The 144,179-nt window shown below is 38.7% G+C and overlaps 2 protein-coding genes across 3 annotated transcripts; one reads left to right on the top strand and one right to left on the bottom strand.

The window, feature by feature from the left end:
• The first annotated feature begins 47,246 nt into the window (after positions 1 to 47,246).
• LOC135707039 (phospholipase B1, membrane-associated-like) lies at positions 47,247 to 116,582 on the top strand. 2 transcript variants are annotated; one of them, XM_065228762.1, is made up of 6 exons: positions 47,247 to 47,316; positions 78,632 to 79,076; positions 92,926 to 93,104; positions 93,686 to 94,246; positions 115,943 to 116,019; positions 116,249 to 116,582. In XM_065228762.1, exons 2-6 carry the CDS (start codon positions 78,773 to 78,775, stop codon positions 116,382 to 116,384), a joined length of 1,257 nt encoding a protein of 418 aa, XP_065084834.1. In that variant the 5' UTR covers positions 47,247 to 47,316; positions 78,632 to 78,772; the 3' UTR covers positions 116,385 to 116,582. The 2 variants fall into 2 exon arrangements, with proteins under 2 accessions (XP_065084834.1, XP_065084835.1); XM_065228763.1 differs by lacking the exon at positions 47,247 to 47,316 and having other exon boundaries at positions 78,564 to 79,076.
• An 8,793-nt stretch (positions 116,583 to 125,375) lies between these two features.
• On the bottom strand, positions 125,376 to 134,829 carry LOC135707054 (histone H2B-like). The gene is made up of 2 exons (XM_065228775.1): positions 134,539 to 134,829; positions 125,376 to 125,477 (listed from the first exon to the last, which is right to left on the bottom strand). Exons 1-2 carry the CDS (start codon positions 134,827 to 134,829, stop codon positions 125,376 to 125,378), a joined length of 393 nt encoding a protein of 130 aa, XP_065084847.1.
• Between the last annotated feature and the right edge of the window lie 9,350 nt (positions 134,830 to 144,179).

Below are 144,179 nucleotides of genomic sequence, written 5' to 3'. Positions count from 1 at the left end.
TGTTTCAATAATTTATAAAGAACAATCATGTAAGATGTATTTTATTGGGAGCGATATTCAGCCCAGAAAAACATGCAAAAACAAACGTTTGCTGTTGGATTTCTTAAAAGGCAAATCTATATGACTATTAAATGATTGGGATAGATCTGAGATATACATGTTTTCCTATACTGCAAAGTTAAATGACAGTCCAATAGTTTCTACATGTCTGTTTACACGCGACATATCAACAAACGTCAAAAATCATTAAAAGCAACTCCAATAAAACATACATCATTATCTTATAAGATATATATTTTAGTGAGCAATATTCATCATGAAAACAGGTATATTTTACTGGATTTTCTCATAGTGCAAACTTATATGATTTTCCATTAGTTTCTAGATGTCTGTTCCCACCCATGACATATCAACAGTTTTTCACCATGATATATATCAGACAATATTCATATACTTCTTACCTTCGCTAACCACGTTCGAAGCAAAGTATTTCAAGTACTAAGTATGTGAAATTACGATAGAAATCATTCCATATCGCAGTCATAGTTTTTAAGTTATAATCCAATGGAATCTATCAATAATCACATAGAATGAATAAATCTGCTGACATTGCTATGTTATAAGATGGATCCAATAAACGGTACATGTCGTTTCGTTTCAGTGTAGCTATTTCTTTGCAAAGAAATTTTTTGGAATGTTTCCAAATGTTGTGCATGTCGTAGACTGTCTTCAATGTTGGTTGTCGACCGAGCGACAAGCCATTCTTTGTATTCCATAACAACTATACTGTGGGAAGCATAACAACTATACGCGAGAAAAGTTTTTTGATATTTACTATCAATACTGAAAATATGAGAAAATGTAGTGCAAAAACATGAAAATAAATGGTTTTCTTCTTGTGCATCTAATTATTATTCAAATGAAATAAGTATTTTTCTCCTGATAAAACTTTCAATATAACTGGGTAACACGGTACAATGATGAACAAAATAACTGTCTTGTTAGTTAAACTGCAGCAAAATGAACAAATAAATTTACTGTGCTCTCCAGTTAACATTGCTGAACTCAAATTGAGCCTATCACTGAACGAACAGTTATTTTTGGCAGATTGCCTTTACGGAATGTTCGGTAATGCAAATTATTGCAGTGATGATTGCTGGGCGATCCGCAATTCAAAAACCCAGTAAAATTTTACTGACTCCAGTAGTCTAAAGTTAGTGTGTAAAAAGCTAGAAATTACAAATACAACTGTGTCTCGTGTGATAAGAACCTTCGAGGAGCGTCTGAGTGCCAAAGAAAGGAAGGGAGTGGTCGTAGAAGTGGTCCAATGGACCTTAAAATGTCCAAGAAAGTGGTGCAACAGTTCAAGAACCGTCCAAACATGCCAATTCGAGATGTCGCTTAAAAGTCCAATGTGTCAGTCGGTTTTGTGCAGAAAACCATAAAGCGTGCGGATTACATGTTTACAAGGTGCAAAAAGTCCCAAACTGGAATGAAAAGTAAAACATCATTGCGAAAACCCGCTGCGGAAACTTTACACGAAGTTGCTCACCAAATCGTGTTGCATTGTGATGGATGACAAAACTTACGTCAACTTCCTGGGCAAGAATATTTCGTTGCTAAGTCTAAGTTCGATGTTCTGGAGGATGTTCGGTAGAAGAAATTATCGAAATTTGCAAAGAAGTTCCTGATCTGGCAGGCGATTTGCGGATGTGGTGAAATAAGCGCTCCCTTCATCACTTCCGGGACAATCAATGGTGCGATTTACACGGAAGAGTGTCCTACACACTTAAATTTTTTTGCCGAGATGGGCACCACCAAGCAGCTCGGTATTGTCTCGGCAAAAAATCTGAGTGTGTAAGAATTGTCTCTTGCCATTCATAAGAAAGAACAAAGGATAAACTCTGTTTTGGCTTGATCTAGCATCCTGCCACTATGCTCGAAACGTGTTGGAGTGGTACCGAGAAAAACGGAGTCAACTTTGTGCCAAAAGATATGAACCCACCAAATTCACTGGAACTTCACCCAATTGAAAAAGTTCTGGGCAATAATGTAGACGGAACTTCGCAAACATCCCAAGACTATGAAAACAGAGCTGGAATGGAAGAAAATTTGGAAAAAAAACAACAAAAACACTGGGAAGATCGATTGTACAAAATTTAATGGGTAGAGTGAAAAAGAAGGTGCGGGCATTTGTTTTTTGCAAAAATTCGGGATGGGCGACGAAATTAAATAAAATAATGTTTGTAAATCATAACTCATTAGTAGTTTTTCATTCCCTGACAAGTTCAAGAAAATCTGATAATCGGTTTAATTTTGGAGAGTAAATATGTGTGTGCCATTTTTATCGAATACACCCTTTTCATTGAATGAGATGCACGCTGAGGAACTACAAATCGTATCCTGGTCCATATCAGCAACTGATTATACAAAAAAAAACTCCACGGAAAAACAAACTTCACGTTCGATCACACGCACACTCCGAAAATATCTATACTGCCGGAAACCGCAAGTAAGTCCTATCTGTATTTGTTTATCAACTTTGAGTTAGTATCATTATTCAGTATATATTCCTTTGTTTTTGAGCTGTGCTGTTGAAAAAAGGTGGATCGTTCAAGAAATTTAAAAAAAAAAACAATACCAAGTCAAATTGTCCTACAGCGAAAAATAACCGCAAGTCAGTTCCATTAGTAAAAAATATGTTGTTTTCATTAAATAAACTATAAAGCAACGTCACAGGTATGCTTTTAGGCTTGCTTCTAGTGAATTAAGAATGTTAGACAACATATCGCATCATGAGATTTGAATCCATACAGATTCTGTCCACTTGCGCTAGGGTATCCAGAACATGTCTGGATATGGCCAATATAGTTCTAACGATCCTCAATATGACCACCAATGGTTATGGCTCTGAATTATCATGTGATTTGATATGTCGCTTAATAGATTTAAAAATAATGATTTCAAAAAGTTTTACTGCTTCCCCGGGGATACCCGTAACATGTTCGGGTATAGCTAAAATGGTGCTGGTGACTCGTATTGATCTTCTTTTCGAATTCTAATGTGAATTTATGTACCGATGAAAATTTCTGGTCGCAAGACCCAAATTCACCGGAATATGTGCCGGCCATTGCTCTGGAACCAGCGCACAGTGGTCTTAAAGTGCCAAAACGTGCGTTTTTTTTTTTGTTTATATAAAAACGGTCCATTTAAGCCATACACAGCTGATTTAGGTTAGCGACTGAAAGTCTCTTGCCGATGATATGTGCTAACCTCTCAGTATCTTCTAACTGTCGCATATAACATACACAGCTGTGTTCGATAAAATAGCAGCGCATACCTATTCTCATACAAAATGGTCAACTTTGACATTATGTAACTTTGTTAACTGATCATCAATTGAGCTGAAACGTTTGCCAAAGAACTACAAATATGTTCAATTTTACGATTACAAAATATTAAATTTTTGGAAGCACCTGCCGGAAAGTGAGACACCAAAAGTAAGTGACGTATGAAAAAGCTGCTCTATGTATAAATGCAAGAAAACGATTATCTGTACACGGTTTACTATAGTTTGTTAATAAACAGATCGGCAGAGAATACTATAGAAGACTAATGATTTGGTATGCATTGGGCAGCATTTTAAGTATACTTTCAAATGTACTTAGCTAGGTAGGGGGCGACCCCGGCGTTGTGGTTAGCATCGATACCTCTCACGCCAAAGTCACGAGTTCAAATCTCACCCGGACAATTAATGACACGAATGACCCAAGAGCGTTAAAGTGACTATAATAATAATAATAATAATAATAATAATAATAATAATAATAATAATAATAATAATAATAAAATAGCTAGGTTTGCCCAATTTTGCCCAACTTCGAGCTGTTGGCCTTGGAAATAGTGCTGATTTTGGGTCAAAACCTTGAATATCTTAGGAAATATTGAAGATAGAGACTTGCTTCCCAAGACAAAATGGCGTATTTTTGAAAAACAAACATTTTTGCAGAACATACTAATGTCAAAGGCTCTTACCAAAAAAAATATATATCTCGTTAAATATAAGATATAGCGGGTTGATGTCTTCAGCAAAAATCTTTGATTTAGTATTGTCTTAAACTTTGCTGCAGACGCCAATTTGCTATCTCGACAAAAAAAAGTAAATTAATCATGAAGTGGCTAAGCCTAAAAAAAGGAGCTTTTTAAGTGCACAAACTTCTCCGAAGACACTATATGGCTTGGACCGTTAAACTAAAAAACACACGTTTTGGCACTTTTGGACCACTGTGCAGCGGAACAAATCCAAAAACATTCAATAATGTGCTATGGAACCATCGACTGTTAAACTAATTCAGCCTTGTCATGGCATTGTGACTGACATGCGTTTATTTTTCTCATTGAAGATGTAATCGTAATCCAGCCCCACTCAGATTTTGCTCATAAAATAAGAATTTCATGATAGTTTATCCAACATTTTTACTAAACAAAGATGCATTCTATCACATTGCTCGTTTATTTCCAAAATTATCCCTCCAAAATGAGTGTAAAATGAGAAAACTTGCAAAATCTCTGACTTGTGGTTATAGGCAGTATTGTTGCGGTAGTATTCCTTTAATAATGGAATCCATTAGAAACACATTCAGTTTTAAACAGCAAAAAAGGATATCTTGAATTTAATTCCACTTAATTAATTTTGGTATCCACGTATTTCAACTACAATGTGCAGTCTTCATCAGTGTGATTCCCACTAAAGGCTTACTCATCCCCTAGGTAAAAATGTCTCCGTTTTATTTTCCCCATCTCGGCAATATTTTGCCGAGATTCGCACAACCGATTGCTTGGCACCATAATCTACTGTGATCTCAACAAACATTACGTTTGCTTACTGAGATTCAGTGAAACATTTTTCGACACTCAGCAACCAAACGTCACATATACTGAGATCTCAGTAAAAATGATTGCTCGAATAAAGCTCGGCTGTGTATTTCTCGCCAAAAGTTGCCGTGATTCGGCAGTCAAACAAAGAGAGAGCAAATACATTCCACTATTATAGGAACCAAAATTACACATCAAACAATAATTAATCTACATATTTCTAAAGTATTTTTTTATGGCTTAAATACGAGATTTTTAGCACAATGGCCAGTTCATCTCGTTTTTAAACATACATTGTTTCAAATCAGATTTAGTTGACTGTTAAATTGAATTGTATTTGTTTTTGTATTTTCTCGGATGATGTAAAAACTTATCGAAGTACATTAATTTTTTAACGACTGAACCTATAGTGTTACATGAACGTGTAGATTTATAATGAAGCCCAGCAATATGGCGAACGAATATTCCTGTGTAGTAGCGTGTGTCACTTCTTGTAGGCGAGGATGTTTTGACGTGTTTTCCTTTCATGCTTTCTGTATATTTTGATAGCAACTATATAAGGGACAGACTAGGTGAGTTTTATTCAAGCAGACGAAATATGATAGTGTAGGTATTTATGATGGATTGTCAGTGGACCTCGATGAACTCATTCCACACCATTAACAAACAATAAAAATAAATTAAATAAAAACAAAGGAGCACATCCGCATCCTTGCATCCTGAACCTCGATGAATACTTGTTTGTAATAAATATGAGAAAGCAAACATAAAATTTATATATTTTATTGTACATGCTTTTTCATGTTTCAAATGGGTTTCAATTTGCAACACATATTATCGAATAGAAAGTGGGGATAAGCAATAATCATACACTGCAGCAAGTTGCTACCAGCAACAAAGCATGTAATGTTCAATTTGCATCTACCTGAAGCAGTCATGTAAAGTTTAGGTAGCCCATTAGGGATTGTAACACATTTTGGCAGAATTTATTTATTATTTTGTTGTACATTTGCTCTGAAGTCTCAAAATTTTAAATTCTATGAACCTCGATAGTGCTGTACCAGGGAGGCAACTTCAAAATCACACACGTTCAGTGTTGGTGTCACACTGTGTAAGACACTTGAGAAGACGTTTGAAAGCGTCCAAAGTTTCAGTCAATACACGGCATTCACCCCGACGCGTAGCAAATATTAAAGCCTCCTTTTTCTAGGAATAATATCAAAAATTTGATTGTACTGTGTAACAAAGGTTGTATCACCTGCCCGGGGGATATATTTGGGTTTTTTTTTAAATAGTTTATGACCAATTTTTTAGATGAATCTCATGCATAAAAGTTGGATGAATTTACCGGTAGATCCCTAAAAATTTCTGTATAATTTTATTTATATGATTGTGTTTTGCTAATTTAAGTCCTTTGTCTTTTGTTTGTCTTGCCCCCCCGTCTCGATAAGACTCATCGTCGCCCACTAGTCACCATAGTCGGTCAAACTCCAGACGAATCTAGAACCGCACTACGGTTCATACTGGCGGCAACGCTCTCATGAGACAATGAAGCCCAGTCCCCAAGTTTCTCTCATGATCCTATTCTTCGACAATGTACTCCTCTAGCCCCGAATAAGCCGCGAGTATTCGGCCCAAGTCCTATACACTAAGATTTTATTTGGGTTTCCGGTTTTTTTTTACCGAAATCAGAACAGCTGAACGTTCGGTAAAACTTTGACCTTCATTTTAAAGGCTATTGAATTTGAAAATAATTTCAAAACATGTTCAACCTTGTTTAAAAGATCATATCTTGTCGTTTTAGTGGAGATTTAGTTTCAAAGTAGCTGAAAAGCAATTGAATTGAATTACATAAATTTCCGAAGTCGGCCATAATTTCTAAGAGTGTACTAGACCTAGAAATAAGTTAATTTTGTTAAAAACAATTAACAATAAATTATCGGCTCCGTAAATCTTACGCGATAAACGAACTCATAACAAAAGCACTGATACGATATATCCGGTTAAAAAATATTTCACTTTTCGTAACCTTGAATTTTTGGCGTTTCCCAGGTAATTTGTTTTTTGTATTTATTTACTGCCAAGAAGTCGTTGACAATTCTTGACCACCTACAGCAACGGAAACAATTGATCAATTTCACCCGGTGATCAATTTGCCCCCGGATTACGGTACTTATCTTCTATCAAGTTAAAAAACAAGCAAAGTGTTGTTGGTGCTATGCTTCGCTATGAATGCTGGTATGTTACGGTGGTTACGGCTTAGCAGTGAAACATTTCACTATCAAAGCGTATCGCAGCATGCGTTACATGTGTCGACGTATGGTGTCTTTCATATGTATATATTCAGGGAATTGCTGGAATGCGAGATGCTGACATGCAAAATCCGCAATCTGAAAGTATGCTGGGTATCCCGAGCAAAGGATTATACCAAATTTAAAACATGTTCTGATACCTGGTTATCAAGATTTGATAACTGAAAATTTTAGCATTGTAGTTGAATACGCAGCCAACATAACACAAATTATAACAAAAAATTACTCCGTGGATATCACAAAAATAACTGATTTAGTTATCATTGAAAACATCTTGATCCTGTGATCCATGCAAATATGTTCAACAAATTTCAAATTATTTTATCGATTTGGTATGAAAGCCTTACGCAGATAACTGAAACATGGTTGGCAGTTTTTTTTCTTACCATGCGGATAATATTTGTAGTTTTGAAGTAACCTTGCATCATGTCATATTCTTTCATGATAACAACTGATAACAAAATCAGTCGATGTTGATAACTAAATTTGTTATGCGATAACAACTGAAAACAAAATGATTTATGGAATAACAAGACCTATTTTAAAAATGATATCAGGTTGTTATTTCACTTTGCTCGGGATGCGAGATGCACTTGGCCTAAAGTAAGCGGTTAATTGCTTTTTGCACATAAGTCGAATAGATTTGCAGGCTTTGACAAAGTTTCCCCAATGTTGTATAAGGCTAGCAAGTTTTTACCAAATACAATCGGTTATAAATGTATTATAAACAGGTTATTGAGAGTTGCAATACCGAATTATAACTTCAAGATAACAAGTGCCTGTCAGAAAAATTGAACTACATGCAAGCACGAATTCCTTTGTGTGTGTGATGTTAGAGTTTGACGTGGCCATTCCCTCCTTTCCACACAATTTCCCACCATTGTGTCCCAGTCTTATTATCCACCTGATTCTGTGCTACTTGCCCCTGCCTAGCCAGCATTTGATCAACCGTTCGAGAGTAGTATCTGAAGGAGGCTTCAAAAACCTGTTTCCTACCTAGTTCCTTCCAATCGAAATTGTTACCCATCAACCTCGAGCCGTGCACGAGTGATTGGTACCCAATACTAACCTAGATTACTGCTGTTTAAAATGTTAATTAAAAAAATACGGATTTAAGGTTCCACAAAGTGTCACTCACGGCTTAGCCTAGTGAATAACAAAACTGGTTAAAAAAGAAAAGTTGAATACTTCTCAAACAACAATACAACGGGTTTAATATGTCTTCAAAGCAATTAATATATAACTTATTAACAACTGGGATCTATGATGATGATGATGGTCCCACCTACAAAGGTTTGAGCTGGACGATTTATCTTTAAGATAATTAGATATGACATTTTAACCCGAGTAGCACACTTTCGTCACAATAAGTTACAGCAACTTGTTTATGACTGAAATAAGTCGTATATAAGTTTCTACAATTGATTTGTGATTTGTATCGCTTAACTCGATTTGTTTACATTTGTTACTTAGGACCTTTTGAAAAGTGATAAGCTGTCAAACGATGCAATAATCATCGCACTCTTTAATAAAACTATGCAAAATGAAATAAACTCAGGTTGTTTTTTTTTTTTGGGTTTCTGGTCAGCATTTTATTTAATTTACTCAACTATAAACTTTTATTGAAATATTTCACGTAAGCGTTTGCTTTCAGCAAGCGTTAGTATTGAAGTGTCTGCATTAAGGCGATTTTCATGACGACCAGCTGCGGATTCGATGTTTCACTCTTGCTACTTTTTTTTCAGATCTGTCCATCTCTGCCTTATCTGCAGATTATGTGGTTTGTCGATAGACTTCCGTTCTCTGTGTGCCCAATGATAAGCGCTGAACTTTAAAGTGGCTCCAAAGTATAAGTGGAAGAAACCCGTGTACAATAGACTGTACCATTTTTAAGTCATGCTCTCCAATTTTTGTTTTCTGCTCAAATTTGTGCTTGCTCACATTCGCATTCTTTCAGCCTCAATAGGGTAAACACTCCTATAGTTGCGATACGTTAGAAGAGTTAAGTTCCTTTAGTTGCTAATAGACTTCTCTGACGTTTGTGAAATGCACAAGAATTAGTGCAGAAATTGCTTTTTGGCTAATGTTTTACTTCGATCGCTCATCAGCCATTCAATCTATATAGGGGAAATGGATGTAATTTCGGCCTAAATGCCCCTAATTTGGGCCCATACATAAATTCAGCAATCGACTAAATTTTCAATAGCGACCAAAAATATCAATTAGGACCGTCCCAATGAAGAGTTCATCTACATAAAATTGATAAATAGCAGATTTTTAGCGATGGGCCCAATCTTAGATCCATAGGCCAACATTAGAGCCATTTCCCTATAAAAAATGAATTTCTGTCTGTCTTTCTGACTCGGAAACTACTGAACCGATCGGCGTAAAATTGTGTATACAGGGGTTTTTTGGGCCGGGAAAGGTTCTTATGATAGTTCGAGAGCCCTCCCCCTCTCAGGCTCCCATACAAATGAAACAAGAAAATATGGCATGTTTTTTTTTAATCAGCGCATAAAATCAAGCTTATAATGAATCCCGAGCAAGGCCGGGCACACTTAGCTAGTATACTATAACACTAACTTGAACATATTTTTAATAGTCAGTGGCTTGATCTAGAGTCGGTGTTAGGGCTATAAGCGGTCACCGTAGTCGACACAATTTCTGCGATAATCTACTACCTCTGCCTCCGACACTTGCAAATCAAGCTATCAAGCTGTAATTAAATTAATTCTAACTACTGCTTTAATTACATTTATAACACAATGTAGAGCATTAACTACATTTTAACTCCATTAATTACAGTTAAAATTTCGTAATTAAAGTACATAAATTACATTAATTACAGATCGATAATTTTAATTACCGTCAGTACTACTTCAAAACGCATTAATTACTTTAAATACTTTTGATTTCATTTTTACTTCAACGCACCGGTTCTTTGAATTGCGTGCCCCTCGGTCGCACGACACTGTCGCCGAAGATCGTCACGTATTTATCATGTATTTTAGTGTTTCTCATAGTAAGAGCTGCTAATGTTGCGCTTGTGTGAATTCTAAAAATAGCAAACAACGATGTCCAACATTTCTGATCAGAAATGGTTTAATTTACACAAATTTGTGGGATTAGAACGAAATCACACCTATGATAGTTATTTGTAAATTTTCTTTTTTTCGAATGTTGTTCTACCGTTTGTGTTGTATGAGAGAGACGATGGTAGAGCATGAGTGTACGAATGCAAACAGACTGTAACTCCGACAGCGAAGCGAGTGTAGTAAAAAACATCAACCATTTTAACCCCTCTGGTCGGTATATAAGAGTCACGCATAGAGTGAATGTAAATCTACCTATCGAACTGTCATACAGTCTACCTATCGTGCAAAGTAAATAAACATTATGCTAAGAATGAACAGTGAAAGGTATTGCAATAATATTAATGAAAATGACATCGTAAACACACCGTAAGTCTTGAATTCTCATGACACATTCATACGTGAGATCAAATATGTAATTTTGTGATATTCTTGGTTATTGTTACTCGGAAAATTCTTTTAAATTATAATTTAATATGGCCGCTAAATTTTGCTTTCCCTGGAAACATTTAGAAGTAAATGTAAAAGTACACTGTTGCCAAGCGAAGAAGTTGAGATTTCTACTGTTGTTTTCTCTTTGCGTGATTCTTATTAATCGACTCTAGGTTGATCTATATACGTTCTTGATTGACTTTTTTAATTTAGATTGTCAAGAAGTAAAATGTGACTGTTTATTTTCTGGCATGGCTAGTTTGATTCCTCAATTCACATTTACAAATTTCATTCAAGTTCGTTCGAGTTGGAATAACCTTCAATTGGCACAGTCGACCACGATGTTCTACACTGCAACCCGTACATCATCATGTCATTGATTGTCAAACTTGCCGAAGTTTATGAAGTAGCCTGGAAACGTTACAATGCACTAGCGAGCGTGGCTTGTTTGTTTCACCGCGTGACTCAAAAAATGGCATTAAAAACGAGCGATGACCAATAAATTAAAGCCACGTGTAATTGCAGATTGCAGCACACGAGCTAAACTGAACCTTTTGGCGGTTTTTGCCCACAGGTAGCAACGAATACATCTTGTGGCGCGTAACACCGTGAACCACACTTTGTCTCATGCACATAGTTTCAATTCAATGAAAATCAACAGGCCAAGAAATATGTGAATGGATCGCTTAACTGCAATCGGCTGGACTGCGATCTGCCTGGCGATGCGCGATGCGATGATGGTGGCATTAGGAATGAGCCGTTGTATTATGCTTTACGATTATTGCAAATTATGCTCCGGCAGAGCTCTTCACTATCCGCGGTATGCTCATTCGGGCTGTTCGTATGCAACTGGCATTTGATCTTTACATGTTCATTAACCGTTCGTTGGATAACAATGCTGTGACGTGGTGCAGCAAAATGAACTTATGACAAATAGTGTGGATGATATTGTCAGGGAAATACCTAATTTGATGGGATGGGAAAGCAATATTCGGCTGAGCGGTCATCCCAGTTAACGTATGCAATTCTCAGTATTTTGGTTATCATAGAAAATATGATGCTACAAAACTTTACAGAATGATTTTCTAACCGATTTACTCCAAATGATCATGTGACTGTATATTTACCGTTATGATTCATATTTCTGACAATAACGGCATGTGCTGCAGAAAACGATATGATATTTTAAAGTGAATATCAAAACGTTTGGAAAAAAGTGCTATTTAACTAGAGCTAGCAAGATTCAAACTTCGAACAGTTGTCTTTGTGGGGATTCAAATCTCGGACACCCAATTTTATAAATGGGACATTCCGCGCCATGTGGCCGAGAAAAATACAAAAGTGTAAAAATGTAAATACAAAAGGGATGTCGAGAAATTTTTCAACCAGAAAATTACCTAGACCGGACCGGGAATCGAACCCAGCCACCTCCAGCATGGTCTTGGTTTGTAACTACGCCTTTACCGACTGAGCAAAGTGTAATTGACCATTTTCGATTTTGACCAAATTTGAAGGAGATGTTCGAAGATATTAGTTGAACTTTAAGGAACTCAAATTTTTGGGACGATCGAAGCACCCCTCGGTCCAGGGGAGCATATCTATTTTTTTTTTGATTTTGAAGATAGCACTACTTTCTTTTATCAATATCTCTGGAACACATTTATTTATTTATTATTATTATAGTCCATCTGACTTGATGGTCTCAATGAAACACTTAAATCTAAATGTAGTCACCCATTAAAAATTTAAAATTGCCCGAGAGCAAACGATAACGAAATCTGAAGGCATTGATATCAAAGTCAAATAGGTCAGATACTTCGTTGAATTAATGAATCATGGCGACAAAGGAACTGTTTGCAGCATAGTTGGTTGCATGTAGTTCTTCATGTAGCAAGGCTCTCGGACGGAGTGTTCGGGCAGGAGCATTCAGATTAATTTTGAGCAGTAACTCAGGAACATAACATTCTGCGAGCAAAACTTTAGCAACGAAGACGACCTGTGATATGTTTCGTCGCTTAGCAAGAGTATCCAAATCCAGTAAATGACAGCGGTCAGCATACGGTGGTAAATTCAGCGGGTCACTCCATCGAACATAGCGCAGTGCGTATCTTACGAATTTTGTTTGAACAGCTACGAATCGTCCAAAGCTGTCGAATCGTCCACTTCAAACTGCGCGAATTCCAGTAGTGAGCGTACCAATGAACAGTAAAGGGCTTTAAAACACAGAGGATCACGAAATTCCTAAGATATCTTGAACATGAATCCAAGCTGACGATTAGCTTTGTCGATCGTGGTTGAGAAGTGACGAGTGTATGTGAGCTTTTCATCCAACATGACACCGAGGTCTTTAACGTGATCGACACGTTGAACTGCAGTCCCAGGAACGTTATAATCAAACAAAGCGGTAGTCCTAGTTCGACGGAAACTAAACGACGGAGTTGTTTGTGACGCACAAGACCATAAAATTACGTTCACACCAATCATTAAAGATTTCAAGAAGGTTTTGTAGTTCTAAACAGTCGGCATAGCCTTGAACGCCTAGACAAGTCATTGGCAAAAACAATTTACCTCCACGTAGTAGAATAAACGTTACATCGTTCACAAATAAAGAGAAGAGCAGTGGTCCCAACGTGCTACCCTGTGGAACTCCTGATCTGTTCGAGAAACAGAACGATGAGTAGTTTCCAATGAATACAGTAACTTCACGTTGCACGAGGTACGATCTAAGCCAGCTGCAGAAGGAAACAGAACATCCATTTTTTTCAAGCTTTGATAGCAGAACGTCGTCACAACTCTATCAAACGCAGCTTTAAGATCAGTGTAGATGGCATCCACTTGAAGTTTCTTGCATATATTTTCCATACAGAACGACGTAAAGCTGACGAGATTAGTTTCCACGGAGCGGCCAGGAAAGAAACCATGTTGACATGTACTTAACAAACAATTTCTCATTTATCAGCGACTCAAACAACTTAGATTCAACCCCAAGCGAGGTAATCCCACGGTAGTTTTCCACATTGCGTTTGTCTCCTTTCTTGAAAACAGGGAACATAGTAGAACGTTTCCATAGTTCGTTAGATTTCTGTTGACAAAGTGACAGGTTGAAGAGCAAGGACAACGGAGCAGCTAAGATATCGGAGCATTTTTTTTAGGACAGCAGATGGAATAACACTCGGACCTGGTGAAAATGATGATTTGGTTTTACTCATCACAGAGAGAACCATTTGTACATCTACGGCAAAAACATCCATGTTTACGACGTCGGTTGGCACATCACGGACGGATCGCTCAATTTCTGCTTGGGCACTCATTCGAGAAGACGCCTAAGAAGTGCCTAACAAATAGGCTGCATTTGTCCTCAGTTGTCAATGCTACGTCATTGCCGAGAAACATTTTTGACGGCAGCCCAGTTTCCTTCCTCTTCGTATTCACAAACGACCAGAATCCCTTGGGGTGGCATTGCAGATTATGTTGAGTACGAATTACATACCTCTTGAAAATAAGCTGGCAATTGAAAAATTTCGTTCGGTAAGGGTACATCGTCGATGAGTGAGAGCACGGAGAGCTCTAGATCGCACTCTTTTAAGGTTGCGGAGAGTAGCGTTAGACCAAGGCGGTTTTCTTGGAGGTAGGCACTTCGGTACTGAAGCACAAACACAGCGGTTGCTGTATCGATATCAAGGTCATTCAACACGTTCCAGATGATCCGGGACAAGGAACGCCTCAGCAAACGGAAATCGGTCTTTCGGAAACTGAGCCGAGTGGCAGTCATGGTTTCATCCAAACAAATTTGAGATCCGTTCGCGATAGATTTATCCAAAGCAGGGTGAAAATTGCCAAGAGAAACGATGACGTCAGGCGTAGGCGACAACACAGTCCAGAAGTGCAGTTTCGCTAACAAAAACCTAGTCAAGATAACGAGACTGGAAATTGGGATCAAGGTTTATCTGGCTCAGTCCATGAAAAGCCGTGCCGTCATTAAGCAAGCGGCTGGCAGGAGTAGTTGAAGATGCAATCGGATCTGGAAACGCATAGCCCTGGCCTGAGGGCGACCAGATAAGCCCAGACTGATTAAAATCACCAAGCAGAAGAAGCACATCCGTTTTATCAGCCATGGACGATGCACATTCTGTAGCATCCAGATGAAGCTGCATTGTGCTGCAGTCATGTCGACGTTCAGGGGGAATATACACCGCTCCAATGAGGATGTTCCGCGAAGTGAGGCTGACCTTAACCCAAACCGCTTCAATTGTAGTAAATAGTTCGTTGGCGATTACGCAGGAGGCGAATGCGTTGGAATCAGCGATGAGGACACCACCACCGCGAGTACGAATGCTGTTGGATGAATTACGGTCTAATCTGTAGACAGTAAAAGAGTCACCAAACAGTTGCACTGAATTGATCCTCCCATCGAGCCAAGTTTCCGTGAATACATAAACGTCATGTTCCTCGTCAAGCGCAGCCAGATAAACATCGTCCAATTTAGTCATGAGCCCCCTGGTGTTCTGATAGTAGACTCGTAAACCACTAACGGGTTCGGTGCGAGCCGTATCAATGATAACCTGTCCAGGATCCGAACGAGAGAACGGTGAACTATCAGGCGGCGAAAGATCACCTGGCGTAGAATGGCTCGAAGTGGTGGCCATAAGCGAAGATGAACTGAAACCAAGCGGCGGATAAACAGTTGAATTCACATGGACGAGTTCAAACTTGCCGTAAACGAGTGGTTGGAAGACCCCTTCACCAGGCCCGCACACAGGGCCGGGACGGCTGCAGGTCGCTGGCGGGAATGGTTCGACTGTGGCGGGGGGCTCGGGGGCTTCCATCATGCCAACGGCAGTGCGTCCCAGTAAACAAACAGAAGTTGATTCATCATAATGGTGTACGTCGCAATCTTCGGCAGGACTAGATCAGAGGATCTGGATGCTTCTTCCGGTGAATTTTCTGTGATTTTTTCAGACAGAGCAATTGTTGCTCGTTGATTGTACTTGCCCACAGTTGGAGTTTGGAAGACACCCTCTCCTAACTCAAACGCAGGACTGGGACGACTGTTGAACGCTGGCAGCATACGCTCGACTGCGATGATAGGATCAGGGGCTTCCACAAGACTAGTTGCAAGTGTGCGTCCGAGTGTCGAGTTGAATAAAGCAGGTTGTGCTTTTATCGGAAATGATCGGCTGTAGGCATAATACATTTCAGGAAGTAGATTGCTCGAAATAATATCGTACTTGCCTGAGATAGGGTTTTGGAAGACCCCTTCTTCAAATCCAAACACAGGACAGGGACGGCTGGAGGTCGCTGGCAGGAATAACTCGACTGTGATGGATGAATTAGGGGCTTCCATAACACATATGGCAGGCGTGCGTCCCGGTGTCCAACTTGGGTCAATCACGAAGGAGCTCATTATTGAAGTTCGACTAGAAGTGATAATCGTTTCAGGGACGGAATTATTCAGAAAGCGATCATACTTGCCTGCGATTGGATTTTGGAAGACCCCGTTTCCGGACTCAAACACAGGACCGGGACGACTTCAGGGCGATGGCGGGAGAGGCTCGACTGTGATGAGGGGATCAGGGGCTTCCAAAATGCTAGTGGCAAGTGAGCGTCCCGGTAATCGGTTGATAAATATGCGGTGTTGAGGTTCAAGTTCCTGACCCGGCAATATCACTCCGTCATAGATGATTGATGACTGGAATTGGCGGACTATGAAGTTGTTTGCGGTATGCTCATTTGTAACAATCCTTGAGGCTTCCAAAAATGTTCGACTCTGCGGTTGCCCACGAATTTACGAAATAGCATTCCTTTGGGCCATGTAGTGGACGAAAGTGCTTTCGACGTCAAATCTGCTGAGACACCGACTTTGAAAGAAATGAAAGACATGGTGCTGACGTCTTTGTTCTTTGAAACCAGTCGGATAACTTCAACATCGTCGGTTGACAAACGATTTTTGGCCAGCTCACCAATTTGCTCAGGAGTAACATCACGAGAAATCCGAGATAGGTAAATCCAAAACTTTTCCACCGGGACAGGCACAGTGAAGTGGCTTGGAGATACAGATTCACAAGTAGCACGCATTAGGTTTGGTACATTATTGTCCTTTCTTGAAAATAACCGCTGGCTTCCTATAGTTCTGGACACAAAACCTGTTATTAAATTATGATAATATTAGACAAAGAATCTTAACATGAATTTGTAATTTTGTTGTTTTGTAGAGAAGAGAACAATACATTGGAGAATCATACATGAGTTCGACTCCTGTACCGGTTTCTAAAATGATCGGGTTAAAACATTTCTGATGGTCCTTGGCCATACAGTATGGCCACACAACAATACTAAAACAAAAATGATAATCTGATTATAAAGCTCTTAATTCACAACTGTGGAAGTGCACACTAAGTTGAGGACCAGTGCAAAGTTCCACTAGCGTCGTAATAAATAGAATAAGAATAACGATTTCAATCAATTTACCATAAGAAACAGTTTTAAGTACTTAGAAGGTTCAGTGTACTGAATTGTTGGAAAGAAATTCACATTGATCCACTGCACAGCATTCAAATTTAATATGTTGTACGATTGAAAATACATAGAACAAAATTGTGCTGTGTTTACTTTTAATAATCGTATATGAGTCCCAAATGGAAAATGGTAGTCGAAGTTACAAACTGCAACTCCCTTGTAAATATTTGAAAAATTCTAATAAATTTATTCATAATTATTGTTTGGTGTTCATAGTTTGAGATGCTCAACGTCAAATATCAGACTAAAAATTTATTCGATAGATAAGGAGATGAAAATATAGAATTGATTGTTCCGTTAGAGTACGGCAGGGTCAAAATTGTATATAGAAAGTAGAAAGCGACCAAAGACCAATTTTGAGGAAGGCACAAATCGGGTTAATCATCTCCTTTACCAAACTCCCCTGTTGGGGAAGGATGATGAGGGGCACCTCTCGCCGCCACCACTGACAAAAGAGATTATTGCCGATATGCTCACGTAGGTACCTTCGATTTGCGGAAACAGTTCCATCGGTTGTACACTTAAGTCGTCCTCTGACGAAAGCATCTAGTCGATAGGTTTGGAAATTGCAGCTTTTGTTGGCTCTATGTGCTTCTGTCATCGTCAACTTAACGTTCTCGAGGAGGCACAGGTAAAATATGGACCAGTTAGGTCTGTGCCATAAATGGGAAAAGCACGTTTTGACTTTTTGATTGTTTGTAAAACTGTTTTGCTAAAGTATATTCCGAGCAAGAGTTGAACCACCGACAAAGATTCATAACAAATAGCATATTTCTAACTATAAAACATCGTCACTCTAACTGCCATCTGTTGAGTACACTGTGACGGGCACCAGCTCAACACATGACGATAGTGTGTAAATTTCAAACGCAAAGGAATAGTGATGCGCCAGAGGTGGCGGTACTACCAACTAAGAATCATTTAAATAGTTCATTTAATGTGTGTGTGAGTATAAAGAAAGGGGGAAGAATTAGTAACTTCCATTCTTCAGTCGAGTATTGGTACAAGACTCTGAAGTCTGCACATTCTAGACGAAACACGCATATCTATTAAGGATAGGCAAATAAGGTAGTGGCATTAAATGGAAATTACTAATCCTTCTCTCTTTCTTCATACAAGCATTCCATTAAGACGCCCACATCCATCAGAAACTTGCGAGTGTTATGTCTGTTTTCTGTGGTTGAACCATTGGCATGAATACAGAGAGTAAAGTTAACTCTTCCGTGCTTTTCTAATGTGAAGTAATTTTTTTACAGGCTTCGAAAACATAAAATTGAAATTTCGCTGCATCTTACTGTATGATATTATTTACGTTTTAAATAGACGGCACTGTGCCTCAGACTATCTCGCACAATACTTCAACGACGATCAAACCATGGATGCAACTTATTGCAAGCAATCAGACAATTGTGATTTTGAAGCAGCAAGTACTTCAAAAGGAGCACAACACAATTCGGCAAAGGTAAATTTGGCAACTCCAAGAGTAATTGCGCCTCTTGAAAGAGCTGGAACGACGTGCAGAAATGCACACATTATTTTTGAGGCACTGGTACTAGATGGGTACTTAACATCTGCAATCTCGCAGATGATGCCCTTTAGTCGATGTAAAACCAAGCAAGAAATGCCTTGGATAAACAGATACAGAATGCTGGAATTTTGTCTCTCACTACTAAAAAGTCGGTGAATTTCGGTTCCCTGAGACCGACATATGTAAGTGGGCCTTTTGACATAAAAATCAGTTAAAGAAATGTGAAAATCAATTCAATCAAACGTTCTCTTCGTCGACTAGTTGATGTTTTGGTTTGAAAACACTTAATTTTACATGAAATGTTTGTTTACGTTGTATGATTTACTTCCAATATGGATATGGAATATCAATTAAATTGCTATTCACTCAATTTTGTTTCTATTTCTGTTTCTATACAACCAAATGGAATGCATCTTGCATAAAAAAAAAAAACAAGAACAAGATAAAATGGTGGTATTAATTATATTGTGTTTGTCCTGCATGAGGGTCAAATCGATAAAACAAAAATCGTGCTGAAAAAAAATGAGAGTATTTTTGTTTGATCTGTAGCTGAATTCCGGGCATACGTTTCATCGAAGAGAAAGAAATGTCTGCATATTTAATAGGTATATGAAGAAATTTGTTTCCTTTTGATGAAATTTACACCCGGTATTCAGATACTGTAGATCTTTCAATACAGTAAGAAATATATGGCTTTAGTTTACCTGAAATTTCCTATATTTATTGACTTTGGTTGATAATCTGTATTCTAAAGACTTTCTTTTAAGTTTAAGAACCCAAATATTGACTATATTGATATGATTGCAATGATTCTGGCATATTTTTAATTTTAGATTCAACTTCAGATTTCAAACTAGAACTACCATTGACAATCCACTGGGGCGGAAGTATTTTGCTGGATATCAACGGAAAACGCTAGTATGCGATAAGCAATATGCTTTAAATACGATGACGAAGAAGAATAAAATTAATCATGTGAAAAATCAGCAAAAATGTTACTTAGACTTTTTATTGACAAGCATTTACGACTACTTCTCTGTAACTGAATCTTTAAATGACATATGGAAAAATGAAGCATTTCACACAGCAATCGAACATCCTCTGTTCATACATCTAAATCTCAATTCAGGCAACTAAGCTTACTGCTCCATTATTTTAATTTGTCATTGGAATCCGAAGACTTCCCAAAAATATGAAAAACTCATTTCTAGTGCCTATTTTTATGTCTGGTGATAAATCTGACAGGGGAATTTACGTATTCTCGGCAACCTAAGCAGCGACCTTCTTTCTATAGCCTTTTTCTCTATGGAACGCACACATATGCAGTATTGGTTTGTTTACAATCTTTTGCTGCCAGCTGCTCTAACAATTTCAGTCGAAAGAATTGTTAAAAACTGTTTTGAAACGCTTTTACAAAGCTCCAATCTTCTCTAGTGAGAGCGAGTATTGTCGGCAACCAGTTTTTCTTCGGCAACCGTTCCATTTGAGCTGCATGTAAATCTGCTGTTCTATTATCGGCAACTCGAAATCAGCTACAATTTGTAGTGCGTGTGTTTCATTTCAAGAAAACCCTGCTAGATTGCTTTTTCTCAGTGGTAAAAATATAGTCAAATTGAAGCTGAAAGCATAAAGAATCGTTTGCATGCATTCAGCGAAGTGTTTTCGTAAGAAAATCCAGTGAAAATAGTGTTTCAATTTGGGTTGCCGAAAATAGTCTGTCATGCCGAAGCCATCATTTCCCCTATATAATTATCGTGGTATAGCCATTATCTCTTGCATCGCAAAACTTTTTGAGGCGATTGTGAATGATTAATTAATTATCTGAACAACTCATTAATTTTTAAAACAAATATAACAGTTTCCCTGAAGAAGATGCTAACCGGCATCGAAATGTTGAACAACATTTCAGTGTCAACATTCCACAGGGGCGTAATTGCTTTTGTTAACGGAATCGACGGTTAACCTCGCGAATTAAAGTTCACCTTTCTAAATTATTTCATTGCTATCTGGTAGAGGATACATTCAGCTACCTGGTGGTGTCATTAATGTCCATGTGTGAGCTTTTATTCGCGAGAAATCGACGGCTAAAACCATTGTTTACAAAAGCAATTACGCCCATTTGAAATGTTGACACTGATTTAACCATTTGTTCTAAATTAAAAAGACTGTGGAGGCGAATATCACAAACATCATCATTACAGTCGAATCTCCTTTCATAACAAAATTATTTACTACTATGCAACACGGCTTTTTTAAAGGTCGGTCGACGACTACGAATTTACTCGAATTCATCAATTATTCTCCGGAAGCAACGGAAAACGGAAACCATGTAGACGTTTTGTACACAGCTGGGATTCTAGTCCAAACTCCTCAAATGGCTTGAATCATATCTACCCAATCGCGATAAGATCCAAAGAAAAAAAATCAACCCTTATTCAAGCCACATCGGGAGTCCCACAGGCTCTCATTTAGGACCTCATATTTTTATTTTATTTGTTAACGATGTATCCTTAATTCTTCTTTAAAACTTAAAATTGTAAGTAACGCTGATGATGTGAAACTTACATTCATTGATTATTTCAATAAAGCTATAAACAGAGCCAACAACATGCTTTATAAAACGGTTCTGCTATAACTTTCATGACCCGTATACGATAAAAACATTGTACATTGCATATGTCACGTCAATATTAGAATATTGTAGGAAAGTTTGGTCTCCCTTTTCAAGCATACATGACGAAAGAATAGAGTCAGTACAAAAGTAAGAGCGGCGCTGGTGGTGTAGTGGTAAGCATGATAACCTTTTACCCCAGTAGGCCTGGGTTCAATCCCAGTCGGCGCCGCCGGGATGTTCTGAGGCATAACATCTCTGATCCCTTCGGAAGGGAAGTAAAGCCGTTGCCCCCCGGTTCATGAGTTGATGGGTCGATAGGTAGGGTCCAGGTGTGGGAGCTGCCTCCCTGGCTTCGGTAGCATTGGTATTCAGCACGGAAAACAAGATCGACGGAAAATAAATCATGCATTAGCATTAGCATTAGCATTATTGACCGCCCACGGTTGCTACTCTGTTATTACCAGATCAGCTGCAATTACACAGAGAACCAACAGATGATGTTTGGGACTAACATTCATCCTCAATGTGTAAAAACTGAAGATATAATATTTAGCAATACCAGCGCCGGCCGTGTCCGAATGCAGGTCCAATAGGGAATGGGAAGGAATGTGTTGACGTGATACTCGCTGTGAGGGAAACCGTAAAATCCTCTGCGCTTCCACGAGAAATCACTGGGATGTTGGATGTGGGGAAAGGTTTGCAGCAGCAGGGATCGTTTTTGGTAAACTAATGCTGATTGTAGTGATTTATAATAGGTACACAAACACAAAAATGCACGCATACGCACTCGTTAGTATAAACAGAATATAAAATGATATTTAATTGAACTTTAACTATATTTTAACTTAATTTTAACATAACTTTAACTTAACTTTAACTTAACTTTAACTTAACTTTAACTTAACTTTAACTTAACTTTAACTTAACTTTAACTTAACTTTAACTTAACTTTAACTTAACTTTAACTTAACTTTAACTTAACTTTAACTTAACTTTAACTTAACTTTAACTTAACTTTTGTAACCGGTCAGCCATGCATTCTTCCCGTTTTCCATTAAAAAATACTTAAGCGCCACTCCCGAAGGAGACCACCTACCAGGAATAGGGTTGCCCGACCGTATGAGACCTTTCAGGGGAAGGCTCTGATTTTCCCAAATTTTGGGCGGGAAGAAAGTTGGCTGATTGAAATGGTTCGAGTGCAAAAACATGCAACGAATTCCAAAATGCAACTACTAGAAGCGTGTGATCAACTGTCGGCCGGCGACGAGTCTGGCTAGCACGGCGGTTCTCATCACAGGTAAACCGTCTCGTTTCCTTCGGACCAATACGTATACAATTAGGGAGTTGCTCAGTTGGATTCGGAGCCAACCTCCCCAGTAAATTATATTAGCAAGTAAATATATGCTAACGAAAACCCAGCAACATGAATACCTATTCAGACAGTATCACTTCATCGGGATCTACTCTCAGCGATAACTACAAAAATACGTTTGAAATATATTATCCATTTATATTAGGTTTTGCACCGTCGGGGTTAACCTCAATCTGATGACAGTTCAGTGGTACTGTTTACGTGGACTTAGTCGATTTTTTCTTGGGTAGATTTTCTGGATATTTTTTTCAGATTGCAGTGAGATGTAAACCACACTTTTGCAATGTCCACGAGCAACATCCTTTCACCACGCATTTCCTCGACAATTTTCAAGTTAAAATTCGGAAATTTTAAAATATATATTTTTCGGAGAAATGACTAAGTGCTTACTAAACAGTACCACTGAACTGTCAAAAAGGTTCAGCCGATTAACACTGAGTTCGTTTGTGACGTCACGCTGCAGTACCTAATTGTCCTACCACAGTACAGAGTGTTCAATTGTTCTTCAGACTCGTCTCCTATCTACTCTCATTCTACCATTCCGTAGATCCCTATTCCTATCGTGCGGGTGTGTGTGCAAGGCTTTGGGTGCTTATTAATGAATCTAATTCACGTGCATTTATTCGTTGCTTTGCACCGGAAAGAATTTGGCACAAAATCGAATAAGAGCAAATACGGTTTATGCTCGTACGCCTCGTAACCGTGCATAGCAATGGTTACATTTTAGAGTCACATGCGCATAGACACTTACAACATATAGTACATGTACTCACGACATTTTCATGATGCTGGTGATGGACACCGCGCGTTCGACGAATGAACGGACGGGGTGGCGGTGAACTCTGCTACTTCTGCGTTGTTCGACAGCGGAGACCGCCGGAAGTCTAGATGCGTTCTACGTGAATCGGATGAACCGGTGCGTCTTATTCATCGACTCGTGGTCTTGCACGACGCGGTACGAGCGTCGGTATCCCTTTGGTCGTCACCAACGGGAGGAAAACCGTGTTGCTAACTGTTGGGCTGTTGAATGGCCGATCGCCTTGCCTAAGGTGCGTCGTTGATGTTCGCGTCCCTCTTCCGGCGTACTCCGGGAACTTTGAAGCTGACGGTGGGGTCAGAAATGGCCACGGATGGTTCGGTGTGGTGTGTTGGACGTATATCGGTACTGCCACGAATCTACATTCGGAAAATAACCATTGCACCACGCACGTGTAAGCACGGAATTACACCAAGCAATTGCATGTTCAATTTTACCTGCTTATTCACCAAAGCACAACCCGATAACACACGACCTGAGAGAATAGCACACACTTCTCACTTCTACGCTACGAAAAACTAACGGAAAGGATTTTGGTTAAATAAAGCTACACTAATCTAAACAGGTATCATGTCACCTTTTGGACAACACCACGGCGTGAGAACTACTTTGGGCCACTCCTGCCTCTTCCACGGATCAGTTCAAAGTGAACGAGACTAAGTTTTGAAGATCCTCAGATTAACCGCGATATTGAAATCTTCGCTACCGGAAATCACGAAGTTAAATTAGTTTCATTGCGCGCAAATTTGTTTCATTGCGCGCAAATTTTGCATCTCTTTCCAAAGAACGATTTCTATCCCCCAACCAACTTCGGCCCAAAACCAGGATGGGAGAGAAAATTAGTGAAAGGATTTCCAACGGGTCGACGTTCGCGGTAGCTACGCGACGATCGAGCAACCCAGCGCCTGTAGGCTGATACGAGATGATCAAAGCGATCACAAATGTGTGGGGAACTCATTTAGTTTTACTTTGCGCATCTGTGTAACTGGTGAACAAAATGAATATAAAGAACTCTAATCGGTCGAATATACATTAGGCAAGTTCATAAATGTATCTCTAAAGGTAATTAATTATTTTTTTTTCCTTTGGTTTGTTTTTTCCGTCGATCTTGTTTTCCGTGCTGAGCACCAATGCTACCGACGTGCCAAGAAGGCAGCTCCCACACCTGGACCCTACCTATCGACCCATCAACTCATGAACCGGGGACCAACGGCTTTACTTCCCATCCGAAGGAAGGCGTGATCAGAGATGTTATGCCTCAGAACATCCCGGCGGCGCCGACTGAGATTGAACCCAGGCCTGCTGGGGTGAGAGGTAATCACGCTTACCACTACACCACCGGCGCCGTTGATAATTAATTATTTAAGAAGTTAACAAATATTTTTGAATATTGATGGATTTATACGACAAACAAAATAGATAACGACAAATATGCTCGTTACACTTTATCTTAACTTTAACTTAACTTTAACTTAACCTTAACTTAACTTTAACTTAACTTGACCTTAACTTTAACTTAACTTTAACTTAACTTTTACTTAACTTCAACTTAACTTTAATTTTGCTTTAACTTTACTTTAACTTTACTTTAACTTTACATTAACTTTACTTTAACTTCTGTAGGCTAGTTCATCTCTAAGCTGAAAATGTGAATATTTATAATATAAATGCAAAATTCAATAATATAAATGAAATATTATAATATAACCCTAGAGGTGTTTAATCATCGAAGAGCTGAAAGCAAGCTTAAATAATTAAAATCCATACATACCGCATGAATGAAAACTGAAAAAAAGTGTATTATTATTATGTACATCTAATAATGTCATATATTCAAATATTCAACGATCTGAAAATAAACTTATATTATTTAAAACAATGGATCTAATTTGAGTGAAGGCTGAGAAAAACTAATCATTATGTTCCAGATCAGCTGTAATTACACAGAGAATCAATAGACGAAGCTGGAAAGGAAAGGAATGGTTAGGAATGTGTTGACTGACACTCGCTTTGATGGAAGTCGAGAAATCCTCTGCGCTTCCACAGCAAGATCGACGGAAAACAAATCATGGAAAAAAAGTACAAAAGCAATTTTTATTATATGAACTCCGCAAGTTAGGTTGGAATTTACTTCCTTTACCATCTTATAACGTACGATGTATGATCATCAACACCCACACATTAAAAGAGCATCGTGAGTTTGTAATGGTTTCCTTCATAAACGACATCGTGTCGCAGAGAATTGATTCAATGAAACTCTTTTCAAGATTTAACTTTAACATACCATCACGGCATTTGTGACATAGACATTTATTTTTTTACAAATTATCATCGTACAGCTATGTCAAATTTGGTACTAATAATCAAATGATGAAAATGTACAATACACTTTATTTATTTATGACTAAACATTAACAGGCGTTATTGGCCCCAATGATGTAACTTAAACTAAACATGAAAAGTACTAAAACTAAACATCAATAAGTAAATATTCATCTCGTAAAAAAGGAACATTGCTAGATAAACTAAACTGATCTAGAAAAAAAAAACGAACTAAACCTCCGGCAAAGCAGCTGACGAGTCAGGTCAAAGTCAAATAGTGCGGAGACCCCATTGAAGAGTCTCTGTAAACCACCGATTGTACTGAACATGCTATAATTAGTTCGCTGTATGGGCAGCTGCAGCATTGAATTATTCCGTAGGGCTCTGGGTTGAACATTGAGGAGACCCAAGGAGGCACATTGCGATACTATTGAATATACAATGCCTAAAATCAAACTAAAACAATATTTCCGCGCGTATCGATAACTAGGAGAACCATTTATTTAAAACTACACTAGTTTACAAATAAAAGTAAAAAAAACTAAACTTCAATGTTTGACCTATGATCCTTGTATAACATCAAGTGCTGAATCTAAAAATGTAGTCTTAGTAAGATAGTTTTCTTAATACAACTAAAAAAACGTATAATAAGTTTGTTTTTTAAAATACAAATACCTCCGGCTGTAAGGAAGCTATATAATTATTTGAACGCCAAATCAAAGGTGCTAAAATTTGCTTTCGAATAATCACTAATAATTGTTCAGTAAGATTAGTGGTATTGTTGGAAATCAGCAGTTTGTTTAATTTTTTTTTTTTTATTATTTGCATATTTCCAAATAAAAATTGATATTAGCTAATTTAATTTTTTTTTTGTAGCGGTTGTGCCAGGAATACCACTAATCTAACTGAAAAATTGTGTTTAGTTGATAGAAAGAAAGGTAAGAATGCTGTATCTAGAAAAACTATCCTACTGAGATTTTTCTGACAACATTTTTGAATTCAGCGCACAATTTTGAGAGGGAAATGACCACTGTCTCTTCTATTTAGTAAAGTGGACTGTAAATTTCTTCGAGAAAGCTACTTTTTTCGGGCCTTAAAAGAAACACGTCCGATTCACTGTAGCGTCAAAAACAACTCCCTTTATTGCGTCGAAATAAAAGCAAAATAAGAAAAAATACATGTGTTTGCATGTGTGTTACTGCGATACAAGGCATCGAGAGAAGAAATATGATAGGGGTGCTCAAAATATCGACAAACAACCACCAGCGAACAAAGTTAAAATATGCTGTATACTAGTGCTATTTATATGTTCATGCACGTACTACGACAATGCTGGATGAATTTAAGTGAACTAGTGTTTAAGATAATCAATGAAACAAAAACGGTCTACAAATATGATTGACGACAAATAAATAAAAACGTCCTGGTACCATCATAGCAGGTATTTTATTTAATGCATCGTATTTTTTTGTAACAAAAAGTTTCATAACATTTTTCAGTTCATTGAAGTTCTTGTTTGTTGAAAATCGTACTTCAATTGAGTCAAACGATAATGCAATAATTGCGAGCTATGTTAATTTCAGGCTAGAGAATTACACATGCAACTAACAAACTCACTAACTGACCTTTTGTCCAAGTTATATCAGCTTAGGTTCCGCCTCTTTTTGCCGTTTGTTTGCTTGTCAATCGGACTGCAGCCACCGATCTACAACAACACAATCCAAAAACTTAAATCACTCAAGACAACGCATGCGAAACACTAATTTAATCAAATTATCACGCCCAAGACTCAGAACTAACACAAAACGTGACCGCACAGATTGGCTCTTCACAGAGAACTCTGCGATCACCAATAGAACGAACTCTTAGCGCTAGCGTTAGCGTTAGCGTTAGCGTTGTTATGATATACTTCGTAGATTGGATACTAGCGACACTCACGTCTCTTCTGAAATTCTCAGTAAGACTACTTTCAGGAATAATGCTGTGAAGTAAACAATGGTTCCAATCCAAACAAGAATAACAGAAGCATGACTGTCGCTATTCCCGGCCACGCCCATCTTTACCATAACTAAGGATAGGGAAGGAAATTTTGATGTAGTACTTACTTAACAAGAGGCCACCGACTTAGCGACACCCTCATAAGTGCTACGGAGTTGGAGGGTTGGGTAGGGTATTCGGTTAGGATTCACCTCAAGTTGGTGATGCAACCAAAAGTATGTATTGTTTATTTGTTGTTTATTTAATCTCTCGATAGTCGACTATCGAAAGAACATATTCAATTTGTTTAGTGTGCATGAATTTTAAGAGTCATGACGGAGAGCTTGGGATTAGACCCATGATTGTCTGCTCAGTAAGTAAAAACGATCCCTCGAGGGTCATCGAGCATCTTATAATCCACAGCGCTTCGCGTCAAAGTACCAATATATGGATGAACGATCTATTATTGAATAACTATTATTTACGATTATTACATGAAAGATATAAAATATAAACTACAAACAAAACGTGACTACTAAAATCTCAAAAAGATAATCTCACAAATTTATTTCACGCAACCAGGAATCTCAAAACCATTAGAAGCTATAATGATACTCTGCACATGTTAGGCACAAGAAGAGCCCAAAAAGCAAGCGTCCGGCACACAAAACCCGCCAAATCCACTTGCAGTTACAATCAATGATCTACGAATCGCGAGCGCTCACAAATCATAAAACCGCTGACTGCGACACTCTGAAAGCGAAATTCAATCTCCTCCCGCATCCAACAACACAAATTTCCATTATAACATCTAACGAATTCAAAACTCCGAAAATCACACATCTACAGCATGTGAGTGGAAGCAACCCTGCATGCAACCATTCTTCATGGTACACTTTTTCTGCCTATCTTTCTATTAGGCCTGTGGACATGCGTTAGCTTCGAACTTCTAACCAAACTGAGAAATCTATCAGTTTACAAAAAAAAAAAAAAAAACTTGAAAAAAACAATCTTTTAAAGGTAATTACAAGTAAAATAAATATTGATTATTTCACGCAAAAACGAGCAAGTAATATTAAATCTCTTGTATCGTATGCTAATGCTAATTGACTGTAACAAAAATAATATGCTTTAATAAAATAAAATATTAATAAAATTATATGCAAAAGTTATCATTGCTTTATTGGTGAGACGTTTTTAATAAGCCCTCCCAGTTCCTCTGTATACAGAACAAATCTGATACTATAATCAGAATTGCTCAGTCTGCATGAAGCAGCCGATTTCATCAAGGAAGTTCGTTTGAGGCAAACTGAAGCATTAAGAAGGTGATATGTGTCACTATAGGAAATCATCATCGTTGCAAATATAAAGAAATTAAACATAACCCTTTGCTTCAGTTCCGTCAACCTCCATGTCCATGGGGAGGGATAGAACTAACTTTTAAAGCACAAAAACTTCATCGAAAACACCAAACGCTTATTAAAACAAAAGTTCTGGGACTTCTTTCTTGCTGGATTCCCATCCTGGACCACTGTGCACTCGTTTCAGTATCATTGCACTGTGTTTTCAAACTTCTCATGTGTTTTGAGCTATCGCATGATAAGTTTGATCCAAGTCCGAAGCTGATCAATTTTTCGAGCCAACCCGAAACAAGTCTGGAAGTGGCCAATGCACAGTGGTTCAGGATGAGAATTTTGCCGGAATAGTAGTCCTAGAGATTTTGCTGTAACATTTAGACGATTTGACGTATGGTTATTGTAAACGTTAGGGTGGGTCTCAAAATAATTAATTTTCAAAATCAATCTTTCCAGCCTTTTTACAAAGAAGGGTATACGGTATACATACCGCTTGTAAAATTGATATTCGATTCGAGGTCCGGACTCAGCTCGACGAGATCGGAAAATGTCTGTGTGTGCGTGTGTGTACGTAACTAATAAAATAAAGAACGGGATGTTTCTCGACAACCACTGAACCAAATTTTACGCAATAGTTACCAAATGGAAGGTTTCTTATTCCAATAGAATAATATTTTTATAATCGGTCAACTCGTTCCAGAGATATAGTCGGAACAAGATCCGAAGAATATGAATTTCGGTTACCACTCAACCGAATTACACACACCCTTATTCCATCATAAAATGCCAAATTCCAAATACCAAATGTGCCAATTGAAAATTCATAAAGGTTTTGAACATTCAAAATATTGAAGCATTACCATGACGATTAGAATAAATTTCTATAGTTCTTTTAAAGAACTCCGTTCGTTAGGTTTTGTTTGTTATAATAATTTACTTGTGTTTTGAGAAACATAAAAAATTCAAATGCAACTCCATGGAAATGCAAAATCCTCATACATTTTGAATGCAAATTCTACATGATTTGTATAATTTTTTCCATAAAACATTAAAAACGCGTAACCAAGTTTCACCTATCCAGGGACAGCCCATTATATTTGTGTCTAAGTTTTTCAGAATGTGTGTTTTAATTTCCCCTTGCAAAGTTTTGACTAACTTATGAGCCTTGTAAAGAATATTAATTCATTATCCACAGTTTAGTAATGAATATTTCAAAATAAGCCACGTTTTACATCATTACATGTTATAACATCACATAAGCAATCAAAGACAAGATGAAATTTTCGACGATTTCTAAATTGAGTTGTGACAATATTGCATGAAAGTAACGATTTATAAAAAAGCTATGTGAACCTAAATTCAAATAAACACATTCAAAGCAATGCCATTGGTATCCAGATGACGAGCATCGATATAAATAAACCAGAAACAATTAAAATTCCTTCACCTTCAGCTTGATCGCATCTGTGGTTGATCTCATCAAAAAATGCCATTGACTCTGTGATTTATATCCTTCTTTGACGTGTAAAGTTGTTCATTGTTGTGGTGCTGGTTGACACGCATTTCCACTTATTATGCATGTACGTGAATTAAAGCATCATTAAAAATCTTGCACCCAACATCTCAACATGTAGTCTACTACAATTGACCTTGTGCATGAACTTGCGATCCATTTCCTTTGGAATTACTCTACCGTTGACGAGGTGTTGCAATGATCATCGGTTCAATTGACGCATAGGTTTTCACATCTTTAGCTTGACTATAACAAAGTTTCAATTATTTTGGCATACAAGAAAAAACGCCCTTGAAATGATAGTCAGTTTCTAAGATTCAGCTGCGGATTGGATTTTACTAAGTAAGACCATTCAAATTGAATTTGTTATTACTGATTAAATCGTATATGATGCCAAATCAACTTGCGTCAAAAGTAATAAATATTTGCACGTGTATGGCCTCCACTTCTGTACGTATATGCCTTATTATTTGCATTATGTACGATTTGTATATTAAAAATATGTGTTTGTATATCACAGCAACAATTTTTCATATACGTGCATTTTGGTTGTCTTGGGAGATGGGGGGTTGGAGAATGTTTGGTTCTTCATAACCTTTTAATATTTTTGGATATTATGATACAATTTTATAATTTCAATTCCTCCCGATCAGTGTCTGTTTTTATCATTTACCATCACATGCAAGGAGTATCGCTTCAACCCAGTGTCGATGAATTGCGTTTGTTTTGAACATCTTCGTAGTTACGAAACGAGTTTATTATACATCAACGAATATAATTGTCAAAATCAGAAGTGATCCTCAAAAGCAAAATAATCAACGACATTTTGGGCAAAATGATTATTTTGAATATTGTCGACCACACTGCCTAAATCATCGATATTATCATCAGTTCAGCTTAAGGCAATAATTTTCCGTCGACTTATGTCTAAAAACCACGTTCTTAAGCGCTATATTTGTTTAAAATGAAAATAATCATTTTGCATTTGATCCTCAATATCATCCCGACCAAGATGAAGACGAATATCAATATTTACAACAACAGAGGCGATAATGAGAATCCAGCCACGAATGAAGAAAAACAAATGTTATTTTTTGATACTCAGAGGTTGCCTAGATCAAGGGAATTTGTTTATATCAAAATTCAAATTCATGCAGGTAGTTGGTCTATCTGTTAAGGTTTTCTTCATCTTCTAAATTGAGTGTAGAAGAAAGGATTTTTATCAGCACTGCTCCCGATATAATATTCAGAAATGTTAGAACTAACTTTTGGTGAAGAAAAGTGCAATGAACGCCATATCGGACCCGAATTTTAGTTGCCTACATGAGATGAAGATACTTAAGCAACATAACATAGCGAAAGGTAGGGTTGTACAGGCTAGGGAAATGATCGATTTTGATCACATTATTATCAAAAATATGCCTTCATATTGACTGCATCCATAAGTCTGATTAATCTTCTTGAAGTACTTTCTGGTAAATTTTACTGAAGAAGCGGTATATATCATTTTTATAATATGTAAATTATGTGAAACGTACCTATACGCAGTGGTTTAAAAGAATGTTTTCACGCTCTTAATTAATAAAGGCTGACGAAAAGTAAATTGGTACGCCCCTCGCGCGCCGCTAGCATGCCTCTAGAATCAAAAATCGTTGACAGTGGTTTGTTCACACTTCTATAGATAACAACTGATGCAAGTTTGATCATGTAGTCGATCGCGTTCAGAAATAACGTCAAATTGAACTCGAAAGAAGAAAACATATTGCGCACCTGGAAAATCCTTATGAAACTCATATATGTTTACTTTAAGAATATTAACATTAGATTGTAAGTTTTATTAACCTTGTGTTTAGTTTGTATTTTGTATGTGTGTGTGTATTTTTTTTTGTAGATTTGTTTCTGTAATAATTGTATAATTACAGAGTTGATATAACGTCGATAGGATTAAGTATTTGTTTTAGAAATAGTGAAATTTTTGAATCATAAATCATATTCCAAATCTCCTTTTCCCTCTCCCGATCCAAACAATTGTCATCCACTAACCTCGAGAAGACCGCGAGTAATCGGTTCCAATCCTTTAATTTTAGATTTAAGACATTTATAATGTGTAAAGAAAATGATAACTTGGCTCTGTAAAGTTTATTCGAATGAGCCTGTACAAATAAAGTAATTAACAAACCTGGAAAATCCAAAGTGGTCCGGTTCCAAGCTGGATAAAGTGCTGAAGATGCCAAAACAACAGTTTGTCGAGTGCTCAAGACCTACAAGAAAACCTTGAGTGTGGAAAGGAATCAGCGGACCTACGAAAAACTGGAACCAGGGATCGTCAGCTGCGCTGGAAGGTGTTGAGGTGCGTAAAAGCCAACCCCGGTCTTTCGATCCGAGATGTGGCCAGAAGGTACAACGCCAACTTTCAAACGGTGCGGAACATCCTTGCAAGGGAAGTATACACGTCGTACAAAGCCAGTAAACATCCGAACCGGCACATGAAGCAGAATTCCGTGGCCAAAAGCTTGCAAGCCTCTTGTACGAAACACAAGGGCTGCACTTTGATCAATGACGAAACATACGTCACACTCGATTTTAAGCAGCTTCCTGGTCAAAAGTTTTACATCGCGACTGGACGTGAGGATGTGCCGGGAAGATTCAAGTTCGTGTTTGCCGACAAGTTCCCGAAAAAGTTCATGATTTGGCAAGCGATTTCCAGTTCCTCGACGATGACATCCCAAGATAACATCGAAGAATGCCTAAAAAGCGTGTGTTGCCGTTCATCCGCAAGCATAAGGGCAAAGTCATCTTGTGGCCCCATTTGGCCAGCTGCCACTACTCCAAGGTGGCTCTGGAATGGTATGCTGCCAACAAGATCGATTTTGTACCCAAGCAAATGAATCCTCGAAACTTTCCGGAATTTCGACCAGTCTAAAAATACTAGGCAAATCGAAAAAAAAAAAAAATCGAATGTACTCCATGTTGCAGCTCTTCGTTCACTTTTATTTGTTGACTTTTCCTTCGGCTTGGTGCAACTGTCCATTCTATGAAAACTTTTCTATAATCTTTGCCGGAAATACACTTTGTCCAAGGATTTTAGCATCTGATTCGGATTCAGGGAACCTGAATTTAATAATAACAGTTACTAGAAATTTACTTCAATTCAATAGTTTGAGGGCTTGATCTTCTCATTTAGATAATTTAAAACTTGATAGTTCAAAAATGTCCTAAAATTAAACAAAACACTTGATATGATAAGTAATCAAGTAGCAAGACCTCATAGCTAATGATTTGATAACAATAGTTTGTCAATTTGGTTTAATGCAGAAATGTATGTTTATATTTACATTATTAAGTGATCAATTTCCCCTTAGCTAACGGTATATATCCATAACCTTTCTTCAACATGATCGCTACTGTAACTGATCTCATAATAGTTTCCAGTGACTCTCTGATCTCAGCCTTTCCTTGACGTACAAAGCCATATAACTTAGTTCATTGTCATCGGTGGCGGTGTTGTCACTCAGTTATGATGCATGTTTTCGAGGAATACCGTTTGCACTCATTAAAAACATCTCCGCAGCACACACCTAACTGGACCTTGAGCTTAGACTTGATATTCATTTTCATCGGAAATGCTGTTCTTCCAATGATGTTTGGTGCAATCGACATAAACTTGTAGTTCATTTTTGCCAAGAAGGTTCTCTTGACGGTGAAGGCACTTAGGTAATTGTTCAATTATTTCTGCACGCAACAAACATTGAACGGGGTTCTACGAACAAGTTTGCACTGCGGATTGAAAGATTTCAGCAAGGAGTGTGCATTCAATTTTGCAAAAAAAAAATAGATTTAATTTATGCTTCCAGAGGATTAGTGCTCATCTTTAAATCGGCAGTAGGGTGGGTCAAGTTTATATGATGGGTCACAACTCCCTGCTCTCCTTTGCTATTTAGATCTGTTTTGAGGTCCCCAAATTTGATCGAGCTTTGCATGGAGAAATGTGTGGGAAGTGGAATTCGACAATATTGTTCTTCATTGACTTTCTAATCTTAGTCTCAGGTTTGGGAAATTTTGAACAAGGTGTGAATTTTTAGCAAGCAAACCTGTTCGCTGTCACGCCACCACCGCCAGTCATTTTCTCACATCACCGCCGCCGGTGAAAATAAACTGGCGCACCGCCAGATCAAAATCAGTAACGTTGCCCAGCGGCGCCGGTGGTGTAGTGGTAAGCGTGATTACCTCTCACCCCAGCAGGCCTGGGTTCAATCCCAGTTGACGTCGTCGGGATGTTCTGAGGCATAACATCTCTGATCACGCTTTCCTTCGCAAGGGAAGTAAAGCCGTTGGTCCCCGGTTTATGAGTTGATGGGTCGATAGGTAGGGTCCAGGTGTGGGAGCTGCCTCCCTGGCGTCGGCAGCACGGAAAACAAGATCGACGGAAAACAAACCAAAGAAAAAAAAAAGTAACGCTGCCGGTCAAAATTTTGTCTCGCCGGTGATACTTATTATTTTGACGTAGGATTACGTCTTTCGGCAACATTTTTGGGGGGAAGGGGGTGGGGTCAATATCAAAAAACAAAAATCGACCGAGTTACGAAAAGTGGTCAGGATTTGATCACTTATAATATGGTCAATAGTGGATGGATATTAATTCTAATCAACCAATCGATTAGAATGTCATCTACGAATCTGTTAAAATCAATTTTCAATTATTCACTATTAGTTGCTATTATTTTTTGCTTGATTTGTTTTCCGTCGATCTTGTTTTCCGTGCTGAGCACCAATGCTACCGATGTCAGGAAGGCAGCTCCCACACCTAGACCCTATCTATCGACCCATGAACTCATGAACCGGGGACCAACGGATTTACTTCCCTTCCGAAAGACAGCGTGATCAGAGAGGTTAGAACTGTTGCTGTAATAATAAAAATTATCACCGATTGACTGCGAAAAGCGCTTTCCCTAACACAGATTTAAAAATCAAATTCACTCCGGTCTCACCGAACGGTGTTTATTCAATCACGGCTTGTGGTGAGTGGTAGTTTCCAGCAGCAGCAGCAGCAGTGCTTTCGACTCTGGGCATTGTAGATTGTTCTCCAGTACACGACGAAAGGCTGCCCGCAATCGCGAGCTGCGCCCACTGAGCGGTCCATTCGCCGAAAAAGGAGGAAGAAGTTTCACCGCTACTGATCGGATTTCAATTGCTCGTCGTGAGCCGCTGTAGGCCATCAATGTCAAGAGCATCACCGTTCCAAACAACATACAGCTCGGCAGCCTCATCCGTGTTGAACACCCTAATAGCTCAGCATTACTGAACCATCACGACTAAACGGTATTTTTCAGAACCACCATAAATTATTGTTCTTTAAGAGTTAATGTGAACGTTCGCTCGCCTTGCTGCCCCAAAGCTCTTTGATAATGAAACCAGCAACCAAACGTTTGTGGTTAAATGCATCAGTATTGAAGTGGTACTTAAAAATTCGCAATGACCTACTACGACATGACCTCTATGACCTTTGTTTATTTTTATTATTTATTATTTATTATTTATTATTTATTAGTTTGCATCAACAGGCTGAGTGTAGCCCCAATGATGTTAAGGTGAATAACATTAAAATACCTAGTTCAGCTTACTAAAATACACAATACAATAGAATACATGGTCATTCAACGGTTTACTGCGTCAGAGAAAATACGGGGAAAGCGCCGGCGTAGCATCTCTCGTGTCAGGTTGAAATCGAACACTGAAGAAACTCGATTGAACACACGTTGAAGGCCGTATATAGCACCGTTCATGCTATAGCTAGTGTGATGCTGAGGCAATCTTAACATAGCTTTATTTCGCAGCGCTCGGGGTTGGACGTTCACGTTGATTTTCTCCAGGATTGTAGAACAATAAATTCTGCCCTGTAAACTATCCGCGATGAGCAGGGTCCGCGAAGCGTCTCTCCGAGTACGTAGAAGCTCCAGATCAATCAGTTGACATCGACTTTCATAACTGGGTAGACGAAAAGGGTTTCTCCAAGGCACCTTCCTCAGAGCAAATCGAAGAAATCGACGCTGAACGGCCTCAACTCTTTCAGAACCATTGTTATAGTTTGGGTTCCATACTGCAGAACAATATTCCAGGGTGGACATCACCAGGAAACAGTATAGCGATTTGAGACAATCCTGAAAATGAATCCCAAAGATCTTGACGCCTTGCCGACAATGAACGAGATGTGTTGCTTATACGTTAACTGGGAATCCAGAATAACATCCAGGTCTTTTACGTGGTTGACACAGCTGATAGTTGTTTCCTGAAGTACATAATTGAACATGATCGGTTCCTTCTTGCGAGAGAAGGTGATAACTGAACACTTCACAGGGTTGACCTCCATTCGGTTCAAGTTGTACCAGTTAGTAAACGCTTCGAGCTGGCATTGGAGAAAGTGACAGTGATCGATAGAACGGATCCGGATATAGATTTTAAGATCATCTGCATACGATAGACGAGGGCCTTCGAGGACCAGATTCACGTCGTTAAAATACAACAGGAAAATCAAGGGACCTAGGTGACTTCCTTGAGGTATCCCTGACGTGGCTGGGTAAGTAGCAGACTGACATTCACCAACGGTTACCATCAGCTGGCGATCACTGAGATAAGAGCGAAACCATCGCAGGAGGTTGTCATTTACCCCGAGTCTATCTAACTTAGAAATCGCAATTGCATGGTTCAGTGTATTGAATGCAGCCGACAAGTCGGCGTAAATTACGTCTGTTTGAGCCCGTTCTGTCATGCTTTCCGTGACATGCGATGTCAGACAAAGAAGATTAGTGGTAGTAGCACGACCGGAAACGAAGCCACTACTTAGATACTGCTTAAAATGAGAGAGCAGGGGTTCCATGATGACTAACTCGAATAACTTCGAAACTGAGCTCAACGATGTGATTCCATGGTAATTATCCACGTCCCGTTTGTTTCCCTTTTTGTGAACAGGAAACATATGTGCAAATTTCCAACAAGAAGGAAATATACCACTCGAGATGGACATGCGAAATACTGATGGGACACCATCGGGTTGAAGGAGGACTTAAGTTGTTGTGCGGCAGTGGAAATCATCTTGACGTCGATGTCAAGTGCACCCAACGCTTGACGGGAGAGTGGTACATTACTAGCTGCTATGGTTATTTGAAAAAGGCTCAACCGAATAAACTTTACTGAGCCGAGGATTCTTGTTCACTATACAATTAATGCATTTTAAAACTGTAGTCAAAAGGTACAAGACAATAAACACTTTATCTTCCGCTATTCAATAAGCCTCCTCCACCAGAACGGGAGCCATTTCCAGTAGTTTCATTGTATGGCAGATTCGCAATTTAGCAAAGAAATTCCTCCTATCAATTTTCGATTTTTTATTATCAATTGATTAAGGCAAAAATTCCGTGCGTTTTGTGCACGAAAATGTGTAATTTTGTTATCAGAAAACGTGGCACTTCGGTGATGTGAAAAATGGTTTCCATTGCACAGTCGCAGAATATTGATACCGAGCACTGAGCATGCCATACGGTACCTATCTTTATGCCTTTTGATGCAAATTTTAAGCCCCTTCTATTAAGAGAATTATGCCAAAAGAAAATTCTTGCCGAATTATATTAATAAAAGGGGCTTAAAATTTGCATAAACGTATTGGCAAATCAAAGTTGGCAATCGTGGAGAATAGAAGAACTATACACGGTGAGGTATACAAATGCAATCTTAAAATGCTTTTATTTTGCAAATGGAGCATTTTATTTAAGTCTGGTTGATGCTACGTTAGTAGAAAACTTAAGGACTACTCAATAGACATATAATATAGAAAAAATAATTTCTTTTTAGATATTTAGGTGTAGACATAGATTTCAGCTTTTCTACCACTGTAGCAGCAACCAGATCAAAATACAATGTTCCATTTGCAAAATAAAAGCATTTTAAGATTGCACTCGTATACCTCCCTGTGGAAAATTTTGAAACCATCATCACTTTTATAGTTCTTCTATTCTCCACGAGTGCCAACTTTGATTTTCCAATAGAAACTAAGCGATTGTTTCAGCCTCTGGTGGTGAATAGGGGAACCCACAAAAGAGTGATGAGGGAAGAAATTTTCACCGTGAAGCATCTTTCCTGATTAATTTATCCACCGCAGGTGCTTGAAATCATCATCCACGTGGAATATTTTGTTTTCTGTATCGGGTGTGCAATGATTTGGCTGGTGCTTCCATATATTTTTGATGAGAAAAATTAGGATTTATAAAATTGTCCCAGCGGTTATGATCTACTGGATTTTTAATGTGTGGTTATTTCAGCTGTTAATCAGTTCAGATCTGTAGATAATCGAAAAATAAGACCACTTCCGATGGAAATTTGCAAGTTGTGCAATAAAATGTACATTATTTTGAGTTTAAAATCGTCATTATGAGTAAACAAATGGATTTGATGAAATTTCTTCTCAAAATCGGCTAGCACACTCTACATTGATGGTGTATTCAGATCTGAGCGTGCATTAACGGAGCGGAGCAAAATTTGCGTTGGAATGAGAGAGACAACTAGTACTTCTCTCCCTTTCATACCTTCGCATAATATCGCCCCGCGCGTGAAATATCGCTCAGGACGGAATTCACCTTGATGGTGCATGAAAAGAGCCTATAAGTGACAGCCCACAGAGAAGCTGTCATACGACATGCAACGTTGCCGTGACAGCTCGTTCTTATTCATGTATTTTGTTCGTTCGGCTTTGACAGCCTCGGATGGTCATTCGTAACGTTCCTCGCATGGTGGGTATATAAATGGTGATACAGCTTTGTCACTATATAGGCGAGGAGGTCGCGGGAGTGAAAAGTGCGGTTTTAGAGCAAATTGTAAACAAACTCGGTCGCTGTCCCATACAAAAATCCAACATGGCTGAATCATGAATTTGTCACATTAGAACACCTATATGTAGCCACCTTGGTTCCTCGTACATACAACAAGCAGTCCGTCAAACTGCCGATTCGTTGCTGCTGTCTTTGAAATTTTGTTCGTATGTTGTGAGACTGCTACTACACTCAGTGTTGCCAGTATTCCATATTTATCTGGATTTACCAGATTTTTTGTCGCCTTGCCAGATACTCAGACAGACCATGTATATTTCCAGATTTTTTAAATATGTTCCAGATTTTCCCAGATTTTTTAAACATGTTGCATTAAAAATATCACTGCAATTGATTTACCCTCTGATAAAAAATAAAAAGCCAAACCTGCTACTCTAATTTTTAAAGGCCATCAACGTTGGACATTAATGGAATTTTAAGGTAATTCTGAAAATAGTTCACAGTTAAGTGTGAGGCGCATTCTTTGTGAAATCAAAAGAGAATTTCAAACTAATTCTGAGTAGAATTACATCCATCTTTTTGGGTTTTGGGGTCGTACGGCGTCACCCATCATTTAGGCGTATTGTGAGTGCCACGAAGTGAGGGTTCGATTCCCACTACAGCCGGTGCAAATTTTGGCAACCTGAAAATTTCCGAGGGACACGCAATACAAAGAACCGGTGCGTTGAAGTTAACATGCAATCAAAAGTACTTAAAGTAATTAATCCGCTTTGAAGTAGTACTGTCGGTAATTAGAATTATCTATCCGTAATTAATGTTAATAAAATATTGAAAATGTAGTTAACGTACTTAAATTACGAAATTACAACTGTAATTAATGGAGTTAAAAAGTAGTTAATGTTCTACATTGTGTAATTAATGTAATTAAAGCAGTAGTTAATGAAATTAATTTAATTACAGCCGTTGCCTGCGTTGGAGTTAAAGGTTATTGCGTGCCCCTGGAAAATTTTCCTACTGGTCTAATGGATGTAGTGTGTTGTCCGTTGTAAAGGAAATACAATCCGCAAGAGAAATCATAGAAAATTCTTATAATGAAACTTAAGGAGCAGTGTTGGAAAAGTTCGCGATATTTCACGAAGTTCTCCAAGGGAAAAGTTTGCGAGTTATAGTGATTTTTTTGCAAACTTTTCCATCACTGTTAAGGAGTATGCTGATACGAATCTCGAGAATAATTTCAATGGAACTCTGTCCAACGTTTCTACGGAGATTAATTTTAATAAAATTTTAAGCGCAATTCCTAGGAGACTTTCAAACCCATTTTTGCAAAGTACTCGAGTACATAGGTAATACTGAAAAGGATTTCAAAACAATTCTGACCTTACCTACAAAGCAGTTCAAAGTAAATTATCGGATAAGTCTGAGAAGAGTGTGACGGTCATTCTGAAGAGTGTACCAAGAAAATTGTTAAGAATATTTGAAGAATTTCATATAGAAAAATGGACACAAAATTGAACCAATTCTTGGGAATTATTCTCAATTTGAGGGAGTTGAGGAATTGGAGAGTGATTTATAAGAGATTACAAGAGGTAATGCTAAGAATTCGTAGAATGTTACTGGAAAAGCTTAGATATTTTGAAGATTATTTAAGGGGAATATAGAAAAGAAATATGATGGAATTCTATGATGATTCAAATTGAAGCAAAAAAAAAGGCAATGATATCCCATGAAGAGTTCCAAGTAAATTCAGACTAAAAAAAATTCATGATCTGGGACGCAAAAAATATAATTTAATTTAAAATAAATCATTGCAAGATCCTGAGACTTCAAAAATGAAGCTATCAGACTTTCATTTTTAGTAATATAATAAAATTATTCTTATAAGGTAAACTGCGTGTGAGTTCCACGATTTTTTTTTCCTTTGGTTTGTTTTTTCCGTCGATCTTGTTGTCCGTGCTGAGCACCAATGCTACCGACGCCAGGAAATCAGCTCCCACACCTGGACCCTACCTATCGACCCATTAACTCATGAACCGGGGACCAACGGCTTTACTTCCCATCCGAAGGAAGGCGTGATCAGAGATGTTATGCCTCAGAACATCCCGGCGGCGCCGACTGGGATTGAACCCAGGCCTGCTGGGGTGAGAGGTAATCACGCTTACCACTACACCACCGGCGCCGATGTCAGGCTTTGATTCCCACTTCCCGGTGAATTTAGCTTCCAAATAAAATTGCCTACTGGTCTGCTGGGTGTTGCGTGTTGTATGATGTCAATAATTAAACTGTAAATCTGATAAACCAGAGAGTAATTTTAGAATTATTTAGAACTAACAAAATCTTTAAATTCTGATACTGCATTAAACAGTAAGGACTACATCAACTATTAGTTTAAAAAATCCTTTCCATCAAATTTCCTTGATTGTTTGCTTCTCATTCTATTTAAAAAAGTTACAGTTTAAAATACAATTCTATCCATATTTTTTGCTGATTTTTACCCACATTTAACTCAATTTTTGAAATGCTGCGTAATGGATATTTGAACTTTTTGTGCACACCGTGTCACCGTGGATGGTTTTAGCAATGATAACAAGTTATTTGCTTAATTTAATTTATTTAAACGTGTAATTTATAACCATTCCAGTACTTTACATAAATTCCAGATGATCATACTGACCTATTTTTACGGGAAATTAGCATATCACTTTGAATTCAATAGCAATATGTTAAAAAGAGGATATTTGGAGCATCCAGATTTTTCCAGATTTTATATTTTACCTGGTCCAGATTTTTCTGAAAATGACCTGGCAACGCTGACTACACTGCCAGTGTGACGCCGAAGCTCGTTAGGGTGCTATCACGTTCGTGCTGCCCATTGCAAAATTTTCATCCGTTATTTTTTTTTAAACTACAAGGGACAGCCCTATGGGGTTGTACGCAATGGTGACGTAGGACTACGTGGTCTTATATTATAAATCTTATTTGTTAACTGCAGCAGGAGCTTGTGTTTTGTGTAGGAATTTGAGCGGGGCAGTTTATACTCTTTAGTATGACGCGCTTGACATAGATGGCCCACAGCGACTCACGAAGAGCTACTGATTCCGATCAATAGCGGTGCGGCTTCTTCCTCCTTCTATGGATGCTAATGTAGGTTGCAGCTCGCCTTTTGCAGGAAGCCTTTCGTTGCGTACTGGAGAACACCACTACTCACCACGCGGTTATTGAATAAACACCGTTTGGTGAGATCGGATGGAATTCAACTTTGAAACCTGTGTTAGGAAAATCGCTTTTCGCAGGCAATCGGTGCTAATTTTAACTATCATAGCAACAGCTGCCCATTCGTGCAATTTCCAATAGTGAAATTTTGAAAAATTATTAAGTCTTAATTTGATCAGATGCGTAGGAATATTTCTGGTCGATTGGTGGTAAAAGCATTGAAATTGGTCCAGGGGCAGCTGAGTTATTAACGTTCAATATCTTTCATAATTTTGTTACATGTTCCATTTTTGGTTTTCACAAAGTGTACCCCCATATAGAAAGTACAGACGTAGTCCTACATCAAAACGCGCGGTCTTGAGTAGGCTGACTTCTATCAAACCCCAACCCGATGTTGATCCGACATTGACCTGGCATCGACCCAAAATTGACCTTACATTGATCTGACATCGGGCCGACATGTCTGTTCAGGATAATTTTTCTGGGTTTCTTCCATACTACACTGCCGTATATCAATTGTATATAATGTCTCGTGACAGCCACTTGGGTAAGTTGAGGGATGTCATCGGTTTGTGAAGGCTGTCAGAACGACAGAAACATTGAAAACCTTATCATAAAGAAATGTATAAATACAGCCCATTCGGTTCACTACGTTCCAAGCACGATGATTTTAGCAAAGCGGGTATAGATGCGACTGTTCTAATACAGCTTTCATTCGTTCGTGCGTGCGCTGTTGCCAATACACTTCGAATTATTCAGATCTGAACGTACGGTAGCAAGCGGTAGTAAAGCACACAAAGCAACAGTCAATTCAGGTATAAACCAGCTGTAGCGAGAAGGCTGTACTATTTGGAAGCCTGCTCCACCAAATACCAACTAGCACGGGTGATAAATAATATCCGAAGTAACTAAGCTGTATCCAAGTCCAGAGCCATGGCCTTGATAGACGTTGAAAAGGCATTTGACAATGTTTTGCATGACGGACTTGTGTACAAACTTTGTAACTTCAATTTTCCATTAAATCTGGTTAAAATCACCCGTAAATACCTCCAGCAAAGGTAAGGTATCGTTGAATGGTTGTCTTTCAGACACGTTTTCCATCCCAGCAGGAGTCCCGCAAGGCAGTCTGCTGGGCCCTTTGCTTTACAGCATTTACACTTCCGACATTCCTCCCCTCGGAGACGGTTGCGTGTTTTTCCTGTTCGCAGATGATACCGCAATAGTCGTTAAAGGAAGGATGCCTCGTGAAATAACGAACAAACTTTAACGATGCCTTAACGCCTTTGCTAATTATGCCACCACGTTGAAAATCAAAATCAATGCCTAGAAAACTCAAGCGATCATGTTCCTCCATCGGCAAACGTCCAAACTGAAACCGGCTCCATCTTGTACTGTAATCATGGACACGGGTTCAGTGGTCTGCCGAAGTAACCTATCTCGGGATGTAGTTCGATGAAAAGCTACTGTTCTGTGCGCATGTAGAGAAAACTGTAGTTAAGTGTTTTGCTTTGGTTAGGTGTCTGTATCCGCTGATTTGCCGCAGATCCAGCCTCTCAAGGGTGAACAAACTGGCTGTCTACAAACAAATCATAGCACCTGCGATCCTCTACGCAGCTTCGGTGTGGGAATCATGTGCACAGACTCACAGGAACAAAATCTAGGTCACTCAGAATAGAGTGCTGAGGATGGTACTTGATCGTCCTTTCGACACTAGAATAACAAATTTACACGAAGAGGCAGGCATTCCCAACATAGATTCCAGAATCAACGAAATTAAGACTAAATTAGCACAAAAATGAAATATATCAGAACATGCTATGATAAGCCATTTGTATATAGTAGATTAGGTGTACATATAGTAGTTGTAGATTAGTTGTAGTTGTAAATAGTAGTTACAAGTAGCTTCCTTTTCAATTTAAAACAAACCAATCCCACCAAGGTGGTCATTCTCTAAAACAGGCCTGATAGGACAAGAAACTGTAAATAATAATAATTGAAATTTCAAAACAACTAAAGTTGAAAAGACGCATCTGTGTCACTAGACAAGTCATACATGTAAACCACACAAATACAAGAAATAAATATCATTTAAAGTGAAAAAAAAAGTCTCGTTGACGGCATTCTTTTAACGAATTTTGAAGAAGAAGGAACTGCAGCAGCATCCGCAAGAACATCAACCGCAGCCGTGGGAGCTGCACCATTACTTTGTGTAACCGTGGTCGAGGCTGGAAACCTCGGTCCGGTCACGACACTGAGTACCAATGCTACCGACACCAGGGAGGCAGCTCTCACACCTGGACCCTAAACCTATTGACCCATCAACTCATAGAACAACGGCTTACTACCCGGTGATCAGAGATTGTATGCCTCAGAAAATCACGATTAAACCCAGGCCTTTTGGGGTGAGAGGCAATCATGCTTATTCACCTTATCACCATGGTTATCACTGTTCGAAAATCTTGGACGAATTGAGAGAAAATGTAAAAACAACATTTTTGAAGATTGGATAAAGTTGATGAATCTTCATAGAAGATGAGCAAATTTTCAAGAAGTAAAGATAAATAGAGTTTGTGAATGTTCGAGCAATTTTCTCGCCCTTCCATATTTTTGCTTTGGTAAACGTCACCTTTGGCGCTTGTTGAGTAAGGTGCTGCAAAGTAATAGTAGGGGTTTTTTTTACCAGTCAATAAGCCTCTCACGCTTATCCACGCTGGTTTACGCCGTAACGCTGCCACCGTCGAATGCAAACGGCGTGACACCACTACACTGCCGCCGACAAAATTCTGATTGGCGCACAGGTCTAAAGCAAATTAATAGTACCTGGCATAGTAGTTGGGGATATCAATATAGATCGAAAGAGCAATGGGGAACAGGGGGTTGAAAAAGTTGACCTTAATGGGCAATTTAGACTACGACACTTCTAGTTATTGTTACGAAGTCGATCTAATATTTGAGGAAGATTGTCTCAAATTATTGGACATTTAACATATGGTAGGGACGTCTTGACACTCCGTACACGATGCCACCTGAAAAATGTATAACGGCAAATTGGTAATGTTTGAAACATAATTGTTCAGCAACTTAGCGATAGATTTTACAGAAGGCACTATGCTGATAAAGATATATTTATTAAAGACACTTTTGGAATTTTCAATTTCGCACAAATTTGCTGAAGCGACCAAGTTGCTATCTCTTTTGTCTATTAAGATATAAGGAGCTGCTCAGAAACTACCGTAAGACGGGGTGACATTGGGCCAAAATTGATTTTTTTATTGATTCAAATATCTTGAATATACAGAAAATGATGACTAGACTAGACTTGAACTCCTGGAGTAAAGTGTAGAGAAGTGTCCACAGGCAGACACAAGTTTGAACACACTTTAATGTGGATAGACGAGGGCTACACGTGATATTTATCCATACATATCCAAGTATAATAGCTATGGTAAATTTATATTTTAAGATATAAAATTCACATTTATCCACATTTATGTTTTGGCCCAAATCACTCCACATAAGATTTTTCATTGGTTCATTTTTTATTTAATTTTAGTAAAATGAGGTATCAATTTCAATCAACCATTTCCAGGACAGTCGTAAATAAATTATTGATGAATATATTCACATGCTTAAAATTATCTTTCTTGCTAAACTGTGACTGTTGTAAGCTAGGGCACGCAAAATTTTGATTTTTTGGCCCATTGTTGCCCCTACTTACCGTACGTAGAACATTCTTGAGAGGTTTTAGATCCACCTATTTGTATGAACTGTAGACAAAGGATAACAATTGACATTAATATTGATGATATGAGTACAGAAATATTGTCAATATCGACGTATAGACAATACGATTCGATATGGGGTCCACTAAATGACAACTTTTCTGACAAAAGATGCCCAGGATCAGGCCCCATCTACTACTGTTGTCAAACAAAAATGGAAAATGAGTAGAAATATTGAAGCACGAAAAAAACCTTTATGAATCTGCGTCAATATTGACACAATATTTGCATCAAATGACATTTTGATAATTAACAATTGTTTTGATCCCTTACAGACTCTTTGTCTCAGCTCATAGATCATCAAAGTTCCTTAGCTCAAACCCGCATCGTCCGAATTCATGAAACCAGCACTGCAATTCTATCCGGCTGATGTTTGCACTACGTTCACCTAGGCCAGTTCATCTGGCGGTCAAACTTTTGCTTTTGTTCCACCAGCCCAGTGCATCGCCATCGGATACCTATGGACGCGCCGCCGGCTCACGTGGCCACGGCCTATGCAGCATGAATAGAAATGAGCACTGGAGAAGGCAGCGGATCAATTTGCTCGGGTACATATTTACGCTTTGCACGATCTTCCATCGTTAAAATAGTACATAGATCTTTTTCAGCCGCAAGTTTTTTTTTAGATCCGCTTCAGTAGAGATTGCTCTCAGAATGAATCAACCTGGCGGGTGCCAATACTTACGTTAGTGCTACTCGAAGCCTGTCGGTGATCAAACGTGATTCTGAAAAGTGTCGTTCCGGTCGTGGGTGCTTCCTGATGCGAGTGCTGAGATTTGAAACGTGCGTGAGATTTTCGATATTAGTTGAATAAATTTATGTTTGGACCATGTTTAAAGTGTAGTTCAAAGTGGCCTGAAGTCGGTTAGTCCGGTGATCAGTTGACCCACAAGAAGCAATACTCGATCGACCAGATTGATTCGCAAAGCTTCGGGCTCGGAAGGTGCATGTGCATGAGTAAAGCGGACCACTGCTGATTGATGGTTGCGGTGTGTCACAAAGTGGTTGGACCCATTTTTCGAGCAAGTTCAATGTGAAACAACTCAAAATCAATGTCAGCCAATGACAGAAAAAAAAGTCAAAGTGGATGAAGAAATTGTCGCGTGGATTTATATATATATATACATATATCAATATTGTGCTAATGAACGTGCCGGGTGATTGGTGGAATATTTTTTCGATGCGATTAATTTGATTTCACGCATCGAGGGGCAGTACGAAAACAGAGCAGTAATAGAATAAAGCAAAACGGTAATGTGTGATGAGCGGAGGGGAGCCTAATCGGTTTACAGTGTTTGTTCGGTGGTTTGATTTATTTAGTGGTTGATTTATTGCTTTTGAAAGAGAAGAATGTTGATGCGGTTGATTAGATGCAGTGCGGTTGATATGATTCTATGTTCAAGTGGTGGCAATTTAAATGTCCGAACGGAAGCAGAGATGAAGGGCACCAAAGGCAATGTGAAATTGTGAGTTGAGTGGCTTAGGCTGTCTAGTTTTCGATAGTTGAGGTCATTTATCGGCGAGGATCAATTATGGATTTCATTCATGGCAAATTCATGATTTCGCCCGATTTTTCAACATAAATTATTGTAGCCAGTCGATATACCATAACTGGATAGTGGGTATAGCACTAGGCGTATGGACAATTGACATCATGAGTGTCAGGCATAAATATTGCAGGTTTAATGTATCATTGGGCTTAAGAACGATATAAGCTATTATGGTTATTCAAATAATCGATTGATTTGAGCTCATTTGATTGCGATCCCATACTGCCCCGGTCTTTTGAGTTTTTTTTTATGGGAATCACTATGGGAAAAGTGAACTTGTTGTTGACCTCGTCTTTAACTTTTGTTATCTAGAGTGGACTAGGGTTGTCCAGTGCAGTATGAGTAAAGCATTGAGCTGCCGACCTGATACTGAGTGGTTGCGGTACAAGCACATATCGTCCATGATTGACAATTGAAGGCTTGTGCAAAAAGACTAGGGAGGGAAACGGATTCAAAACTCAAATGTCATTATCCAAATACATCCGTAAACCATAGGTCCACCGTTATATAATTCGTAATGCACCCGGGTACTGAATGGGAAATTGTGGGTTTCAATTCCACCGGTGTTCTTAGATTGTTTCGCAAATATTCTCACACACGCGTCTCTTACCTATGATGTGTGCTTACCTTTCAGTATCTTCTATCTTTCTCATTTAATGATAACTTTTAACAGAATTTTGGCAAACTCACTGAATAGCTAATACAGTCACAGATCACAAATAATCAATCAATAATCAAAACATTATCAATAGATATATTTAAAGACTCAAAAGCAGATATTTTTAAACGTTAGTTGAGCAGTGAAAGGCAAAGATAATGATTTTTTTATGTTTGATAATTAATTTGTAAAGTCTCTAAGGGCAAACCCAGGGAAACCAATAGTTGCTTGAGGTTTTTCGACAGAGTAAAAGGATAAGCAACAGCCTCCACGAATGAACAGTGTTGGGAAAATATCAAAAATTAAAATCTCACCAATGCCCAAGGTAACAGGCCGTAGACAAAAATCGACAAGCAAGCAACTGCGGATGATAATATAAGCTGTGTTATTGTAGGTACGAGTATCAAGATAACAAAACTACAATTCTAACAAAAACGTGCTGAGTTTGAGTTTCATACTTTTTGCTTTACATCAGAACGCAATCCGAAACTACCGTCACTGCTGGCAGCATAAGCTTCGTGTCTGCCTTCGGCGAATAGTAAAGATAGATAGTAAACTATACTTTCGCTTTCTTAGAAAACTATGAGTTACGGAGCCATTTTTGTGTCGAGTCAACTCGCAGCTTCAGTTAGCATGTTGTGAATAAAGGGTGTATTCGTGGAAAATGGCACACACATACACAGCTGTAGCTTTTTAACTATTATACCAAATTACAATTATCAGTGCAGAATGTTTAGTCCATAACATATATTTGTGATTTTTATGAGGGTTTGAGCAATGGTGTACCTTGAGCTACGACCATGAGAACAACATGCTGTGTAATAAATTTTGTACAGTCCCAAATTTGAAATCAACGGTTAAGCAAGGAGATTCTTCGTAATTGATGTTGTTGAATTTTGAATTCAAACCATTTTTTTTAATATTATAATTCAAAATATGGTGCAGTTAGTTGGTAGATTTTCGAAAAACTATCTGATATATTCTTACCGATCCAAACTACAACATTTTTCAAACATCCGCAAGACATCTCCGCGGAACAATGCGAATACGAATGGACGCTTTCAGGAAGAAATTTCTTTCAGCAACACGAAGTACTCTACGAAGCTGTAACAGGACTGGGAGCGTATCCGGGCGAAAAGCACTACGTTGGTAGAATAAGGAGATTAAATATACGGTGAAAGCGTGGCGTAAAGCTTTACATCCCAACGATCCTGGTAGGGAGGAAGCGCTGAAGTCTTACCGAGGACGCCATCTCTCTTGCAGACATATGATCCATGATGAGCAGCGATCTAGCTAGATGAATTTCCTTGATTTAATCGACGAATTCCAATGGTCGAGCAGCTTGTGGAATTGCGGCAACGCTCTTATTGGCAAAAGATGATCTACCCTCCTACTATCGAAGGACATCGCCAACGAATTAGGAAACTATTTCGCCGGCTTGTCTGCTGTCAGTGGCTACAACAACGAATTCGTCCAGCGCATCCGTGACTTGCACATTCCACCCGACATTCCTGCCCTCCAGATCAGCGAAGCTTTTACCTTCCGGGAACTTCAGTTTTCCCTCGGCAGCAGCAGTGTTAAATCTGTCGGGCCGGACGAGATTTGATACCCATTGTTAAATTACATTCCCTTTGTCGGAAAAACGAGGCTACTCGCCCTCGTCAACTATCTGTGGCTCACCCGGACCTCTGGAAACAAAGCTTGGTAGTGACCATTTTGAAGAATAACGCGGCGAGCGGAGATGCCTCCTCTTTTAGGCCGATTGCGCTCACTTTCTGCGTGGTAAAAGTGATGGAAAGAATGAAAAACGTCGTCTCAGGCAGCTTCTGGAGTCAAATGGCCTCCTTGATGAACGAGCAGCTTGCGTTCCGGCTAAGACACAGCTCCTCTACTTACTTTTCAGCTCTCGACAGAAGAATACTAAGATGAAATAGTCGGAAGAAAAACTTTCTATTTTAGTGTCCTCTTTCACGGTCCCTTTCATCCAATGAATTCCCCCCGTATGCAAGGTAATTTTGTAGTTTTGCTGCCCCCTCGGTAGAGATGAGATTTGGCGCTTTTTTTTATCAAAACAATCATGCCAAAATCAGAGATGTCCCATTTTTTAATTAATCGATTATTTTTTGTTCGCTGTGCTGTTATTTTTCCAACAATGAGAGTGCAGCATATGTTTGAAAACGGTGGGTGATGATCCTCTGGAAAAGTTGATGCTTATATCGGCATGATATAACCGATTACAAATATTTTACTTTTCGGTTCTTTAATCGATTAATCAATTATTCGAAATATAAGGACCGTACATAAATAATAATACAATTTGAAAGGGACCAGGCAAATCAGGTCCCCTTGATATTTCAAAGGCGTTCAACAGGGCGTGGACACCTGGCGTCATCAGGCAGTTCATCAGCTGGTGGGCCTGGAAGGCAACATCAAACATTTTGTACGGAATTTCCACCTTGATCGTACTTTCCAGGTGTCGGGAACACCCGCTTGGATTCGTTCCTCGAGGAAACTGGAGTGCCCCAGAGATCCGTTATAGCGGTAACGCTATTCCTGGTGGCAATGAACAGGGTGTTCAGCCGACTGCCCAAGAACGTGCACGTAATAGTTTATGCCGACGACATACTCATCGTCGTAACGGGACGAAAGACTAAGCGGATCAGGAATATAGCCCAAGTAGCAGTATCCATCGTCAGCAGATAGATGCGCTCGGTTGGTTGTCAGCTCTCCGTGATGAAGAGTGTACGGTGCCATATCCCAACTCAGGCCATCGGATTCGGGGATCACTGATCTTGGACCATCAGATTCCACTCAAGAAAACAGTGCGTGTTCTGGGGGTGGCTATGGATCGCAAGTGTGCATCAGGACAATGAAAGAAAACTGTCGTTGTCGCATCAACATCGTCAGGATAATCTCCCGTCTGCACTGCTCGAGCAACCGTGAGATCCGCCTTCGTGAATTTTCTACGGCCTCAAAATTACCTGTTCAGTCACCGAGAAGCTCAACCGCATCCTCGCTCCAGTATAAAATACCTACGTACGCATCGTATCCCTTCCACGCCTGCAGACGCCGCATGTTTGGAACTCGGAGTCCTCCCTTTCCGCTATTGACCTGCTGCAGCCATTGCTACGAAAGCCACTGCCCTCGCCGCTTAGACATCCGATAACGATAGGGTCTTTCTCCTCAACGAGAGTAACAGAGCCTGGCGCCAACCTAAACAAATGTTGGCGATCAAACATTGTCAAAATAGATAAGCTGATTAAGAGACAATTCCAAGCCGGAGATAACTCTGCGGCGCTGAGGTATTCTTTTGCAGAGCTTCTCGGGTTGGTTTAACCGGGGTACGTTCTTCGCTTTCGGACGGATTGCGGTCGCGGGCTGGAGTTGTACTGGAGTGGCAGGAATGAACACTGCAACAAGTCAAAGTCTACCGAAGAAGTGTTCCATATTTTCCGCAGAAGACGCAGCTATTCTCGATGCAGCCATCACTCTTGCAGATCAACCGATCCTTGTGCTAACGGATTCGCACAGCATCACCTAGGTGCTGGAAGCCAAAGCACTGAGCCACCCCTGGATACAACAATTGCACGGTACGCCCCACCTTCAACCGTCTTAACGTAAATTCCCGGACACTGTGGTGTACCCGGAAACGAGGATGCGGGTAGACTGGTGGGATCTGGTCCTTCCGGTCCCCGCTAAACTATGAACGTTGGATTGAGAATACTACCATGGAAGCCTGGCAGCAGGAATATTTCCAGTCACGGACCACTTTCTTGAAGAAGATCAAGAAAACCGTACGACCCAGGCTGGATAAGTACAAGGACCAGCGGATCATTTCAAGACTCCGGATCAGCCATGCTAGAATTTCCTGCAATTTCGCTGGGACACCTTTCCGCAAGGTTTGTCCACAATTTGCAGCTACCCAGCCGCGGTGGAACACCTGCGTGTTTGCCCGAAGATCCAGAGGCTACGTGAACAACATGGACTCCTGGAGAACGCCAGGAATCTACTTGGTTACGACCCCACGACGTTGGCTGCGCTGATCGTGTTCTCTTCACCTTCGTATTTTTCCACCGTCAGTGACACTGTCTTCAGAGTGGGGTTCTACCTTGTTCGCGCACCAATTCCTCGCCACAGCCCTGATGTAATTCTCATTTGACATTAAGTTTTTAATATGTAGTCTGTCTCTTTCGACAGGTAATCAGAGCCAGTTGTACGTTAATGTCAAATTGAAACCTCTCTTTTGAGGCAGGCTCTAAGCAGGCGTTAGGGTGATGAACTATAGCCTACGGCTAAAAATCACGATAGTAAAGAGAAGCAGCTATCCAATTTGTCACCTTTTTTGTATATTGGGCATACAACACCTTCCATCTTCCGATAGTATCTCCTGCTCTCCTTCTTCTTCTTGAAGATCAGAGGTGGTAGTTTGTCGTCTTCTGCATGTACTCCTAGATCTATAACCGTACCACCTTCCATCTCTGCTGCATCGCCGTTGAGGCGATCGTCATAATACTGCTTCCGATGTTTTAGCATTAGCCCAGTGTTTAGCTTACGGAGATGATTATTTGTCCATGGTGGTTTTAACGGAGGACGTTGTAGCGGTACGTGTATTTCAATTGAACGACGGATCATGGAGTTGAATGTCTCAACAATGACATCCAAGTCTTCCTCAACAATGACATCCAAGTCTTCATCGCTACTCAGGAATTTGCCAACCGATTGAAAAAAGAGCATCAATCAACGAATCAATATTCGTTCGCTTGTATCGCTTCAGGTTGACATGTGAGCACTCAAAAATAACGGGTTGAGTCAGAGACACAGATACATCAAGAGCAGGATGTGCATTATCCATTCCTATTTGAGATTAGATTAATTCCAGCACATTGCAGATAAATATTCCTACATCATTCACAAGCACTAGGATCTGCGAGCTTTTTTTTCTCAGCATTATTGACCTGAGCTAGTCCATTGAAACCAGCCCACTGGTAGGCGCGTACGCAACATGTTATACCGTGACAGCGGGCCCAGCACAGCAATATAAACGATTTGAGCCCGGGACATGCTGCCTACTGTCAAACGCTGCTATTGGTATAGACCTTGTCACTGGCCAGATTGAAACAGAAGGCGTCATACACTCGAAAAAGTCCACACGTCTGATCGAAGTATTTAAACACTTGATTTTTCTTGTGCACAATCAAATATATTTTAATGTGTTCTACACGATATTTTCTAATGTTTCAAAGTTAGAAATGTTGATAACCTATCCCTATCTATTCAAGTGTATTGCACATTGAATCACACTACTGTGTGAAACAGATGGATTTGGAATGTTTTGCATTTGAGAATTGCATGTTGTGAGAGCTTGAGCTTGAGCTTGAGCTTGATTGACCGCCCACGGTTGCTACTCTGTTATTGCCAGATCAGCTGTAATTACACAGAGAACCAATAGACGATGCTTGGGACTAGCAATCATCCTCAATGTGTAAAAACTGGTGATCTTAAATTAGGCAATACCAGCGCCGGCCGCGCCCGAACACAGGTCAAGAAAGGAATGGGAAGGATTGTGTTGACATGACACTCGCTTTGATGGAAGCCGAGAACACCTCTGCACTTCCACGAGGAATCACTGGGATGTTGGATAAGAGGGTTGGGTTTGCAGCAGGGTTCGTTTTGGTAAACGATAAGCTGAATTGATTTCCTAACGATCATATAACGCGAAGGAGCTTGGGACTAAACCCACGGTCTTCTGCTCAGTAAGCAAAAACGTTTGCCACTAGGCAGACGAGCACCTTTTTAATCACCGAGTTGCTGTTATTACCATGTAGTCATATTAACAAATAAAACGATTGACGAATCTTGAATGTGGATGGGCCTGAGATTAGACTCATGATGTTCTGCTCAGTAAGCAAAAACGGTTGCTCTAAGGCCACCGAGCCCCTCATATCACATAATACCGTTGCTCAACTTTTTGTATCCATTCAAACCCGGAACCAACGACAACAACGAGTTTCGCAAAATACACGATACACAAGCGATTTTACCATAAATCTCTTTGATATGTAAGGACCTGGGACCGCGTTTTTCTGCTCAGTAAGCAGGCCACTGTAACCGACGATCTTTCAAATCCGAAAACTAAAAATTACGAAAAAGTACTAAGGCCTTCATTAGGTTCCACTTTCACGCGACGTTCAATGACAGGGTCCTATCCAGGATTACATCTGAAAAATCCAAATCTGGCCAACGCCCACCTAAACCTGTTCTAATCCACGTGAAATGACTAACGAATGGAAGACTTTGACTACCCAGCCATGCAATAGTCTCATTCCGTGCCTTATGGCAACTTGATGATTCTATTGCGCTCATCTTTTGGCACCACCCAGGGGAGACTTGGTCCTGTACCCAATGCTTAACTTATCTCCATTCCACTCAGCTACTCGCAATTTCTTGTGATATAGTGGGCGGAATATTATTATATGAGATAATTCAATGCAGACGTCTTTCCAAATTTGGCAGATCGACAGGTAATCGGTGAGTTACCACGATAGTCGCTATTCAACAACTCGCAACGTCCCATCGTCAACGCCTGCTATGAGAATTTCCCATTGCAGACGCCAACGAAATGATGTCATCGAGCTATCGATCAACTACCCTGGTTATCGCCTGGTACCTTATAGCACGATGCTAGGAGGCGAACCGGAAGAATCGATGAGCTACCTCCCTCCAAAGGTAAACATCGAAAACATGAGTAGCTGAGTTGGTAACGGTCAGTTTGGTCAGTGACGTTTGACGAAAACCAAAAATAAATTATCGCGATACAAAAACCATCATTTCCATACATCCTTTGTCATTGACGAAGGGAAGCCGACAGTAATCCCTTTGAACAAATCCTATCGCATCTTTTACCTTCACTTCTCTTTTTTGTATCACGCATGGACAAAAAAAAGCAAATACCGTCGAACGTGCATGTGAGCAAACTAGTTGCCACAATATGAGTGCTTCTTGTTTTCCTTTAGCCTGATAATCGTTATGTTGGTGGTTTGAATCCGTTTTGTACCCATTTTAAGTTTTTTGTGTTGCTTCCAACGATCATCATTTTTTTGTCAAACAATATGGAACGACTGACTGAAACGTGCATTCGTTAATCTTCTCCGAGCAACCGACAGATCTAAGAGAGAGAGAACGTACTGAGCTAGTTTTTTTTCACGACGTAATTGAAAGAGGACTGTCTTCATACGGAATTTGTCATGCGCTGCTTGGAGTGCGACGAAGATAATAATACAATATTTTTCATCACTGACTTTGCTCTCTCTATGTTGATGCAAGACAGCCCTGATGAGTAGTGACTTCATCCTTATCATTCTTATATATCTAGATAGAGCTGGAATTAGGGCGTAACACTTTTTGTAAACAATTACTTCTATCTATGATTTCTAGGAATTCAAGGCACGTTCACGCAGACCAACCTAACCATCGGATAGGGGAAGTCTATCCTTACCCGATGAGGATGTTGGTTTGCGTGAGCGAGCCTTGAAGCGATCATCGCAGTTAAGCACTTATGATTCTGAACGCTAGAGATAGACTATAATATATGAAATTGAAATGCGAACTCGTGAGGCTGCAATGACGACCAGATAGAATTAACAGAGTCGGTATGTTGTATCTTTTCGATCAGGGGTAGACATATCACTCCAGTTCTCACTGAGAACGTACGCAGATTGATTTTTACCCACAACTGCTCTAGGGTGTCATTAACAGGAAAAGGATCGAGTCACCAGCACAGCCTGGAGGAAATAACTATCAAAACTCCTCATATCCATATCTTTCGACTATTTAGCGATCTGCGATCTGTCCTGAATACTGCTATCTACATTTTAATCAGCTGGGTTGGAAGAATGACATCATCAAGCAACGTCACGGTCAATAACATTACGTCGTTATCCAAATCTGTTACTGCAACATAGAAGGAGTCAATCTTCCATCAAAGCCCACGCACATTTTAATAATAAATCTGCAATTCCGATAGTGAACGTCACGCGGTGGCATCTAGATTACCATATATCGTCCCACGAAGATGGTGAACATCATCAATGACATCTATTACATCATCACAAGCAAGTGTTTGTTGTGCAAGATGGAAGGACCACAAACGGAAGGCCCAGAATCAACCTAAAAAAACAAATGAAAAACAGAACGAAGAGCATAACAGAAGCAATACGTACGTTGTTGTGGTGACAGGAGGTGTATCCTTCTTCACTCCTCTGGTTCTAACCCAATGAGTTACAGAGATTGGTTCCAACCCAATGAGGTACAGATATTGCTTGTATCGTACAGGGGTTTCACTCACACAACCTAACCGATTGCTTCGCCTCGGTAATTCAGCTTATTATTGGTTCTAACCCGCTTTATCGCAGCTTCTGTTTCTCTACGCAATTCTTTCTTCCGCCAGTTTTCGCTAATGATCCACTCTTTCCTCGGAGTGCGCAGCTCACCAAAGACAGGAATACAGGAATTTTTGACGGTCTTCCATGTTGGTCTGCATGCCACCTTCTGGTACATCTAATGCTTTTTCAACGAGCGAGCTTTCACTGATGAATCTTCTAGTTAGTGGGTGTTGAATCGTCGCCAGATTATCCCACCGCTGGATACGTGCAATGTGTAAGCGGATCTCACCGATTAGAAGGTGATACAATGTCGGTGTTGCGTCCATTCCGAACATAATGGAGGCTTGGCATTTGTTTTCAGCAGTGCAGATATTATTGATATGGTTTTTGGTTGATATGTCCATAACGGGAATCCCATGGGACTTTGTGCATTGACCGATGGTGGCAGAGTGAACCCGTGAACACCATGTCGATATCGCCACAAAATTCTGCAAACAGTTCTCGTTGAATTCTTCGAGTCCATATTTCTGTCAGTACATTGAAACACATGCCAAATTTAGGGTTTAAATAGTGCATTGGAACTCAAATGATTTATTTTTCGATTGTCATGCTCTAATAGGGTTGTAAAATTATAATAACCAGATAATCCGCAGTCGCAGCACTAATTTGAGCAGTTTGAAATCCGGTTTGAGCCTGTTTAAGCAATTAAATAAATTAAAGAGCAATCAATGAACATCAAGATGGGTTAAGGGAAGGGGTGGAGGACTGCGACTATCTGCGCTTCCAACAAATTAAAAAATATGTTTGGATGGCTATCTTTATCGGAAAAAACGTCTCAAAAGCTATCTACGAAATTTATGAACTGCATCTAAAATAAATGAGACGATTTGTATGTAGCGAGAAGAAATTAAATATGGCGTCAGCTGTGATAGCATGCTGTAGCTGTCAGTTGCGCCAAATTATTTTCCCTGCAACGGCAATATTAATAGACAATGACAGCAAACCACCCCAAAGGGATACTCAGTGTTGAAATTATGAGCATTTAGATACCTTCGAACCGTTTACATCACAGCATTTCGATAAGTAGCTATGAACTATTGGAATTTGTATTTTTTCATCTTATGTGCCTATCGAGACAACTGATCTCCAAAATTAGCCAAGGTGTTGAGAAGGTCACGCGAATAGGTTGTCCTGTTGTTCCGATATTAACCAAAAACATATTACCAGGAAGTTTGATTTATTTATCAACCGAGACATATCTGGTTGATAGGCATTTGTAAAAAAATAAAGCGACGCTACAGAAATTAAATCAACGATAACGCATGATATCAACGTCGTTGGGCAATCCAAACTAAACTAAGCGATATTTGTCCCACGCACCTATCGCTTAGCTGTCTGAGTTGTAACAGATTTGGTTCAATCACTGCACATAGACGTGGTCGACCCAATAAATTGGCCAAAACTGTGAAGCGATGTTTTTGTTGAAATCGGTTCAATGTTAGCTAGTTTATGTTTATTTTTTGTTAAATTGAAAGTTAAAAATGTTTCACCTACAAGTGTAATACAATTGTTTTATCATTTATCTTATTCAATTGAGGTTATATTTTTATTTAATGTTCTATCATAAAATACCCTGAATATAGATAAATTCGACGTTCTAGACTGTTGTTGATGTTATGAACAGAACTGTTGAAAATAGCAAAAAAGCATATTTATGGAAAATTTTCAAGAAAATAGCAAAGAGGAATCTGTAGGAACTATTTTTTTGCCACTATGTTCCGAATACTTGAATCTAGAAGGCCGGAAAGTAATTTAATCGCCTTTTAATGGTGCAGTACTGGGTGTAAGATCTACCAGTAAACCCTACTCCTAAGGTTGTCAGTACCGGAACTTTTTTGCAAGTACCGGTATTTCGGTACCGGTAATACCGGTAAAATACCGGTAAAAAGGGACTACTTACTATCCCGAAATTATTATGATTATTCAATTCCAAAATGCTAATATTAGAGCCATTTTCCCTATCATAGATTTTGGTTTTTGAACCTGTGGCCAACTTTTTCGGTTTAGTACTCCTATGTGCGCTGTCGCCCTCCGTGAAGACTAGGTTTACTGCTTATTTCACACTTTCACGGCAACTATTTTACATATTTTCGATTTATAGATGACACTATTTCGGATGTTTGGCAAGAAGCCTCGGAACTGACCAATCAAAATCGAACCATTGTGGCATGCGTGAGCTGCCCGGCGGTGACTCGATGAAAAAGCATTTTATTTATGGCAATCGTATTTTTAGGCTTATGACTATAATTATCCCATTTCCAGCACGCGTGTCTCGTAGCTTCTAGTTATTGAACTAGCGGTGACGTATTTTTTTTCGTAATAGGCAAGTCGACGACCCTGAGGTTAAAAAACCATTTAAAGATGATCGCTCCACTGAAGCGAGACGAACCCAAAAAGGAAAGTTTTTTTTTTCAATGTGACGTTGTATGATGCACTAAAAAATGCTGTTGATAAGAAAATGATTAAAGGAAAGACATAAGGGAAATGGCTCTAATGTTGGCCTATGGATCCCTATAGATTGGGCCCATCGCTGAACATCTGCTATTTTTCAATTTTATCTAGATGAACGTGTCATTGGGGCGGTACTAATGGATATTTTTGGTCGCTATTGAAAATGTAGGCGATTGCTGAATTTATGTACACACTTAGAAATAACTACTTTAACACGTGACGGAATCCATCTTTGACATAAAAGATGAGACGTAAACAAACATGTCATGTAATATTAAGTGCTCCGAGACTGAAAAGTTCGTTACTCGACGAAAAGAACGTTTGATTGAGTTGAATTTCACGTCTGTTATGACTCAATTTTACGTCAAAATTGACGCTCGTATATGTCAGTCTCAGAGAACCTAAATTTACATGATTTTTTCTAAGTGTGTATGGGTCCAGAAGACGAAATCCAGAAAACCAGAATGCGCGTAGCGGCGCCGGTGGTGTAGTAGTAAGCGTGATTACCTCTCACCCCAGCAGACCTGGGTTCAATCCCAGTCGGAGCCGCCGGGATGTTCTGAGGCATAAAATCTCTGATCACGTCTACCTTCGGCAGGGAAGTAAAGCCATTGGTCACCGGTGCATGAAGTTGATGGGTCGATAAGTACGGTCCGGTGTGGGAGCTGCCTCCTTGGTGTCGGTAGCATTGGTACTCGGAAAACGGCACAGCACGGAAAACAAGAACGATGGAAAACAAATCAAGGAAAAAACAGAATACGTGTATATCATGTTGTAAATATGCATGTATGTATATTAGAGTTTTTCAAAATAGGTCAATCCTGGAATTTCAAACGATAATTTGAGGGGTCAGAAACATCATGCCAAAATTTCAAGTCATTTGGTTCACGGCAACCCCTTACTCGAAGGGCTTGAATTTTGTATGGGGAACATTGACAAAAAATATGAGGGATAGAGCCACTTTCACATTCGCGGCTCTAGGTGGCGCTTAAGGAGGTCAATTTGCTTCGTGTTCAAAATGTAGAATTTTTTGACTATTGGGAACATATTGGCTCAAGACGGACTGTAAATCCGAGTTAACCCCGAAAAGTTATTAGTGTTTCAAGTGAACACCACCTTCCTAATTTTTTGGGAGGGCCTAACGCGCTTTGTGCGGTTTTTATTTTTACGACCAGGCAAACAATGTTTGCATAGGTATAACTTTTTTGTTTTGCTATGAAATTGGCTGGAATTTTCACAGTAAGTAGAATCTTTTCAAAATTAGTTTCTTTTGAAAATTGGTGGTCATCAAATGACCACCGAAAGATTCGGAACATTAGTAAAATTGATTGCTGTGGAAATTTGATCAATGTTGGCATTGATTTTTTTTTTCTGCAACTATATCGACAGTGAGCATGCATAAGGGCCTTACTGTGATGATCGATTCTCTTCATCGATTTTCTCTTTCAATTGCTACAGCTAAGGGAAGAAATTTTCTGAAATTTGTCCGATACAGTGCTGTAACAGATTGTATTGGCGATCCATAGTAACAACAAACGCACCGCTAAACTAGAGCTTTAGTTTCTATATAGATAATATTATAGGACGAGAAAACTTATTAAGCTTAATCTTAGTCCTTTTTACTGTTTATGCCTTGTCGATAGAGACAAGACTCGGCTTTGTCCACCGAGGATGATCTTGAAACAAGGAAGAAATGAGTTAGGTAGTTACTTTTCATCGACGTGATTCTTAAGATTTTATTATTTATTTTTATTTTATTTTTTAAGATTCTCTAGTTTGAAGTGCTAGGATTCTGATGCATTGTCACTATCGGTGTGATTGCTTAATTTTGTTGCGAAGGAATTCGTTTTTGACTGATAAAGGGGCACGCCTTTGGAGGGTGTTCCAACTCTCCGAAGGGTATAAAGAGCGGAACTTTTCAATTAGAGTCGTATCCTTCCGATAAAGGCCAGAATGTCAACTGTATTAAAACCTTCACCATTTCTCAATAGTGATGGAGTAAAACGGCATGCTCTATACTAAGGACATGGGGTATACATCACAGAAGATCAACTGCGGAAAAAACAAACTAGTTCTCATAATAAGCACATTTATTATTATCTGAATGCTGCACTAATCTAACGACAATAACAATGAACTGGCTAGTTTTAGCATTCTTCTTTCTTAATATTATGTGGTTAACCACAGGGGCTTTGCAGTGATTTAAGGACATTAATATGCAAAACAAAATACAAGTTCATGATTCGATCTGGTGTGCAAAAAAGCTTTAGTTCTAGTTAAGGCAGTAAAACAGAGCAAACTGCAGGTGCTCAAACTGGTTCGAAGGTAAATGTATGAACTTGTCCCAGATTGCTCCACACTAACTGTTCTGACAGTTAAGCTCAGCCAACTGCTCCAAAGTAGGTTGTTGAAAATAGATAGACGAGAAGTATCCAGCTATATAGTGAGCGTTTTAAAGTCATATAACTGACAAACATTGCTCGCTATTGCTAAACCACAGCAGAAGGTTCCCGACGTGTTGATTTTTAAGACGGAGTAAATCACTGCCATGACAAGATTGATTTAAATCCTGCATCACTTATTGCAGCAATGCAATGACTGTTTAGTGGTTCATTCAACTTTTCACCATCTAGCCTTGACTCTCCAAGGGTAGAAATCAAATTTATCGTTGCTTTAAATGTGCATGTCTTAGCTTTCTCAATAATTCAAAGGCAATTGCTATTCCGAGCTGCGGACTTCCCCCCCCGAAATAATGCAATACCTTTACCTAAAGCAATTTTGAATTGAGCCACCCAAAATGAATGTCTCTCAACAGGCAGACCAGCCTTTGCCCACTTATAACAGTAGCTTAACACGTTCAACCTAAAGGCAAATGAAGTGTAATGAAAAACTGGAACGCACATTGTATGTGTACATAGACTAGGAGGTACATTTGTTCGATGGGTTCACAAAAATTGTTCGACCAGCTACTGATTTGTACATAGGCTTAGGCTTGAGCAAGAGCAATTAATCAAAGCGCAGCAAACGCTTCAAATTGTATCATTTTTAAATGCATATTCAATGGTAAACACAATTTGATATGTTGCTGACATCAATCAAAAAGCATGTAGGTAAGCATAGACGTTATTGCTTTATATTAGGTTTTCATCACGATTTCGATAGGCAACACAGCGAGAGAGAAAGAGAGAGGGAGAGAGAGTATATTAGCAAACAATGCCGGCTAAGTGTGAATGAAGTTGTAACTTTTTTTTTTCGTAGCTAACAGTTGCCATGAACCTGACACTGAAATCGTACGCATCGAGGTAAATGCGTGAAGTTATGGTTGGTCAGTTAAAGTATTGGTTGTAACCTCCATACGCACTTAGATAGTAAATATATTTCATAGGAAATTAAGGGTCGACACGTCGGAAAGTACTATGATTGTACGGAATTCCACGTTTTTATGACTCCAGAGGCGTTTTTGTTGTGATCGAAGCATTGAAATGTACATGAGTTTTCCGTTGTGTGAATTGAACGGATCCCGCTGAATGAATAAGATGGAGTCTGCTGGACAAGTGGTAGCTCGAAAGATAGTTGAAGTTTAAAAAAACGAATCTGTTTTGTATAAATCACACGCATCGAAATCTGCTGCATGATTTAGACACACAGGAAATGCCTTCCAAATGTTTAACTTACTTTTCACTCCAACGAACAATATCATTAATGTGAATTTCTCATTGATCTATCAAGTGCAATAAGAGATTTGAGTACTTCTACGTCAAATGATGAATCGATCAGACGCTACCTTCTAAGATTGTTTGTTATGGGCAATGATGTACCGTTTTGATTCATATTTCGGACAGCTTCATATATCGTACACTTTATAATTGTATCTTAAACTACCTATATGATAAATTCTATGTGACGTGACAACAGTTTTTACCTGTTTTCTGACAGTTTTTGTACTGAAACTTAAAAGAATTAAGATTAACCCTAAATATAATTTCAGACTTGGAAAGAGCGTTAAATTTCCTATATAATGATGGCAAATAATTGTCATACCATCAGGCAAAAATGTGGATAAATCCTGGTAGATTGTGTCACATACCTATGTTATCAAATTATTAAAAATATATACTTACCTCACAATTATGAATAAGCTAAAAACAATTATGGTCAGTCTAGCGTGTTAATTAAATGGTTCTCGAACCAGCCTTTAGGCTGAAAAGCTTTGAAATAAAGAAACAATTAAAAAATAAATGGAAGTGATCCATAATTATGTGGTCAGTGTATCACGCTTATTCCGTTAGAGTTACCCGTCGGTTTAACAATCATTTTGTATAGGCATCATAGGTATTTCAAGATATATAATTATAATATGTCCGAAATATGAATCGGATCGTTTATTTGTGCTGAAATTCGATCACTTTCAACGTTGTTCAAAATTTCAATAATTTGTGGCAAGTGATGCGATCAGTAAAAGCAGCAGGATTGAACTCCCGACCTTCTGCTCAGTAAGTAGAAACTGTTACTACTAAGATACCAAGACTGTGATTCGCATGCAAAACAAAAATCATTAATTTGTTTTTTCCTTGGTTTGTTTTCCCTCGATCTTGTTTTCCGTGCTGAGCTACCGACGCCAGGAAAGCAGCTCCCACACCTGGACCATACCCCTATCGACCCATCAACTCATGAACCGGGGACCAACGGCTTTACTTCCCTTCCGAAGGAAGGCGTGATCAGAGATGTTATGCCTCAGAACATCCCGGCGGCGCCGACTGGGATTGAACCCAGGCCTACTGGGGTGAGAGTCAATCACGCTTACCACTACACCACCGGCGCTGCTAAATCATTCATTTGGTAATTCTCATTGATTTCAATGTGTAGAAGGTTAACAAAAATTTTGTATGATGAAATATGAATATTTACCTAAATTTAGATGCACAAACCATGTTTGGCATTGTCCCAAGGTTGCTGAAATGCTGAAAAACTGTCGCGAACTCGTGTAAATTTCTGAATTCGAGCAATTGTAAAAAAAATCTGTAAATTGATTAATTCAAGCTAGTTGTTCAATTTGGGCATTTTCTTCGGGGGTTCGGTTTCGTATTTGACAATTCTAATTTGTGTGAATGTTCTGAATTAAACCTTGTCATTGAATTCAAGCATTGTCATGAATTCGGGCAGCTGGCCAGAATTCTTGTAAATCATCAAATTTAAGTTTGTTTTTCAATTCAGGCATTCTTCCAAATTCAGACAACTGTCCCAAATTCGTTTAAATTGCTGAATTCAAGCTTGATCAAGTGGATAAATTGTCATGAATTCTTGTCAATTGTTGAGTTCAAGCATGTCTTGTTTAATTTCGGAAAATGTACCGAATTCAGATAAACTACTGAATTCATGTTTGATTTTCAATTAAGGAAAATTTCTGAATTCACGCTTACTGCTCAATTCAGACACTGTCCCAAAATGAAATACTGTCTCAAATTCGTGTAAATTGTTGGATTTAAGCTAGTTGTTCATTTAGAGTATTGGTTTGAATTGATGGAAATTGTCCCGATTGCGTGCTGAATTCAAGCTTGTTGTTTAACTCAAACATTGTCCAAAATTTGGGCAATTGTCTCGAATTCTAGTAAATTGCAGAATTCAAGCTTGTTGTTAAATTCGGCGATTGTTCCACATTCAGGAAATTATGTCGAATTCATGTAAATTGCTGAATACAAGCTTGTTGTTCAATTGAAGTATTGTAGTGAGTTCAAGCTTGTAGTTTAATTCCGGCACTGTCCTGAATATGGAAAATTGTCTCGAACAAGTGTATATTTCTGAATTAAAACTTGTTACATTTGGCAATGCAAACCTGCCCTGAAATAACATTAATTCCGACCCGACCCGACCGAATGCATGTGTTTGTTTACTAAAAATACTCTAGAAAGGTTTAAAGCTGTCAATAATTCGAAGATAATTGTCAATGTATCGTATGTATACATATCGAAGGCCTTTATTCTACATTAAGGAAGAGCTAAATATAATTAAATCTGCATTGCTCACCGTTAAGCTGGTGCTGATATGACGCCTAGCAATGATTAATCACATTAAGCATCTAGCTCAAAGTCGCAGCTGGATAGAAAGAGTAATTTCATTTGAACCTTATGGAGATAATGAAGGCCATTTCACACGTATCCGGATGGTTGACACGGTAGTCCCCAGACAAAGCGCCATTGATCGAATGACATATTAGGGCAATTGATTACTTTTTTGTTGGATACGAGGAGACAACGGCAAAGAAAAACTCAACATCAATATACAATGCACGTTTGCCTGCGCTAGATGACTATAGTGACTAATTATGTCAGTTGGGAACTTAAGCTTATTTTTTTGCCAGAGTTTATGTGCCTAAATAGTGAACATTTACGTATATATAGGATTTTTGTATCAATACAAGAGTATTACATTTCAAAACTTTCTGAGCTCAGATATCCATTGGCTTCTAAATAAAGCTATTTTTGATAAAATATTCAATCTCTGCGATCTCTAATATGACAACGTATCAAGTCAGCTCAAGGTTTCGTTGAACCATTTCAAAGCTATTTAGAGCTAGGGGGTTTTCCAAATGTGACTCAATGTCCTACGCAGGCTGATAGTTTTGCCAATTCTGTTCTCAATTATGTTTTGTTCTTCTTCGCATTTCAAGCTTATTGCATATCGCATATAAGCTTATTGCGTGCTCTCAACTTAGTGTTCTAGATGCACTTCCACAGTTATTAATTGAGAGCTTTCGATGCCTGTACAATTTTTGCATTGGTATAATTGTGTGGCAAGTCCAATCATACTTCTATGCCCAGGGAAGTCGAGAAATTTTCCTACCCGAAAAATTCCTAGGCCGGACCGGGAATCGAACCCAGCCAGCTCCAGCATGGTCTTGCTTTGTAGCTGCGCCTTTACCGACTGAGCTAAGGGAGGACTCCGTTCGCTTTTCAATTAAAAATGCATTTGAATTCATGTGTCACATCACATAAATTGTCGATTCCAGTGGCCAAGTACGATCACAGAAAGTGACGATTAGTTGATGTTATTTGCTATCCAAGAATTTCAATAGTATCACATAAATGGCTCTGAAACATGTTTGACAAAAAAAAAAAAAAAAAACATTTTCAATTTTCCAAATAAATGGAGTGACAAATACAAACCAAATATATACCATAGTCCATAGTAATCGTTGATCAAATATATTTGGCCATTACACATTCGTCAAATATATTTGTCAAAATTTGCCAAATATTTGACGTTTTGTCGAACAGCGTGATGTCATAATTACTAATTTGATTGGATTTGTTTTTTTCAGTGATTCTGAAAATAATCCATTGCTTATTTTCTTAACGCATTTCGGCTTAATTTGCTTCAGTCATCATCTCGTCCATAACAGACATTTATTTAGACTATTAAAATTTTCACATAAAAAAAAAATTAACACTTACAGCTTGATCTGTCACAGCTATACTAAAGATTTGCTAATACCACCTTTTGAGTATCGAATGTTAAAGTCCAGTTGTGCAGTGAGTGCATATGTTAAAGTCCAAAGTGGTTTCAACTTTTGAGAATTAGTTTAGTATTTAAAAAAATCAAGAATATGCAGAATTGTATTTGATCTCCTTGTATTTGATCTAAAATGAATGTGGGGTTCAGATCTTTCAGCACGAAATCGACATCATTCGTCTTATACCACTCTAGCACATTCTTTGTTCTGTGGCATGATGCCAAATATGGCCAGAAGATCGTCGGACCGTCGTGAGCCTTCAGAAGAGGGAGAAGCCGCTTTTTGAGACACTCTTCCAAATTCACCTGTCTATAACGAAAGGAGCGGTAACGAAAGGTGTACTCCGCTCTCCGCAAGTACAAATCGCTTGCCAAATTAAGAACCTCACCTATTATTATTAATTTTATAAACATGCTATTTTTAAACGTCAATATCTCTATGCCAAATTGAGCTACAGAAAATCTTGACGTTTTCAGTTTGGAGTTTAGCAAGGAATCTGACAGCAATATTGTAAATTTTTGGCAGAGTTACCATATATGTTATTTATGCAAAAGTAAAACAAAAGCGCATTCTTTACTAAATATCTATGTTATATTATATTTCTGTTTCACGGCGGAATAGTTTTCTCCACGTTTTTACCCTTCTTACAAAGAAGGGTATAGATATCACTTGAAAAACCGACTATCGATCCGAGGCCCGGAGGGCCGAGTGTCATATATTTACCATTCAACTCAGCTCGACGAGATCGGAACATGTGTGTGTGTGTGTGTGTGTGTGTGTGTGTGTGTGTGTGTGTGTGTGTGTGTGTGTGTGTGTACGTGTGTATGTGTGTATGTGTGTGTGTATGTAACGAAATGAATGCGCTCACGGTTCTCAGCAACCGCTCAACCGATTTGGACAAACTTGGCGCCAAATGATAGGTCTTGGGGGCCCATTGAACGCTATTGAACGGTTTTGGAATCGGTGAACCGTTTCCAGAGATATGGCCGGAATAAGATCCGGTGAACATGGGCCTTCACGCTGGATTTAACGGAAAACGTATCAAAACCATCATGCGACACATCAAATTACTACAGAATTCCAAAATAAGATCAATGCAAGTCGTGTTAAGTGTTTCAGACCACATTGGACACACTTGGACATGTTCCGGGTACCCCGGGGAAGTTGCTTGAATATGAATTGAATTAAAACCCATTAAATCACATTAAAATACGATGATAAGGTGATTGGTAGCCTCACCAAATAGACTACACCCGGATATATTCCGGGTACCCCCAGGCAGTGGCGTAGCGTCACTGGATGACACGGAGGTGGGGGGCTTGGTCACTGATAATGACAATAAAATAAATAAACTTGAATAAGTAAGAAGGGTCTGATCACACCATAGGTGGATAAATTCGGGTTTTTTCAGTCTAGGCCACTCATAGACCCAAAGTTAAATGCGCCGTGGCGAGGATATAAAGATATAATATAATGTAGTCAGTAGGTTTCCATATAAAATTTAGATTTTCGTTACATAAACACCTATAAACTATGCAAATGACGGCTCTTTTATCTTTCAATTGGTTGATTCAAAATAATGTAATTTTTGTTATCAAACCACAAATATAACGAACTTGGAACCAAGACAAGAGAAAAAAAAGGTAAAAAAAAAACAGTAGCAATGTGATTAGCTCTTCGTCTTTCAATAACATTTTTCCACTAAAAAGCATGAACGGGACCGGTCCGAGAGCCACCCAGTAGAGCAAAAGTTTCATTGTAAGCAATGATCCTTTTGCAAAAAATTACCTAAAGGATTCCATTCTTGGAAGCTGAAACACCTGTATTAATATAATGAGAATGGAATTGGTCTCGTAAATTCATATTAATAAGTCAACTTTTGAAGATCGACCGAGAAGACCGATCCGTTGATCGTCACATTCGACCGATCACTGTCGTACTCCTCTCGCCCCGATATAGTCCGTGCGATATGATCATTCCAATTCAAACACATCTCGCATGCGGGACTGGTTTGTAAAGTATCCAGTTTGATTTTCGGGGATGTGATGAGCATGGCACCGTTTGCGTTCTTCGTGTCCTAGTTGAAAGAATTTTATGTTTAACTCCCTCAACATTTTGCAAGAGAAGCCATAACTGCAAGTGTTTTCCTTTTCATCCAACTGGCGCTCGTTAAATGAATCGAACATTTACTGGGCCGAAAGGTCGGATGGCAGATAAAGCGCGTGCTCTCGGCGATAATGAGAGTTTGACGGTGAGTAACGAAGAATGTCTTGTTTGACAGAATCCTTAAGAGTGTTCGGCCCGGTATATTTTCCACGTTTCTCTACAGGTGAACCATCATTATGCACTTGGTCGTGGTATCGGTAGATCATGTTGCTAAAGTTAGCATGATTATAATAGATTACCTTTATTAGATATTTATTATTACTAAGAAAATACGAACCTACTTTTGATATCGTAGCCCAACGTATTCAGGAAGAATGGGCAGCATACATCATGCGGTACTCTTCTTTCGTCTTCAAGATAGTAATCGTAGGAAAATTGTCTACGAAAGTTCTAGGTAGTAGGATACACCTGGCCGCGTCGTTGTTTTACAGAGCTGTGCTTGCTGAACTGCAAAACGAACGACTGTTGAAAGCCCAGTGACCCAATTCTGACCGTTAATCTTTATCAAATCTTAATAAACATTTCAAAAGGTCCTATCTGACATTTGTAAAAAAAATCGAGTTTAATGCTTATCTGTACTGCAGAGCTCACCATCTCTAAGCATTGTTCTAGAAATTTTAATTATCGTTATTCAGACAATTATAAAAATATGTGAAAAACGTCACATTTGAAAATTTTCATAATGTTGCAGAGCTCTGTGATTGGACCTTAAACATGTTTACAGTTCAATCTGTCATTCAACCAAAAGGAAAAAAAATGACAAATGCTAATAGTTAGATATAAATAATACTCATAATAGTAAGTTTGAAATGCTATACTAATATCAACATGAAGCATTAGTGTGATAATACCTTTGTAGACCACTTTGATGTGGATCTCGATCCACTGGAGGACAGCGGTGATGAATGTTAATTATTGATGAACAGCTTGAGCTAATACTTTAAAAAGAAATCATGTAGAATGAAGAAAAAACGGGTTGTTTATAAATATAAACCGAATATTTAAAAAAAAATTGACATTTTCCATACACTCACATTTTCCCCGCATTCATCAACAAAAAAATCGACAAGTTCTTAATATAAACGTTTTATACTTAATAAATTGACAAAATAGTAGTTTTCAGCCCTTCAACAATTACAAATAATGTTGTAGTTATAATTATCTGACCACTAAGCCGTATTCTTGCCAAGGTCCTAAGTAACATTAATTTTTACTATCAGACCAATTCGACAGGTTCTAACTGATACTGAAAAAAAAAAAACCAAAGGTTCTATGTAACAAAACCACGAAATAAACCTGAAAGATATGATTAAAACGATAAACAAACGCTTCAGTTGAATGCAACGTGTTTCCTATGCATTTGAGAATACAAAAGATTATCGTTTAAATCGTAATTAAGAATGGCATTAAAAAATATTATTCAAATTAATTTCAATGTCAGATAGTACCTTTTGAAATGTTTGTCTAGAAATGGACAGATTACTTTTTTGAAATTGTTACAAAATAGTCGAGTATTAGTACAAGACGCTGAAGAAGTCTGCACATTGTAGACGAAATACGCGTATCTGTCAAGGATAAGCAAATAAGGTACATAGTGGAATTAAATGGAAATTACTTGTCCTTCTCAGTTTATTCATTAACCATAATCTTTAATCATAGAAAAAATCGTTTTATTCACTATTCATAATCATTAATCATGGATAACATAGATTTATTCATTAATCATAAAATATATAATATTTTCATCTTAAAAATAATAATCATTCATTGGGAGCCTTTAATCATCAACGCTCTGATTACAAACATCTTGCTGGACTAAAGTTTCGTTTTAGCACGGGTCCTGGTTTTCACTGACAAAATTGCAAGGAAATTCCTGATTTGGCATGAGATCTGCAGCTGTGGGCTTAAAAACAAAGTTTTCATCACAATGATTTCGACAATCAACTAGAAGAATGTTTGCAAAAGGGAATTACACCTTTCATACGGCAACACAAGTCCAAGGCTATGTTTTGGCGCAATCCAGCCAATCTATTCTTAACCGGCAGTGCAATAGTGGTGTACAGCTAATGATGTCGAAAATAGATCCAAGGTGATCAATTCATCAAATTGCCTGAACTTTAAAAAATATTACACTGTAGTGAACGCAAAGCTTTGAGGAAGCGGCGAAGAGGCAAATAACGTTCAACAAATTTGTTTTATGCATGTGAAATAGTACGTCAATACAGTGTCACCGTCAAGATTGTATGATGAAATCATTCATGCGAAATGGATAAATATAATATTTACCTTTATGTCACTTGACAACTGTATAAAACCATTAAATTTGACGCGATAAACATCTGTGGAACTATCTTCTTAAGGGTTGATTGTTACTGCAAGTGTCGTGGTTTAGGGGCTGTCCTTAAACCACGTGGACCGTTTAGGGTAGGAAGGGGGTTTGGCAAGGACCATCAATGTTTTTATTTGTTTATATGCTATTCCACGCAAACCTCCTAAAAACTATCCACGTTGAATGTGGACAACCCTTTAAACATAAGTGCCATGAGAAAAATGTATAGTGGATTGGCCTAATCTTGCATCACTTCACAACAAAATATGAAATGCGCCAGTAAAAAATAAAAAAAACCCGAATTTATCCACCTATGGTGTGATCAGACCCTTCTTACTTATTCAAGTTTATTTATTTTATTGTCATTATCAGCCCCCCACCCCCGTGTCATCCAGTGACGCTACGCCACTGCCTGGGGGTACCCGGAATATATCCGGGTGTAGTCTATTTGGTGAGGCTACCAATCACCTTATCATCGTATTTTAATGTGATTTAATGGGTTTTAATTCAATTCATATTCAAGCAACTTCCCCGGGTACCCGGAACATGTCCAAGTGTGTCCAATGTGGTCTGGAACACTTAACACGACTTGCATTGATCTTATTTTTGAATTCTGTAGTAATTTGATGTGTCGCATGATGGTTTTGATACGTTTTCCGTTAAATCCAGCGTGAAGGCCCATATTCACCGGATCTTATTCCGGCCATATCTCCAGAACCGGTTCACCGATTCCAAAACCGTTCAATAGTGTTCAATGGGACCCCAAGACCTATCATTTGGCACCGAGTTTGTCCAAATCGGTTGAGCGGTTGCTGAGAAACGTGAGCGCATTCATTTCGTTACATACACACACACATACACACATACACACGTACACACACACACACACACACACAGACATGTTCCGATCTCGTCGAGCTGAGTCGAATGGTATATGACACTCGGCCCTCCGGGCCTCGGATCGATAGTCGGTTTTTCAAGTGATATCTATACCCTTCTTTGTAAGAAGGGTAAAACGTTCCATCGAAAATGCTTATATTTATTAAACATTTCATCTTTATTATTGGCACATTTAATATTTGAAGGGATCATTTCAGTATTTTTTTTTTGTAATTTTTCAATCTTTTTCTTGTTGCGTAGCTACTCAGATTTACTGTCCTGCCCGTGTTTGTTTTAGTAAGAGTAGAGGAGTGAAGGGCAAGCTTGTTTTTTTGCGAGACAAACGTATAGAGAATGGAAAATACTACATACGGGATCAATCCCAGTGCGGACTTGAAACTCAATTATTCAAAGGAATTATATTTCTTGAGAAAACTTAGATTTGCGCAGTGCTTGTTTTTTTTTGTAGGTGGCACATGTTTTTCAGTAGGTGACGAATTTTTTATAAGATTTTACAAAAAAACTAAATAGAGATTTCTTTTAATCAATGGCGAGAACAAAAATAAAATCGGCAGCCATGATCAATTTCTGTTCGTAAATCGTTTGATCGATAAAGTCTACCCAAGTAACCACCATGCCCGCTAATAGCACGCTAATCGCCCTTTTTGCAATATAAGGCTAATATAAGGCTTCCAAATTTTATATCAGTCGTATATCAGCTTTATGTTGCAAAAAGAGTGATTATCGGGCGTGTTGGTTACTTAGGTACCGTACAGAAATGATCGAATTTGATTTTCTAACTGTCACAGCTCCAATCGATATTATCCTCGGATTAAATTCCGATCAAGAAAGTCCGGCTGCTCTGATGCCGACATCAGAGTTAATCAACACGACTCTAAGCAAACATCATGCTAACAGGAACGGTATGAAAATTTAATCCGAGTTGGAGCTTACCGTCCAATAATAAATTCTCACTCTACATGGTCGCCGAGACTTAATTACAATTTAATAGGATACCTTTTTAACAATCGTAGAAAGTAGGGCTACTTGAAATTGTATAAATATGATATTTAATTTTTTTTAAACAAAAAACTATTAATTGTGCTGTAATTCAGCCATATCATCTTGCATGGTGCAATCTGTTCCAGATGATTTGGAGCGGTCACGAAAGTATGAAGGATTGCTCTTTGAAGACCACCAATAATATATGCGCAGCTTCTAAATCCTTAAAAAACTGAGCAACCCATGATTTTTGGACATCATTAAAATCAACTGCTAAGACCGAACAACGTGAAGACTTGAAAAAATTTATGCAACAAGTTTTAAAATAACGTTTATATTTGATAATATGTGTGCACTTTGCACCAAAGTAGACTAAAACTAATTTCTCAGAGTTTTAGACGTAGGATTACGTCTTTCAGCAAAATATAGGGGTGCAATTTCAAAAAACCAAAATCGACCGCGTTACGAAAAGTGGTCAGGCTTTGAACACTTATAACTCTGTCAATAGCGGATGGATTTTAATTCTCAACAATTCAATCGATTTCAAATTTTTCTACGAATCTGCTAAAATGAACACTTTATCAATTTTCAATAAGTCACTTTTGAAAATTACACAAATGTCCACCTGTTGCAATTGTGATCAAAATTATCACCGATTGCCTACAAAAAGCGCTTTTCCTAATACAGATTTCAAAATCTAATTCCATCCGGTCTCACCGAACGGTGCTCATTTAATCACCGTGTGTGGTGGTGTCCGGTCAGTTGGTCGTCATCAGCAGCAGCAGCAAACAAAAACATAACAATTCTCACAATGACCGAATACTACATGATCTTGTAAATTCAACAGAAACACTTAGAATTAAGGTAAAGTTTTCTCCAGGACGCTAAAAAAAGAAGAAGAAAAAAACAAAACAATCATGAAGATATGATCGTGAATATCTCACGATTGGAAAATTTTAGCAGGAAATTCCTAATATCAATTTTCGCTTTTCTTCTCATCTATTGAATAAACCAAAAATTGCATGCGTTTTGTGCACGAAAATGCGTAATCTTGTCATCAGGAAACATACTGCTCATTTGATAATAACTTTGCACACAGTTGACGAAACATAGTTCTTTTTGAAGCAGTAGATAGAATACAGTTTCAGCTTATTATATATACGAAAACAAATATGTAGATTTTAATTTTAGTAATAAACTGTATTTGTTTTTGCTTTGTATAAATTAAGGTAATATGCATAAATGACGTAGCATTTGGGGGGGGGAGGTGGTGGTTTCAGAATTTGTGACCGGCCATGTATTGGATATTGCAAAATACGCTACAAGGGGGAGGAGGGGTTTAAAATTTATCAAAAATACGCAACGTCATTTATGGATGCGCCCTAAGTGAGAAATGCTCGCTGCACATCTCGGACTTCAAGTGAAAAAAATCATTGGTGTTACTTCAAATGTTAAGATTTACCTACTCTTTGCATATCTATGATCCTAATCTATCAATTACATTGAATAGAAACAAATTTCAACAACTGAGTGAAAAGTTTTTAACAAATGAGCAATTGGTGTGTACAACTGTGCATTTCAAGCATAGTTTCCGTAACACAGTCGCCGTATATTGATACCGAGCTCGTAATGCTACGTCAAATCTACGGTCGTGTCTTGGATACAGCCTCTTACATTATTTCGTTCAGTCCAATAAATATTAATATTTTCCATTTCAATGTAAGAATGAGTAAATGAAATTTTGAGGTATTATTTTTAGAACCTGAGTCTACTTTAGTGCAAAATGCGCAATAAATAATCTTATTACATTTACAGGAATAAGGCATAACATAAGACAGCTGTGGTCAGCTGATTATTTTGTTTACCGAGAAGAAGTTGAACTGACAGATCTTTGCCATGGAAAATAGTATTGTTTATATTTACATCTTGCATTGGCAACACCTGGCTACTCACACACTCACAGCTTTCATGTCAACTGCAAAACGTCGCAGTATGCATTGGACATCTGAAGTAGACCCTTTAAATGAAGCTTCAAATTAAATTCAGCTGTTTTCTAGGGGCAAGCCAGTTGTAATCAAAGTTAATATTTTTGCTCCGAGTAAATTTGAGTAACTCATAATTACTCAACAATGATCAAAGTAGTCTGGCCTTATATACACTCAGGTCTTTTTTTACACGGGGGATACGTACCGTGTAAAAAAAACGTGTAAAAAAAACCTACGAGATTTTGATTTTTCGCATGTAAATGTTTTTAAAAAATCGGATTTTGATTCCATTTGTAATTAAAGCATGATATGGTCCATATAGACATATTTAAAAAATTTCTGTATTTACACCAAAATTGTGATTTTTTTTTTAAGTATGTCATTCGATTACCTATAGCTTGAAACGGATAATGTGATTGGAATCAAGTCGATAGGTTATATCGTTGTTGAGAAATCGTGGAAAATCGTGTAAAAAAACCGCGTAAAAAAACCGTGTAAAAAAAGACTTCAGTGTACATCAAAAAATACAAATCACAGTGTGAATAAACATTTTGTGTCATAGGAGAAGAAGAATTTGAATTATTTTATTGATTTCTTGATACAGATCGTTATTTAATCGATTGAATTCATTCACAGCATGAAATCAAAGCGAAATCTAAGAACTTTGCTTTGAAGGAAAATAAGGTAAACATGCCATATCCGAAGATGGCCTAACATGAAAAATGTATCCGTATAATCCAGCAAGACGTGCTTTATGAGGATTTCATGTGCTAGGCAAATCAAAGGTTCTGCATGTCTACAATTGCAAATTGCAGAATTAATAAGTTGAGAATTCAAGATGGATGAGCGCTTTATTCGGTTTTATGGAAACATACAATTTTAAATATGGCTATACGATGACAATGTATTGCTTTTCTATTAATCTCGGGTCGAACTTAGTGGCAAATAGAAATGCCTATAGATATTTTTTCAGAAAATCATGACAACCAGCATTATTTTTCTAGACTTCTCTGAATGCCCAAGTATTATTGCAGAACTATGAGGTTACTGCCTCAAAGTTCTGCATTAATTCTTGGGTATTCAGACAAAAGTCAGAGAATACTATTACAAAGTAATAATCGTAACTTTGATGCCTTTCGAAGATTCAAACTGTGGTTAATTTAACCAAATTTACTTCGACAAATTTATCATATTTTTGGTTTTGGGGTTTTGGGTCAAAATGAGAGTTCGCACCTAATCGAAAATACTGAGTATGGCTTTGGACATGACAACAAACTAGCACACTTGATTTTGTTTGCGACGGATTTCCATTTTTTTCCAAAGATTTGCACGGCAGAGCATTAAGAAAACAGAGTTAACTGAGATCGCATCAAAAGTGACGGTTGGATGGTGAGTTTCGAATATTGCTTGCCATGCAACTTGGTTGGACTGTGGCATAACATTACCAAAATGGTGAAAACAAATGTATAGTGTTCCTTTAAGTTTCTTTATAGTTTACAAAGTCAGTTTTTCTACAAAAAAAGGGGTTTCTAATTCGAAAATGTTTGAGAAAACAAAATATTCCGTTGATTTAATCTACGGATCCGAAAATCCGCAAAACCGTAGGAATTAATCAGTTTCGTAACCCACGAAATATTCCACAGGAATAATATCTCTGCACAAACATCGAACATGTCTAAACCAAACTGGTTATTTGTGCATTTATTTTATGTTATAAGCCTCAGACATAAATTTCCTTCACTTCGCAAAAATGCTGACCTTGTAATTATTTAACAGCCAAGAAAATTTTTAATTAGTGCAATTCAAGTCTAATCTCAGCTGAACAACAGAATGTCAACTGAGGAGTTGAAGCGTGACTATCGATAACAGCTTCTATCAAATTAAAAAAACAGTCGTTTTTCAATACGTCAATTTTTATTTCCGACTTACTTTAAAAAAAACGACTTTGGCATGTTGTTGATTCCCAGCTCCAAACGCCTTTCAACGACGACTCGCATTCATGATCACTTTTAGTCTTTGTTTCGCTTTGCTACAGATAATGGAGCTATAGCAGCACCGGTGCAGCAGCTCGATGCGACCAATTCACGCTAGCGAACTCCAAGCCGGTTGAGAAAACCGGCCTTGAACTTGAACTTGAAGCCCCTTCTCATCGTGAACGCGGACGAATGGAAAGAGAAGTAAATAATAGCATAGGCGAATAGTGCATTGCATAACATGCAATAACAACATAATGCTCATGTTGAACGACTCACAACCAGCCACAGCCGCAAACGTCTGAGGAGGGTGTGAAATTCCGTTGGAAAGAAGGTAACTGCAGGGTTTCGGGTACCTCGAGAAACACCTGGTGTACATTTTAGGCGCCACATCATCTCCGCTTGATCGCTTGTTATGTTGATAGTCTGGTTTTTTTTTAAATATATGAATGAATCAAGCTTCAGCAAACACTTCATACAATCATCGATCGGTCAGTGTTGTCTGCAGAGTCTGCTGCTTGACGGCTTGGTGCGAAATCCGGTTTTGAGGAGGCCCACGTCAGAGTGCGTACCCCGCGAACGAAAGTGAAATGAATAAACATGGGACCAAAGTGGGCCTCACATAGCCTAATCGATAAAGGCACGGTATTTCCAAGCTGAAGGTGGTGGGTTCGATTTCCAGTCCGGTCGAGGAAATCTTTCGGGTTGGAAATTTTCTCGACTTTCCTGAGCGCTTGCCACTAAATACACAAAATCATGCATTGGTGTTGGCATAGAAAGCTATCAATTAATAACTGTGGAAGAAAATCTAGAACACTAAGTTGAGAGCCAGCAAAACGCTCGCTACAGACGCGTAAAAATCTTAGAAGAAGAAGAAGCGGGTCCAAAGACTTCTTTTGGGGCGTTTTAGCAATAATAGAGAAAGGTAAACAAAAACGCGACGGGTTGCTTTTGAGTCATGCACGGCGTTGTTTCAGTTCCGACTCAAGTGTGTCATTGGTGAATTTTATTTTCGAAAATATATAAAATCGAATATTTCCCACATCGAAACGGGTCTGAGTAACCGACACGCTTAAACGGTATGCTTGCAGATGATGACAAGGCTGTTAAAGTATGCTTTTCCTTGTACTTTTTACCTCGATTTTACTTCACAGGCAAATTCCAAATCAGTCACGATCGGACTACAAGTCACTTAGGTAATCTGCATCTTCTCTCGTGCGAAGCGGGTGGTCATGCGTTGTTCCGGTAGTGCTACAAAGTGGACAGATAGCCATTAAGAACAGTCATAGAAGAAAATGAGTAGTGCAACAAAAAAGCGAAGGTTATTGCTGCAATCGATCATAATAATAGTGTTATTTAATATTGGGGTGACATCGGCGACGGATATCACCGATCAGGTCTCTCCGTTGGATAGAGATCCGCTGAGATATTTATTTCATTCGATGCGAAGGTGGATGTTCAATATGGTCGGGAGAACTGGACTACGGACCAGGGGGCACTTTCTGCAGGACAAGATTCCGGATGATTTACCATTTCCGTGTGACATTTCGCTGGGAAGAAGCCGCCGGGTGCCAAAGAGTGTACACAAACTGAGACCAGGTGAGTGATTTTAAGGGTAAACATCCTTATGTTTGTATTCTCGTACTTTTTAAGTGCTGTGAGATGGCAACATGACGTAAATCCATTAAGTCCAGTTGGTCAGAAAATAGATGACTTACAACCTTGCATGTTGAAGAATATTTGCGAACATATGATTTGGTCTGTTGAATAAGATCAAAAATAAGCAATGAAAATGATTCTTGATGTAGGGGAAATGCCTCAAATGTTGGCCTATGGATCTAAGATTTGGCCCATCGCTAAAATACTGCTATTTATCCATTTAATCTAGATGAACGCGTCATTGGGATATTTGGATTTTTTTGGTCACTATTGATAATTTAGTCGATTGCTGAACTTACGGGGCATTTACACTGACATTACATCCATTTCCCCTATAAAATATTTTTTAAGTTTCCTGTTTTTTTTTAACTTTCTTACATATGGTGCTGCTCTCCCGAAAATGCATGACTTACAAGTAAATGTTTCTGATCAAACTGAGATATTACCCCGAATACCATAATCCCGAATTCCACTACCCCAAATGACCCGTTAGCTTAAATTCCCCATTACCCTAACCCCAAAGTGGCCCGTTACCCCGAATGTCATTACCTTGATTTTTTTAAGGGCCGTGCACATCGTAGTTGCTACTCCGTTAATGATCAGAACTAGTTTTTTTTTTCGATTTTTTTTGTTGGTTTATTTGTTTCAAATTCAAATAAAATTACAGCTACTCCGTTAATGATAAGAACTAGTTTTTTTTTTCGATTTTTTTTTTGTTGGTTTATTTGTTTCAAATTCAAATAAAATTACAGCTACTACAGTAACTTACCAGCCTTAAGTGTGATGATATATAGCTAAGTGTGTTTACATTGTTTCTGCTTTGGCAATCCACTATTTTAAACAGGTTTTCTATACCTGAAAGTTATTACACTTGAGGATTGAAAAGAATTTTGCTGGAAATTACTAATTATTTTGTTGGAAATTCGTTCTAAAGTCTCAACATTCGAAATTATATATACCTCGGTAGTACTGTACCATGGAGGCAACTTCAAAATCACCTTCAGAACTTTGTTCTGAATCATTTGAATTGCTTTTTTTTCCTGGTAGTGCAGCAACTAGACCATATTGGCACAGCATAAAGCAGGGCAGGTGTAAAAACTTGTATTAGCAGCTTATTCGTCAGACTAAGTTTGGATTTTATTATTTGTTATATATGGCTTGAATGTCATCAAAGTGATCTTTAAAAGTTAACTTTTGGTCAAGTACTAATCCAAGATAATTCACTTGGCTTGACCATGAAATCGGAACTCCGTTAATAGTGACTATATGACTACTAACTAGGTTTCATAAAGGAAGCTCTAGGCTTATGTGGAAATATTGTAAGTTGAGTTTTGGAAGCGTTGGGAGAAATCTTCCATTTTTGTTAATGAGAAGAGAAAATGAAGAGATATGTGGCAACCCTGATTTAAATCAGGGAGGTCATAAGTGAAAATGTTATACAATATAGGTCCAGGAATGCTACCCTGAGGAATTCCAGCTCTTACAGGTAGTCGATCAGATTTGGAATTTTGATAATTTATTACAGAGTTCTGCCAGTTAAATAATTTTGTGCCACTCTCATAATATAGAGTAGAACCCTGGATTTTGGTCAGTTAGTGTATAGAGTGTCGTTGTGCCAAATTGGTCGTGACACATTTCGAGTATGAGAGAGTGATTGTAGTTAGATCAGAAGTGCATGAAAAAAATGCAAAAACTTTCGCGGATTGCTCGAAGTTGCGACAGTGAAGATATGATCACAGATAAGCACACATATCACTCAGTATCTTCTAACTGTCGCATATAACAAAATAAAAATTGACTTTCAGTCGCTAACCTAAATCGAAAATTAATTTGATGATAAATCATCACTATGTCCCGGTGGTCGGAGGTGAGGCCAGCAGCTCATTGCTCTATTCATGCTGCATTGGACATCCCGTATCCAACATGTGTGATGTAGAACAGAGACGAGTTGTATTTGTTCACATCGACCGATACTGAGTGGTTGCGGTACAAGCACATATCGTCGGTAATAGACGATTGTTGTGTATTGAGAACGCTTGCGCAAAAAGACTAAGGGAGGGAAACGGATTCGAAACTCATATGTCATTAGCCAAATACATCCGTAGACCATAGGTCCACCGTTGTATAATTGGCAATGCACCCGTGTACTGAATGGGAATTGTGGGTTCGAATCCCACCGGTGCCCTTAGATTTTTTCGCAAATTTTCTCACACGCACGTCTCTTGCCGATGATATGTGCTAACCTCTCAGTATCTTCTAACTGTCGCATATAACAAAATAAAAATTGACTTTCAGTCGCTAACCTAAATCACATATCACTCTCAAAATTTTCTTTGAAATCTATTTTAAAGGTCAATTTAAATCTTTTAATTTTGTCGAACCTATTAACGGAATCTCTTTATGAAGAGGTTTTTGGAGTGTGTTGATTTATTTCCTTTTAATTCCATTATAATTGGTTATCTTTTGACAGATACGCGTAATGTACTGTAAGTACTCAACACTGATGAAGTCTACAAGTAGTAAACGAAATACGCGTATCTTTCTAAAGATAAGCAATTATAACGGAATTAAAAGGAAATAAATTAACACACTTAAAAAAGCTCTTCATGTGTCAATTTATTTTTTCATAGTTGGTAGTACCGCCACTTGTGGCGGGTATAATGAATTCTCTTGCAATTGACGTTTACACATTACAGTCATCTGTTTAGTGTATTGATCATCGCAGTGTATACGACAGATGGCGGTAGTGTTTTAGTGATGATGTATCACAATGAGAAATGTTAAATGTGTTGAGTCTGTTTTTCTGTGATATAATATTGAGGTAACGTTAGGATAAAATCAAAACATTGGGACATACAACGCATCACTTTAAGAAATACTTTACTTCGCAACCGATGAACCATTCTGAAGGCCATAAGAGTACCAAAGTAACGATATATGTACACAGAAAAAAGGTCAGAATTTTAACTGTTGTGTAAAATCTCCTTTCGTTTAATGTTGAGCTATAGTTGGCGTAAACCACGAAATTGCTAACAAGCTTGTTTACAATATTGCATATTCACGCGATATTGCACTAAAATTTACATTTTTTTTTAATAATTACTTTATTTGTACAGGCTCAATCGAGTACCGAGTACTTGCGGTTGTCTCGAGGTTTGTGGAGATTTACAATTTTTTGGATGGGAAAAGAGAAGAAAGAGGGTTGAAATGTGGTTTCACACATATTTAATTAATCCTATAACATGAAATTATTTCTTTTCATTTTGAAAACAAACATTGAACAAAAAAAAAACCCACACGCACAAAAACCAGTTAAATTTACATGAAAGCGTTGTGCGCTATATAACAGAAATTTACATTTTTTTTACGTTGTAGTAGCAATTTTTGTTCCCTTGATTTGTTTCCGTCGATCTTGTTTTCCGTACTTAGTACCAATGCTACTGACGCCAAGGAGGCAACTCCCAAACCTGGACCCTACCTATCGACCCATCCCAACTCATGAATCGGGGACCAACGGCTTTACTTCCCGGAAGCGAAAGAAGGCGTGATCAGAGATGTTATGCCTCAGAACATCCCGGCGGTGCCGACTGGGATTGAACCCAGGCCTGCTGGGGTGAGAGGTAATCACACTTACCACTACACCACCGGCACCGCTAGTTGTAGTAGCAATATACCTTTGTATATATTTACTTTGCTTAAGTATGGTTAGTTGGGCAATCCGATAAAACTATCACTTCGTGAAACTAATCCCTTTCTTATTCCTTTCATTCTCTTTACGCACTTTGCATATAACTCCATCTCATACTAATCTCTACATTGATTCAATGATGTACGGAGCGCTCATTCCGAGTGCTAGGTGAACCAGCGACTTAAGATGCGAGCATCATTCCAGGTGACCATTGTAATACAGTGACAGATGGTGGACATGAGATCGACCACACCAACCAGCAAGGAAGGAGTCAATATGGAACCAGGAACGGAAATGAGTGCGGATTTACCTCCCTTGGAAAACAAGCAAAACCCGAAAAAGGCAGAATCATGTCAAAACCGACCAAGAACGATCTACGGTAGGAACTTGTGGTAAAGCACGGAATGAAATACGAAGCGTTAGAGAAAATTTACAAGGGATTCCAAAAGAAGCCATCTGCGGTGTAAGACCAGCGGAACATGGTGAGACCGGACCAATTATTCTTTATAAATTAAAAATCAAAATTAAACTGAATATGCGCTAGGTTTGAAAGGAATATTTTCGACCCTGGAAGTGTGTATGTAATATCCATGTCCATTTGATAACGGTTATACATACATGCGGGGTTTATTGTGAGTGAAAGTTACCTCGGAATAAGCGGGACTCGTGGGATACTGGATCTGCAGTAGAGCTATCACCTTCTAAATCCCGGACTAAATCTGTCTGCAATTACCGCAAACGAGAATATGCAGATGGCTTCCTTTCATAATATCACTGCCGACCAGTGAGGGTTAGATTGAATACAGACACACACAATCTCACACTTTTCAATTCATGCCAAAAACTGTTGAATGCTTTTTCTATGTCTAGAAGAACAACTCCAGTTCAGCAGCCATGGCCGTGGTGAAATACAAACTGCTCATCTACAAAAATCATGTCTGTATTCATTATATTTAAAATTATCTTTTAAAAAAGTTAACTTATTGAAGAAAGCAAACTTATTGGAAGGTAGCTAGAAGCTTCAGCTAGATTCTCATCCAGCTTCAAAATTGGAAAAACTTTTACATTTTACATTTATCAGGAAAGTATTCGAAATTAAAACATCTGTTAAATAGTTTTACCATGAAAGACAAGGTACTCCCTGGAAGTTTTTAGATGATTGCATCAGCACCTGGAGCCATTAAATTTTAAAACTTTTTAATAATAGATCTTACTTCGCCCAAATCAGTCCCCCAGGAATCATCAAAAATTTTTTCCCCAGAAAAAAATATTCTAAGCAACCTGATTCTCAAAAGAACTAGTACGCCCCAAACTGAATTTATGGGAATGCTCGAATTGCTTAGCAAGTTTCTGAGCTTTTTACAGAATATGTGATCAAAATTTCTCCACCTTCTTTAAGCGTGTTGAGTTTTTTTCAAAACTTTTGTAACTCGGGTCTAATGTCGAAACAAATTCAGCAGAGAATTGCTTTTCAATTTGTTTTTGAAAATCCCGCCAGAAAACCTTTATGGAAGAAGAATCGCGTGTTCTTTGATATTGCCTCCTACGGGCATTTTTCAGACGGATCAAGAGTTGAAGATCGTCGTCTATTATAATTGAATCGAATTAAACCTCGCATTATGGTACTGAGGCAGCGTTTTCTTCAACTATAGGAGTAGTCAGAGATTCAAGAATATATTTATTTTCATCTTTGGTTTGCAAAGGAATATTTGGATCGAAGTTATATTCCATAAATGTTCAATATTACTCCCAATCAGCTCTACGGTAATTGAAAGAAGATCTGTTGGGATTAGAAATGATTTCTTGTGATATTTTAAAAGCCACCAGGTGATCAATACCAAAGTAAGTATGGATAACCAATTGGCTACAAAGTTGACATGAATCAGTTCAGACCAAATTAATTGTGGAGGGATTTTCATCAAACAGAATATTACCATTGGAATTGCTTTGAGCATTATTCCATGAGCGGTGTTTTGCATTAAGATTACCCATAATGAAGAATTTAGACCTATGACGGGTAAATTTCTGTAGGTCACCCTTGAGAAAAATTTTTTGCTGGCCTACGCATTGGAACAGCAAATTGGCAGCTATAAACGTAGGTTGTCAAAATTTAGTTTCGACGGAAACTCAAAAAGTTTCAAAAACTTTGGTTCCAAATGAAGACAAAATAAAATATTTGATTCGTCTATGAAAAATAACGTTACCACAGGCTCCATAAAGACGACAATTTCTTTAAATTATTCCGTGACCCCATCCCTGGCACCTACGGCACTGGGTGAGGTTTTCAAAACTTCCTCCTGTCTGCCTGAAGTGTTCCCAATTCACTCGGACATGGAGCATAAGGCTAGCTTTTTTTTGCATTAAGGTTGTTTAGTTCACTAGAATTGAAATGAACTTAATAAATTAAAAAAAAAACATGAGAAATCCCGCTGCGCGAATTACCAGGACATGATTTAATTTTCATTTTGATTACTTGGACTGACTCAACTGCAAGTAATTTTGTCAATTCTTTTTTGATCTGATCCAGGGATTCACTACTGGGCAGTCCTTTCAAGACAACCTTGAACAGACGTTCAGTTTTAGTGTAGTCAGTGAAAAGTTTGTGATGCTTCTCAGTAAGATACTTGATATCACCTTCTTAATGCTTCAGTATGCCTCAAACGATTAATTCTTGGTTGTTAATAGAACTTCCTTGATGAAATCGGCTGCTTCATGCAGACTGAGCAATTCTGATTATAGTATCAGATTTGTTCTGTATACAGAGGAACTGGGAGGGCTTATTAAAAACTTCTCACCAATAAAGTAATGATCTTCTTGTAAATTTTGCATATCATTTTATTAATATTTTATTTTATTTAAGCATATTATTTTTGTTACAGTCAATTTGCATTAGCATATGATACAAGAGATTTAATATTACTTGCTCGTTTTTGCGTAAAATAATCAATATTTATTTTACTTGTAATTACCTTTGAAAGTTTTTTTCAAGTTTTTTTTTTTGTGATCTGAAAATTTACCCAGTTTGGTTAGAAGTTTCGAAGCTAACGCATGTCCACAGGCCTAATAGAAAGATAGGCAGAAAACGTGTATAATGAAGAATGGTTGAATGCAGGGTTGCTTCCACTCACTTGCTATAGATGAGTGATTTTCGGAGTTTTGAATTCGTTAGATGTTGTAATGGAGATTTTTGCTGTTGGATGCGGGGTGAGATTGGAGGGCGGGTGTTTGACGCATAGAGCCTGTCAATTTCGCTTTGAGAGTGTCGCAGTCAGCGGTTTTATGATTCGTGAGCGCTCGCGATTCGTAGAATCGTTGATTGTGACTGCAAGTGGATTTTACGGGTTTTGTGTGTCGGACGCTTGCTTTTTGGCCTCTTCTTGTGTCTAACATGTGCAGAGTATCATTATAACGTCTAATGGTTTTGAGATTCCTGGTGGCGTGAAATATATTTGTGAGAATATCTTTTTGAGATTTTAGCAGTCACGTTTTGTTTGTAGTTTATATTTTATTTATTTCATTTAATTATCGTAAATATTAGTTATTCAATAATAGATAGTTCATCCATATATTCGTACTTTGACGCGAAGCGCTGTAGATTATAAGATGCTCGATGACCCTCGAGGGATCGATTTTGCTTACTGAGCAGAAAATTATGGATTTAACCCCAAGCTCTTCCACAGCACAATAAATCGTCCATCATTTGTATATTTGATATTGAACATTAACCTCGGAAACTATTTGCATATCAAGCGAAAACGTAGTTCTGTATTTTCGCGAAGCGTTATGGTTCTGAGATGCTCGATGACCCTGGAGGGATCGTTTTTGCTTACTGAGCAGAAAATCATGGGTTTAATCCCAAGCTCTCCGTCATGACTCTTAAAATTCATGATCACTAAACAAAATGAATATGTTCTTTCGATAGCCGGCTATCGAGAGATTAAATAAACAACAAATAAACAATACATACTTTTGGTTGCATCGCCAACTTGAGGTGAATCCTAACCGAATACCCTACCCAACCCTCCAACTCCATAGCACTTATGAGGGTGTCGCTAAGTCGGTGGCCTCTCGTTAAGTAAGTACTACATCAACATTTCCTTCCCTATCCCTAGTTATGGTAAAGATGGGCGTGGCCGGGAATAGCAACAGTCATGCTTCTGTTACTCTTGTTTAGATTGGAACCAATGTTTACTCCCTAACATTATTCCTGAAAGTAGTCTGACTGAGAATTTCAGAAGAGACGTGAGTGTCGCTAGTATCCAATCTACGAAGTATATCATAACAACGCTAACGCTAACGCTAACGCTCAGTAAGATACTTGAGAAGACGTTTGAATCCGTCCAAGGCTTCAGTCAATATACGACAAACACCCCGACGGTCAATTTCAATTAAAACGTTCCGTGCAAAAAGCATCGAAATCGAAAGTGGTTATTACAAAACGGGGGACCTTTTACTTCTTGGCATCAAGTCGGGATTTTTTTTTATTATAGTCACTTTAACGCTCTTGGGTCATTCGGGACTTGTCCGGGGGTGAGATTTGAACTCGTGACTTTGGCGTGAGAGGTATGGATGCTAACCACTACGTCGGGATCGCCCCCCCAAGTCGGGAATGTTAAATGGAATTTTGCCTGGATGATGCATCGTCCTCATCTTATAGGGGTAAATGGTGGTATTTTCATCATCATCATCATCATCAAAATTTTAGAATGCGTATTTCTTACTAGCAGTATCCTTTGACCTGTTATTCCATTTATTGGTGTTCGAATTTCAATTTTCACTGTGTTTGAAATAAACTACAGTACTGATTACACAAAATAATGCACCGTGATTTGTATGTCTCTCCATGCAATTTCAAAATGCTCTTTTTATTTCAGTATGTGCATCAACATTTCTGAAATTTTGGCTCACTGATTCATTGAGTATTTATTAAGTATACTGTTACATTAAGTATCATTAAAATGTATAACTTGATTGGCCAAGTATGTAAAATGTTAGAGCATTCTTATTAAATCGCTTCTTGAAGTACAATGAACCAAATTAACCAAATGATACAAAAAAGCTGCGCCAGTGGTGTAGTGGTAAACGTGATAACCTCTCTTTCAGCAGGTCTGGGTTTAATCCCAGTCGGCGCTGCCGGGATGTTCTGAGGCCAGGATGTTCTGATCACGCCTTCCTTCGAAAGGGAAGTAAAACCGTTGGTCCCCGGTTCATGAGTTGATGGGTCGATAGGTAGGGTCCAGGTGTGGATGCTGCCTCCCTGGCGTAGCAGTGGTGCTCAGCACGGAAAACAAGATCGACGGAAAACAAATCAAGGAACAAAAAAAAAAGCATGTCTGAATAACTTAAACTAATTAATTAGAACGCAGTCTAAGTGATCAAATATTATATCTTAACTTTGAACAAAGGCAACCTATGAAGAAGACTAGCGATGTCCAAAGACAGAAATCTCACCATCTATCTAAATAAAAGGTCTAAGCTCTGAACGAATTGGATAGCAGAAAATCCATTCCAAAAGAGAGATAGTTGCTTGTTTTTCTATCCGGTAGTTTCACATTTGCTGTTTTCGATTTAAGAAAAAATAATGAAGTTGCCATGAGAAAATTACTGCAGCAATAATGTTGATATGTTTTGCATTATGACAAAAAAACATTTACAAAATATGATTAAAGGTGGAGGGGATAGGTCCCTTCTTGCGTAAATTATTTGATTTCAAAATTTTAATGATGTTTTGCATGAGCTCTATACAATTTAAAAAATATTTTTTTATTTGTATACATCAGTATATTTTAACTGCACCAATGATGGTTAATAGGATAACAAGATACATTTAAATACAAATGTTAAAAAGTTACATATAATATATTTACTGCCATATGATCCCCATGAAAGTAACCACTTACCAATCATTACTTCAAATAAAAGTGGTGGTCTAAAACAGATCAGTCAATTCAAGTTCCTTTTGACCTCATGAGGAACATTGATTGGCAAAAAATTATACCGGCGGTAACTCTTGATATTGATTCTACCGATCCTCTACCACCATTGGACGAGTATCGTTTCTTTACCGAACTAATCTACTAAAGCGCATTAGAAGCTCAGAAACGACGTGTTCCAAGTGCATCCTTCAAAAGAAGACCCGCCACCCCTGGATGGGATGACGAATGCACAAAGTTGTATCTTGAGAAATCCGATGCCTTTAAAGATTATCGTAGACATGAAAGATCTGAGCTTTTTGAAAAGTATCTGAAGCTTGAAAAAAAGCTTAGAAACTTACTAAAAGCAAAGAAACAAAATTACTGGCGTACTTTTATCGATGGGCTTTCTACAGAAACCTCGATGATAACACTTTGTAAAAAGGCTCGCTACATGCCTGGTCACAATTCTTACCGTTTGATCTCTATGTCTATGCCTGAGGAAATTATTAGAAAAAATGATTCTATCAAGACTTGACCATTGGGTTAAATCAAACAATCTACTTACACATACGCAGTTTGGTTTCCCAAAGAGTAAAGGAACGAACGATTGTCTAGCGGTGCTTTCCTTTGATATTCAACTGGCCTTTGCGCACAAGGAGCAATTGATTTAAGTCTTTTTGGATATCAAGGGCGCATTTGATTATGTTTCCATAGACATACTGCCAGACAATTTGCATAATCGATGCTCGCTTATACAGCTTGCAGACAATTCCGTGGTTTCCCTGAGAGGTCCACGTGCGGAAATCTTGCAAAGACCATTGGAAAATTCCCTTAATAATCTGTATTTATGGGCAATAAATTTAGGGATCGAGTTTTCACTGCAAAATACTGAATTGGTAATGTTTACAAAGGAAGTGGTTTCCAACCCAACTGCGTCTAATTTTTTTGTGCAGAGACATTACCCAATGTTTAACCTTCAAATACCTTTGAGTCTGGTTTGATTCAAAATGCACTTGGGGTACCCACACAAAGTATTTGAAACAAAAGTGTCAACAAAGGATCAACTTTCTACGATCAATTCCCGGGACATGGTGGGGTGCTCACCCGGAAGACCTAATTAAACTGAATAAAATGACTATTCTTTCAGTTCTTGAGTATTGTTATTTTTGCTTCCTCTCAGAATATAAAGCCACCTTATTACTGGCTTCGGCGTCTTCAATGAATACTCAACCAGCCTCGATCCCACAACGAGTAATTGGTACCCAATACTAATCTAGAACTACTGCTGTTTAAAATGTAAATTCAAGCATTACTGATTTTTGGCTCCGCAAAGTTTCACACACGACTGAGTCTAGTAAATAAATGAACTAGTTAAAAAAATATATTTACTGCCACAAACAGAACAACAAATGTCAACCATTTTGTCAGTCCTAAATTGACTTCGAACCAATCAAAAATCAATATTTGAAGTTAAAAAAGATGTTAAGCTTAATCTCGGGGCTTTTACAGCTGTTTAAGGTTTTACGTTTCATGCTGTTCATGCAATTTGCTTAATCACAGCGCTAGCTGGCGTTGATAGCTCGCTGACCGTCTCTCCACTTACGTTTTAGCTCCAACATCGAAAAAAGTTTTCATATAGTTTCCATTGGGAACGCACATGATATTTTTCCAATAACAAAATTAATGATTTTTATCTTAAATTCACATAACATTCATATGATCACATGAATTCTATGTGGTAAATCACATACATTTTTAAGACACATAAGGTTCATGTGATTTTGAAGTACGATTCCCAATTATAAGATCACATGAAAGTTATGTGAAATTCTAATGAATATTTTCCATTGGAAATGTGATTTATTTTTTGAATGAGAGAATTTACGTGACTGCCCTGCTGATGACATTCTAGGTGCCCTCCTCTCGACACATTTCATCAACGACATTCTACACATTAAGGGCAGGCATCTCTCTTAACACTGCTTCAAACCTAGGACAGTCGAAGACTACGTGCTTCAGTGTAGCCTCCACATTTCCACATTCTGGACAGAGGGGTGATCTTGCGTTTCCTATACTATATAGGTACTGCCTGAAGCAACGATGACCAGATACGAATTGAGTCAGGTGGAAGTTGACCTCCACATGCTTTCTGTTCGCCCAGGTTGAGCGTATCAGTAAAAGTCCATGGGTCCATCTACAGCTTTCCGCCGTGTCCTATTCCTGCTGCCACTTAGCCATCGACTCTATTGTCACCATTTTCCGTTGGAAGCACTCCCTGTCCTCCACTAAACTGATGCCAATAGGGATCATCCCGGCGATGATGGCTTCTGACGAGATGGTTCTGTACGCGTTCATGACTCGCATGACCATGAGTCTGAACTTACGATTAACTTCTCGTGATTCCGGTTAGTAAATAGCGCTGCAACCCAGGCTGTATCTAAGTATCGACGTAGATACGCTAACCAGAAGACGCCTCTTACTCTTACTGCTTGGTCTAGAGTTGTTTGGCATGATGCCGTGTTGATGACACTCGGCACATATTCGTCGATCATCACTCCCAGGTATTTCAACACGCGCTTGGAGACGTTACTGACCAATGAGGTATCTGCAGCTTTGCTCCCTGCATCCAGTTATCAATCATATCTACCGTCACCAAAATGTGTACCTTTTCCAGCGTCTCGCCTGTTACCGTTAAGACGACGTCGTCCACAAAGCCAGAGATCTTGACTCCATCGGCAGCTTGGGTGTGAGCACGCCATTTTACATTCCGTTCCAAAACATTGGACCAAGGACTGAACCTTCTGGAACGCCCACCGATCCCTGTCCCATTTCTGTCTCGTAGCTCAGAACTCGGTTCTGGAAGTAGCTCCTCAGTACCTGCATCGGTTGTCAGAGTCCTTCGTGCTTCGGAGATGGCCTCCCAGCTGGCGCTGTTGAATAAGTTCTTGACGTCGATTGTTATCACTGCACTAAATCAGTCTCCTCTCCCCTTCTGTTTGGATGCCTTCTCGGCTCTATCGACCACTGTCCGAATTCCATCTACCGTTGATCTACCTTTCCGGAATCCAAACTGTCTTGTCAACAATCCGTGTTGACTCTCCGTGCATTTCGTTGGTCTGTTGAGGATGATCCTCTCTAATAGCTTTCCGAGTGTTCCCAGCAAGTATATAAGCCTGGATCCCCTGGCGGGTTTCCTGACTTTGGCAGCATCAGTAGCATCTGTTTCTTCCATAATTGGCGCTTTCGTTGGGGATTCCATCCGTCCGGGAGCTTTCTTTGCCTTCAACCCTTTCGCCACTGCCACGAGTTGGAGAATTGTTCGGCGATGTCTCGTCGTACGGTGTAAATGGTCATGACGTTTGATCGTGCAACAGAAAAAAGTCACTTCACAATGACCTTCAACTTGTCTGGATACTTTTCAGCGGGCGTCGATAGAGCTCTGCTCTTCGCCATCACGGATGTAATGTCGGCCTAAATGCTCCTAATTTGAGCCCATACATAAATTCAGCAATCGACTAAATTTTCAAAAGCGACCATCAATATCCATTAGTACTATCCCAATGACGTGGTCATCTAGATACAATTGATAAATAGCAGATGTTTAGCGATGGGCCCAATCAAACATTAGAGCCATTTAGTTTTAATAAGTGTAATACAACCTTAATAAAAATGTATGTGTATAATTCAAAAGATGCAGAATAACATTTCAAGAAACTTTTCACAAAACGCCTAAACGCTAAAACATCGGGAAAGGTGAGAAAAGCGTTTTTACCGTCTTTTTTCAGACTGGTCTCACTGTGCATAGAAGTATAAATTTAGGTGTTTTACTCTTAACTCAGACCATTTTAGATGAACACTTCGTTTCGAAGTTGAACACTTTGTCTCACGAGATTGCCTTTCTAACTCGTTGTGCTTCAAAGCGTGGTTAATGTTACGCTCAAATATAAAGTTTATCTATTTTGCTTTTATTGCTCAACATGCTAAATTTTTCTTTCAAGGATCACATGCGCTTACCAACATTTATTATAGCATTTAGTGATTGATTGTCATTCGATTTCGCCAAATTATTTACTATTAATTAATGAGCAGACTTCAGACTGCATAAACATTTTACTATCCAATCAAGGAAAAAATAACCACACAACCGAAATAAACAAAACCTCATCCATTCCCTGCCCGTTTACAGGTGACATCAACGTGATCGCCGCCATGGGAGACTCTCTTACGGCAGCCAGCGGTGCGGCATCCTCCAATATGCTAGATCTGTACATGGAAAACCGCGGCCTTGCTTGGAGCATCGGAGGTCAATGGAACTGGCGCAACGTAACGACGCTACCGAACATTTTGAAAGAATTCAATCCAAAGGTAAGGTACAGTGTTGGGCCAAACGAATTGGATTTGATGTAGTAGTTTTAAATAGCCGGCCGGCCGATGGATGGGAAAGATTCCTCAATCGAAAGTTACAGTTGATTGGTGCTATTATTATTTTGTTTTCAGCTACTGAAGCCACTATGATTTAATTAAACAACAAAAAGTCGCTCCAAAAAATTGTGGCTCACTTGAATCATGTACGCCCCAAAAATGATAAGCTATTTTTCGATTATTTAATTACACGTCCTCAGACAGGCGATTATGTTTCGTTACCATTTTCACCGTGGCACACAATTTGAAGCTTATCATCGAATCGTGCCAGTTTAGTATTCGTCAAATGCATTTCACGCAATTATGATTAAGTAATGTTGATTTTTGCACCATGTGCCATTTCGTACCTAGCAACAGCAGTCGCGACACAAAATGTTGAGTTGCCAATAAAAGTTGACTTTATGTAATGTCTCCACACTTTACGACGATGACCGGAAAAGGTTACTTACAAAAATGTCACAAGTTGAGCGCCGAGAGAGATGAACTTTGAAACCTAATCAACTTACGTTGCATCTCTTTTACAGCTTGTCGGTTACTCCCTGGGTGATTCCTATCCTTTCCACCGTGAAACGCAGTTCAACATGGCTGAAATAGGTGCAGTTTCATACGATATGCCATTTATGGCGCGTTCCTTGGTGAAACGAATCCGCTCCGATCGACGGGTGGATTTCAAATGGGACTGGAAAATGGTCACCATCACTATAGGAGGGAACGATATCTGTTCGTTCGTATGTGCCATGGAACGTCCGGAAGATCTTCCGCAGAAGCATCGATTGCGAATGATCCGGACGCTTCGCTATCTGAGAGACAACATGCCGAGAACGTTTGTGAATGTGGTCTCTGTGCCATCGGTGGACACGGTCATATCAACGCGATCGAAGCCGGGAATCTGTCATACTTTGCATCACGGAGAATGTTCCTGCTGGGTCGGGAAAGCATACAATCAGACTGATAAGTCCAGACAGAGGTGGCGAGCAATCCAGGAAGGCATGATCAAGGTGGAAGAGGAAGTATCTCAGATGGACGAGTTTCGTCGGTTGGACGAGTTTGCTGTGGTCTATCAGCCATGGTCGACACACATTTCGGTGAGTAAAAATTTCCTGAATTCGAATTATTTAAATGACTGCAGTGAGCCGTTAATTGCGTCGAGAAATATTTTCCATGTCTGTATGCTGTTCAAATGTTAGCATGAATAATATTGACCGTCTTGGAAGAGTCACTTCCTTATTGTAGGTTTTTCTCACTTTAGTTCAAGAAATGGCTCATTCAGTCAACCAACGTGATCTGTTTGTCATTCAAGTAAGCAAGTGATGGTCGTTGAAAAATGCATAATATGAGAGGCGCTTGTTGTGTACACAAACCAATAGTCAAGCTATTCTTCCTTGAGGGGTTTGGTGTCATCTATGGTTTAGGCGAAGCGGATGTCTTTGATGTGTGCTGCGAAAGGCACTAAAATTTACCAATTCATGCTTGCAATCCAAGAGGCTAACGAACAAATTTAGACCTCGACAGTTGTATTGGAACACAGTTAATTGGGTTCTGTTGTAATGGAAAGATAATTATTCAACAGTAAACTCTGTAAACTATAAGTGTTAGACAACATACTTTTGATGTAATACAAAGAATTAGATTTCTTCCCGTACTTGCTTTTAAGTTTTTGCTGTTAGTTCACACGATGGGTGGTTTCGTCTATGTGATTAGGGCCAACCATAAACTTGACACTCACAAAAAGTGAGCTTAATTGGTTGAAAGACTGTTGAAAAAGGCGGTGGGTGGATGGCACCACTAACCGTGCACATCGGAATTGTCATACAGCAACTTACAGCAAAAGCAAAAAAGCAAGTACAGGAATATATCCATTGTGAAAGCGTACAGGAGGGTCATCATACATGAAATGGTAGAAATTTTATTACACCACAAGAGTTATATCTTTAAATAAAAGCCTCTATGTTGTTAGCAATCAGGTCAACAGTCAGTAGATAAGGTGACATTATGCCAAATAGAAGCATTTACAATCTGCTAGAAAAAGCTAAAATCTGGCGTGACCATCTCCGATTTGAATGAAACTTTCAATTGTGTTGAAAGTGACGGACCAAAAGAGCCACATCCAAGATCGCCTAGCCTCTGGACAAGCCAATGAAGTTGTCTTTGGGTGGGGGGGGGGGGCGTCGGGGAAGGGTACACGCCTCTTTTTTCACTAGCTCATCTTATAATTTACAGGGCTGTTACAACAGCCGCGAATTTCGCGAATGTCACTGATTTGTAGCGGATTTGAACTATCAGTCGTGAAAATCGCGGAAACATTAAATTTCATTTTTTTAATTATCATGATTTTCTATTTATCGTGTATTATGATGCACAGAGCAGCGATGCCCAAGGTGATGCCAACATTTAACAGTTTAATCTGGATTCTTCCAGTTTTCTTAACCCATCCTGCAAAACAGTTAAAGTTCAAAATTTTCCAGTTTTTTTTAAGAATTCTTCAAGTTTTATCCAGTTTTCCATTGATAATAGGAACATATTTTGAAGTATGAACACCAGCACAGATGCTTACACTAAAACTTTTATAATGGAACTGAAATCTGGAAATGCAGTATTTAATTTATATGTAATATTTTAATTGAAATCTCCAAAATGCGAGGCGATGCTACGATCAAGCTCGCTTCAGGCATACACAGGTATGAATTCAACCCAAAAAAAAATCTGTTTTAATGACCCGTTTTACCTGGTGATGGCTTTCGATTTTATGCTTAGTTTTAATTCATATTGAACAAAAGCAACATTTCCAAAATTATGAGCCAACATCGGGAAAAAATAACAAAATCCCAAAATTAGAAGAATGAAGTTTCAGGAATTTGATTAATTTCAAGTTCGTAACAATACATTTCAAAGATTGTAATCTCCCCTCCATGTCCGGAATATTTAGTTTGAAATAAATCATCTTAAACCATGAAGATTTTTCTAAATCTAGGTTCATTAAATTTTCTAAGCATGACATCTTTGAAAATCTAAATCTCAGGGTTTCCATTTTTTTTTTTCAAACCTTGAATATTGACCTTTTTCTGTGTCCAATTGTGGAAATATTGATTTTTTTTTATAATTTTCTCCAATTCTCTCTGAATTTACTCTGCAATGCGCTTCATATTAATAATAATTCAAGGAATTCTCTGAAAAATACTCCTGAAAAAACCACTTAAAATTTTCAACAATATACACTTTGTATTCTTCTGTAACTCCCATGAAATTACCATAGGAATTTGTTTAATTCTTCTCACAATTCCCATTAATTCTTTGAAATGCTCTTCATAGTTTCCTCGGAAATCCCTTTTAATTTTTTTAAAATTATTACCGAAATATCCTTGAAATACTTCTGCTCAGTATTCCTTAGAAATTTTCCTCAAAATTGTGTTTGAACTATCATCGGAATTTAGAAATCTATTTTTTTAAATTCACTCAAAACTCAATTTTTCCGTATTATTTTTCATAAAATGAAAACCTCAAATTAATTTTATTGCATAGTAATTTGTTCTGTGCACCCTATTTTTGATTAAGATTTGGATGTGTACCATTTTCAAGTTAGTTTGCATTTAAAATGAAAATGCATAAATGATTTTAAATAATGTGTTAGATTATATTCACTATGTGGTTTATTATATTCACTAGTCATAATTTATTCAATTACGATCATAAATAACTGAAGATGATACATTGTTAATTTTTTTTATTCCTTTTTCAAAGGTTATAAACGATACTCCCTTAGCTCAGTCGGTAAAGGTGCTGCTACGAAGCAAGTATATGCTGGTAGAAGCTGTGTTCAATTCCCGTTCGGTATTTTATTTTTTAAGGCTGGAAAATGTCTCGACTTCCTTGAGTATAGGGTTGTACAGGCATGGAAAGTCCTCAATAAAAATTCATTTTATTTATTTATTTATTTATACAATACAATAATAATAGCTCAATTAATCTACTAGTGATTTTCAGAGTATATGCTACTATTAGACTACCGATGCCGATATTAACCTAACTGAAGTAGTTGATGCATAAGGTTTTGAATGTTGTTAAACTTCCTGCTGTCTTGCATTCCCTCGTTCCATAATCGAATCGAACGATAGCGAAACGATTCAATAAAAATTTTTGTAGAGCATCTTGGAATAATTAAAAAACTTGACCTAGAAGATTGTGAGTCAATAAAAAAGTTTCGAAGATATAACGGACTTTCGTTTAAAATTTAAAAAGTTTAAATACACATTCTAAGTTTCATGTAGTTGATGAAATTGTAGCCGAGTAATAAATTATAAAAGTTAGAAATATGACCGTATTTTACAGGGCGTCTACGTATCTGGTAACGGCATTGAATACCATGTTTTATGCCTTCGTATTTGTCTTAGAAGTTATGTTGAAGAGAATATCCCCGTACAAAAATAACGGAACGATCAAGGATCTAGCCAGCTGAAGTCTGATATGTTGAGGCGTGGAGTGACGTAAAAAAACTAGGGAGTGAAGCGTACAATAAACTTTGCTGCACACAGCATTGACTTGAGAATTTCAGTTGAGGTTGCAATCCATTACAATACCAAGATTTTTAATTGTGTCAGAATACATAATGATATCACCACCCACTTTAACTAATGGGATATCCTGAATACCAGTTCAATTTGATCTAAAAATAATAGTTTGTGTTTTTGCCCTGCTCAAAATAAGAGCATTACTTTCACACCATTTTAAGATATTTTCTGTATCACTATTTAATAATGATATAGTTTCAGAAATATTATTCAATTTGCCAGAGATGTATAATCGATAGTCATCTGCATATAAGTGAAATTTACAATTTAATAAAACGTTGGGCATATCACTGATGAACATAAAAAAGTAGGGGTCCCAGGATGGATCCCTGAGTAATTGGATTGCATGTTATTAAATTCAACATACTGCGATCGGCCAGCCAAATATGATTTAATTAAATTCACCGAGGAATGACCAATTTTAAAACAACTAGCGAGTTTATTGCAGAGTTTCCGATGATCACTTGAATCAAAAGCTTTGCCGAAATCTAAAAACGCCATCACGGTTAACATTTTCTTATCAGGGGCATTTTTAATTTTTGTTTTCCTCTGTTCGGGACTTAACACTTCTGCAACCAGTAATTTGATCTATTGAAGTATATCCCGTGTCCTTAGTTTAGTGCATATCGTATTACCCCATCACTATTGAGAAATGATGAAGTATTCGATTTTTTACAGTTGTCATTCTTGCCTTCATCGCAAGAATCCGACTCTAATTGAAAGGTCCCGCTCTTTATACCCTTTGGAGTGTTGAAACATCCTCCAAAAGCGCGCCCCTTTGTCAGTCAAAATTGGATTCCTTAGCAACAAAATTAAGGAATGACACCGATAATGACCATGCATCAGAACTCTAGTCTTAAACACTTCAAACTAGGGAACAACGAATAGAAGATTAGGAATCACATAGACCAAGACTAACTAACTCATTTTTTCCTTGTTTCAAGATCATCCTCGGTGGACAAAGCCAAGTCTTGTCACTATCAACAAGACATAAAAAGTAACAAGGACTAAGATGTGTTCCTTGGATTACTGAAAAATCCTGTTCCCCTAGTTTGAAGTAGTCAGGACTTGGAATCGGTGGTAGATATTACATCCCGTAACGTACCACGAAAAGGTGATCTACCTGTTGCTAAGATGTGTTCCTTGGATTACTGAAAAATCCTGTTCCCCTAGTTTGAAGTAGTCAGGACTTGGAATCGGTGGTAGATATTACATCCCGTAACGTACCACGAAAAGGTGATCTACGTTACGGGGCGAGCATTTCTTAAATTGTATTCAATTTCTATGAGAGCTGTAATCGCGCTGTAGTTCTTACGATAACCAGATTGTAAAGAACATAGCAGATTATGATTACTAAGATATTCGTTTAGTTGTTTGGATATAATTGATTCAAAAATTTTCGACAGAGCACAAAATATGCTAATAGGTCGATCATCCTTTTCTGTAGCTGGATTGTCAATCTTACCAATAGGAACAATCTTAGCCACTTTCTATGAACATGGAAATTCTGAAGTGGTTATACAAAAATACAGGGGCCTCATAGCCTAGTCAGTAAAGGCACGGTATTACCAAGCCGGAAGCGGCGGGTTCGGTTTCCGGTCATCTCGACTTCCCTGGGCATAGAGTATCATTGTGCTTGCTTCACAATATACAAATTCATGCATTGGTATTGGCATCGAAAGCTCTCAATTAACAACTGTGGAAGTGCATTTAGAACACTAAGCTGAGAGCACGCAATAAACTAATATGCGCTAAGCAATAAGCTTGAAATGCGAATAAGAGAGATAGAAGAGAGAGAGAGAGTTATACAAACATAAAATAAGTCTGTGAGGTAAGGTAGAGTGACACGTAAAGACACTTTCAAAATATTTAGAGGAATGAGATCAGTACCCACAGAATCACATGAAGCAGACGCAAACTCTTCCAAAATATCGTTACTAGTAATACCTCTGAATAAACAATTATTATAAAGTTCATCAACTTGCTCAGTTTCAATAAACGATTATGTATGGGGCAAAATGTGAAACAAAATAATAATTCAATGAATCAGCAGTGCCATTCGTATTTGAACCTTTAAACCCGACTCGCTTAATATTATTCCAAAGTTTTTTAGCTGGAAGAATTGCACTAACTTAGGAAGTAAAGTATTCACGTTTAGTGTTTTTAACCGTACGATTAGTAATGTTGTGTAGCTTAACAAAATTGTACCATTTTTTAGCATTATTTTTATCGCATTTCCAACAGTCATATGCTTCTGAACGATTTTTGAACATCCTGTGGACATGTTGGATAAGCCATGGAGTTTATTGTTTATTGTTGCCATACATCAACAGGCTGGCTGTAGCCCAAATGATGTTAATAATACTAATCATAATAATAATAATAGTAAAATTACATGTCAAGCAATCAGAGAAAGAAAAACAAAGCAACATGGTCAGAATGTAAAAAAACATAAATGGAAATACACTAATTTTCGCTGCGGCCGGCGAAAACAGATGAGAATCTCCGACGAAGCGCATCACGTGTGAGGTGAAAGTCGAATACAGATGCGACTCTGTTGAACACACGCTGTAGTCCGCAAATCGCACCATATGCCCCGTAGTTCGTGCGACGCAGTGGCAGTCTCAGCATGAGGTTGTTACGGAGTGGTCGGGGTTGCACGTTTAGGTCAATTTGCCTTAGGATAGCCTCACTATCTATTCGTCCCTGTAGAGTGTCGGCGATAATCAAAGCTCTGTTGGTGTCCCTTCTAATCCGAAGAGGTTCAAGGTTTATCAGTTGGCAGAGACTCTCGTAGCTGGGCAGCCGAAGCGGATCTCTCCAGGGCAGTCTACGAAGCGCAAAACGAAGAAAGCGACGTTGAACAGATTTGAAGAGTAGCTTTCCAGTTTTCTGGTTAAAGGTGCATAACGGTTTATGTGTGACAATTGTGCATTATTCAATTTGTCATTTACATCACAATAAGAATAGATAGCATCCATATTTAATTATTGTAAATCCCGTATAAAGGAATCGTGGTTGATGTTATTGTTATCGCGATGGAAATAGGTTTCGGGTGTAGTTTTTGAGATTTTGAATTTATAGTCAATACAGATTAAATCGTGGTCACTAATACCTAAAATGGGTAAGCACTTCATAAATACTAGGTTGATAGCAAGCAAACAGCTAATATGCTATAAGCAATAAGCTTGAAATGCCATGTATTAGTAACATAAACGGTATTTTTAAGCAATGAAAACCGTTTTTTATCGCTCGTTGATTAGTCCCAAGTAACATTGAAAGTTTTATCGAGGTTTTGTAGTATTCTACAAGTCTAAATTATGATCTACAGAACCCTCATAAAACCCAAATTATTACTTGGGGTATTTGAAGTTGCGGATTTCACGGATTTCACGGATCAAATTTTAATAATCTTGTAACAGCTCTGGATTTGAATTTCTCAGGGTCGACCACTGACCTCGGGATGACCCAGAACAACGGATTACTTACCTTGTTGTGCTGAAATTAAATAACGAGCGGACAATAAATCCTCATCTGACGAACATGCTAAATGCAAAAGGAATACGATATTCGAGTTTTTTTTTAGTTTGAATTGCGTACATTAAAGCCTTTTTCCCTGATTGCCAGTAGTGCTGGGGGCAGTTGTGGTTGGTTCACCAAAATTACCCAATGGGGCTGGCGATCTCGAGGGGTGAAATAAACGACGGCGATGGCAGTGGAGATATGTGCCGAATCCTAGTGGCCTCTGTCGGTCGAATCGCTTTACGGATCGTTAGCCGTGGATCGCAAACTGATGTGTTCGTGATGATATTCACCTGCTGACGCGCTGGGAAATAGCGTAGCGTGCAGCAGGATGGTACGGTGAGTGAAACGTTTATCCTCTTAACCTCGTACCGTGTAGTGTGGTTCAAAACGAACCTCACAATCACGAACTTTTCTGTGATTGAACCAATTACTCATTACGGATTACTCATTAAAGTAATCTAATCATCAACTCTCAATGCTGCTCCTCGGAGCGTCAATATACCGTATCGGCCGAACCTTTCAATTGCGAGGGTTTTAATTAGACTTCTGGTTTGTTTACCAGCAATGTTCGGATAAACTCAAAAACTCAAAACTCATGCAAGAGTTTATGCGCCTATGAGATTTGCCTTGCAAAATTCAACGTCGCAAAAATCACCGATGAGTTTACATTCATTTATTTTTAATTTTTATGTTGAAAAAATTCAAATTATTTTTATATTGGCGTAAAAAATTCATTTATTTTTATATTGGCAAATTCAAATTTCAAAAATTCATTTATTTTTATATTGGCGTTATTTATTGTTATTACTTTTGTTTGTGCATCAGAAGTTGGAGAACTAACGAAACATGCATAACCATGGTATCAATTGACGTTTGAGTGGTTTTTATGAGTTCAAAGTTGGATTGATTTTTCGTCGTTGTGAGTTTGAGTGCATGAATATGCATGAGAATCTCAAGCGTGAATTTTGTTTGCCACATTCGCACGTGAGTTTATTCTCGCAAGGAGGCTCAATGAATGAGATTTGAGAATGGTTTTCCGAACACTGTTTACCAGTCCCGTCTTGAATGATTGTGGCTCAATTGGTCATCTGTTATCGAAGTCCTCAATCTTCCATCCTTTTCCTTTTTCAATATCCTCCTCTCCTTTTTCGTCCCGGATCCAGATGTGGCGGTACCAATTTTCCATTTACAAACTCCAACAAAGGCACTTGCTTTTAGGCGGTTGAACTATTTTTAAGTTTAAGTTAACAATACTTATTTTTATTTTTATTGTAATGTATGAACTACTCGCAGTTTTCAATAAGAACCAGCAAAAGCTATTTAATAGGAAATAATGTCAAAATCTAGAAATTCTGTGATATGAACATCCATTGTTATGATTTCAATTGAATCGGTTACAATTTTCCTCTCGGATAAGAAGAAAAATTGTTAAATCATTTTTTTGTACTCTCGACCATAATTTACCAAACATACAACCTGCATGAAATGAACATATATTGGATGTCCGAAACGCAGGCAGCTTTCACCTGCTTACAAATAGAGCAGTTTTGTATGTATTCTTTGACCTCATTGCACAGTGGCCCTTATTTTTTATCACAACGAATTCTAGCTTTTTTGTTTGAAGAAATAAAGGTATTCGGCAAAATTATAGCTGAAAGCAACTTTGTATTATAGAATCTTGTTTATCTCTTAAATTTACCGATTTAGAGCTATATTCTTGAATTGAGTTGAGAGTCTCTAAAAATAGTTTTTGCTTATTTAAAATTTCTTAGCAAAGGTGTTTTTATACAGCTTTTAGATCCTTAGGCGGCGCAAATTTTTTCTGCACAGAGCTTGTCGATATCTTTCGCCGATCAAGAGTTATTGACGTTTTACAACTAAAAATATGTGTTCTGAATTATTAATATCTCTGGTTGGGGCAAACAACAAAAAAGTTTTTGTACGGCATTTGGTATGCTTAAGTTTTATAGCAGTTGATATAATCAAATTATAAAACCTTCACTGACGACCACATTGCTTTAACAATCTCCTGAGAACCGCAGTACAGCCATGTCATGGCCAATTGGCCCAGTTTTAATGCAATCATTAAAACTTGATATGCGAACTACTTTAGGAGCATAGGATTTATGTCAGTTTTATCACACTCTAGACGTGATTGTTAAAAATGAAAACATAAAACCTCCTCCAGGTCAGAAAGTTTTAACAGCCTTCTAATGACTACCATAAAACTATATTACAACCGCATAAATCGCTCCTGAAGAAGTTGATAAAACATGATACGCAAAACATTTTGACAACTTTGAAGGTTTTAAGTTGGGGTTTTTGGATGATAGTTAATATTGAGAAATATTTTATTGTGGTTTTATTCTTTCGATGTTTGATGTGAAATCATGATCCTTGTCAGTTGGTAATAATGGCTGATATTATTGTACATTGAAAATAAGACGACTTTATTATAATTTTAAACCAATCTGTATATGCTTCACAGCATGCCGTGCAATATTTATGGTGATTATTATACCAAATAGGAGCATAAATTTAGTGCGCCATATGAATACTAAAATATAGGGATATTTTTAATTTGTCTGCATTAGCACCATGCATTAAAGAGTCATTCAAAGATTATCTATTTAGTACAAAACTGTTACTGCTGTTGAGCAATAACCAGTCACATATTATTTAATTATACATAGATGTATGAAAGTGTTTTATTGCCTATCAATTAAAGCGTAATTATTCATACTGTGTGAAATTTGTTCATACGGCGACATTTTTTTTCGTTATAACTTGCTACTCCTTAAAAATACCTCAATATAACATATTATCCTAGATTGGAATTCTATAGCATAACATAAACCTAATGGTTGTATCTTAGCATTTCGTAGTCCAAATTGAGAGCGTTAAGTTATATTTAAGCTCTATAACTAGCTTGCTGGTTTTATTCGGTACAGTGAATCAAAACAAAACAAAAACCATGACCACCTGTCAAAAAGTCAACATTCCAAGCGATCCTCCTATTTTCGCTTGTAATCAAGATGTAAGAAATGCTTATTGGATCCACTAAAAGATTTTTCAATACAAGGTTTAAAGCCGTGATGCCAATACTGGCCATCTCCAAACGGATTTAGTGAAACTGTCGGCGTTGCTTTAAGAAGGGTTCGTGGATCTTTCGGAAGTGTATCGGAAAGCCGCTTGTTCAATATTTTTAAGAGCTCCTTCACCGCACTGTGCCTTATGTAGGGATCGTATAACTGTAGTTCCTCCAGGAGTTTCATATTGTCGATCGTCTCATCTTCATCGTGTTCAGAAGCACTGAAGGGGTTTTCGTTTCATATATCTGAATAGATTTGTTTTTAATAATGACAAAAAATTACAGAGTATTTTTTGTTGTAGCAGTATATTTCTTATCTGTGAATCTTAGGCCTCTGATAAAGATGATAGTTGTAATGAAGCTTTAATGAAGGTCTAAGACTTACTTACTTACTTAAGTGTCCTGAGCGCCATCCCTGGCGCAAAGGGCCAACGTGAAAGATCTCCATCCTGGGCGATTGTTTGCTTTCGCCTTGACCTGGGCCCAGGTCAAATTCCGGTCGACTTGCTTAATCTCCTTGTTTAGGCTTCGCCGCCATGAGCCCCTGGGTCTGCCTCTGCTGCGATGTCCGGCTGGATTCCAATCCAGCGCTTGTTTGCAGATTTCATTTCCGCTCTTCCGTAGAGTGTGGCCAACCCACCTCCACTTACGTTCCCGAATTTCTGTCGATATCGGCTTCTGGTGACACCGTCGATGGAGCTCGGCATTCGAAATCCAGTTGTGAGGCCACCAAGCACGAATTATATACCGCAGGCATCGGTTGATGAACACCTGCAGCTTCTGTGTGATCTCCGCTGATACGCACCATGTTTCGCTAGCGTACAGCAGTACAGATTTCACGTTAGAGTTGAAAATTCGGATCTTCGTGCGGAGACTAATCTGATTTGACTTCCAGATGTTTCGTAAACTCGCAAAAGCAGCCCTTGCCTTCTTGATCCGTGCACCTATGTCACTCTTGGTTCCGCCGTCCGACGCTATCTGGCTGCCAAGATATTGGAAACTTTCAACCTTCTCCACTTCCTGACCAGCTACCGTAAAATTGGATGGATTTCCCGTGTTGATATCCAACGATTTAGTCTTGCTGACGTTGATGTTGAGACCTGCCGCTGAGGAGCGTTCGGCGAGATCGTCGAGCTTACTCTGCATGTCAGAACGCCGTTGTGATACTAAAGCAACGTCATCCGCCAAATCTAGGTCGTTTAGATGCTCCATTGTAATAGGCTGCCAGAGCAACCCACGGTTCGGCACACGGTCGATCGCACCAACCATTATCTCGTCGATTACGATGAGGAACAGTAGCGGTGATAGAATACATCCTTGCCTCACTCCAGCGACTACCCGAATAGGGTCAGATAGGGCTCCGTTGTGCAGCACCCTGCACGTGAAAGCCTCATACTGAGCTTCGATGAGGTTGACGATTTTATCCGGAACTCCCTTGCGCCTTAGGGCGCCCCACAGGTTTTCGTGGTTGAGTCGGTCGAAAGCTTTTTCGTAGTCAATGAAAACCAAGTAAAGGGACTCTTGGAATTCGTTGACCTGCTCCAAGATTATGCGGAGCGAGACAATATGGTCCACACAGGATCTTCCAGCACGGAATCCCGCCTGCTGCCGTCGGAGAGTCGCGTCGATCTTCTCCTGTATCCGGTTGAGGATAACTTTGCATAGAACTTTGAGAACACAACACAGTAACATAATGCCACGCCAGTTATCGCATACAGTTGGGTCCCCCTTCTTTGGGACCTTCACTAAGATGCCCTGCATCCAGTCAGCCGGAAAAGTCACGGTGTCCCAGATATTGCAGAATAGTTGATGCAACATTTGTGCAGATAGCATGGGGTCAGCTTTGAGCATCTCTGCTGATATGCGATCGACCCCGGGAGCCTTGTTGGATTTCATGGTTCGGATAGCAGCTTCGATCTCCGGTAGGGATGGCGCCTCAGAATTGACGCGAGTGATGCGTCGCACTCTTGGCGGTTCATGCCGAGATGTTGATGGCTGGTTGACCGACGAAACTTGTAGAAGCTGTTCGAAGTGTTCAAACCAGCGTTTCAGCTGATCAGTGGGGTCGGTGAGCAACTGACCAGTCGCGTCCTTCACTGGCATCCTAGGATTCATCCTTGCTCCACTCAGGCGTCGTGAGATATCGTAGAGGAGACGGATATCGCCTGTTGCTGCGGCTTTCTCACCTTCATCGGCTAGGGAGTCCACCCACGCTCGCTTATCCCGCCTACACGAGCGCTTCACTTCCTTCTCGAGAGCCGAATACAGTTGGCGGGCCTGGTTCTTCGCTCCTCTGGTTCTCGCCCGCTCTATCGCGGCTTTTGCATTTCTCCGCTCCTCTATCTTCCTCCAGGTGTCATCCGTGATCCACTCCTTTCTCTGAGCGCGCAGCTCGCCCAGGTTGTTTTCACTCGTTTCAGTAAAGGTATCCTTGATCGCCGTCCATTGCTCTTCTACGCTGCCACCATCAGGAATATCCGCAGCTCTGGTCTCCAGTTCCTCGACGAATGACCTTTTTACTGCTGGATCTTCCAATCGGCGTGTGTTGAATCGCCGTCCGAGCCGCTCCTCCCGCCGCTGGACCCGCGCGATACGAAGGCGGATCTCTCCAACGAGGAGATGGTGGTCAGACGCGATGTCGGCACTGCGTTTGTTCCGAACGTCAAGAAGGCTCCTTCTCCATTTTCGGCTGATGCAGATGTGGTCGATTTGATTTTCGGTATGTCCATCACGGGAAACCCACGTGACTTTGTGCACTGGTCGATGGGGGAAGAGCGAACCCCCGATCACCATGTCGTTATTGCCACAAAACTCTGCCAACAGCTCACCGTTTTCGCTCATTTCGCCAAGACCATGGCGCCCCATGACACGCTCATAATCCGTGTTGTCGGAGCCGATCTTCGCATTGAAGTCGCCGATGTAGATCTTGATGTCACCTCTCGGAATTTTATCCACGACTGCATTCAGTTGACTGTAAAAGTTCTCTTTGTCCTGTAACTCGGCAGCATCGGTTGGCGCATAACATTGGATTATGGTTAGGTTACGAACCCGCGTTCTGAATCTGGCAACGATTATCCTCTCATTGATAGGTTCCCACTTGATGAGCGCCGCATTTGCTTGGGCGCTAAGCAGGAAACCAACTCCACGGTGGCGGGGAGCGTTTTCACCTCGAATACCAGAATAGAGTAGTACCTGTCCCGACGGCAGCTTGTGTTCTCCAAAGTTTGGCCAACGGACTTCGCTTAGTCCCAGGATTTCGAGCTTCATGCGTCGAGCCTCGCTGGCGAGTTGTGCCAGCTTCCCCTGTTGGGCTAGCGTTAGTACATTCCATGTTCCAATTCTTGTCCGTTGTTTTGCGCTAAAAGTCGTTGCCGTAATATCAGTCCGTGATCTTTCTCTATTGGTTTCTGTAACAGTTGTAAAGTTTCGGGGACAGTAGGTAGTTAGCCTAAGGTCTCCTATCCGCCGTGATGGGGCTGCCATCTTGGGTATAGCTTTCGGGGATAAGCATTTCTTGTTTCAGCCGCTGGATGCCAGGCAGACGCTGTTTGAGCCGCACCTCCATGGTGGACAGACGCTCAGTTATTGTGTAGATGGGGCTGCCATCTTAGATTTAGCTGACACAATACAGCATTTCTTATTCAGCCGCTGGATGCCAGTCAGACGCTGTTTGAGCCGCACCTCCATGGTGAACAGACGCTCAGGCCGTGTAGGCCGAACCCGCTAGGGGCCCCCTTCCCTGTCAGCATATGACCAAAGCTCCCACCGGGGTTGGTTACCCGATCTTCGCTAAGGTTGCTCATATCCCAGGAGACACCACGAGGAGGTCTAAGGTCTAAGGTCTAAGACTGCTTCAAGTTTTATATCGGTCATAAAAAGTGTACCATAAAACATAATTGTATGTTTTGTTTTGGTTTTATTCTTCAGTTATAAGTAGTGATGCAGAACCACCTTACAGCTACCGTTAAAACTATGAAGTCTGAGTTTTAATTTAGTAGTCATAAAACAGTTTTATAGACGACTTGATGGCCTGATTTTATGACAAGCACACAAAACCGTAATACAACCACAGACTGGAAGGGATGCTATGATAAAACAATGATAAAATAAGAATAAATCTTCCAAGCATTTAGATTGTTACTTGGGATGTAATTTTCAATAATTTGAAAATATTAGAGGTATGTTGTTAAACTCAAATAAAATCAATTTGAATTTATTCATATTTTTTTTTATTATAATTGGGTATACATTTTTTTTCTTAAAAGATATAAAGGCAACAGCTTTAGCTATAAAACGTGCGTCCTAAAAAGTTTTTAAATTCTCTAGAAGATGACTTTTATGAGAAATTTTAAATAAAAAAGTTATTGGAAACACCACGAGTACTTGGCACTGATAAAGTTTGCAAATAGTAGACGAAATACGCGTATCTGTCAAAAGATCAGCAATTATAACGGAATTAAATGGAAACAAACTAACACCCTCAAAACTCTTCATAAAGGGATTCCGTTAAGAGTTTCGACAAATTGAAAAGATTGAGTCCTTAGATGTTTCATCCTACTTCTGATAGCTCTCCCCACCAGAGGGCGAGAAGTCTTCAATCATATGGGCTGGTGGAAAATCGACATGAGAATGTATGGTGAAATTCACTTATAATTTAGAATATCAATAACTAGGGGGCGACCCCGGCGTAGTGGTTAACATCAATTCCTCTCACGCCAAAGTCACGAGTTCAAATCTCACCCCGGACAAGTCAGGAATGACCCAAGAGTGTTAAAGTGACCATAATAAAAAAAAAAAGAATATCAATAATGGTGCAATTTTTCGGGTTTTTCTACATAATGTCATTATTACTAAAAAAAAATGTAAAAATGTTCTCATCGCAAAAAGCAAGGTTTGAAGAGAAATCAATGATTTTTCGAAAATCTTTATACCACAAAAATCAGTTATCCACCACTGGTGGGGTGACATCTGTCGGTGATGGTGGAAACTATTACCAAATATACTACATTAACAATATAGTTCACTCTTCGGTTTCCCATACAACACACAGGGGACAGAAACTTACTGTTCGACACGTCACCTAACGTCAAAAAAGGCAACCAACCTACGTTTGATTACAGACGAGGGGTGAGTGATTTGGAATTGTTACACGTGAAAATCGAGTTCTATTACATTAATTACAAACAAAGAAAAATCGTGTGCATATTTCTGAAGCCTGTAGATACCTCTGGGTATGAAAAAATAATGCTTTAAACAAACTTTGTTTTAAAACTGTCTTAAAGCTTTGAAGCATCCCTCGTTTTACTTATGGATTACATTTGTTACTTTTTCTAAAGCAAAGGCGCGCTTGTTGGCAGAAAACCGTGTCGCAGGAAAACAAAAGAGTGAACTATATTGTTAGTGTAATATATTTGAAATTACTCAATTGAAAATGACATATCAGCTTTCGCAAAAAAAAACCTCCGTTGGTGACCTTTTGTTTGCAAGGAAAGGGCTTACAAAGTTTTGTTTTCAAATGCTGATAGGCCCTTTCAATTGTTGGTCGAGGTACTTGATAAGTTTTCGAGAGAAGATATTGAGAAGGAAAACATTCATGATTAGCAGCAGTGCTGTGTTCCTAAAATTTGAGCTAAGTAGTCGGTATGGTACGTGCAAAACATATGCACTTTATCGAGCAGCACCGTACTCTACAGGTGGCGAAGGTGGCATTTGCTACAAAACAAAAACCCGAGGGGCGGAAAATCGCTTTAATGTTCCTTGAATATCTACAAAGTCCCTTTATCCTTTCAATGAATAGTTCTCAAAAGTTCCGTCAACATTTTCCAAGCCCCATAATTTGTGTTTTTTTTTTTTTTTTGCATATCATACTTGACTTTCTCCTTATTTTAGGAAAAACTTTGTACAATTTCTCCAATTTTCCTAAACATTCGTGGGCAAAACAAAATTCTCAAACCTACCAGTATGCTACCAAATCAAAACATCCGCAGTATGAAGCCCTTTCTGTGCTAACCGAAGCAATGGCGCAACGGACTTTTGTTTCTCCGTGGCCCCCTTCTTAAGTCATAAGTACTAGGCTTAATAAGGGGAGATAATAGATATGATGATAGTTAAAAAAAAATAAGATACATAAATATGGATTCGCTTTATGTGTTTTACTCAGAATGCCTCTGGCGTTTTATAAATCATTACCAATTTGATCTCTACGTTGCTGTTCAATTTATGCTGGAGGTGGTGGATTTGTAATACCTTGAGTTGGAATATTTTATGACTGCTGTTAAGATAGCATTAATTTGCTGCGCCGGTGGTTTAGTGGTAAGCGTGATTGCCTCTCACCCCAGCAAACCTGGGTTCCATCCCAGTCGGCGCCGCCGGGATGTTCTGAAGCATAACATCTCTGATCACGCCTTCCTTCGGGAAGTAAAGCCGTTGGTCCCCGGTTCATGAGTTGATGGGTCGATAGGTAGGGTCCAGGTGTGGGAGCTGCCTTCCTGACGTCGGTAGCATTGGTGCTCAGCACGGAAAACAAGATCGACGGAAAACAAATCAAGGAAAAAAAAGAAGATAGCATAAATCAATCGCCAGCATAAAAGAACAGCAACGGTAAAAATATATGTAGAATAATGCAAAATGGCACATCCCATTTGGCTCTCGTACAAGAAACATTAGTTTGGTAAAGGAAACTTTTATCTAGGAAACCTCATGAACCCAACCTTTGCTACTTTTAGCAAAAGTGGAATGCCAAACTCCTCGAGCATATGTGCGTGTTAATAACGCAATCGTCGCTACGCAAACATTTGAAATAATAACCAGAGACGTTTGTGCTGTAACAATTAATGTTACCGTTGGAAACCTTAATAGACAATACGTTTACTGTTTCAGTGCCAGGTTCTTACGTTAATATTAGGTTCTTGTTTCAGACGCTCCCAAGAACTTGTGACATTACTGCCGAAAGTGTTAAACCAGGCCAGAAAATTTAACACTTTCGGAAGTGAGTCTATTTTTGAGCGTTTCAACATTTTCCCTGCTGAACTCAAGCTTTTCTGAAGTTATTAAATATGTTATGAGCTGAATACACGGATCAAGTGTTTACAATTTTTCCGAAGTGATTGAAAACTTTTGTAAAGTTCAGTACTGTTCGAAGTTATTCTGTACGTGCTATTTTTTCTGACATGGTACAGTACTTTCCAAAGTGATCCTAAGCTTTTCTCAAGTTATTCAATACTTTCATAAGTGATTCTGAACTTTTCCAAATTAATTCCAATCTTTCCTATTGTCATGTAATGTCAGTAAGCCAGATCTCGTTTTTGGAAACGTAACTACAGTGCACTCTCTACAACTCAAGTTATAGAATTATCGAGGGCTAGAATAAAAATCCCATATAAATTCGCTATCGACACTCATTTTTATTATGGCTATATAAATCGATTTCGAGTTAGTGAACATCGAGTTGTGGAGAGTCGACTATACTTCATATATGTTGCCAAAATCGAGACCTTTTTGATGTGTCACAATTGAGTGGCTTACCGATAATAATCAGTACTCTCTTAAGTGCATCCTGTTGAAAAACTATTAAAAAATTCGTGGAAGTGAGGAGGATCTCTCGGTTTTGACGGTCTAATTGACCTACATTTGGAAGCAACCAGCGCTCTTATTGCCTATCGTATAGTATGAGATAACCTGTTTTTACACATTGCAGATGCATGCTAATCCAACGCATCGTTTGTTGCTTCTCTGTCAGGTGAGCTGATAATAACGGAGTAGCAACCGCGAGTGGTTAATCATTCTGTTGCTCAATTATGTCTGTACGTGTATGTCGTGTAAGTGTTTCAGTACTTTCTGAAGTTTTTCTGTAGTAATTCAGTATTCTTCAAACTGATTCTGAGATTTTCTTAAGTGTTTCAGTACTTTCAGAAGAGATTTTGAACTTTTTTTTTAAATGGTTCTGTTCTCCCTAAAGTGTTTCCGATTTTTATGGAGTGATTAAATATTTTCTGAAGGGATTCCAAACTTTTCTGAAGTGATTAAGTTATTACAAAATGATCCAGCTCTTAAAGAAGTGATTGTAAACTTGAGGGAATTGATACAGTACTTTCCAATTGTTCGTGAAGTGATTCAGTCCTTTCCGAAATTCTTCAGTCCTTACAGAAGCGAGTACAAACCTTCTAGAAAGATTGAGTATTTTCCAAAGAGATTCAGAAATTATCATAAGTCATTCAAAACTATCCGAAGAATTTCAGAGCTTTTCTGAAGTGTTTCATTACTTTCAGAATTGATTTCAAACTATCTGGAATTATTCAATATTTTTCGGAGTGATTCCAAACATTTCGGAAGTGATTCAGTATTTTCAGGAGTGATTCTGAATTTTTCTGAAGTGATTCAGTACTTTCTGAAATGATTCAGTGTTTTCGGAAGTGATTTTGAACATTTTGAAGCGATTCAGATTTTTGAAGTGATTCCGAACGTTCCTGAAGTGATTCAGTGTATTTCTAACTGATTCAATTATTTCCGAAGTGATTCCGTTCTTGCGGGATGATTCAGTACCTTTTAATGTGAATCCGAAATTTTATAAAGTGATTCAATATTATCCGAAGAGATTCCGAGCTTAAAGTGATGCAATACTTTCCGAAGTGATTCAGTGCTTTCTGAAATAATTCAGTACCTTTCGAAGTGATCATGAACATTTTCAAAGTGATTCGAACATTCTTGAAGATATTCAGTATTTTTCGAACTGATTTCGAACATTTCTGAAGTGAATCAGTGCATTTCTAAGAGATTCAATTATTTTCAAAGTGAACTTTCCGCAATAATTCAGTATTTTCCAAAGTGATTTTGAATATTTATTAAGTGTTTCCTGTCTTTTTTAAAGTTATTTAGTACTTTGTGAAGTAACTCTTAACATTTCTGAAGTGATTCAGTACTTTCTGAAGTGATTCCAGTGGTATTATTTAACTATGTTTACAAAAGGTGTAAGCCATTTCAAATTTAATATTTATTAAAAAAATCTTCCTGAATGCATGGGTCGCTAAATACCTTAAATTTAAAGTTGTTTCTCAATTTTAAAGAATTTAGTTTTCCCCTGAACATGTCTACCCCTGAACATATTTTTTTTTTTTTTTTTTTTCCGTGCACTTGTCTACTAGGGAAACTACCCATTTCACATTAATATATGTTTTAAATGTTTCTCTGATATGTTTAGCATGAACGGAAGTCACTTCAAATTTAATTCTTTTCATGATTTTTACCTACCCGAGGTGCAGGCATTTTCAAGTTTTACATATTTTTCATTTTTTCCTGAAGCTGTCTACCAGGGGCGCAAGCTATTTTCAATTTGGTAGTTTTTGTTATCAAATTCGCTGAACATGTATATCAGGGATACAGCCATTCCAAATTTAAAGTTTTTATATTTTTTTTTTTCCAGAAAATGTTTATCAGGTGCAATCCATTTCAAATTTAACGATTGTGTATCTCTGATCGTGTATATCAGGGGCGCAGACTATTTCAAAGTTCAACCTGAACATATTTACCAGATGCACCAGCTATTTCTAATTTTCATCCGAACTGGTGTACCAGGGGCGCAAGCCACTTGAAATTTAACATTTTTATTCAACCTTTACCGCATCTTGTCTACCAGGAGCGCTAACTATTTCAAATTTTATATATTTTTTAAGATTTCCAGATTTAACATTTTTCCCTGATGTATATTAGGGGCACTATGTACTTTAAATGGAACGATTTTAATCATTTTAAACATGCCAACCGGGAGCGCAAGTCATTTCAAATATATCCTTTTTAAATGTTTTCCAGAACGTGTTTATCCAGGGCGCAACACATTTCAAATTTTAACATTTTGATAATTTTTCCCCGAACTTGGCATTTCAAATTTACTGATTTTTATATTTACCTGACCATGTATATCAGACGCTAGTTACTTCAAATTTAATATCTTTTTAAACTTTCCGTCGAGCTTGTTAATTGAGGGCGCATATGTTTGAGGGGACTGACTTGAGTGTAGTGTATTTTAAATATATAACTTTTGGGGTGAGATTTTGCTATCTTTGGATTGCTGTATTTTACCTATTTTGTAAATATTTTTTTCGGTTTGCAGCTAAGTAGTTCAGTGTTCACTCGGCTGTCGACAGAAGCAGACCACTCTCAATGTGGGTCACGCGATCGTCTGTTTACTTGGCAGCAACCATTTTGTGGTCCTCCTCATTGTTCTTCGTCAGCAGTTCTTTCGGTCGATGCGTCGTCGACTTTGGAAAGCAACCGTTTCGTGATGAGTGTGTGAGTGCTGACCACGTTTTGCGTCCATTGCTGCAATGGAAGCGCTCTGCCCCCCGATGGCGTAATTGCCATACAATGAAAACACTGGAAGCGGCTTCAGTTCTGATGGAGGAGGCTTTTTGGATAGCGGAAGATAAAGTGTTTATGGTGTTGTACCTTTTGACTATCGGTTTAAGATGTATTGTGTAGTGACCAAGAATCCTCAGCTCTGTAAAGTTAATTCGTTTGAGCCTTGTCAAATAAATTAATATACAAAAAAAAAGCTAAGTAAATGTCGACTACCCAAAACTACAGCACTGATTAGCAGGACACGTGTGTATGAGAAAAGCTTATGAAAAAAATTACGTTACCAATTATTTATGGGTACTGATAAGTTTGACTTACGGTTTAGAGACTTTGCAGTCAATTGAATTGTTTATAAGATAGTTTGAACATACTGTACTGTAAGAGACGTGTGTGTGAGAAAATTTGCGAAATAAATCTAAGGGCACCGGTGGGCTTCTAACCTGATACTGATAAGGTACACGAAATATTTGGCTAATGACGTGTAAACGGGAATAAAATCTGGCAAATTCAGCAACCTCAAGTCATGAATTTCGGAAAATGTCAATTTTTGATTTACAAATGTACAGCACACTGTAGGGAAACGATCCCGATAGCGTGGCCATAACGTGCCATGGATATGCATCCTTAAAATTTGCAGTCTTGGACAAAGTTGAATAATTGACAAAGAACCTGCTTTGGTGGGCTCACTGTAGTTGAGTCTGAAAGCCTCCTTAATAAAGCTAAATAATAATAATAATAGTTGAGTCACAGGTCTTTGATGTGAATTTTGTGAGGCTCAATGAATGAGATTTAATAATGATTTTCAGAACACTGCAACAAACACTAAAAATCATCTCAAAGTGACTTTCACGGAAACATAAAAAAAAAAAAGTTAGAGCTTCAATGGACGTCAACTGAACACAAATGGATCTAGTGTGGGTGACCTTTAAGAGATAGACAAATATTTCTTCTGCAAAGTAGCTTCAAATCATCTCAGCTACAACTTTGCTGAAGAACAATCGTTTTTAGCTTCAAATGATAAAGTGGGTTTACTTGGTTGGTGAAATTAATTGAAAAGTCAGGGTATAAAAATCAGTTGTATTTACATTGCTTCTCTCGATAAAGTCACCGATTTGTGAACTGCAGTCACAGATTAAACACGAAGTCGTAATGCTATCATTTTATTATGTTTTCTTTCTGGATGCTGCAAGATATTGCATCAATTAAGTTTTTTAACCATGCTTATACTATTCTATTAAAACCTCTTGCAGCTCAAAATGAACGGACGAGAGGTGGACTATTCCTTATTAGCATATGATTGTTTTCACATGAGCCAGAAAGGGAACGCGTAAGTAGATTACACCTTTCTCCACTTGCTTTTGGACCACCGTAGAAACTTCCAAGGGACCATCCATAAATGACGTAGCACATGTTTGAACACATGACCAATTACCACTCGTAGCATATTTGGCTGAAACCACCCCTAAAATGCTACAACATTTATGCATGCTCCCCAATAAGCACATCTTTCTTACTCTCACTTCTCTTCTTTCCGTTTCTTCTTCCTTTTCCAATAGGTACGCTGGCACTGCGCTGTGGAACAATCTGCTGGAATCGTCGGGAAAGAAAAGCACCAACTGGCGACCGCTGTTCGAAGATTTCAAATGCCCCACCGAAAAGACACCCTACCTTTACACCTACGATAATAGCTAAAACTCTGCCAAACTGAAAGGTGCTGTGCTTTTGTGCATTCCTCGCCCTGTGCGCGCTTTAATTTAATTTAATTTATTCCACCAAACTCTTGCAACGCAAGAAAGTCTGTACCTTGCAGTCAACTTGATTGATTTCAACTAAACCCGTAAGTTAGGTAAGTTGAATAAAACTGTGCTAATTGAGCATCCAAAATCAAAACGATCCACCATGTACGTACAATCTCAAAAGAAACCCCCCTTAAGAGTATTGCGATTGCAGTTACTTGAAAGAGCATCATCTCAAAGGCAACAACAATAAAAAAAACAACTCACCTGCATAAAAACGATTCACTTTAATTGATTATTGTTACCGATTAAGAAACTGCCGGCTCGGCTCATTGAGTAGCCTTGTGGCCCATTGAGCTCTATTTCGATCCAGTCTCGATCCAACATTGACAACGACGACGACGACGATGGTGTGCCTGAAGAGATACTTAGTCTTCGATGCGACAGCGTGAAAAACGAAACTAACTTGAACATGTAGATTTGCTGTCACCGATAATGCATTTTTGTTTGCATAGTTGAGCAATGCACGCGCACGCTTATGTAGGTAGATATGCACTTGTTTGCATGCAAAGTTTCGACTGGGAAGAAGCCATAAAAAAAAGTTCGCCGACAGTTTTAATGTAGTCCGCAAAGTACCTACGTAAGTGCATTTGTTTGCAATTCGAGAAACAATTGAAAAGTGCAGCGCCACTCTCAACTCCGGCAGAGCCCAAGCTGCACCGCCTCCAAAGGTACCTCCTCTTTCCCTTTTGGTACACGATAGGTAGTTAGCCCACGAGGATTCGTATTTTACCCACCGAAACTGGCACGGATTGGATTTGTGATTTATGTAATCTAATTAAAATATGGGAGTCGAGTTGGTTTCGGGTTGTTAGCCGCTCGGATGCTGTAAATGGGCTGGTTCTGTTTTTGAGTGACGGTACCGTGTATAATTTATGATCTTTTATATTCCTTTGTTGAATTGAATGGGCTGTTGAAATGGGAGCAAAAGAGGATAGATCATACAAAAGATACTTGTTAGCAACGGAACATAAAATACTAACTGATGGTTTTGGAAGCGGACGATGATTTGTTGGCTATTTCTATACGATTGCAATTGAGTTTGGTATGAAGCTTTCGATTGCTAGGTAGCCAACAATAAGCAATCGCTTGTATTAAACAATTACAGGCTGCTACATTTGGTCCTGAAAGCATGGAAATCATTGCATCATTATTTTAATCGATTGCCCGTAAAAAAAAAGAACCATAGAGGTACAATGAAATGTATTGTAACCATACAAAAGAGTTTATTGGATTTACAATAAATTGTATGCTCCACATCGATCAACTTACAATAGAATGTATTGTTTTCACAATAGCATCTTACCATAGATGCTATGAGGAAATATGCAATAGAACAAGGGGGTTGTAATACCCAAGTAACATTTAAGATTTTATCATGGGTTTAAAGCATTCTAGAAGTCTAAATCATGGTCTGCGGAACCCTCATTAAACCCAAATTGTTACTTGGGTATATCTTTACCATACGAGAATCCCCCCGGAACCACGCTAAAGCGACGACTTCAAGGAGGCTGGCACTTCTCATACTCTCAATGCTAGCGTTGCTAGATCGATGCTCCTCTCTCCATTCCAAGTGCCTTCCCAACAAACAATTCACAGTCACAAATAAGCATACACATTGAATAAATGCTTTATAACAGTGTAGAATTCGGAATAAAACAGGATGTCGAATTATGTGCTGAAAAAAGCTCATTGAGATCGATTGATGCGCCTTTATTCCGCCGTTTGCTCTGATATGATTAATTTACTTATTAAAAGCTTTATAAACGTTGACTGTCTTCCTGATTCAGAACCAGAAGTTTGATCTAATAACAAACTAAATAAGTGTAATTTGCAAATACATTGACGCTTTAACTCGACTGTTTGAAATTGATTTAATAACATGCTTTATTATACGTCTAATAATGGTTTTCTAGCTTCATTATTAGATTCCATTACATTGCTTAACAATTTTGCTGAATGAAGGTGAATACAGTCAGCATAATAGCTCTTATACCACTATGCGTCCATGTTTTAATTTCATTATTTGTAAATGCTTTACAAACGGCGTATTCATTCATTATTCCACAACACTGCTTCAGTCTAACAACAAAACGAATTTCATAGCATAGTGGCTACCGTTTCCGCATTCCAAGTAGAAGGTTGCGAGTTCAATCCCAGCCTCAACCTTTTTTTCTTTATTTTCTATGCCTAATTAATTTAAATCGTAATCATAGATCGTATCACTCACGAAAACCAATTCATAGATCTATCGAAAAGAATAACATCCTTTCCATCGAAATTAGATAGATGGAGAAGTAACGTTGGTCTAATGTTAAACAACTATGAATTAATTAATCATTCTCACATCTCCTTGAATTAGCTGGAGTTACGGCTGGGAGTGCTGATAGATTCAAGCTTTTATTACTTATTTAGCTGCCCATATGATGTATTCTACGATAGCTCAGATGGAAAGGCAAGCGGCTGGTGATCGGAAGGCAATGGTTCGAATCACATTTAACGACATGTGTGTATGAATGTATGTATGTATGTATGTATGTATGCAATAAATTTTCTAGGATCTGTGTGTGTGGAGGCCCGAGCAAAGTCGGATATCAAAATACTATCAAAATGATATCTAATTTTGTTTTTGAAATCATGTTGACAACATATTTTGATATGCTATTTTGATAATTTCTGTTGAATTCATATATTGATATTGTTTTGATATTGTTAAAAATATTATTTAAAACATAATTTTAGATTTTATAAAAAAAACGCATCCACACTTAATCACTGAAATCTACATTTATTTTTATTTTTTCTTCTAACGAGTCAATCAGGTTTTTTTAAGGAACATTTTTTTTTTCCTTTGGTTTGTTTTTTCCGTCGATCTTGTTTTCCGTGCTGAGCACCAATGCTACCGACGTGCCAGGAAGGCAGCTCCCACACCTGGACCCTACCTATAGACCCATCAACTCATGAACCGGGACCAACGGCTTTACTTCCCATCCGAAGGAAGGCGTTATCAGAGATGTTATTGCCTCAGAACATCCCGGCGGCGCCGACTGGGTTTGAACCCAGGCCTGCTGGGGTGAGAGGTAATTTACAACATTTATTGATATTAATCTGCCAGTGAAATGAATTTACAAATCGATATAAAATTGATTGCATCCAGTTCGTCTGTAATACTTATACTAATACATTGTCGAATATAGCAATTTAACTTTCGTAGACTTAATCGGTTTCTTAGCTCATATTTAAATATGTTGTCATAAATTTTATTAATTATCAGTTCTCTCCCAATAAAATAAATAATAAACTTCAATCGTTCGTCATATTTTAACTTTTGTTATTTGTCTATAATGACAAAAGCGATTCATTATATACTTTCTTGTAATGTGTACCACTGGAGGATTCTTTCCAATTCTGTACTTTAATATGGCACCATTTGCACTTTATTGACAACATTATTTGATTTTGAATCTTGCTATCAACCAAAAGATTTCAAAACATTCAGATTACTAAATTTGATATCATGATATCAAAATAATAACTAATTAAGTTTTTTATTTTTTTTTTTCGTTTTCCTATCATAGTTATAATAACATATTGAATAATTATTTTGTTTATTATTAACGAAATTACTAACATAAAAACGCATGCATGGATGTGTTATCAAGAAAACATTATTTGTTATCTTTTAAATATCCTCCATGTACCATTTAGATCTCATTTTTGTTATGATTACTGTTATGTTATGTTATGTTATCACGAACGCTTATATCAAAATATCAAACTAAGTTTTCATTTTGTTTCCATTCTCTGCTCGGGGGATGCGTGCTTCTACAGAAATAATAACACAACAATCACTAACCATGCTCTGCCCGTTCTTATTTTCGTATTAAATGTTCCGTAGTTGAATAATCGGTTTTATAAATGTATAATAGTGTCTAAATTAAACATTATCTCACATGAGAATCAAGCGTCTATATACACTTTTATACCATCGCTGTTTATGAAAATAGTGATGTCTAGTAAACGCTGAATAATCAAAAATTTGATCGAATGAGCTCTGTTACAAGTTTTTTAAGTCGAATAAAAGCTTCTCGACATACCTTATTCAACACCAAATACTTCGATGTTGTGGATGAATAAATTCTCCAGATTTGCCTGAACAGAAGTTTTATTCAAAATAGTACAAGTTTTATTAAGCATGCAGTTGAATAAAATCGTCAAGAAGTCGTTTCTTCAATAGGAAATTGTTTCCTCTGGACACACGACATTCTCCACTTTAAGGACAGGCATCGCACTGTCACGCACCTTGGACAAAAGGAACACCACATGCTCCGGCGTTTCAAAAAAAGTAGAAGGGTCTGGGCACGAACGGAAGCTTGACGTAGGACCGCCAGTGGACGGAATAAATATGAAGAGCATTTAGTTCTTTTAATTGATCAATTATCTATTATCTCAGCTCTTTCCGTTTTTGAATTGTAGGCGTACCAAATTTGTAGTAATCTCTCATAATCGTCAAAAGTGCAGGAACTCAGCGATAAGTAAATTTGTCTCATGGTTTCCTGCGGAAAACCTTTTTTTTTTTTTCTTTATTATAAAGATTTTTAGCCATAGGCTAGTTCATCTTTTAGCGGAAAACCTAAAAAATCTGCCAGAAAATAAGGAAATTGACGAAAATTTTATTCAGTCTTGGAGTAGTACCAATAGACTGAGTGAATATTTACTTTACTTTTTTTCAAATTCGGGAATTTTTTCCCCTGAAAATCCTGGGAAAACATGCGGCAAATTTATTCATCGCTGAGTTCCTGCACTTTATTTCTTATTTCTGAGATAACTAAACTCAAATTTGGGCCGTTCTCATTCGCCGTGATATCACCTTAAAAGATATCGGCACCGGTGGTTAGCGTGATTACCTCTCACCCCAGCAGGCCTGGGTCCAATCTCAGTCGGCGCCACCGGCATGTTCTGAGGCATAACATCTCTGATCACGCCTTCCTTCCGGAAGTAAAGCCGTTGGTCCCCAGTTGAGTTAATGGTTCGATAGGTAGGGTCCAGGTGTTGGAGCTGCCTCCCTGGCGTCAGTAGCATTGGAGCTCAGCACGGAAAATAAAACTCGCGTCACTTTTCAATAAGTTCTATCTACATTGATCGATTCTTTTCATCGACACTCTCTTTCGTAAATAACTCGGCTTCTCAAATGTTGCCTGCCGTCTTTGTAGAATTAGATGCTAGATTGTTGCTTCTTCCAGTTTGATTACATGAGCATTTTGTGTGGTCGTTGGTTCTGAATATGGACAAACAGGCAGATGAATTCTATTCCTACTCTTTACTGTTATAAGCTTGGTGGCCCTGAAAATTGCCGTTTTGTTGCCAAAGTTGGTGATGATTTAACCTCCGAAACCAAACAGAGTGCGTCTCTGTCACTTCAAAACGTAAATGACATCCATGGCCGCTTACGCTTGGCGTGTTGAGTGTAGGTGACAGCATCACGGATCTTATTTTTCAGGAACACCTTCCGCACACCTCGTAAATCAGACCGGAGATACGTCAGCCAGACGACGGATGGTGGTTATCTTGAAAAATTTGCGTTTGGTTTTGAATATGGCGATGAGTGTGCAAAATATTACGCAATTCCATCCTCCTTATTCGCACGCGTCCGAGGATCGGAGGCGAATGCCACTTCGACTTGTTTCGTCTACTTACTACTCTCTGACGACTGTGCTGGGGAAGCAGCATATGCATGTAGGTAATTGGTGAATTTGTTAGTTAATTCGACGCTTTTGGACAATGCTGGACATTTACCAATTTTTCAATAGTTTCTTGTTAAAAATCAACATTCGAAAGCATTGTTATCGATGTGTAGCCATGTTTCTGATCGATTGGCGATAAATTTATTGAAATTGGAACAGGGGCAGCTGAGTTATTAACGTTCAAAATCTTTCTTAATTTGTTACATGTTCCATTTTCGGTTTTCACAAAGTGTACCCCCATATAGAAATCAAAGACGTAGTCCTACGTCAAAAAATCGTAAATCGGGATTAAAAACATCGATCTTCCAAAGATTGATTCAAAATCGCCCAATCCCAGCTTCTGATGAGATGGTTCTGTACGCACTCACGACTCGCATGGCCATGATCCGGAACGTGCTGCTCAGTTTCCTTTGGTTCTGCTTTGATTCATGTGCTGCAAATCAGGCTGAACCTCCATACCTCAGTATCTAGCCAGAAGATGCCTCTTGATATTGCTGGGAATAGAGTTGTTCAGCATGATTCTAGCTATTGTGTTGATGGCCTTCCAAGCATTCTCACAGACATATTCGACGTGGCTGTTGAAGTTTAGCCAGTCATCGATCATCACTCAACTCCATCATCAGGTATATCAACACGCGCTTCGAGGCAAAGACGTGCGTTGGACCAAGGATGGAGTGTTGTGCAACTCCCGTTGTGATTCTAATCGATATCTATCCCATTTTTTTTCTCGTAGACCAGAACCAGGCTCTGAAAGTAACTCCTGAGAATCCTGCACAGGTAGTAAGGGACCCTCATTCTATGCAGCACTTTGGCAATGGCTTTTCATCTGCGCTGTTGAACGCATTCTTGACGTCGATCGTTATCACGGTGCAATATCGATCTCCTCTTCACTTCTGTTTGAAAGTCTTCTCGGCTCTCTCGACCATTGTCCGAATTACATCCACCGTTGATCTTTTTTCCGGAATCCAAACTGCCTCTCCAACAATCCAAAACAAAAGCTGATAGGGCTGATTAGGTTGAAGCATTGTCCCTTTCAATTGACGATGTTATATTGAATTCGAGAAGTTGCGATGTCGAGATCTCTTGAAAATTGAAAGTCAACTTTTATGTTAAATTCAATGAATGTTGCTGGCCATAAAGCAATGTTTTTTTTACAATTGCAAAACAGCAACAGGTTTTCCGTGATAAAAATGGTTGGTTGTTTGGTTGTCTTTATTAAGGAGATTTTCAGCCAGAGGCTGGTTCATCTCCGCGTGATAAAAATGATTTTTCCAGCAAACAGTAATTCAATACTAATAATTCATAGTAGGAGTGTAGTTATTATATTAAAGTAATGAATTAAAATTTAAAAGGTACATTGAATGAAAGACCTGTGCGTTGAAATGATTGATATTTGAATGAAAACGAGCTTAAAATCGTCAATTGTTAATTTTACCCCGTATGCACATTTTACCCCCGCTTCCCCTAACATTCACATTACAGCGAAGTGTAAGAATAACAATTATTCATAGCGTAGAGTTTGTGGATCCATGTTTAAAAACTCAAAAATTTAGTGAAATCTAGAGTAACATTTGAAATGGGCCTTTGTCCAAAACGTAAACAAACCAGAAAATTAATTTTAAATTTTTCTGCCACTATTCAATTCATATTTAAGCAAATTGAAGTATTTTAGGCATTTATATTGTTCACAATAACAATAGTAACTGTATCTCAGTACACAACCTCCAAAATATGCGGAAAGCTTGCGATAACAATTTAGTTTCATAAATTAATAAGCCTTTTTGTGAATCTTTCAATGGATAGGCCCTTTTTGCTAAGCCGTTATGCTTGTCATCACGAATGGTACGCCCTTTGCTAAGCCTTTTCGCAACGTCAAATAAATTCAAAAAAAATCATCGGCCCTGCCTCAACCAGTAGGGCCTAGCTTTGGTTTGAAATTTTTCAATAATTGGCCTTTCTACGTCACTAGACTTATCAATGAAATGAAATAAATAAATGGTTGGCCGTTTTAGCTTGCGGGCCTATTAAGGAATCGAAAAATTTCGTTGATCGGCCGTTTCGAAAATCGAGTTTTAAAGATTTTTCTCGATTATGCGGAATTTTCCTACACGATTAGTGGCTATCAAGCGGTACTAAAGAATGGATTTGTTTACGTTTTGGACATAGGCCCATTTCAAATGAAAAAAAAAAGGGATATAAAGCTGACAAAATGGGGGGTGGACAAAATCGGGAGCTAACAAAATCAGGAAAGCACTGTAATTGTATTGTTGTTCTATTGTTGAAAACTCTTACTATATGGGACGTATTGTACATCTATTGCAATAACAATATGTTAAAATTTCTTTTGCACATAAACGCACAATCAGGTCGATTGTTGGCAATAGATTTGAATGTTATTGTTTTTTTATGGTAATTGTATGGTTATTTTTTTCCGGGTGTGTTTCTGTAATTCCAATGGTCATTCATTACTTAAACAAAACATTACTTGTTATCGATAGAAGTGTGTTTCCGCCAAAATTAGCTACAATATACAATACATTGGGCTTAAATTTCGACCAGATTTGCAATACCCCTTATCTCTTCCCACCTGATGCGATAATTCGCACCATGATGAACACAGCACCCATCGTGCTTTCTTTGGTATGCGGTCATCGTTGCTACTGTATATTGTGAGTAACATTAAAATTTGATTCACCTACATAATACCTCTCGCCTACTTATACCTCTCGCTTTCGATATAAAAATATTGACGGCTTCGGACGGTGGGCTTATCCGTATTCGGTACCGTATGGGGAGTGTGCATTTCAACACTCACTGGTAGGATCGCACACCTCAGCATGGCTCTTGTAAATCCGAAACAAAACAAAATTTGATAATATCCAATGATGATAACTTCGTTCAATGAGAGCTCGAAACAGATCGCAACAAGTTGTGAGCTGGTTTTTGGCTTCGTTCTGCCGATTCGAGATACTCCAAGTTGATTTTAGTAGTGTTCATTCAGCCAAATACGAGTGACTCCGAGTTGTTTTTTGACGTCATAGTCGGAGGATTACAAGAACTTCCAATTTTTTTCAAGTATTTTGTCGCAAAAAAAAGTGTTAATTGAGCCAGCTTGCTCACACCAGTTCGAAGTATGTTGACAGCTATTTGTTGGCCAAAAATTCCGAGTTAGTGCGAGCAACTTCGAGCGAGTACGCGCTGTGCCATTGAACAAAGATGTAACACTGAGCCCCAGCTGACCGGCACTGAATGGTGGAGAAAATATGCAAAGTAGAGGCAACGAAGGCGGGAGTGTTTACATTTGAAATTATGATTGCTCATGATGATTCGAATAATGCGATGTGTAAACAAATAGCGCCAGACAACCCGTCGGAAGGAATTTGATGCAATTATCTGCTCACCTGGAAGGGCAACCCATTGAGGTGTTCGTAGAGAGTTGAAAAAAGCTCTTGGCTGAAAACGGGTTGAGTAAAGCTGATATTTTTTACAACTGATTGTTTGAACCTTAAATGAAATAATATAGGGGAAATGGATGTAATGTCGGCCTAAATGCCCCTAATTGGGGACCATACATAAATTAAGCAATCGACTAAATTTTCAATAGCGACCAAAATATCCATTAGTACCGTCTCAATGACAGATTCATCTAGATAAAATTGATAAATAGCAGATTTTTAGCGATGGGTCCAATCTTAGATCCATACGCCACCATTAGAGCCATTAACCTTATTATGAGTGATTTTGGAGCAAAGGGTGCTATGAATAATTGCTGCTACACATCTTTTCAATTGTCCAGTTATAACTTTTAAATAGATTTCCATGACTCTACACAGAAAAACATTCTGAATTTTAACCATCGCGTGAACTCTCCTTTCATTTAGTTTTTTTTTTTTTTTTGCTAGGGGACGATCCCAGCCTAGTGGTTAACAGCCATACCTCTCAGTGTGTGTGTGTGTTTTTTAATTGATTTGTTTTTCGTTGATCTAGTTTTCCGTAGTGAGTACCAATGGTAACGACGCAGAGTTACCATTTGTGTTACTAGGGAATCAAATGTCCCGGGAATCAACTACCCGGGAATCGGGAATTAAAAAAGTGCTTTGCCGGGAATAAAAGGACAACGCTTAAAAATCAGCATTAAATTTGGATTTTTTATGCGGAAATGTCCAACTTGATTTTGTTGCTACTTTTTCCGGATAGGGATTAACATGATTTTTTATTTTTTTTTTCAATATATTATTTGTTAGACTCAAATGTCCAAAAGCACTCCGAGGTCCGAGGTATAAACAGCAGGGAGACAAAATTAAGCGGTCTCTGCAAGCTCGCTCCAAGAGAACAATAGCAGTACTCTTGAAGAATACCGCTCCATCTTCTCAGACCACACCAAAAAGCGTTAACACGTTCTCCATTTTGCCAGTTGATGATCTGACACCTTGGAAAATCAAGAGGCAACGGAAATGCACCGAAACCCATTCCACCGGGTTTAAAACCCTGTAATTATGACAAGAACTTTCCGTCACTTCCAGGATCATCTAAAACCCCAGATGTCCCAGTTTTTCGACCAGAAAAGCAGCCCCCATGTTCACGTTTTCTGGTATTGTGGATAGCTTCTTCAGTATATTCAATATCTCTGACTCAACGAGGAGCATTATTAATTTAGTGCTGCCAATGGTGAAAACTCTTTTGAAGTAACTAGCTTCTAGGTGGTCCTTCCTTGCATCGATCATATCCTTTGATGGATAATTTTCCGAATGAGGTCGGGGATATGATCTCTGTTCTTCAGTGGAACTGTTGAAGTCTTATGCCAAAACTTGACGCATTTAAATTTTTAGTTAACAATTCACTTGCTGATGCATTTGCCCCTAGTGAAACATGGCTCTCTTCAGACAATGATCTTGCTTTCCACGATTTCAACATTATTCACCTTGATCGTGCAGATTCGAATGGAGAGGTGCTTCTGGGGATCAACAAGCTCCATTCCTTCTACATAATCGATCTGCCTTCGGTGACAGGCATTGAAGTAGTTGCATGTCAGGTTAATATTCGAGATAAATGCCTCAGTATTGCCTCAGTATATCTTCCACCGAAAACCGCGATCTCTCGTCAAAGTTTCGCGGATATCTGCACGGCTATGCTGGATCCACGGTTGATCTTGGGAGATTTTAACACTCACGGTACAGGCTGGGGGGAACTGTACGACGACAACCGCTCAACCTTGATGTACGACATGTGCGACTTCTTCAAAATGACAATTCTGAACACCGGGGAAGCAACACGAGTAGCCAAACCTCCAGCAAAAATAAGCAGACTAGACCTCTCACTTTGTTCGAGTTCACTATCGTTGGATTGCTCGTGGAAAGTAGTTCAAGATCCCTACGGTAGTGACCATTTGCCAATCAAAATTTCTATTACCAATGGTTCATCTTTTTTTTTTTTCCTTTGGTTTGTTTTTTCCGTCGATCTTGTTTTCCGTGCTGAGCACCAATCCTACCGACTAGCCAGGAAGGCAGCTCCCACATTTGGACCCTACCTATCGACCCATCAACTCATGAACCGGCTTTACTTTCCATCCGAAGGAAGGCGTGATCAGAAATGTTATGCCTCAGAACATCCGGGCGGCGCCGACTGGGATTGAACCCAGGCCTGCTGGGGTGCAATGGTTCATCTTCTACTCGCTCGGTTGACATCGCGTACGATCTTACAAAAAAACATTGACTGGCGAAAATTCGCGACCGCGGTTCTTGATGCCAGTCAATCGGTTGAAACACTTCCTCCACTGGACGAGCACTCCTTTCTCGCACGTCTTATCATCGATTGTGCGCTGCGAGCACAAACGAAACGTGTTCAAGGTGTTTCCGTTCGCAAGCGACCTCCTACTCCGTGGTGGGATATGAATTGCACCGACGCGAACAGCGAGAAGTCCGCCGCGTTTAAACGCTTCCGCAAACACTGTAAGGTCGAGGATTACGAGCGGTACACCGACCTCGAGAAAACGTTTAAAAGCTTGATTAAAGCCAAAAAACGCGGTTACTGGCGTCGGTTCGTCGATGGTTTGTCGCGTGAGACTTCCATGAGAACACTCCGGAATGTCAGCAGGAGAATGCGAAACGCGTCATCACCGATCAACGAAGACAAGGAGTACTCGGACAGTTGGATATTCAGCTTCGCGCGGAAAGTTTGCCCGGATTCGGTGTCGGTTCAAACCAACGTTCTCGATCGTCCGTCGGGTAATAACAAAATAGACTCCCCGTTTTCGATGGTGGAATTCTCACTTGCTCTCCTTTCATGTAACAATTCAGCTCCTGGAATGGATAGAATCAAGGTCAACTTGCTTAAAAATCTCCCAGATGTCGCGAAGAGACGCTTGTTGTACTTATTCAATCAATTTCTGGAGCACAACATTGTTCCGGATGACTGGAGGCAAGTAAGAGTTATCGCCATGCGAAAACCTGGTAAACCCGCGTCGGATTACAACTCGTACCATCCCATCGCGATGCTGTCCTGTATACGGAAATTGTTGGAGAAAATGATTCTTTTTCGTCTAGACAAATAGGTCGAGTCGAATGGTTTACTTTCAGATACGCAATTTGGATTTCAACTGAAATTCAACTGGCCTATGCGCAAAAACAGCAAATGGGTTCAGTTTTTTGGACATTAAGGGGGCTTTTGATTCTGTTTTTATCGATGTCCTTTCGGATAAACTCCACGATAGTGGGCTTTCACCAATTATGAACAACTATTTGAGCAACTTGTTGTCCGAGAAATATATGAGCTTCTCTCATGGAAACTCGGCAACTTCACGAATTAGTTACATGGGTCTCCCCCAGGGTTCATGTTTAAGCCCCCTTCTTTACAATTTTTATGTAATGAAAATTGCTCGCTAAGGCAGCTTGCAGATGACGGGGTTGTGTCCGTTATAGGGCCAAGTGCACCGGACCTGCAAGGACCATTGCAAGATACCTTAGACAATTTGTCTACTTGGGCTTTGAAGCTAGGTTTCGAATTCTCTCCGGAGAAAACTGAGTTGGTTGTTTTTTTTCTAGGAAGTATCATCCTGCACAGTTACAGTTTCAACTAAAGGGTAGAACAATCACTCAAAGTATATAGTAGGTATGTAGGTGTCTGGTTCGATTCAAAATACACATGGGGAAAACATATTGCGTATCTGAAACAAAAATGCCAACAAAGAATCAATTTTCTTCGTACAATTACTGGAACTTGGTGGGGAGCACACCCGGAAGATCTGATCAGGTTGTATCGAACAAGAGTATGGTAGCTTCTGCTTTCAATCCGCGGCAAAAACACATATCCTGAAGCAGCACGGGTTCAATACCGTTGCCTCCGAATCGCGCTTGGCTGTATGTACTCGACGCATACGATGAGCCTCGAAGTACTCGCGGGTGTTCTCCCACTGACAGATCGTTTCCGGTTTCTTATCCGTTGTGAAGTAATGAACCCATTGGTAACAGAAAAATTTGAGAAGCTGCTCGACAGAAATCCTCAAACTAGATTCATGAGTCTCTACTACGAGTACATGACGCTGGAGATTGGCCCTTCTTCATTTAATTCCTCTCGTGTTTGCCTCCAAGACTTTTATAGTTCCTCTGTAAATTTTGATCTGACCATGTTTCAAGAAATCCGTGGAATACCAGATCACTATTTTATATTTACTGATAGCCTTAGCTCGTTGGAGGCTATTCGATAAATGAGGCCGATGAAGGACTCCTCGTATTTTCTGACCGAAATCCGATCTAGATTGAGTACTTTATCTAACTGCTCCTATACTATCACCTTAGTTTGGGTCCCATCTCATTGCTCAATTCCGGGTAATGAGAAAGCGGACTCGCTAGCTAAGTTGGGCGCTATGGAAGGCGATATTTTTGATCGACAAATCGCCTTTGCGGAATTTTTCTCAATTACCCGTGAGCACGCCCTGATCAACTGGCAACAAAAATGGAATGAGAGTGATCTGGGAAGATGGTTACATTCTATTGTCCCACAGGTATCGATCAAGTCATGGATCAAAGGAATGAACATGAACCGTGACTTTATACGTGTCATGTCAAGGCTCATGTCCAATCACTGCTCGTTAGACTCGCATTTCTTCCGAATCGGGCTCGCAGGCAGCAATTTGTGCGTTTGTGGTAGTGGCTATCACGATATCGATTACGTGCTTTGGTCATGCACCCTACATTGTGTTGCTAGATCCGAGTTATCCGCATCCCTCAGGGCCCGAGGAAATCAACCTTTGCGGCCCGTTAGAGACATCTTGGCGAGCCGAGATCTCGAACATTTTAATTTAATTTACGTGTTTTTAAAACGGATCGATCTGAGAATTTAGTTGTTAGTGTCATCTTGTGTTCTCTCAAGTTGCTAGGTTTCCATCGGTGTACCCCCAAGTTTGTCTTTTTCTCCAGTATGTCGCTTAGTTCTAGATCAATAGCACATTGCTCTAAAAACCTTGTGTTCTCAATCCCTACCCTGCCACCCGTTTGCTACAATTTGTTACCCCTAACCTCGAGATAGCCGCGAGTAATCGGCCCCCGCTTTACTAACGTTAGTTTTAAGTAATTTTGTAACCTAAACGATGAGTATCGGCTCTGCAAAGCTACGGCAAATGAGCATCTTATACGTCAACCAGATCAAGAAACGGTTATGTCCTCAAGTTATAAACGAAAGAGAAAGTCGATGAAGAGAATCGATCAATGTTACTTAGGACCTAACCCAAGTAACAATTTTGGTTTTATGAGGGTTCTGATATGAGGGTTCTGATGTGTTAGACTGGTTGAATGCTATAAAACCTCGATAAAACCTGCAATGTTACTTGGGAATGCAATTTTCAGCTTGAAATGTCATCGAATCAACAGCAGTGACATCTGATGGAAAATGAATGCAGAATCTTCACAAAATGGTAAATTCCACATCTGAGTTCCCGGAAAACAAAATTTACTGAGTTCTTGATGTTTAACATGATGAGTTTTGGTTCAAGTCAGAAACTGACCACTTCCCCTTCACTGGGGCACCCGAAACATACCGAATTGGACCAATGTGGTTCTGGGCACTCCATTTGTGACCACCATTGCACTTGTTTTCGAAATCACCTGGGTTTTGTTGTGTGACATGGTATGATGTGTTTGCCATATTTCAGGTCGTTCAAGAGTCAAGACACGTACTCACCAGAAAATGCCATATCTCCGGAATCAGTAGACCATTTCCAAAAAAAATATTCAATAGCGTTCTATGAGACCAAGTTGAATTGGAACCTAGCAGGACATCGAGGCAGAGGCAGACCCAGAGCTCATGGGTCGAGTATCCTCCCAGAATGGAAATCTTTCACGTTGGCCCTATGTACCACTAGGGGTGTGCAGTAGACTGATGCAAATTTTGACATTTTCGCTCCACAGTGCTCATACGGTTCAAAATCAGGTCCTGACTACCCTTCCAAAATTTAAACTCATTGATATGAAACTGACTTGGCACAAACCATTTGAAGTTTATATGGAAATTACTATGGAAAAACCAAATGATTTGTTCATACTCATCTAACAATTTACCATATCGCACTACTTTAAAAAATATAACTGAGCTAGTAGCAAATATGGAAAAAGGTAAGAAGACTATGAACAAAAAGTTTGGGTTTCCCATAGTAATTTCCATATAAACTTCAAATGGTTTGTGCCAAGTCAGTTTCTTTTCAAAGGAGTTCAAATGTTAGGCGACTAATCAGGACCCGATTTGGAACGGTTTGAGCACTGTGGTGCGAAAATGTCAAAATTTGCATCAGTCTCGTGTGCAGGATACTTGAGAGTGGGAGTGACAGTGAGAGTACTATGGAACCATGACAGCTTTCATCTGGGAGTAGTTGTATCCTATTTGTGGTGCAGTGCTTGCTAAGAATGAAACCGATGCTATTCTGCCCCGAGTAAGAAAGTGAGTGAATGTTGCGGCTGCCTCTTAGAGATGGTTCGGGTGGGGTTCTTGTATGATAATCATAGTAAAATTCGAGTAAGACATGAAAAATCGGGTTTAGGTCAGATTCGGATAGGGTTTGAGATTAAGTACAATAAAATGTGTCGGATTGGCATCCGTTATGGCTTTTATCAATTTTTACATATGTATTGAAGATCTCCGTCATTAGAACGTGCTTTGTTTTTTTTCTTTATTCACGTGGTCTTTGAAAGAAAACCCTAATAAAAAAAAACAAGTCACTGAAACACCTACACGCATAACAAATGGCACGAACATCACATCTTCTTCTTATTCTTCTTATTCTTCTTCTTCTTCTTCTTCTTCTTCTTCTTCGCATTTCAAGCTTATTGCATATCGCATATTAGCTTATTGCGTGCTCTCAAACTTAGTGTTCTAGATGCACTTCCACAGTTATTAATTGAGAGCTTTTTGATGCCTGTACCATTTTTGCATTGATATGATTGTGTGGCAAGTCCAATCATACTTCTATGCCCAGGGAAGGTCGAGAAATTTTCCAACCCGAAAAATTCCTAGACCGGAACCGGGAATCGAACCTAGCCACCTCCAGCATGGTCTTGCTTTGTAGCTGCGCCTTTACCGACTGAGCTAAGGGAGGCTTTATCACATGTCAGGGTTGATTTCTTACATCCTCTGCATTAATTTCTAACAGCAAATGTAATGGCAGTTCTTACAATGGAATGTAGTGTACAAGCAAGTTGTCCGAGAATAAATATTTCCATACGAAACTTTGGCGAAATGATTTTCTATCCGCAATGAATCAGGGAAACAAACTTTGATCAAAAACTTAGGAAACAGAAAAATAAAAAAAAAAATCTGATGACCACATTACAGCGTGCGGTGAAACATTGAAAATTCTGCATATTTTTATGTGAATGTGTAATTGAACCTTACATTTCCCGGTTATGTGCACTAATTGAAAACTTACCTTGAGAATTGTATGAAATTGCTCTATCCATCTAGATCAAGTATTATTAACCCTAAAAATGTATAGAAAAATTGCGATAGAACATTTTGATACTAGCGTCAAATGAAAGAGGAGTACCTCAGATTTTGTTTGCCCTGTAACGTGGGTAGATCACTTTTTCGTGGTACGCTACGGGATGTAAGATCTACCACCGAATCCTAGTCGTGACTGCTTCAAACTAGGGGAACAGGATTTTTCAGTAATCGTTCCTTTGACATCAAGTATCGTAAAATGGGGTCTCTTTCATAATGCGGGTAAATATGATAGTATAATATAATGATTAAATTTACTCTCCGCGCTTTTCCTGAATTAGAAACTACGGTTCCATATTGTAGCTTAGGGTATTTCATATATAGTTATATGTTGCATATTTTACAAACATATTAAAAACCATTTGCGTGTTTTTAGCCTATTTGAAAAAAAAACTTCAAGGGACAGCCCTATGGGGTTGTACGCAATGGTGACGTAGGACTACGTGGTCTTATATGATAAATGGTAATGTGTATCTTTATTCAGCAAGGTATTAATCAGAACCATATTTTAATTATTTTCCTTACCTCATTTTTATATTTTCATTTTCTGTTCTATTTACTATCGTCTTGAATCTGATGAAATATTGCTTGGAGGCAATCCCCATGATTGTGCTGGGTAATTAAAATTTTTATTCAACAGATTGCGTTCAACGTATCCACATCGTATAATGGCCGCATCAAGCAGACCGCTCGTAAGTCCACCGGAGGAAAGGCTCCTCTCAAACAGATGGCCACCGGAGGAGTGAAGAAGTCTGATCGCTACCGGCCAGGAACTGTCGCCCTGCGTGAGATCCGTCGTTACCAGAAATCGACCGAGCTGCTGACTGCAAGTTGCCTTTCAAGCGTCTGGTCCGTGAAATCGCCCAAAACTTCAAGACCGATCTGTGCTTCCAGAGCTCGGCCGTTGATGGCCCTTCAGGAATTCAGCGAGGCCTATCTGGTCGGTCTGTTCGCCATCCATGCCAAGCGTGTCACAATTAATTCATGTTCCATATTCGGTTTTCACAATGTGTACCCCCATATAAAAATCACAGACGTCCTACGTCAAAACCGTACGGTCGTGTCATGGATGCAACCTCTTATTCTTTTTGTCAACATTATTTTCATAAGGCAAATCAACTGATTTCTTATCGCGAACTTTGCTAACGCTGCTTTCGAGCATTTAAAAGTTCAATAAATCATCAAAACCTCTTTCACGTTGGAAATCGATTTGTGGCCCTGAAAAGGGCCGATTGATTGTTTGGATGGTACAAATTTACTTGGAGCTAGCGTACTTGGTGACGGCCTTGGTTCCTTCAGAGACAGCGTGCTTGGCCAACTCACCCGGCAGCAGCAGACGGACAGCAGTTTGGATTTCGCGGGAGGTGATCGTCGAGCGTTTGTTGTATTGAGCCAGACCTCAGCAGCAATACGTTCGAAGATGTCATTGACGAAGCTGTTCATGATGCTCATGGCCTTCGACGAGACTCCGGTGTCCGGGTGGACATGCTTCAACACCTTGTAGATGTAGATGGCATAGCTTTCTTTCCTGCGCTGTCTCCTATTCTTCTTCTCTCCCTTGACGAGAACTTTCTGCGCCTTCTTGGCGGCCTTTGCACTGGTTTTCGGTGCCATAGTTTAGCTGTTCGCTTCGGTAGAGAATAACTGATAGTCGTTTCGACGGTGGTGTCTCGTTTTGTGCCCGTAGCATAAGAAGCGAAACTCCTCCCCTTTTCAGTATTTTGCTTCCCACTGTATGTATTGTACCCTCGCTGTATTAGTAATATGCTACTCGACGCAGGTACAAGTATACCCTCGATGAGTTAAATAAACCGACCTATCTGGTCGGTCTGTTCGCCATTCACGCCAAGCGTGTCACAATAATGCCAAAGGACATTCAGCTGGCTCTTCGTATTTGTGGTGAACGCTCTTAATTTTTCTGTCGAAATCTATCAAAACCGGCCCTTTTCAGAGCCACTAAAAGATTCCACAAGAGAGTTGGGAAGGAAATTTCTGCTGCTTACAACTGATCGCATCACAGTGAATCCTGATCTAAAAGTTGCAACCAGCAAGTGCCCTAGAACCAAAAGCGATGCGATGCTATGAAGATGACTGTAAAGGGGCTTAGAAGCAGAAGGGTGAAAGCCAATTCGCTTTTTCGATTTCCTCTTTTGTGATGACCATAGCTTCCTATTTCGCACTATTTCTGCTATGCTCTTCTATCATCCACAACAATAAACGTATCAATGAATGTGTTTGCCGTCGAGTTAACGTTATCTCACCGTGCACTTTGTAGTTGTTCCTCCGTGAATGACCACAACTAATCCACTTGCACAGAGAACTACATAGATGGGTGCATGGGATAAGCTTTCCATCTTCAATGTTCAAGCACATTAATTCATTCTATAGATCAATTCACAGCGCCGGCCACGTCCTCCCGGTCTTTTGGGGAGGGAAGGATGATTAGTTCAACGTCCGGTTGTTACTAGAGACCGAAAATACCTCTACATCTCCACGGCTATCTCGGGAAGGATAGTAGTGTAAGTGAGGTAGGTTATTTTTAGATTAGGATTCACTGTGGCAAGTGAAGCGATCGGTTAAAGCAGAATTTGTTCTTTATTTAAATCTAGTGGGGATAGAATAAGGCAAAGTGCAAATTGCAAGGGGGGGGGGATTGAACTCCCTACCTTCTGCTCAGTAAGCAGAAACGATAACCACTGAACTACAGAACCTCGTCGTAATGCTATATCGACATGTTTCGTCTACTTACTACTCTCTGACGACTGTGCTGGGGAAGCAGCATATGCATGTACGTAATTGGTGGATTTGTTAAGTGTACCCCCATATAGAAATCAAAGACGTAGTCCTACGTCAAAATTATGAATATACTTTTAAAAACTTTCAATTTTGCTCCGTTTTACGGTATCAATAAATTATACATCGCATAAGTTTAACATGTTCAAGAGCTGTTTTTTAGCAAAAAGAAATAAAAAATCAAATATGGACATTTTGAGATATTTAGGGTAGTTGTTCCAGTAATAGTGGTGTACCTATAGTCGCGGTATGGAGGTTGTGCCGAAATAGTGAGGAGGATCCCGATAAGATTATTTTTCATCGGTAGCTGTCCTAAAATAAAGTATATTTGCATATTTCAAACTTAAAATTGGCCCAAAAATTACGGAAAATCATTAATTTTCCATAAGATTTTTACTCCTTTGCACCTACAGTTGCGGTAGTGTTCCTATAATAGTGGAACCCATAAGAAACCAACGCATTCCACTATTATAGGAACCAAAGTTAGCAACTACTACAACTATTGGAACAAGATGAGTTTTCTAAAATTGTATGCAATTGTATTACAGTGTAATATTTTTCTATCAAAAAAGAGGTTGAAAACTATTGATCAACGTTTAACAATTGTGTGTACATCGTATATTTATTGTTTAATTAATAAATTGGCTTAGTACCTACACTACTGGCTCTCCCGCTCTAGATTTAATTTTTTTTACGCGAACACATTTTTTTTTAATTTTTCCAAGAAAACTTTATTGTCCTCAACAACTTTGGGTCTGACGCCATTTTGATCAAAAGTGTCATTTCCGTGCTTCAATTTTTTGAAAAGTTTGTAGGTTCCACTTTGAAAATTTTAAAAGATCTAAAATGGCCGAGCAGCGCCGGTGGTGTAGTGGTAAGCGTGGTTTCCTCTCACCCCAAAAGGCCTGGGTTCAATCCCATTCGGTGCCGCCAGGATTTTCTGAGGCGTAGCATTGATACTCATAGTACGGAAAAGAAAATCAACGGAAAACAAATCAAGGAAAAAAAAAAAATAAAAGGGCCGAATTTTAGACAAATTCTGAATCAAGCAATTATGCAAAGTATCATGCGATTCGGAAAAGGTCGAGTTTTACCCATTCGTCATTTGACGTGGAACTGCTCAAAACTGAAGGAGCAGGAAGTGAAGAAGATGGAAGAGAAGCCCACCCGAAAAAAAAATTACAGTGAAATTTTCAGTGGAAACAATGCTCTAACATTAATATTTATTGTCGACAATAAAAATGATTGTTATAATGTTGTACTCTTCCGAAAACGGCAAAACTGCTACCTAGCTGTACAATGAATGTACATAATAAAATGTTGTTACAATGATTTTTATCGTATTTTTCATTTATTTTATTGTTAACATGATTCGATCATGAACAATAATGAACAACTCTATAACAATAAAAATTGTTGTTACATTAAATATTGGTGTATTTTCATTGTGGGTTACTTCACGAACAATAAAAATAAATCTGATTGAAGCATGCAGACTATGAGAGGGTCAGCAACACTGCCAATGTAATCAAGATAGGCGCTGCTCGTATGGCTCTGGCTTTGACAGTTCGTTTGGCTCAAAACCAGGCAGTCCGCGTCCGCTCATATCTTATCCTAGACCCTCTCTAAAGCTTAATGGAGATCTTTTCCGTGCAGTCAATAATCATACAATAATAATAAAAAATTCCACCACTTGAAGATGTCAGGAAGGAACTCTCAGGTGGAAGCATATTTCATGGGCGATTCTCTCCAGTCGAATGCATTAACTTATCAACGACGCTCAACCACCGAGGAGACGTGACCTAGGGATATCGAGCGCAGGGGAGTTGGCCTGCATTTCTCACAAGTTCCGAATCGAATCTCGATCCATAACTAGTAAAAAAAGGACCACCCGTAACAGACATATCACCCCCTTCCCTTCCCGGGGCAATGTTTTATTTTCTCGATTTATTTTTAAAGTCGATAAAGTAGATCTGTCAGGCCAACACATACACTCTAAAGTACACTGTTATTTTTATTAATCAATAAATTCGCCAACCAACAGTAAAATAACAATAATATATAATGTTATTGAAAAAAAATTATATGGGAAAATCACGAAAATTTCATTGTTAAGATACTTAACAACCCCCCTTTTTTATTGTAAATTTTCCATTTACCATGAAATTTATTGTTTTGTACAACATAAATCAAGGTAAATTTATTGTAGACGTAACAATATAAATCATTGTTAAGACAATAATTTTCGTCTTATTGTTACATTGTTTTTTAATGTATTTTTGTTGTTATTTTTTTTCGGGCAGGACTCGTTGGAAGAGATAAATAAGGGCGATAATCTGATTGTTGAGGTGAACGGCGTACGCAGCACTCACCCGGAAAGTAAACGAGGACCCGGAGTTGAAGGGAGATCGTGGTGAAAACTAGCTGCTCCCAGAAAGGCGATTTGCTTTAAGAGCTGATATAGGACCCTTCGATGGTCAGTGTGCTCACTCGGATACCCCTTGGAGTAAATGGAATGGGCTTCAGTCATCAAGCGAGAAACTGCCAAATACCCAGACAGATCTAAAATATGCAGAAGATGCGATGCGAAGCAGTCAAGGAGAATGTTTTGCAAAAAAGAGGACGGATACGATCATGCCACGGGTTCATGCCCAGCATACAAATATGCGATGACAAGACAACAACAGTTAGAGCAAACATTATTTTTCAACGTACGCTCTCTCTTGCAGGTGAGTCAAATTGGGAGTAATATTAGTTTTTCTCAATCTCAAACAAGAAAGTTCACTCGGGAAATAACGCTTTGCGAAATTCCCATCGAATTTTCCCTAGTGAAAACATCTCGCTTGCGATAATGAACTTTTGGCGATATTTCCAACACTTATAGCGACACAGGTCAGCAACTGTTGTGACAGTGGAAAACGGAATGTTTCAAATAATGATTTCATGCTTGGGCAGTTAATGGCACTGCTGGTGTAGTGGTAAGCATGACTGCCTATCACCCCAAAGGGCCTGGGGGTTCTCAATCCCAATCGGCACCGTCGGGATTTTCTGAGGCATAAAATCTCTGATCATGCTTTTCTTCGCAAGGGAAGTAAAGCCGTTGGTCCCCGGTCCATGAGTTTTGATCGGTTGATAGGTAGGTAGGGTCCAGGTCTGGGAGCTGCCGCCTGTCTGGTATCGGTAACTCAGTATGGAAAACAAGATCGACGGAAAACAAATTGATGAAAATGAAAATGCTTGGGCAGTGGAGCAGATACACGAACGCAAGAAGATTACTGGAAGCTCTGGCTGATCGCTGGTGGCAAATCTGAACTGGAGACTTTGCGAAAGGTACGGAAACCTGTGGCAATGCGAAGGGCGAGTGGAAGTGGAAGATGAAGGCTTTTGACAAAGACTAGTTTGTCGAAGGATCTGCACGCGGACGAATTTCTCGCAAAAAGCTCTTACGTTTGCTTCATGGCCTGTAAATTTTTATATGAGCTAATTTTTTCGAATAGGTTGTGCGCAAAGATATGGAGCCTCTGAGTGGGCCTGATGCATGGATTTTCTCTTAGTATCCCTCATTTAAACAACACAGTTAGTTGAGGTTGAAGTGACTATATAAATAAATAAATAAGTAAATAAACAATCCAATGGTTCTTCTTCAGCTTAAAAAACGCATCCCAATTAACAATCTAAATAATTGCAAGATTTATTCTTATTTTATCATTGTTTTATCATAGCATCCCTTGAAGCCTGTTGTTGTATTATGATTTTATGTGATTGTCATAAAATCAGTCCGTCAATTCGTCTATAAAACTATTTTAGGATTACTACATTAAAACTCAGACTTCGTAAGCTTAACAGTAGCTGTAAGGTGGTACTGTATCACTGCTTATAAGTTAAGAATAAAACCAGAATAAACCATGCAATTATGTTTTATGGCATACTTTTCCATGAACGATATAAAACTTGAAGCACTCCTTTACCTTCATTACAACTATTATTCTTATCAGAGGCCTAAAATTCACAGATAAGAAATATACTACAACAATAACAACAACAAAGTCTGAAACTTCTTTCCAATAACAAAAAACTTCGAAAATGAGTGCGTGATTTTTTTATAAATCGAGTTGAACGTAAGAATTATTAAGGGGAGAGTACACTTTGATTTTTCCAAAAAATGCGATTTTTTGGCATAAAATGTTCCTTGGGATGTATACTTTAATTTAGAAAAGACTCCAAGTCCGCCAGAATATTCCTTACCGCTTTACGAAGTGATTTCCTAAAACATGTACCGGCGCGCTGAGAGAGCAATTTTATCTTTAAACGCGTTTATCTCGAACCGGGGTTTTTTCACACTGGCGTGGGAAATAGCTCTAACCAGTTATCATCATATCGCCTAGGTTTTCTTGATCAGAAATAAATTCTGCTTAGAAATACGTATCCACATTTTCGATTTTGTAAGCATTTTTATGGTGAAAAAAAAAAGGAATTTTTTCCACATATCATTACTAATCAGGATTTTTGTTCGATTTATGTTCCAGGATCACATGGAAAGGAGTATTTTACCACGCCGTTTTCAGACTTCCGCGCGAGGACGCCCGCGCGACCTTGTGCCCCGACCACGGGGAGACGCCAATCGAGTTCAAAAAAAATACAAATTGTAGTTGGAAGGATGACTAATAAATGGGTTATAACATATTTGCCCTCTCTGAGTGTTTTATTGCTTAAAAAAATTACGAAAATGCCTTACTTTTGGACGTTCAAAGTGTACTACCCCCTTAAGAAGAATATTCGGCAAATAATGGATTTATCATCGCAAAACAACATCAACGCAAATTCACAACATGATATGAATACGACGCATGTTAATCCAGTCATTCCGGATGCCAAGAATACAGAGCTGATTAAAAGGGATACCTTCAGGAGTGACGTTGACACTGATGTTAACGCACGTAAATAAATCGATTAAGATTTAAGAAAAGAAAACCCTTGCAGTGCTTTTGAACACGATGAAGATAAGACGATCGCCAATCTGGAGCTCCTGGATAATCTACAGTTATGGGCTCTCTCATATAACAAAAGGCACAGTGCGGTGAAGAGCTCCTTAGAAATATTGAACGAGCGGCTATTCGATACACTTCCAAAATATCCACGAACCCTTTTTAAAACTTCACTTTTACATCTTGATTACAAGAGAAAATAGAAGGATCGCTTGAAATATAGACTATTTGACAGGTTGCCAAGGTTTTTGTTTCATTTTGATTCGCTGTACCAAATAAAACAAGCAAGCTAGCTATAGAGCTACCATATAACTGAACGCTCTCAACTTGGACTAGGAAATGCTAAGATACAACCATTAGTTTTGTGTGTTTGCTTTAGAATTCCAATCTAAGAGAATATGTCATATTGAGGCATTCTTAAGGAGTGGCAAGCTATAACGAAAAAAAAAATGATTGCGTAGGAGAAATGTTCACACAATATCAATAATAACACTTTTATATATAGGAGATAAAACGCTTTCATGCATCTATGTATAAATAAATAAATAATATGCGACTTGTTATTGGTCACCAGTAGTAACAGTTTTGTACTAAATAGATAATCTTTTAATGATTCTTTAATGCTTATGTACATACATTTAAAATATCCCTATATTTTAGTATTCATAAGGCGCAATGAATTCATGCTTCTATTTTGAATAATAATCACTATAAATATTGCACGACATGCTCTGAAACATATACAGATTGGTTCAAAATTGTAATAAAGTCGTTTTATTTTCAATATACAACATTATCTGTTATTATTAAAAACTGGCATTGATCATGATTTCACATCGAACATAGAAAGAATAAAACCACAATTTATATTTATAAATCATCATCACCCAACTTAAAACCTTCAAGGTTGTCAAAATGTTTGACGTATCATGCTTCTTCAGGAGCGATTTATGCGGTTGTATTATAGTTTTATGGTAGTCATCAAAAGGTCACCATTTTCTATATTTTACTTTAAAATTAAAAACAAAAATGCAACGTGCACGAGGAAGAAGTGATCTATGGCTCCGGTATCGCCGATTAACCGTAAGTTCCAGAAATCATGTTTTACCCTTCTTACAAAGAAGGGTATAGATATCACTTGAAAAACCGACATCGATCTGAGGCCCGGAGGGCCGAGTGTCATATACCATTCGACTCAGCTCGACGAGATCGAAACATGTCTGTGTGTGTGTGTATGTGTGTATGTGTGTGTGTATGTAACGAAATGAATGCGCTCACGTTTCTCAGCAACCGCTCAACCGATTTGGACAAACTCGGCGCCAAATGATAGGACACATTGGACACACTTGGACATGTTCCGGGTACCCCGGGGAAGTTGCTTGAATATGAATTGAATTAAAACCCATTAAATCACATTAAAATACGATGATAAGGTGATTGGTAGCCTCACCAAATAGACCACACCCGGATATATTCCGGGTACCCCCAGGCATTTGCGTAGCGTCACTGGATGACACGGGGGTGGGGGGCTTGGTCACTGATAATGACAATAAAATAAATAAACTTGAATAAGTAAGAAGGGTCTGATCACACCATAGGTGGATAAATTCGGGTTTTTTTTTGGTTTTAGAGGTTAACATAGAACAAAAATCTTTCCTGAATAAGGTCCAACTGATAAAAGTAAGTTTTGTTCATTTTTCAGGTCTCTAGAACGCCCGCCAATTATCAATCCCTACCGGAGGCGACCTCCTTCCGATGTGACCCCAAGGAGCCACAGAGGTCACACACCAATGAAAAAAATCTCAAATTTAGAGGAAGATTTAAACAATTTAATGCAAAAAAACCCCAAACGTTTGCATTGTTTCATTTGCTCACAAAAAAATTCCAAAAATCGTCGAGTTTTTGACGTGTTACTTGTATTTCCCCCCTTAATCATTGCACTGGGCCAATTGACCATGACATGGCTTTATAGCGGTTGACAGGAGGTTGTTAAAGCAATGTGGTCGATGAGCAATTTATGCGGTTGTATTATAGTTTTATGGTAGCCATCAAAAAGTTGTTAAAACTTTCTAACCATGAGGAGGTTTTGTGCTTTCATTTTTAAAAACCACGTGTAGAGTATGATAAAACTGACATAACACCTATGCTGCCTTAATGATTGCACTGGGCCAATAGGCCATTAAATGGCTTTATAGCGGTTGAGTGGAGATTGTTAAGAACATGTGGTCGTCAGTGAAGGTTTTATAATTTGGTTATATCAACTGCTATAAAACCTCAATTAAACAAAAAATGTTGCTTGGGATCACTTTTCTGGGAGCGCCTGGTTTCCACCATGAACTCCCATCAAATACGGAAATATACGGATTGAATCTAAGTGCAATTCCGCTGGTTCTTGTCAAGCACGGAATAGCAAATATTGAAATGTACGGTTATCCAAGCTCAAGCCGATTTTCATCTTCAACACATTTTCATTCTGACTTGAAAATATCAAATTGATTCTTTTATTTTTGGGTGTGTTTTTTTTCATGTTTCTCTCTTTGTTTTCTTGCTGCATTATTTTCAAATGTATTATTCCTTTTGTTTTCTTCTTTTATTTTTATCGTTCTACCATAGGTGGTAAACCCCTTTCTTCCTTTCGCCTTAGCCGTTCCTTCAAATCTATTCTTCTACGCCTTATGTCGATACTTTTAACGATTGTGTGCTTAATTGTACCCAGTAATAAAAAAGGTGTTGTTTACATTTCTCCAGCCCACAACGCAAACCTATGCTGATCGGATGCGTATAATGACGCAGCGAAGTGACGAACCAAGGCGTGAAAACGATCAATTAGCCAATTTGCAAAGGGCGAAACGTAGATGTAATATATAGCTGCACCTCTCTCTCTCTGGGGAAATGTTTGCGCGCCTAAAGATTGCAAACTTGATCGCAAAGTGCATGTTGAGCATGAGAAATGCCCATGGCTGCACGATGCAGCGCGATGAGTTATGCCTTGGCAATGCGCCTCACCCTGGAGTCAGAGAAGCCCCTGCCTCTGCCTCTATTATTTGCACACTCATTCAGGGGCATCATCGTTCAGTAGGTCACTGTGGTGTATGCCCACCTACCAACACCGTACACTTGAGGGACGACGGACGTGCGTATGTACCTACCTACCGACTGCAGGTGCTCAAGGAAAGATATGAAACT

The sequence above is a fragment of the Ochlerotatus camptorhynchus genome, unplaced genomic scaffold (genome assembly GCF_037179485.1).
Source record: "Ochlerotatus camptorhynchus isolate MF236.1 unplaced genomic scaffold, CSIRO-AGI_Acam_v1.1 ptg000302l, whole genome shotgun sequence".
Lineage (NCBI taxonomy): Eukaryota > Metazoa > Arthropoda > Insecta > Diptera > Culicidae > Ochlerotatus > Ochlerotatus camptorhynchus.
Note: the sequence above shows the minus strand (reverse complement) of the source record. Positions and strands in the feature narration are given on the sequence as shown.

Bases quoted from the DNA above. Each gene is read 5' to 3' on its own strand.
- LOC135707039 (XM_065228762.1), top strand. From the start codon at position 78,773: ATGAGTAGTGCAACAAAAAAGCGAAGGTTATTGCTGCAATCGATCATA. The intron at 94,247-115,942 runs GTGAGTAAAAAT...AACCTCTTGCAG, and splicing joins CATGGTCGACACACATTTCG to CTCAAAATGAACGGACGAGA. The intron at 116,020-116,248 runs GTAAGTAGATTA...CTTTTCCAATAG, and splicing joins ATGAGCCAGAAAGGGAACGC to GTACGCTGGCACTGCGCTGT.
- LOC135707054 (XM_065228775.1), bottom strand. From the start codon at position 134,829: ATGGCACCGAAAACCAGTGCAAAGGCCGCCAAGAAGGCGCAGAAAGTT. The intron at 125,478-134,538 runs GTGAGTTGGCCA...TCCACCATTCAG, and splicing joins TGTCCGTCTGCTGCTGCCGG to TGCCGGTCAGCTGGGGCTCA.